Source organism: Lycorma delicatula, chromosome 6, assembly GCF_047948215.1.
Source record: "Lycorma delicatula isolate Av1 chromosome 6, ASM4794821v1, whole genome shotgun sequence".
Classification (NCBI taxonomy): Eukaryota; Metazoa; Arthropoda; class Insecta; order Hemiptera; family Fulgoridae; genus Lycorma; species Lycorma delicatula.
In genome coordinates, this window is record NC_134460.1 from 136,639,821 (window position 1) to 136,783,999 (window position 144,179).

Below are 144,179 nucleotides of genomic sequence, written 5' to 3' on the forward strand. Positions count from 1 at the left end.
GACGCCTATTATTATTGTTATTATTATTATTATGAAGAGTGTGACGTTTTTGGGAGTAACTCATGAAAGATTGCCTAGACCCGTTTCGGTTATACCAGTTAACATTCAGCTATATTTCCTAATGAGTACAGTTGCTTATGTCAAATATTTCAAAAATACTTTAAAACTTATTTTTTTTTTTTTTTTTGATTGATTTTAAGCAAATAGTAATATAACAATAACATTTATTAAATCTTCAGTGTCGTAATTTTATTGTAACAAAAAAAAATTCGATTTTATAATATAAAAGTATCGAGTAGCGTGTGATTAAGTTAATGGGAAAAACACAACAAAAAAATACAGAAAACAAAAAACGCTAAATAATGACTGTAACCAAGCAAGCACCAACAGCCAACGGGCGGACACATCACGTCACTGACACAGTCAGACTGTCACACTTGACATTGATGAACTGTGTTCCCATTGTCATGTCAGAGAAAGCAAGAGAAGTAAAAAAATCAAAGAGGGAATAGCGAAACCTCTAACTACATTCTCAACATCCTAACCATTAATAATTCTCTAGAATACGGAAATTTCAATAATTTTTTTTATAGAAATTGTATTAGTAAACATATATCTGTCAGAATAAAATCGGTTCAGTAATTTAAGTATATCGCTTTTGAAGAAGTCAATGTGAAACATATAAATACGAATAATATTAACTCCTAACTACACTCTCGAGAATTATTGACAGTTTTTAACGTATTCTGTCAAATAAAGAGAGAGAGTTTATCCAGGATAATATCAAATAATTAAAATAATACATTTTTATTTACAAATTAGTTTATTTGTTAGTTAAATTAGTTTGAGAAGCACATACTGTATCTACTATGAGCTATAACCATGAGTAATATAGGCAAAATTACGCTGATTTCATCGGTGCAGTGGTACCGTTTTTATCGCTGATTGGGAAGATTCTGAGTTTGAATCCCAACCAGGTTCGATATTACTCGAAAGCACAAAAGTAATTTGTTGTCGCGGAAAAAAAAGCAGAGTTAGATGTTTTCAGTCGTAAGGATGTAGATATAGAGTATCAGAATGGACAAAAAAATAAGTATAACAATTACGTCATCTGACCGACCTCAATAATTTTACTATCTGTTCTGGCAGGCATTTTATGATAATTTCAGGACATTCCTGCTTTCAATAATGTAATTTCTTCTTTATAATTTAGAGATGTATACAAAATAAAAATAGATTTATATAATAAACCTGTCGGGCATATTACGCTAAGTCTGTAATTAAATATATCATATCAGAAAAGATTATAATTACTTTCTTTTACGAATGTTTTTCTTTTTGAAACAATCTTTAGAATGTACAGCAATATTGAAAATAATGTGTAACTTATTCCTCAAATTAAAATAAGTATAATATTTTAAACAAATGAGAAGATAAATCAGATGTAAATAAGTATTCTGATATTTAAATTAAATTAAACTTCAAAGTCATTTAAAATAATAAAAAAATAGAATACGAAATAAAATATACGTGGTTTGGAATTTCTACCGAATTATATTGAGACGTATCTTGTCATTTTTATAAAAGAAACGTATCTTCTAAATTTTTACTACTGTTTAGGATGTGTTCGTTCAAGAAGAAAATAAAACAGTCACTGTTTGTTTTTTGTTTTTTTTTTACTTGTAATATTCTCAGAGCTGCTACACAGTCTACATACGTCTACAATATCAAATAGCATCCCTCAAAACAAGTATGAATATACTCGTATACTCACTCCTCTTTTAAAATTAACGGTTAAAGAACGGTGTAAGCTTGCTTTGTCGTATTTAGTGGTTGTAATATTGTTTCAAGGGTATAATGTTACTCATCGCTTAAATAAGTATTATAGATGAGTGAATACATTCCAGAGTGCATTCAAGTAGTTTTTCCCTAATTGAAAGCTGCAATGTTTAATTAATCATTTACCATAGACGGTATCAGATTCCGGAATAAAGATAGCCTTAACAACAATATTATGAACATAAAAAATGAATATCAGAGCTTGTTTTTTTCTATATAAATATTTTGGTTTGAAAATTTTATTTTACTTTTCTGAATATTATATTTAAAAAAATCTACTGACAGTAAAAAAATATCATAGATATTTATGTTCCTCAAGGTTTACGAAATCAATAAATATTAAAAACTTGGCTAAAATATTCTGTACTTTTGGATGTGTGTGTGTGTGTCTCGTCTACCTTGATTTATTACTGTGAAAATATTTTATTTATAATTAGTAATTACTCCTGTTTAAGGACTGATTACATTAAAATTTATTAAGAAAAGTATCTGATCAAGTATCGGTCAGATATTGGAATCATCATAACCACGAAAAGGATTGAAATTTAAAACACTTTTATTCTTGTTCGGTTAGCTAATGAAAAAAATATTGAACTTTATCTAAGTACATGATATAATTTTAAGTGTACACTGAACAATAAATGTTGAACTTACAGTGCGGTAATTTTAAAATTTATCTGCTTCTACTTAATTTAGTTTGTTAAAAATACTGCTTTTATTGAAAACGAATGGTAGTTCTCCAGTAAATTAAATTTTGCTTACTAACAAAATTTATGACAACTTTCAGTTCTATTTCACCAAACAGCATAATAATTCAGACTTTTATTACTAATCCTCTTTTAAACAACTGGGAGCCCTTCAAATTCTGATCTAAGTAAAAATCTCCATTTTTTAAAATAATCTTCCATTTTTTTTTTTTTTTTTTTAAAGCACTTCAGGGAATTTTTCCTTCTCCACAACACACTCCTGTCGCCAATTATCTCTGTCTTCTCTATGTAACAGTTTCATTTAAATTTCTGATATTTTTCATGTTAGCTTAATTTCTTCAAATTTTTGTATTTTTCTACGCGCTAAATCTACGTTTCCGTAATATTTAACTAATATTTTTCTCCATAAAATGAAATATAAATATTTCCCTGAATTTTTCTTTCACTATATTCATATCTCTTCAGGCCAAATAATATTATATTAGTCTATTTTCAGCATTTGATTAATTTTTAATTTTTTTAATAGTAAAAATTCAAATAGTAAATATACGTAGGAACGGAACGCAAGAATGTCGGGAATTTCAATATTTCTCCCTACAGATCAAAAAGCCTGGACAATGTCCCTTGCTGCTGTATCTTTCTATTATCGGGCGGATTTCATCGGTTATTTAGTGGCGGTTATAAATTTTAAGTTTTATTTACGGACGGATTTGGTAATTTGCGTTCCTATCCGTATGGACCAGCGTGAAATTTATTTACTGGGTCTCCGTGGGAGACTAAGTTTTGAACCTAGTACTCCCGGTGTTATTCCCCTTCAGTCCATCCGCTGAAGTCCTTTCGGTACCAGCACCTTATGGGCTAGCAGAAATACACCTACCGGGGCCCTAGTTATTTGGAGTGACCAATGCGCTTCCTTCTCCGGAGGGAGTCGCATATGGTGGCTGAATTAAATTGCGGTCTCTTCGTGGGACGGTGTGGGGTGTTGTCTGTTTTTATAGTTTTAACAAAATTTAATTGTGAAAACGGTCACTTTCGCGGCCGGAATTTTCGCGCGGTTTCTATTTATACGTGATATAGAGGCTGCTAAGCCTGGTTTGTCATTTTTTGATATACACAGGAAATAAAATTTGGGAATGAATACTTGCAAATGAACTACTTTTAAATTTTTTATAACGAAATATTAAAATACCTATTAAAGTGAGACCAAATATTATTTAATAAATTTGTGTGCGTGAGAGTGGTTGTAATTTTCTTTTTTTTTGTATTGTTGGAAACAATAAAAAAACTTTTGTAAATGTAATTCAGTTAATCAATTAAAGGTAATTCAGTTAATTGATCCAACTATTGTATACACGTTCAATCAATTGTTGTTTTAATATTAAAGATAGCTATTTATTCTCTCGTTTTCCCGCTTTCTATCAATTTCGCGCAAAAAAATCTGCTCTCGCGAGTTTATAAACACATTTCAGTAAACTGTATTATCAAATCCATTTCATGAAATCAGCTTAAATCATAAGGTTATTAAGTTTACCTCAGGAATAAACAAATCACTTTATCAAAATGGAAACGCTTCACCTTTAATAAATATTTTAATAAAAAGATTGGAGCATTTCTGAAAAATTTAACATTCAATAATATTTTTTATTTTCAAAACTATGATTAATTAGTATTTATTTATATAGATTTGTACTTCTTTTTTTTGTCTTCAGTCATTTGACTGGTTTGATGCAGCTCTCCAAGATTCCCTATCTAGTGCTAGTCGTTTCATTTCAGTATACCCTCTACATCCTACATCCCCAACAATTTGTTTTACATACTCCAAACGTGGCCTGCCTACACAATTTTTCCCTTCTACCTGTCCTTCCAATATTAAACCTACTATTCCAGGATGCCTTAGTATGTGGCCTATAAGTCTGTCTCTTCTTTTAACTATATTTTTCCAAATGCTTCTTTCTTCATCTATTTGCCGCAATACCTCTTCGTTTGTCACTTTATCCACCCATCTGATTTTTAACATTCTCCTATAGCACCACATTTCAAAAGCTTCTAATCTTTTCTTCTCAGATACTCCGATCGTCCAAGTTTCACTTCCATATAAAGCGACACTCCAAACATACACTTTCAAAAATCTTTTCCTGAGATTTAAATTAATTTTTGATGTAAACAAATTATATTTCTTACTGAAGGCTCGTTTAGCTTGTGCTATTCGGCATTTTATATCGCTCCTGCTTCGTCCATCTTTAGTAATTCTACTTCCCAAATAACAAAATTCTTCTACCTCCATAATTTTTTCTCCTCCTATTTTCACATTCAGTGGTCCATCTTTGTTATTTCTACTACATTTCATTACTTTTGTTTTGTTCTTGTTTATTTTCATGCGATAGTTCTTGCGTAGGACTTCATCTAACGGAGATAGGGAACATACTTGTCGGACTCCCTTTCTTATTAGGGCTTCTTTCTTATGTTCTTCAATTGTTATTGTTGCTGTTTGGTTTCTGTACATGTTAGCAATTGTTCTTCTATCTCTGTATTTGAACCCTAATTTTTTTAAAATGCTGAACATTTTATTCCAATCTACGTTATCGAAAGCCTTTTCTAGGTCTATAAACGCCAAGTATGTTGGTTTGAGTTATGTAAGATTTAGTTTATGTTTAGTTTATGAAGGTTTATAAAGTTTAGGTTTATGAAGGTTTAGAAGGTTTAGTTTATGTAAGATTTGTACCTTATCCCAATATTTACTGGGATTATTATTTTACTGAGAATATTTAATCTCCACACATTTTTCCTTATTAATCCCTTTTATTCTTTCTTTTCCCTGTTTGGTCTCCGGTAATTACCGTTCAGGTAATACTTCAGAGGATGAATGTGTAGTATTGTACAGTTCTCAGTTCGACCATTCCTGAGGTGTGTGTTTAATTGAAATCCAACCACAAGAGAACACCGGTACCCACGATCTATTATTCAAATCCGTGTAAAAATAACTGACTTTACTAGTACTTGAACGCTGGCACTCTCGACTTCCAAACCAACTGATGTGGGAAGACGCGTTCACCATTAGACCAACCCGGTTGGTTAATCCCTTTTATTTCTTTTTTAATATTAAAAGATTTTTTGCTTTAATTTTAGTAAACTGAAAAGAATGTATTCATTATTATTCAAATAATCATTTGAATGGATAGAAAAGGATTAAATGTTTATTAAACATTAGATTTGATCGCGTAAACCCAGATAGTAAGAGTGTATATTTTAATCGTTTCGAAAGTGTAATGAGGTTAGTGACCGATCAGTCAGGCTGTGATTAATGAAGGAGTTACCTATTTATTTTTTTACTTTTGTTTTTTTTTTTCATTATACAGGTAACATTATAGCTATTCAGTCGTTCCATAACTTAAAACAAAAAAGGCATGTATTATATTTTCTTGAATCCACCATGATATTTTCTCTACATAGAATTTTAATTTTTTATTGAGATTATTAATTCTGTTTCTTCGTTTTGGCCTACTTCAAGACCATTGGAAAATAATTTTTGAAATTAAGATTAACATAATTTGAATCTTAACTACTAGACAAACCCTTATCTGCATAATTTCAATGCTGTTTTCTAAGCATTTTTACAAATTTCATATTTAATTGCACCCCCTTTTCTTATCATATTTTTACTTTCCTGGCTTTACAGCTATGCTGCAGAAAAGAAAGTACGGTCAGTTAAAAAATGGGGTATAGTTTTTTTACATTTCTCAATGTCAATGATCCAGCGACCCCCAAAAAACAAAAACATGTAGTTACATGGAAATGTTCTTACTTATGTAACTACGTACGTGCGTTAGCGTATTTGAAGCTTAATAAATTTTGACTGGATAAATCGATTTCGTTGAAATTTGGCACAGAGACTTACGTATATGGGGCAACTTTTTGGTATAAGTTTAGAGTCAATATCTCTAGAAGTGGGACAGTTTCTTTGAGGTCAATTTTCTCAAAATTTTGCAAACATTACCCTAATTTAAATTAAACTCGGTACATGCATACATTTTTATCTTACCACCTTTTTTTTTAATTCTGCTCCGCCAATTCCCCTTCTACCAAAATCTGAACAGCGTATTTATTACATATTTTTTAACCAATTTATTCTTTATGTCTTGAAAGACATTATAATAGAACCCACCGGGTTCGTCTAGTGATGAACTCGTCATCGCAAATCAGCTGATGTCGAAGTTGAGAGTTCTAAGATTCAAATCCTAGTACGGATTGAATAATAGATCGTGGATACCGGTGTTCTTCAGTGGTTGGGTTTCAATTAACCACACGTCTCAGAAATAATCGACTTGAGACTGTACAAGACAATATTACATTCACACTCATACATATCATCCTCTGAAGTAATACCTTATGGTGGTTCCGGAGGCTAAACAGAAAAAAAATAAGGCATTGTAGTAGCGCAAACGAATCAATAATGTACTTATATACTTAAAAAATATACTATAAAATATATTTTGATGGCAGAATTGGAGGTAGGGAAGCGGATCAAAGTTTAAAAATTCCGAGTTTTTAAACTTTTTAAAGCCTTTTTGGTTTATTCAACTTTTTAATGTTAATATTACAGTAAAATTTCATCATAAATTAAAATTTCATCATAATTCACCCCATCCCACGACAAAAAAAGAAATCTTAGGTAACTTTTTAATGGTTTTACATTTTTCAGTGGATTTTGTTTTATTTTTCCCCATATAACAAAGTAAACTAGACAAATCAAACAATTTTCTTGGGGAAGATTTTGGGAGTGAGGAGCAGAAAAAAGTAAAAAAAACATCGTTTTTTTTAAATTTTTTTAACTTTTTTCATCTATCATTATTTTTCATTATATAAGAATAAATAAACAGTGCCAGAAAAGTATACCTACTTTTCAGTCAGCTTTTTTGTTTACAAACGACAACTTTTGACGGTCGCTATTCCAAACTAAATTTTTTCTTTGTTCTTACTTATTACTCTGCCCAGTTAAAGAATGTTAATTTTATTAATTTACTAATTTTCCGTTAAATACACATTTTTAGCAGTTTAATTATTTTTTCTTTTACTTCTCTTTCATAACCTTTTTTTAGCATGATAATACTTAACCAGTCGTCTTTAATGCCCACCGGATTGGTCTAGGGGTGAACTCGTCATCGCAAATCAGCTGATTTTTAAATCGAGAGTTCTAAGGTTCAAATCCTAATAAAGCCAGTTACATCTACATGGATTTGAATACTAGTCGTGGGTACCGGTGTTCTTTGGTGGTTGGGTTTCAATTAATCACATCTCTGGAACGGTCGACCTGAGGTTGTAGAAGACTACACTTTATTTACATTCATACATACCATCCTCATTCATCCTCTACAGTAATACCTTACGGCGGTTCCAGAGGCTAAACAGAAAAAGGAAAAAGGGTACTTTATTAATCCGTAGTAATCATTCTGCTAGATAGTTGCGCATAAAACTATTGATATTCTGTTATTTTGTTATTATAAACTCTTTTATTGCTTATCGGTTTGTAATATCATATCTATTATCTGAGGAGGTAATATTTTCTATAAATATCTCATTATCAGTTGATATGTTGAATATGTAATATTGTATAATATGTAGGTCATACTTGTTGTAAACATTGGTAGTCTGTGTAAATGAAATCGCCTAAGAGGTCCCCGAGGTCCATTTTAGGCCTCTTTAATATGCTTGCAAAATGACCTGTTTATCTGTATATGTCAGGAGTTCCTTTATTCATCTGTAATACAAATTTGATTTCATTTGCTACTGAGCTTGGGAGCTTTAGAATGGGCTGCTTTTCTATGAATGCTTAATAACTAATGAAATTAAACCCCATCAAATTGCTTTTGGTCGATACAAATAGAGAAAATACAGAAGAAATTTGGATGTTAAGTTTAATTTTGAACAACCTTTGCAATTGTTTATTGGTAGACATTACAGCTACCAAAGGAAGTAGAAAAGTATTTCCTAATAAATATATATCTTCTGTAATCTATTTTTTAACTAATATTATTTTTCCATGAAATTTAATTTTTATAAATTTCTAGATTTTTCCTTTATGAAGTTAATTGCCAGCCAGTTACTAACATTACTTTATAAAATACATTAAAAGGATGAATTCCTTTTAAATTAATAGCGATACATAACATTTTAAAAACTTCATTATATCCAGAAAATATAACCTTTGTTAAGTGTTTACAGATCTTAGAACATTTTCATTCCCATCAAAGTATCTTAGTGAATTTAATTATTTGTGGAAATTAAGATAAGAAATATTTAGTTTAGTACAAAGTTCAAAAGTAAAAATCCTTTACCAGATAATAAACAATTTGGCCAAGTTGCATCAAGTTGCATTTGGCCAAGCACTGAGAATCATAGAGTCATTACTCGTATGTAAAATGGTTTGATAGCGTTAAAGTGGGTGAATGTTTAGTTCCACCTCAGGAGATCAAATTCTGCAAAAAGTAATATAAATGTATGTTTTTTTATAGGAAAAACTGAACACAATTAAAAGTAGGAATGCAATCCCTTTTTTTAACTGGAATTTATGATAATTTCAGAAACTGGATATACCTAATTGTCTTAAGAGTATTACATCATATTTGTAGTAATATAGATAAGAAACCAGCTTACTTGGACTATATATTATTTTATATCCATTAAAGGATATATAAAATAATACATAGTAAAATTTAATTAAAAACAGAAAAATTACCAAACAAAATGTGCAAATAACATTATACATTTAATTCATAAAATACTTAGCTACACCAACCACATAAATAAATTTGTCATAAACCATGGAGCAAAAATTGTCAGAGGGATAGAAAATAAAAAAGTGAATGAGATATTCCTTTTTAAATTATTTTCTGAGATATAATCTTTAAGTGGTCCCATAATAAGCCTAAAAAATTCCAGAAATTTGCATTGAAGCATAAGTGTGAATAGTTCTTGTTACTTTTTGTTCTAATTTTTATTTTAATAATTCTTTTTTGTGTTTGTTGATGAGAGATCCAGACATTCTTTTTTAAAAAATTATTTTTGAAAAGTTTAATATAAGTGCAATTTTTACATATGGTTATGACTTAAAAATTGTTTGTATATCAATAATAACTCTGGATAACAAGAAGTTATGTAAAAAAAAGTGTTTAATTTTTTTAGTGAATTCTTATTAAGTAACTTATTTCATGTCTCTTCCATTGCAAATTAAAAAAGTAGAAATAATAAATTCCACTGATTTATTTTTACTACTTTTTTTAAAATAATTTTTGTGTTTTTAACACTTTTTACAATTATAGAATTATCCTTTAATTTTAGAATTAGATAGTCACCAGGAAACTTAATTTATATTTCTCTGGCTGACATATATCTCTGAATTAAAAATTTTCTTTTTGTGCTTGTTTTTACACCAAATTATTTGTCAGAACCAAAACACTGGCTAGTTCATAAATCATGGTCTTTTCTGATGTTTTTCATGTATCATAAGATGTCTTTAAATCATTTGGGGATTTCTGAAATAAGTTGTTCCATTTGATCTATAACCTTTTAAACTGACAGTGTAGTAATTCATCTATATATGTTGAGCACAAAATACTTTCATTTACGAATGGTACGACTCTTAGGCTACATTAAGTATTAATAAACTAATTCATTAATATGTAACCAATTTTATTAACATGAAAAGAACTGTTTCTTAAATTAATCTGCCCCTGAGTATTAGAATGTTAAAGTAGACCTACTCTCCTTACAACCTTATGTTACCAAAACCCCTGGAATGATTCAAGAAGTACTTTTTGGATATTGAAAGATACAAGTGAAGATTAAATATTATTCTGCAAAGAGAATGTATGAATTAAAGATAAATAAAATACCAATGAAACTACATTTAATAAATCAGTCCTTGTAAATTTTTAAAGTTAAACAATGCTGGTAGTTTCACTGTGTGTTGTTGGCATTTAATAGCAGTTTAAAATCTTACTGGTCAATAAAAATTAATAATTCCAAGAAGAAAAAAAATCAAAATTTTGAATATAAACAATATAACTTTCATGATAAGATGTCTTTCAGCTGATGTGCATAGAAGTTAGAATGCTAGAATGCATGTAATTGTTTCCAGTGTTAGTGAAAAATTGGGAAGAGTTTAGTACTTATTATGGGAAATAATAAGTACATGCTACATGCTGATTACTAGTAATTGAGCTCAAGTTTAGTTATCCAGCTTTATTCTGCTTTCTTGACTTACTAGAGACAAAGTTAAAAGTTATTTAACATCTATTGTATTGTTTATCACTTAAATACAAAGTTTTATGTGATGAGTTGAAACAAATTGGTCAGTATTGAAAAGAAATCTTTTTTTAAATACAAAAAAATTTTTCTTTTAAATTTTTTAAAAGACGAGTTATTTTACATATGTATAAATTTGTTATTATTAATACGTGAAATGAGAATTATAAAAATGACTCGTACTTATATAAGTTTTTCACATCCTTACTTGCATTATGATCTATTTTTCTTTAAGAACAAGATTTTGTTTTAGTTTTAGTCATTAAAATTCACGGATTTTATTTTCCAGGTCCAGTCCATCAAAATGTTCTCTTATATTTATTCTATACATCAATAGCATTCCCAAAAGTGATCCAGATATGTACATGGTTAAAACTGAAATATCACTCTGGAAAAATTTGCCTACAAATGGGTGAGAATAAAACATGACAGCTATTTTATCAGTTAGTGGTATAGATTTGATTTAATATTTTGTTTATAAGTATATGCTTGCTATAAAATACCTTTTATTGCACAGGCTTAATAAGGCATTAACAATGTTAAAAACAAGTAAAAACAAACACAGCTGACTACCAGTAATTTGTGAATGAAGATATGCAAATTGGGTGTAGCCGAGCTTAACTCATAATACTGAAAATAATTACTACTTCTTGAATTATCCACAAAAATTGATTTTAAAAAAAGTCAGAATGAATGAAGATGCATTCGCTAAGTTTACAGGATAAAAACCAGTCAAATTACTTTGTGCTAAAACATTTATCGTTTTTATTTAAAAAAATGTTTTAAAGTTTTTCAAAAAAAATCTGATAAACCAAAAAAAAAAACTCAATATATTTTCTAATATGTGATTGTAGATTTTCAGAAATCTCTATACTGCTTCTAAAAATTATTTTACAACTATTATCCTGCTCAATCATTAATCTTGTTAAACGAACAGAGTTTTTTTTATAGCTATACTCTTTGAAACAATTTGGTATCTTTTTCCTGTAAAAAATATACATTATTTTAAAATAATAAAGCACATATTTAATGATTGCTTAGTGTGGATTTGTAGACCTTATGTTTTTTTAGGAACCAATTAAGAGTGTTAGTGAGAGATCCTATACCAGCAATGCATATTTAAAATTGTAGTTCAATACCAAAAATATCATCAACTAAAGTTCCACTTTTCTATAATTTCATTGTGTCATCAGACTAAGAGAAGTAACATTTATTAAAAAAAGTAATTTTCTCTAATGTATATTTGCTAATTACTTGTTTTAATGAAATAAAATATGTCAGATTGAGGCTTATCCAAACCAATTATTTTACAGTCTCACTAGATTTTTAATAACATTTCTTTTCTTCCATTTGTTGCTGGGCTGTAATTACTGTCATTCAAAAGTAGAATGATGAAGGGTTATAAATAAGTAAAGAATGTTGGTTAAGTTGTGATTCAATTATAATGCAGAACATTTCTTAAGATTTCTGGAGGCTGAACATGATATAATATGCAGTTACATTATGGTAATGTAGTGAAGAAATTTGTAGCATATGAAAAATACCAAACTTAATAAGGATTCAAAAACCTTCTAGATGAAAGACTGAGTTGTTTCCATTCTACTATAGAGGTAGGAATTTAGCTACAGTGTTGTTGGAGCTTTTTCTTTATGCTTCATTTGACTTTTTTTTAATTGGATGAAGGAATACTTTTTTTTTTCAGAAATCGAATACCTGATGAATCTCCATTACAATGGCTTCCAATGACTTCAATGATGAAAAGTACTTGGATATTGATTCAAAACTGACAATGGTAAAGGCTTTACCCATCCCTAAAAGAATGAATCTTTGAAATGAAATATTTCCAGTGCTTTGATTATAAGAACAACTTTTACTTAAAGTAGTGCTATGTTTTCTGCTTTACATTGTTCAAAATTTCAAATAGATTTTTTAATTTCATTACATGTGTGTTTACTATTTATTAATTTATTTTTATTTTATTTCTATCATTCAAAAAACTTATGATACATGAATATTGTGTATTATTCTGCGATTGTGATGAAATGTAATATACATTTTCAGTTTTATTTTTATTTTTTTGTTTTAACTGTATCTAACTTAAGCAGTTGGCATATTACACTGGTCAACAAAAAATTTTGAACTGAAAAGGGAGTAGATATACAACATAGTATTTTATATTTTGAATCTAAATATGTATTTCAAAACAACCTGTCATGTAACATTCTTAAGTTACAATTCCTTAAATTTATTTGTTCTGTCATTCATGGAACAAACAATACAATTAAGTTAGCACATCTATATGTTTGCTTATTCCCATCTGATTTATACTGTGACGCATGCTGTAGATCTATATTTGATACATAACAATCAAATGATGTTATTTCATGTCAAACCAGACATGTATAGACATATCAGTGAGTCACGTAATGAGTAATTCAACGTGATGAAATTTTCTTCAATATAAGTTCAGCTCTTGTTGTAACTTGCTGTGTTCTTTAGTTGTGGTAGTGGTTTTACCACGCACATATTTTAAATATTGTTTCATAAGTGATGCCATAAATTTAGTAAAAGATTTTTATGACAGAATTACTTTTGGTATTATTTTATTGTACACCAGTATTGCATACCCAAATGTTCATTCAGCTATGAGACCAGTACTTCGTGGTGTTGATTTACTGATTCCGACTGCTCCAACTTCTTTGAAATAAATTTCTGATTCCCCAGATGGCTCAACCAATGAATCCTCAACTTCAATAGATAATAATTACATTCCAAAGGAATCAAATACTGAACCTCACCTCATCGCACAAACAGAACTGAGCGACCTAATTCATGACTTGTATTTGTTGAAAAAACATGCAGAACTCCTAGGTTCACATCTTAAAGAATGGAATTTATTAAACAAGGATACTAAAATTTCAGTATATAGAGATCGAAACAGGAATTTACTGAAATACTTTAGAAGAGATGATTTAATCCGTTCCTGTCATGATGTTAGGAGGCTTATGTCTAAACTGAACATTAAATATGTTATTCATTGTTGGTGTTTATTTATAGACTCATCAAAAAGAAGCTGAAAGGCAGTGTTGTTGCATAGCTTGATTAAATTTTCTGCTATACCAGTTGCATATGCTGTCAGAATGAAACTTATCAAAGTACATCAAAAATTTTAAAAGCTATTAAGTATGATGAACACTTATGGCGAATCATTGCTGACCTAAAAGCTATAGGGCTTCTTCTCAGTCTCAAAAGAATCTTTACGTAATATATGTGTTTCTTGTGTTTGTAGGATAGTCTGGTTACAGATAAACACTATGTAGTTAAAGATTGGCCAAAAAGAAATCAGTTTATCCCAGGAAAGAATAATGTTGTCAATATTCCCTTTGTCGAAGCAGATCATATTATTTTACTACCTCTACACATAAAACTAGGCCTGATGAAGAATTTTGTAAAAGTATTAGGTAAAGATGGAGATGGCTTTAAATATTTAGTTAGGTTTTTTCACAATTTAGTGTAGCCATATTAAAAGGGGGAATATTCATTGGGCCACAAATAAGAAAATTAATTCATGAAAATATATTTGGCAGCAAACTGAATCCTAAAGAACTAGCAGCATGGAAGTTATTCAAAGATGTCGTTACTAGTTTTCCTGAAAACAAAAAAGCTGAAAACCATTATCAGCTTATAAATGAACTCTTCGTGAACTACAAAAATTTAGGCTGCAGAATATCATTGAAAATCCATTTTTTACATTTTCATTTGGACTTTTTCTCTTTAAACTTAGGTGACATCAGCGACGAACAAGGAGAATTTTTGCAGATGGAACAACATTATCAAGGCAGATGGGATGAATTTATAATGAGTGACTACTGCTGGATGATAAAACGAGAAGACTTCACTGAACACAAAAGGAAAATAAGAAAAAAGAAATTAAGATAAATGTAAATGACTGCAAAATAAAGGTAGTAATTTTAATTGTAATTTCTAATATTATTTCTGTATTCTATTATTTAAGAAGTTTCTCAATATTTTAAAGAATCATAACTAAAAATCTGAGGGTGATGAAGAAAAACTGGATGAAAACTGATGAAGGGAACTGATCTCGGTTCCAATTTTTTTTTTTTTTTTATTGACCTGTGTAATTGTTGATTTACAACCTACAGTGTAATATACCATATTTCATATATGAAAATTTATATATGAAATTAAATTCATATATGAAAATATTTTCATATGAAACTACACTAACATCTTTATCTATAACAGGGAGCTAAATTTATTGACATACTAGACTGATTAAATATCATTGCATGTTAAATTAATTACCCAAGTGCTTTATATTTTATATAATGCATTGTATAGCATCTCTTGTCTTTTTTTTTGAGTATGTATTATGTACTGATGTCGCAGCTGAAAATAAATTAATTAAATTTATTGTTATTACTAAAGTCTTGTATTTATCAAATGCTTCAGTTTTTGCAAATATTTTTCTTTGCAAGGAACTAATGCTAGTATCAGTTATGAAATTGTATTTACATTGCTTGAAGTTTACATAATCTAGAAATGTCACCTTCTGAACTTATATCTAAACTAGCACTGAGTACCTGATTAACCCGGCTTTTTTTTACATATTCAGGACCATCTGCAGGTTTTCCAAATATATATTTGGATTTTTGGGACCTTTTTTGTAGTTAACCACAAAACAAAATAAGCAAATGATTAACTCAAAATAAATTGACAACCACAGCCAGTATTTACCAGAAGCTGCAATAATAATTGAATCATTTAAATATTGAGAGATTGGAAGCATTTCTATTGAGTGAAGAAATATCACATATCCTAATGCACTCTATAGATAGTTATGGAGATTAAATAATTTTGTTTAGAATTGAAATAGCACATGTCCTGGGCTTGTGTTATTGCAGTTTTAAACCATGTGATAATTTGCTGATTAGTGAATAGTTTGAATGAATATTTTTCTAGGTTATTTAAAATTTTTCTGCTGTTCATGTGATGAAGCTGTTCATAAGTTGTTTTTAAAGTTGATATTAAGATTTTAATAGTTTAAGAAAAAAGAGTGACAGTGATAGTTGTGAGGTTAAGTCAAAATAAATCAAAAAATGAAAGAGTGGAGTTATAAAAAAGAGTTCATGGAAAGTAAATGTAAGAAAAATGACGATGAGTATGTTAATCAAAAAGGAAAAACTGTTTTATCAAAGAAACAAAAAGAATCATGTAAGAGTAAAAGAGGTTCTGTAAATTCATTTACAGAACAAGAGAGGAAACAGTTGTTTAAAAAGTTTTATGCATTAAATAGCAAAAATGAATAACATTACCTGCAAGCACTTACAGAAAATCATGATATTTCAAGAAAACAGTCTAGATTGGGTTATGATGATGAAAAGTCAAAAGCTAAGAGTGTTATTTTCAAATATTATTTAAATAAGGACATCAGTGAATCTAGGCTTTGAAGAATAAGTAGTCTTCTTTTGTCAGGTGAAACAGCTATTGATGAAAGGGGACTTCATCCCAAGTCACATGCTATGCCAGCTGAAATATGTGAACAAATCCATAATCACATTGCTTCTTCTATGGTCAAAAAATGCCATTACAGAAATAAAAAAACAAAATATTTAAATGCTTGCTTAAATAAAATATTATGCACAATTTATTTCTATTAACAAATAACAATAGAAAAATATATTCTATAGCAATAGAAACAAATCTGTAAATCTACTTCAGATTAATATTTTGCTCAAACACCCAGAAATCTTTCGATACTTACACTTAACCGTAGAGCTGGAGATAGACATGTGCTCTTGTCGCGTTTTGAACTCACAAATCAAATTTTGACATCAAATATTAAATGTAATCATAACAGGTAGTCTTTTCTAAAACCTAATTAATATAATAATTAACATTTAAATAAATAATGATCGGACCAAGAATTTGTATTGGTCTACAGTAGTAATAAGATTATAGTAATGGTTAAAACATCGATAAAATCGGTTGAGAATATGAGTTGTGAAAATGTTTGACTTCTTAGTAAGCAGTATATTATATTTTAATTGATAATGTAAATCTATTTCATGTGCTCTTGCCACTTTTTGAAGTCACAAATCAAATTTTGTCATCATGGGTATAAGGAAAGACTTGCAGTCTTTCCTGCATTTGATATAATTTTACATTTGATATAATAATGGATAGTTTGACCAAGAATTTGTGTGCCGACTATGATAGTGATCACATACTGCCATATTACATGAAGTGGTATAACTAATTATTTTAACAGGATTCATAATCCATTTTGATAATGGTTTTATTGTTAGTGGTGATGATGGTTATTGATTGCTGAACATTTAATGGTGACCTGTGATCTAAACGGTGCTCATTGAACAGGATCATTAAGTGCACAATGAACGGTGATTTATGACCTGATTGGTGCTAAAAGACAGTTGATTGGTGATTATTATTTATTATGCTACTATGTTATGTTAATACAGAAAACGAACTAAATAGTGTTTATTTGAAATTACAGTAATGGTTAAAATGTCAATAGACATTGGCAATTTAAGTTGTAAAAATGTTCTTATAATAAATGAGGCTAATAAAAAAGACTTCTTAATAAGCAATACATTATATTTTATTTAATAATTTAAATCTACTCCAGGAATAAATTTACTTCAAAGAATTAATGGTTATAATATGCATACAACTGGAGTCAAGAGATGCTATGAGTGTGTGAGAATTATGATAACACTGCAGTGGTGGTACTTTTTATTTTAAATTCTGTTAACACCCCTTCCATTACTTTGTAGCACAAATTATGTTACTGTTATATTAAATTTTGTTTCTCAATTTATATTTGTTATATTATATTAATGCACAAAACAAACTAAACTAAGATTGGTTGTGTATTTATGATGATAGTAATTGTTAAAATTTCAAGATATTTGTGATGTAAGTTGTAAAATTGCTTGATTTCTTAGTAAGGAGTATACTTTATTTTATTTTATAATGTTAATCTAATCCAAGGATATATTTACATCAATTAATTAACTGTTACATTATGCAGACAATTCGAGTCAAGTCATGCTATGAGTGTGCAAGTGGTATGACAAAATTGTATTAGTGGTAAGAATAATGTTCTGCATTTTATATGGATTTCTCTAGAGTCCCCTCTACAACTGTTTCTTTTTTCAGTGATATTCATGTGGTTTACACAATTTCTTAATTAATCTCTTTTTTATGATTCTTCAAAATATCAAATAAATTGACAACTGTTCAAACATATATTAAACAATATAAGGTTCTATATCCAACTTTCCCACCTCAACTCACAGAAACAAAAGCAATCAAAAATTTTCTCAGTAAACCTAAAAATTCTCTGGAAATTTTTTTAATTATCTTAGTGAATATCACCTATGCAATTAATAATAATAAATATTCTCACCTTTAACTTTTTTCAGGATACTGTTATTTTTCTATTAATGTTAACTAATTATTTAAATCCTTTATTTACCTGCATATGAATCTCACAACGACTGTGATATAGTGAAGGCTAAACTAGAACATTTCAATGAATTATATCAAAACAAGAATACACTAACGCATTTTTAAGAAATGAAAATGAAAATCTGAAACATGATCAGATCAATAGGTATAACATTTAGATTCTATTAGAATCAAAATACAGATACATTATGAAAAACAGCTGGCTGCGTTAAAGCAGGAAATTGTAATAGCTTTTGCAAAACAAGATTACCTGGATATTAAGTATGAATGCAAACTAAAAAACCAGTTAGAAAAGATAAAATAAGATTATATAACTATTTATAATGAACATAAAAAATGCCTCGAAAATAAATGTGAAGAAGCTAACTTATATTTCTTATAAGAAGCTTATTATTTCTGTATTAACATAACATAGTAGCAAAATAAATAATAATCACCAATCAACTGTCTTTGAGCACCAATCAGGTCATAAATCACCGTTCATTGAGCACTTGATCATCCTGTTCAATGAGCACCTTTTAGATCACAGGTCACCATTAAATGAGTATCGATTGGTTCACAGATCACCGTTCATTGTTCAGCAATCACTAACCATTTAAAAAAGTGTGATCTACTCATATGTGAAGATGTTCTTAATGGTGATCAACAGTTAAAACATGATGAAGGTACTAAATTGGAATGCAGAAAAAGGATGTTGAAGATAAAATGCAGTCAATAAACGATAAAATTCGAATTTGTGAAAATGCATTTCTGAAATTGAAAAATAAGTTACAAAATGTAGAATATGTTAGTAAATTCCAACCATCACCAGTAGCAAACCCAGATAACAGCAAAAATCGTATTCTGTTCCATCACATTACGAATGTACAACCTCTCTACTTGAAGTCGAGCCTTACATAGATGTTTGATGTCATGTCTGCCAGAATTTGTTGATACTACCCATTTGATTATACATCTTTGAACTGTTGTAATACTTCAAATTTGTAATTGTGTGCTACAAACATGTCTGGATCTAGTATTATGTATAATTTTATGCCATGATACAAAACTAAAATTTATCGTGATAAGATTTCTACAAGAAGTTTTTAACTACTTCAGATTTTTACTTGATTAAAGTATATAAATTTATTTTACCATTGTGTATAGTGAACATGTATTTACAACTCTTTCAAAGAATGTATATAATTTGTATGAAAATCAAGAAATATGTCTATTTAATTTGGTAGTAAATTAAATTTTTATTTTGTTTAATTAATTATAATGTCTTTTTTTTTAGTATTACATTAAGGTTCTAACTGCTAAATGATGAATAGTTTTTATTCAACATCTTTTATGGTAGTTATTTATTTACAATGTTACTTGATCTTACAAATACAAAAAATTAAATACATACACCCAAAAAAACATTACACTCCTTTTTGGGCAGTCGTGTAAAAAATAATTCCAGGAGATAATGAATAATAATGAAATTCTTATACTTCTTAAGTTATTGTTTTCAACTGTATTTAAAGTTGGCTTCTCATTTATGTATATTTTATTTGACAAAAATAATCCTTTTTTCCTTTCCTAAATTTAAATTATATAATGTTGTATTTAATTTTTGTTTTTTGGGAGATAAAAATTTTGGTTTTCCCAATAAAAAAAGATTAAAGAGAATTATTTCTGAAAATCTTTAATAGCTGTAAAAAATACATCACACATAATTTTTTTTGGAATAATTCAACTTATAACATCTGTTTTTTGTTGTTTTCTAGATGTAACCAAAAAACAGGTGTTAAAAAAAAGTTGGCAATGAATTTTTTAACACTCTCGGCTAAGCAGTCAAGTTATACAATTTATTTATTGAAAGTTTTTTCAATTCAATCATTTTAAGTTATTTTTGTATTTATGATGCAATCCCTATTTCTATCTTTATGATAAAATAATTCTTTTTATTGAAAAACAAAAAAGCATTTTAATGATTAAAATATCCATTAAAACTGATTTAAATAAAAATTGAAAAAACTTTTTCAATTTTTTTTAAATAAGGAGCTCCCCATCAGGGGAATGATATTAAGTTATTTTAGTGACTTTATTTTAAAAAAATTATGTTTTTAGCATTAAAAATTTGAAATTGCAAAAAAAATGTTTTTTCATATGAGCTCCCATACGCATTTGAATAAAATTATTTTTTAACGAATTAATCTGTAATGGTGATAATACATTTTTAAAAATCTGATGTAAACACCACATGACTTCCTTGTATGCCTATTAAATTAAATACACACATTTTTTTTTAAACGAAAAGTACAAAATTTTATTGCATTAATAACTTTTGATTTTTTCTCGTATTCTTTTTTTTTGTTATTACTGAATTTGATTATTTATTGTAATTTTTTTTATACAATCTGAGGTTAATAATTATTAATAAATCAATATATTTAAATTAAAAAAAAAAAAAGTTAAAAAATAGGCTATGAAATCTGATTTGAGTCAATGTGCCTTCCCCTTGTTATGAATTAAAATATTTCATTAATTAAACTTTTATTTGGCTACAACTCTGGAACCAATAAAATAAGTACCACTTATGATATATCACTGAAAATCTCTCAATGAAGCCTTAATACTTTCTTTTTTTTTCCCTTCTCCCCCCAACCGGATATCCAATTAAGTATAACTCAGTTGGGGAGAGTGTCCATTTACTCTAAGGAGGCATCCCCTGCCCACCGGTAGTACGCCCGGCACGGCAGTTAGCCTCCCCGGTCTCGGATCTTTACTTCTTTGTTTGCCTGCCTCAAATTCCCCGCCTCAGAGAAGAGGTCTGGCTACACCGCCCCCCCCCCCCACCTCCTCAGCAGGGAACCGGGTCTCGGTCTTTATGCCATGCCTCAAACCGGCGGCACCGACCCCACCGAGTGCCAAGGCACCCGCAGGGCCAACACTGCTGGCCAGGACTCAGTCTTTCTTTTACCCAATCCCTTCTCAGGAACCCGCATACCTCGGCATACGGGCCCTTCACGGAGGGGTGTCCTCCCATCCCTACTACATTTCCCGTCTTCTAGCTTCTTCTTCCTTTGATCGGAGAACTTCACCCTCGAACCTTCTAAACCAATTCCAGTTTACATCACTGAACACCAGCCAGTTGATTAAAATATCCGGTGTTAGCCTGTTTGCAGAGATCTCACTTCTGTTGCGTGCCCATCTGGGACAAACAAAAATAGTATGTTCAGTTTTGTCTATCTCTTGGCAGTAATCACATTGCGGTGTAGCCCTTTTTCCAATTTTATATAAGTACTGACCAAAGGAGCCATGACCCGTCAATAATTGTTTAACATAGAAGTCTACCCCTTCTTTTACCTTTCCAATCTCTTATGTTAGGGATTAGTCTTCTGGTCCAATCCCCCAAGCCTTATTACTGCAGTCAAGAAAAAGTTCAAAATCCAATTTTTTTTTTTTGATTTTGGGCTTTTTTGAACACTTTTGGTCCATTCGATTGCAATCAAAAGGGAGGTGCACACTTAGATGTTACAACAGTCCTAAAGGTAAAATTTCAACATTCTACAGTAATCGTTTTTGAGTTATGCGAGATGCAAAAGTATGCCTTTACTTCATACAAGGAAGTAAAAAGAACTAAAATTTTGTGGTCACTTAAATCGAACTGATGAAACTAAATTAACAAAACAAATATTAGCTTTTTTCTGAAAAAAGGAAAACCAAATAAGCTAGTTCAAAAAACTGAAAAAGATGTGTTGTGTTGTCGACAGGACACCAGTAGATTTTAGAGCAAGGATGGACTGTATGTGTTCATAGGTGATGAATAAAGACAACACCTTATTGATTATTGAAGAATTGTTTAATTGTACGCCATCTTGACAGTTTAAAATAATTTTGTAACATAACACTTGTAACTTATAACTCAACTTTAAACATGGCAAACATAAGCTAAATAAAACTTAAAGTAATGTTCATCCGAACAAGAATTGAGAGAGTCCATCCGGACATGACCGCCTTGGGTCAGGTATGACTGCAGACTGGCTTAGAAGATGCTGCGTACAGTGCTCGAGGGAGCAGCTTGTGACGTAGAGTGGCGTGATGGTCTGGTGGCCATAGTTTGCTGTGGGCACCCTAGCCACTGCTAGGTTTCAGCACCCGACGGCAAGAGGGGATGAAAACGTAACAAGATCTAAATTGTTAATATTTCCAAAGAAATAATTTTTGACAAAATCTTTCAAAAAACTAGTGGATGAATCTAAATTTCCAGAGAAACAGAAAAGGAAACACAGTGGATGGACCAAAGAAAGGAGAGAAAAGTTAACGGTAAATTAAAAAATCTGGAAAAGAAAGAAGTCAGGACTGTGATCCTTAGAAGATGTGATGATTTCATAAACCTTTTTAAATGTACTCTAGCTTATCCGAAACAAACTGAGTCAATCTGTTACAACACTCTTGGATGATTGATTCTGCACATTATTTTATTTATTAGTTTGCATTTTTTTGCACTGATGATAAGAATACACACACTTACACATTGAACCGCTCTAATTGAATGACTAATCACCAAATTTATCAGGAACATCGAAATAAAAGATTTTACAACAAATTCACTTTATAATTTCATCTGGATTAGGATGCCAAATTAAAATAATCAGATCAAAAAATCATCAATTTTCTCAAGAATTGTTAAGACTTACATTTTTAAAATTATCGGGTTCTTCAAAACAAACAATATAGTAGATTTAAGAACCCGTTCAGTGTTGTATCTTATTTTGATAGTGTTTTATCTCTAAAAGCCTCAGTCTTTTTGAAAAGATTTTCAATTAAAAACACTTCATTACAATGAATAAACATTGAAAAAATCTTTTTTGAAAATAATGACTGCCTTTACGTAGTCATTTTTTATATAGTTTAAGACATATATTTTGAAGACACTTAATGCTGTACTTTAACTTAAACCAATTAATTATCAACACAGGATGTGTCTCATCCTTCATGTTCCATTTACTCCTGTTGGGTTATGCAATTCCATGATAGTTTATGATAAAAAATCATGAAGTGTTGTGAACAAATATTTTATTCACTTATTCCAAAAAAATTTAACAATTTGTTTTTCTCAAAGCCATTAATGAATAACAAAATAATAATATTATTAATAAATGAATAAGAGAAAAACAAAATTGATTTTTTACTTGTTAACAATTATAAAATAAATTGGTAGCACATGGGGAATGACTTAAAACTAAAAAAACTCTAGGACCACTAAATTTCAATTACCACTCACAATAGCATTTTAAAAATTTATCACTTAAAAAGAAAATTGTGGTAATTTCTTGACAGAATGTTAAAAAACCGGAATCAAATACAAAAAAAAGAAGAAAATTTTATAAAACTTCATAAACTTTTTTAACTTTAAACGAAACTTTTTTAAAAAAGAAGGAATAGAAGCCAAAACAAAAAAATGAGAGTAGCTTATCATCTTAAAGAAACATTTACAAGAAAACATTAAGAAAAATTAAGTTGCTAAAACAGTAGTTTTGCCTGAAGTTTTATACTGTGGAAGGCAGAATACCTTAGGTAAAATCTAGTAACAGTTGTAAAAACATTTTTTTAAGAAAAACAAAAATAAGCTATTTTGAAATACTGGAAATGATCTTAACTTATTAAATATTTCCAAAGAAATAATTTTTGACAAAATCTTTCAAAAAACTAGTGGCTGAATCTAAATTTCTAAAGAAACAGAAAAGAAAACAGTGGATAGGTTTTTAAATACATATGTATTCAAAAATACATTCACATATATATATTACACACACATACAAAGGCAGCAATGGGGATAGTTTTAAGGTATTTTGTCAAATTCCTTTTCTTATTTTTATTAAGTTGTAGGTATTTCACTTGTGTGTTTCATTAAAATTTTATATTTTTTATAATATGGCAGCATTTTTTGAACCCATTGGATTAAAAAAAAGTTGAATTAAAAAAATTAACTTTTAAAAACTAAAAAACAAATAAACTTAAGATATATGTAAAAAAAATACTTTTCCATTTATTTAAATTTTCATTTTCTGATGTTTGTCCCAAATTGGTTAGCTCTTTTTAATTTGGTGTGAGTTTAAAAAGTTAGAATTTCTTAAATTCTTAAAAAGTTAGAATTTTTGAAATTCTAACTTTTTAAAATAGTAAAAAATGAATGTTTTCAATTTTTCAATTAATTTTTATTTTTATGTGGTCTTTTGAAGTCAGCCATTAAAAAATTAATTTTCCATCCCTTATTATTATTTTTCTTTTAATTACTTTTTGAACATACTTAATTACTTCTTCTATACAGAGACTTGAAAAGCAGCAGTTACAGACTGCAACCTTGTTTCTTACTTTGGAGTTTGTATTTCTTTATTTTCTTCACATATCCTAGCTGCCTGATTCTTTTATAGATTATAAGCAACACTTTCTCCTCTTAAAAAAAAAATCATATTTTTGTTTTTTTAAATTTTAACATTTTTTAACATTTTATTTCATTCCATATTACCAGATGATTGTATTTCATTCTAAAGAGAATTGAATGAAGGAAAAATATTTTCTGATTATAAACTATCCCTCCCTATTATGTTTCAACACTACTTTCCTAAGAATTATTAATATAAATACAACTTTATATCATCAATACTTTCTAAAGATTTTTAGCCTTAAAGATATTAAAAATAGCTGACAATTACTTTCTAATTTTAAGGAAATTATTCTTCCAGACCTCCTGTCGTAATTATCAGTTCCCCATCAGCCCAGTGGTGGTACTATATTGTGTCATCTATCACAAATCATCTATCAATCATAAAAAGCTTTAGCCTTTTTATTATGTAATTAAACTATATATTTTATCCATATTATCTTTATTAATTTAATATCTTGTTTTTGTCATGTTTAGTATGTTTATAAATTGTTGAAATATAATCTGATCTTGATTTATAATAATTTGCATAATATTTACTTGTCGTGATTATAGTATATTTATATATGTTCTGTTTCTGTGAATTGATTTGCAAATGTTATTCTGTGCTATAGAACAAATCTGGGATATAGTTGTTACTGTATTCTTATTTATAAACATTTTGGTTGCTGGTGTGCTCTGTTAGATTCTGTCTATTCTAAAAAGATGATTGCAGTGAAGTTGAAATAATACCTGCCACCTGTTGGCAGATATCACTCATTACCAAGGTGATAATCCAAGGTTTCCACTGACCATAGGCATGAGAAAACAAATAAATAAAAGAAAATTTCAGTGCCTTTAAAGCATGTAATATATACCGTGTAACACAATGTAAGAAAGTGCATATATTTTAAAAGGCATATCTGTGCAATATTCTTGTTTTATATTGTAACTCTATTTCTGCATTCTTAAACTCAATCACTTTCAGAATTTATGAGTATAATCAGTTGTACAATATTGTCTATAATACTTTTTTTAATTTAGTCATCAAAAACTTATAAAAAGAAAAGTTAAATATTTTTTTTTAATTTTATCAAATTTTTTCATGTTCAACATAACTCTAAATGTTATGAAGGTACTTTTTTCTGGTTTTCCTTTCAAGAATAATCTGCCTTTTGAATTTACCTCTTTCTCTTTTTTTTTGTGAAATTGAACTACTTACCTTACTTGTTTTCAGCTTACATTCTTCTCCTGTATAAATGAAATGTTTATACAGAATAACTTGTAATATGAAGTCATCAGTTTTAGTGATTCTTTTTTGTAATTTAAGTTTATTATTAAATAAGTGAAGAGAGGTTTCAAATGACATTTTAAATATCAATGAATCTATTAGATGCTGTAAGTTTACTTGTGAATGTATTATCAATGAGCACTAATTCCACAGTTGTATCACTATTTCTAGGACCCTCTGTGCTTTTACATTTACTATGAATGCATCAATATTCTATAAACTGCTTATAACATGTAATAGTTGTCAATTAATTTATTAAATTTATTTTGAAATGATCACTGAAACCTGCGTGTAAGGTTTGGTTTTGTTTTATTATAAGCAAGCATTTGAATAATTTTTCCATATGTGAATTTTTTCACTGAATTCATTAAGCCTCTTCCATAAATGGTTTTTACTTCCCAATAATGTAATTTATTTTTTAATTGAATATTTATTACAATAAAAATTAATTAAGTTCTGAAAAAAAAATTTTTTTTTCATCTTTATCATCAATTTCACTTTAAATAAATTATTTTTAATAGCAGAAAGAAATTTTATTTTATATTTAAATTCAAAGCATCACAAACAATCAGACTTCTTCATATTTTATAATAATCTCACTCAAGATTTCTGACAATTCATTATTTTATTCTTTGTTGATGATACCATTGTATCTATATTTGAAGATACATAATTAGATAGATAAATAAATCTAAGACCATTACATAAATAAATCTTTTATTCTGGTTGGTACATAATAATACATTATATTGGTAACATCATTATAAGATAAATTATAGATACAAAACAAATTATAAGATAAAATACGTTAAACATAAAAAAAAAAAGCTAACAACACAGTTGTTTCTGATGCATGGCTTACACACTCATAAACACACAACTTAACTTAAAACATTTATCATTTATTTAAATATATTTTTGTTTATTTAATTCAATGATTCTAACTAAAGCGCGTGCGCACATACCGTATTTAATTTGCATGGGTGTGGTGATACTACCGGCAACGGTCGGCAATAACTAAATTAATGTAATTTCACAACTTAGAACAAATTTTGCTTGTATGGTCAGCAGACTGGTGTAGCCGTGAGGCTTAGCGCTCCGGGTTCCGAGTCAACCAGGCAATTGAGTTCGAAATCCGGCCAGACTGAGTTACTTTTTTCACTTTAAATATTATTCATATATTTAACTCTATCACTCAACTGTGACATCACAACACATCAGACGACTACAACAGCATTTTTTGGGGCAACTTTGTGAAAAGGTTTTTTACAAATATTGTTATTTTTAAATGTTAACAAATGCGCCTAAGAAAAATATGACCTTAATTAGGTGAAATCTCAAGATATTGAGGGTGACCTTGCTTTATAGCCAGCTTCTTGACGTTTTAAGTTAAATTTAGTAGCATCAGTGCCTCATATATAGAAGTAATCTAAGTAATCTGAATAGAAGTTTGGTCAAAATCGGTCCTGTCATATAAGTTGATTTAGAGACCAATACTGAACACGCATATATATGAACATTAACATCTGGAAAATTTCCAACCGGTTTTTTGGGTTCCTTAGCTGTCAAAACATCAAGATCTAGTGAAAACTGCATGAGCTCAGACTGAACCGATTACAATAGTTTCGCTCCTAGAACTATAGCTCTCCTTTAGTGCTACCTAGATGGGAAAGTAAAAATGAAATATTTTGTCTAAACTAGTTTAAAAAAGAAAAATTCTAAATGAACAAATCAAATTTTCAACCACACACATAATAAATAGTAAAGGAAAGAAAATTTTAATAAAAATATTATTACTAAAAATTTTCTAATTATTTTTTAGTATTGTAATAGTAATACCAAAATAAAAAGAAAGAATATTATTATTGTAACTTAATCTAATGTATTAATAATAATTACTATTAGTTTAACACAGTATTATTTTTATTTTAGCCACTCATTTATCATTATCATTAATTGTCAAATAAAAAAAAAAAACAGGGTTTTTTACCCCAATTTTTTGTATCTCACGCCATTTTTTTCCAAAAACTACTGCACATATGGTTCTGAGACCTATATTATTCGATTTTTCAGGTTAAAAGCCATAATAAATCACTAATTCTGCCCCTTAATTAACATCCTAAAAATTTCAGTATGACCTCATTTCACCAGGGTAGCTGAAATCCGAACAAAATCTTTCACTAGCTGTAATTCACAAACGAAGAATTTTAGAACATGTGCTTACATGAACTTTTTCCAGTATTTTCATGAGTATAATAGGTTATGAAAGTCCCAGGAGAACTTCATGATAGACTCTTTATATATAATGTGCGTGTGTGTAAAACATGTAAACATATAAAACGTATATATATATATACACATTATACAAAATCATATTACTGCATGAAAAAACTAAGACATAAATTTACAAATAATATAATACATATTTCATTAAACGAAATAACAGAACAATCAAACATATGTAAACTTCCTGCTAGGAAAAAATATTTTCGTTTACCTTTTATCAAAAGTAAATACACATACGCGTAAATCAGAATACAGCCTTTGATAAATTAAAAAATGTAATCTTATCAGTATAACGTTAAGATTATTTAAACTTGCTCTCTGTTTTCATTTCATACTTCAAAGCAACAGTATTTAAGTTACTGAAAATGTTAAACGTAATGTAAATGACATAAATCATTATATATAAATAAAAACTGTGATTAAAAGTTTCCACGTGCGAGCACATTTTTAACTATGATCTTGAATGTTCTTTTTTTTAATAAATTGAATGAACATACAGATATTGATTTCTTTTGACCGGTAAATTATTATTTTGTCTTTTACGTAATATATCTGTAAAATATTTGTTTAAGCTCTACAGATTGTTAAAGCTGCCCCAATTTTCAGTAAAAGAAAACAATTATAAAATAATTTCTTATTTTATTCTGCTGTAACAACATTTCGTGACACTTTTCACAGTGCACAGTAATCTGCCAAACTCATCTAAACTTTCACAGATGCTATTTACGCCTGCTAATAGTGGTAGATTAATCTATAATGAACATTTATTATAAACAGCAATATACTCGTACTATAAGTTTATCGCATATAATTATGCTTCAAAAAATGTTCATAGATTTTTTTCAAGACAAAACGTTTTTAATAAGTCATGAGGCTATTGTTCTGTCCCTAAAGAATCAACAGTATCTGTACAGCTGATGAATGTCAAATTATATACAAAGACACTACATTTCTATTATCAAGATCTGTTATTAATTTAGAATTTTCTCTAAAAAAAAATACATGTTAAATATATGTAATAGAGAATAGATATACAATAATAGATAATAAACAATGTTTAAGCGTTCCATATAATAAGCAAAACATAAAAAAATTTGTTACAAAACTCTTACCGGCCCGATTTCATTTATTAAACAATCAATAATCATAAGAATTGTATTATTTCTGTAAATTTGATATGCATTACATATAATTGAAATCAAGCCCGTAAGAGTTTTATAACAATTTTTTCCACTTTTTGCTTATTATATGGAACGCTTAAACATTTTTTATTATCTACCATTGTATATCTATTCCTTATTACATATATTTAACGTGTATTTTTTTAAAAGAAAATTTTAAATTAATTTCAGATATTGATAATAGAAATGTAATCTTACCTTTTTTGATATCAGTATCGTTTTGTTAAAAACAGTTTTATTTACATTACAGAAATTTTTCTTTTTTGAGTGGAAGAAATGATATTGTGTGACTCTTACCATACGATTAACAATTTCATTGTAATTTTTTTGAATAACATTACAGTTCACGTAAATGAACTAATATGTTTATATTCGCTTGCTACATTTTTGTTAAAATACTTATTCAGTAATTTCTTTAAGGATATTGAAAAAGAATATTACATTCTAAAAACCATTTACAAAAAATTTTACTTAAAATCTAAATCTATTTGATAATTTCGACTTAAAAGGTAGCAGACACTAGAGAAAAGTAAAACATGTAAAAAATAAAATAAAATAAAAACAAAGAAATAATAAACAATATTAATTGACGAATTAGTAGTACATAGGAAATACTACAAAACAAATATTTTTACCCGGAATCATAGAATAAGAATAAGATAATAGTAAAATTTTGTAAACGGTTTAAGAAGCTTAATTTTGTTCTCCAATTTATTCCAAGGACCGTTTAACAAAGTACTTTAATAATTTTTAAGCCCTAAATTTTATTTAATTTAAATAAAGTAAAATATTAGTAAGTCAAGTGCAAAGAAAATTTTTAATTCACCCGATCATGCTACTTCTATTGCACTGTCGAGTGCATTTCCTTGCAACCAGCATTTAACGGTATTATGTAACAGAACCGCAGTATGTGGTGCGTTCATAAACTGATATGTATAAGATAGAAGAGTGATGAGTAAAGTTGCAATGAACGCTTCGATTATTATTGAATACGTTCACGCGCACGCGCGCTCGCACACACACACTCAAATTCTCATACGCTTATTTCCGCATAAATTTGGAGTACTAATGTTTCTTATTTTTAAGGAGAACGTTTAAAGTCGGAAAGGTTGCTGGACTTTATATACAATAATACTCATCTACAATAATACAAGACAAAGTTGAATTTTTAATCTTGAAAATTAAAATTAAAAAAAAAATTGATATTTTAAGTAAGTTCCTATTTAACTTCCTGTTCTTTGGGGGGTTTAAAAGTTTGTTTCTTACAATTATTATTTACATCATTAAGTTGACCCAATCTGGTGCAATGTTATTCAACAAAACTAAAAAAAGCTGTTGTGGACACCACATGACTTCCTTGTACGCCTAATAAATTACATATACAGATTTTTTTAATGAAAAGTACATAAAATTTTATTTCATTTATAACTTCTGATATTTTTTCATAATTTTTTTTTTTATTGTTATTATTGAATTATTATTTATCGTAAAAAGTCTTTTTACAATCAAAGGTTAATAATATTAATAAATCAATAAATTTAAATTAAAAAAAAAGGAGATGAAGTCTAATTCGAACCGATGTGCTTTCCCCTTGTAAGATCCAAATATTTCATTAATTAAAATTTTATTTCACTATAATTCTGGAACCGATGAAAATAAGTACCATTTATGATATTTCGTTAAAAAGCTCTCAATGAAGGCTTATTATTGTAGTTAAGAAAAAGTACAAAGTCCAATTTTTGTTTTTGATTTTGGGATTTTTTGGACACTTTTGGTTCAGTCGATTGCAATCAAAAAGGGAGGTGCAAAACTAGATGTTACAACAGTCATAAATCCAAAATTTCAACATCCTATGGCTAATCGTTTTTGAGTTATGCGAGATACATACGTACGTAAGTACAGACGTCACGCCGAAACTAGTAAAAATGGATTTCAGAGATGATCAAAATTGATATTTTCATTGAAATCTGGAAACCGAAATTTTTCGCTATCACAATACTTTCTTTACTTCGTACAAGGAAGTAAAAATAAAATTATAGTTTATTAAAAGAAAATTATGGGTACTGTGATTCATCTTTGTCTGATGGATCGAAAATCAGACTGAAGCTTAAAAAAATTATAGGCAAACATTCGTGTCAAATTTCAACGTTTTTGGTCGACGGATTTCCGAGAAAAGGGGTAAAACTATGTAGAAATATTCTTGAATATACCTCGATCCCTGAATCTCATCGACTTAAAAAGTTTGGGATTTAAAACAACTTTAATATGCAAGTACTTTCATCGTAATAAAGTTCAATATTCTACTATCACTGTACAAAAAGTAAAAATGTTTAAATTGTGAAAGCTACGCATACTCCTTTTTTAATTTCATCCAAAATTTAATACCACCGAGTGCCCCTGATATAGACATTTTCATAGAATCTATGTTGAGCGTCAGGAGATATCAAAACATAGGCTAACACATGTTACGTACTTATAATACTTTTTTCAAAAATTTTTATAACATTTTTTTGAGATAAGGAAGGTGTTGAAACGTCGACATTTGCAAAAACTTCCATATATATAATTTTTGCCGATCATTATACTATCCCTTTATTGCTTTGCTACTAAACAGTTACAGAGTTATAGCCGAGAAAATAAAAATACTCAATACCAAGTCTCCGACTGTCTTTAAAGAGCTCTTGGGTTAATACATTTGAAAAACGAAGTAATTATTCTTAAAAGTTTACAGAAAATGATAGTATATGATAAAATACAACCGATAGCAGTTTAATAAATTATCATACTTATTTGCAAAGCAGTATTAGATAAGTAGGAAAGGCAATAAGTGTTTGAAGTCCAAGCTTAGATATCTCAATTAGAATTTATTTTTTTTAATACAAAATTTGAAAAAAAAATGTATAATACATACGCAACATGTCTATAACGAAAGCCTTTAATATGCGAAGTTACAACACGAGTTTTGGCGAGCGTAATAAATTCGTAAGAGTGGCAATTATAGAGAGCTGGGTACCATATTTTTTTCTATAATCCCAATATTTTGAGAAAATATTGGGATTATTGATTTAAATCGAAGTTAAAATACATTGTTCGGAATACGTTTTTAAAATTTTTTAAATATACATTAAACAATACTTCTTTTTTTTTCAATAGGTATAGTGTACGTACATAAAATTATTCCCCAAAGATTTATTCTGCAATATCTCTTTAAAAAAAAAGAATTTAAAACCAACTCAAATAATTATATAATTAATCGAAAAATTTTCAAATTATATGATTATCTTTTTAATAACTTTTAATGGTAAATTTGGTATTCACACACACATTCTTTACTTAGAGGTAATTACTAGGGGTAGTTACCAAATCAGCTAATTTATAAAATTTAATTCTAAATTATTTAATTAAAATAAAATTGTATTTTTACTTATTGTTGTATAACCGTGAAACAAACAAAAAATCATATATCGGATATTACCTTCTATTCGATTTAACATTAGTTTCTTTTCATAAATCAAAATAACATAGTACTTACTTCTCGCTATGTTATTTTGGTTTATGAAGAGAAACTAATGTTAAATGGAATAGAAGGTAATATCCGATATATGTTTTTTTTTTGTTTACTACTAATTTCTCGTTATTTTTTGACACCGTTGGTTTATGGTGTATTTTAGATACTCAATGAACTACAAAGTTAAAAAATGTCATGATTAATAATATTATAATATGTTTAACAAATTTTAAGTTTTGTGAAACAAAATAACCACGATTTTGATTATTTTCTTAATCTATTAATTTGGCCTGCACATCTTCAAACAATTAATAAACTACATGGTCATAATGTAACTGTGTTAAATCATCCTTACCACTGATTTGGCGGGCGGGATATTGCTGTGCACATAGGCTGACTGCTGGCTATTAACTACCCTGAAAATATCTTATACTACTATGTCAGTATACGGAGCTATACGAGATGTTTTCGTAAAGGAATGACTGTAACTGTTCCACCCGTCCTATTTTTCTATCTCTCGCACAGAATGTGCACAGCTGTACGCTGCCCGCTATACCAAGATACTTTCAAGAATAAGCTATTTTGTAGAAAAACAGATTTTAGTAAGCAGCATTGTGCCTACCTCTGATGAAAGAACAATAAATTACACATACACACTGGCAATATTTTTATAAATAATCTTTGTTTTTTCCTCTCCTTAATCAGAATAGTAAAAAAAAAAAAAAAAAAAAACATTTTACTATAAAATAAATAAGTTACAATGTGCTCTCAACAGTAAATGTACAATGTTCCATTTATTGCATATTAATTAAAAATTATTAATATATTATCTACATAACTATGTTTATAAAAATAAGTTTATTTATATATTTAAAATTATAAATATTTTTATTATTATTTAATTATATTTAAATATAAATATATAATGTGGTAGTATATTAAATTACATATTACTAATCACATATAATATTAATACTAATTACATATTAATGAAGCATATTAATATGTTTCAGATGTATGTATTTCAGATGAAATAGCTATTAAAAGAGGTATTAGTTGCTCGCTCATCTGTTCATTTATATATTTTATTGTTAAATTTACAGTAATTTTGTTTGATTCGTAAAATTATTAAATGTTATTTGGTCTTATTTTACTTTGTATTAAAATGTAAAATTAATATGTTATCAATTTGGAATATCAACAAACTTTTTTTTTTTTATGTCAAATTAGATTATTTTATATTCTTTTTTTACAGTTCAATGAACTATATAATCTTTTGACAGCCTGAAATCTACTATTTATTTATATTGAACTTATTATCTAAATTGATTTAGTTTTTAAATTTGAATTTTAAAAGTTTGAATTTTTACATGTAGTTGCTTCTGTAAAGTTAATTGAAGGTTTTATAGATCTATAATTTTATCCATTTTTTGGTAAATCTGACAAATGTGGTGGCCTTAAGGGTTATTAATTATATGTTTGTTTCTTAATGTGTCTATTTCAATTTGTTTAACTTCTTTCTTTCTTTTTCCTGTTTAGCCTTCGGTAATTACCGTTCAGATAATACTTCAGAGGCAGATATGTATGTGTATAAATGAAATGTAGTGTTGTACAGTCTCAGTTCGACCATTCCTGAGTGTGTGGTTAATTGAAACGACCAAAGAACACCGGTAACCATGATTTAGTATTCAAATCCGTGTAAAAATAACTGATTTTACTAGGAATTGAATGCTGGAACTCTCGACTTCCTAATCAGCTGACTTGGGAAGATGCGTTCACCACTAGACCAACCTAGTGGGTTGCAATTTATTTAATTAGTGAGTAATAAGCAAACCTCCTCCCCCCCCAGTCAAATTATATATTTCACGTAAGTGAGGTGTAGTCTTGTACAAATTCAGGCTAACCATTCCTGAGATGTGGGGTTAATCGAACCCCATCCACCAAAGTACACTGGTATCCACTGCCTAGTATTCAAATTTGTACAGTTCAATTTTGAAAATCAGCTGTTAAACAACTGATTTGTACGATGAGTTAACCAGTTAGACCAGCCCTGGATGGGCTGATAAATCCTAATAAAAGCAGTTACTTTTATAAGGATTTCAATACTAGATCGTGGATAGTGGTGTTCTTTGGTGGCTGGGTTTTCAACCACACATCTTGGGAATGGTGGACCTGAGACTGTACAAGACTGCACTTCATTTACATTCATACATATCATCCTCTGAAGTAATACCTTACGGTGGTTCCAAAGGCTAAACAGAAAAAAGCGAGAGGTGGACTGTTTATAAAATTGAATTTTGTTTCACTATTTACTATCTACTATTTTAATCGTTTTGATCAATTGTTCAATGAATTTTTTTTTTCATTCTTTATCAAGTTAATATAAAATTGGTAAATTCAATAATCTGGTATAAATACTTAGTTGAACTTAAAAAATCAACAAATTTAATTTAAAAATGATACTTTTATGAAAATTGTTGCTGTCATCTACAATAATAAAGATGTACTTCATTTTCATACATCACAAAAGTTCAGTTTTATTTTAGCGCTAACTTAATAACAACATAGATCATTGTTGTTAATTGTTGTATATATTAAGTCCCAGAAGGAGGAAGATCCACTGAAAATGTATTAAAGTAAAAATTTTACTCCAATTCAATAAACGTACATTTTTTCATTTTATTTTGATTAATTAACCACCACATATTTCAAAATCCACCTGAAATCATTTGTGTAATTCATGAAACTGTTCGTGGCCTCCCAATCATTTACATATAGATAAATATTCAAAAATACCAGCTGCTACCAACTGGATTAAAATTCACAGAATCAGATCTATGATGATTATTTTTCTGTAAATGTAAATTTTCAGTGAATACGTATTAATGTGATAAAAAAATTAAAATAGAAAAAAAATGTTAAAATGTACTGATTTTCACAGATGTTATTTTGTTGATTCTCATGAACATGGAACTTAAAAATAAAATAATGAATCTTTTATTATAAACTAGAAAATATTTTCTTTCCACGTTAAGTATTTTAATAATAAATGTACCCTTTTTATTATACAATATCTTTTTAAAATTTTAGTATTAAAAATTAATAACATCAATAATGGGCAAAATTTTTATTTGATACACACCCTTAAACAACAATCTAGGAAAGAGTACAAACAGAAACAAATATTTTATCTTTTAACACCATGTAGCAAATTTCTACAGTTATTAGCCAAAAATAGATGTTTGTTCACCACACTATTTACCGTATCTGCGATTAGATTTACAGAAGTTAGGTTATTTAATCTAACTTTGCCTCAGCAAATATCCTTACTTCATATCACCCTTCCAGGTTGCTTTTACCTGAAACATTTCATGTACTTTTTTCATAACCAATACATTCTAAAAAGATGAAGTTTATACCTTATCCAACAACTCAACACAAAAAAGGTACTGAATAAATCAGGATGATTAAGAACAATGTTTTTGTAACTATTTATATGCAACTACCCTTGAACAGTTGTTCATACTATACCATCTTTGTAGAAGTATGTTATTGTAACTGATAGCAGTTACCCACAAAAAAACGTATTTAGTGCCTACAAACAATTTTTATAATACGACCTACTTTTTTTAAGATGTTTGTCAGTTTAAACTAGAAGTGAATAAAAACCTACAATACTTGAATGTGTTACATATTTAAATATTTTATGAGAACTCAATGTAAAAAATGGTCTTATGTTTCTTATGTAGTAATTACATGAATTCTATGCAATCCAGATCATATAAGTTTCAGAAAAATGAAATTCCATTTGAGATTTAACAGTACAATAATTTAATACTGTATATTTGACATACTGTGAACATAATTCATTTTGTAAATGAAAAATCAACAGAGATGATCGATTAAAAAATACATTATATTTATCATTATGTATTACAAAAATAATCGATTCTTTTTCAGTAAAAATATAAATTATCTATTAGTTACATTCAATTGATTGATTCTCCATTTTTATCTCTCGTTGAAATTATTGTTATTTCTCTTCTTCTTGCTGGATAAAATTGTTGCGTATTTTTAATAATTAAAGTAACTAATTGATGTTGAAATTTTTTAATGAGTTTATTGAAATATTAAAGTTCTGCTTCATCAAATTAATGTTTTTTTTTTCTACTGTTATTAAACGTTTTAGCTTAATTGCATTTCTGGTGTGATGAGGTCAGGGCTTCTTACTGGTCAAGGCAATGTAGCAGGTAACTCTTCTGACCCACCTCTGGTCCAGCGATTTGGAAAAATTTCATTGAGGCGTCTGCGGACATTCAAAGCAAAATGCGCTGGAGCACCGTCTTGCTGAAACGTATTGATGTCAGCGATCCCTTTTGCCGTTAATTCTGGAAACAACCACTCGTCGATCATTCTCGGATAACTGTGTTGATTAACTGCACCATGGAAAAAATATGGGCCAAGGAGATGTTCAGCTGTAATCCTAGCCGAAATCATTACATGAGGCGGATGGTGTTCGATTTCCTCAAAAAAGTAAGGATTGTCTTTCATTCAGAAAAAATATTTCAGTTACGAGAGCTTAGATACACTCACACTCGTCTTAATTAGCAATGCGATTTTTTGTGTTTTTATTTGTTTATTCTGAATCTTATGTGTACAAGTCGTCCAAATTTTATCACCTTTAAAAAATAAAAACTAAAATTAAAGTGATAATTAATAGAACATCTTTTTCCTAATGGGTACGTTGCAATCTGTTCAACTAGTGAACAGTAGGCAAGGATGATATGTAAATGAGGTGTAGTCTTGTACAGACTTAGGCTGACCATTCCTGAGACGTGTGGTTAATTGAACCCAACCACCGAAGAACACCGGTATTCGGTATTTACTGTCTACTATTCAAATCCGTATAAAATCTCAGAACCTTAGATTTCGAAAATCAACTATTAAACAATTGATTTGTGACGACGACTTAACCATTAGACCAACCCGGTAGACTAATAAAACACTTAAAAAAATTAAACATATTAGATTTTAAGATTGTTTTAATTTATAATAATGAAAGTTTATAAAATAAAGTTTGAAAATAATTCTGATACTTGGAAGGAATTTAACTTAAAGTTAGAGGAAGGGAAAAGAACAAAAAGAAAAATAGAGAAAATGTATTGAAAAATAAAATTGAAATCGTATATGTTTAATTTAGGTGAAGTAATTTTTATTATGCAATATAGCTTTAAATTTAGTAAATTTTTCTTGATATTTATAAAATTATAATCATTTGTGGTAGAGAAATATTAATAATAGAAAAACTAAAAGATTAATGAAAAACATCTGAAACATAAAATAAAAGTAAGTACCATTAAGTTACATATTTTTCACTTTACCCAGTTTTTGTCAAATAAATATTACTGAATATACAGTTTATAGGGTGTTCTTTGGTGGTGGGTTTTAATTAACCACAGATCTCAGTAATGGTCGACTTGAGACTGTACAAGACTATATTTCATTTACATTCATACATATCCTCGGACGTAATACCTTATGGTAGTTCCAGAGGCTAAATAGAAAAAGAATTAATACATAGTTGGAAAAAAAGAAAAATCTAATTCATCATTTAAAATCAGTTTTGAGATTTTGATACTTTATTAAGAATAAGTGACATATTATTGTTGTTTATTGAAATTATATTGATTTGAAATCCTGGTATGATCTGCATAATGTATTATTATATAACAATCAAAATAAATATTTATTTGTTTACATTAGCTGAGAAGTACATAGAGAATTGATCTAAGACCTTTGACTCTCTTATCAATATCACTTTGTTCTTAATAAGCTGTATATCACAAAATATAAATTTGTTGTAATAAAGTGTTTATTATTTTATATATATAAAACCTTAATTTATTTTAAGCAGAATAAATGAATTGGTTTTAAGATATAAAAATTAATACAAATTCATATCTTATCACTTTAACAACTTGTCAAAGTAGTCTTGAAAATTTTAAGTAAAATACATTACTTAACTATAAACTAACCAATTTACTGCAAAGAAATGTTAGCATTTTTCATATTCTTATTTTCAATTTTATGCGTTTATTTTTATAATTTAAAAGATCCTGAACCTATTTTTGGAATTTATAAGCAGCGTGGTAAATGGTTTTTTTTAAAGTATATAATTATTCGTACAAGTTTATTGTGGAGAAAGGTAAGAAATCTGTTTAAAAGATTTTATACTTTACATAATAAAGTATACATTCATTATTTAAAGTTTAATTTTTTTTGTTTTAATTTCTAAAACTAATTATTTTTTAAATACAAAAATTTTGCTTCCAGAAGATTTTTTTCATATTTTTAGTCATCAACACCTCTATGTTTTATCACCTTCTTTGTGTATTCACACATGTTGTTGGGAAAAATACTCTTTACTTAATTTAATAATTCAGGGGAAATTGAATGGTAAAAGGATGAGAAGGATGTCACGACTCAGGAATTTGAAAGAATGGTTTCAAAAATTATTTAGTCCTACAGATATTAAAGTTGTGATGTGCCGAGAAAGGTGTGATTCCAAATTTTCGATAGAAGATAGAACATAAAAAAGGAACCCCTCCTTCTTTATGTGACCTTTTTTTCTTCTTTTTTATGTGACTTTGAAAATAGCCATTTTTATTTAACTTCATGCTCTTTAATTTCTACTCCCTGAGATATTCAAAACATTGTAAAACCATGAGGTTGTTTAGGATGCTGTCTCCCACCATCTAAAAAATCTTGTTAGAAAAAGCTATTCTTTTATCAAAATTTAATTACATTATCAAATTACTATCAGATTTTCATTTGATATCAAATACCAGAAACCAAGAACAATAATTCTCTCACCTTTTTTTATATCGACTGAAAACTGAAAGTTAAACCTTCTAGCAGATTATTTATGAATACTGAATTATTATATGGCCATGAATAAGAATGACATGGTATGAATTCATTGACTAATAGATAACATGGTTATATTACTTACTATGAAAACACCAGTTTTCATAAACCATATTCATGATACCGTATCATGATGTAATATACATGACTTGTAATATATAGATCTCAAGTAGTAAAACTACAAATTAGGTTATAAAACTTAAAAATGTTACCGAAATAACATTTCAGAACTGAATAATAATTTTATTAGTGAATAATAAGTAGTAACTTTTTTTAATAATAAAACACTTTTGTTTTATTTTTGATTGAAATCCATGCAATCTGAGCTTATCAGGTAGAAAGCATTTTTTCACCTTAAGATCTTCAATGAGGTAACAGTATCTCGCTATCTCATGATTTACCTATTGCTTTGAAACCTTGTCTTACATTCTTCTTCTTTGGTTTCCTCTTGATCTTTTAATTAAATCCTAATCAATTAAGTACTCAAATACTTAATCATAAAGATCTCAATCTAGGCACAGGGAAATGAAATGTTATTTGATTCTTGTGTTCTTTTAATAGAATTGTCAAGAGGTCTCCTCCATGATCAATTAACCATCACAGTTTTCATGGAGTTATTAACACTTGCCATCTCTTAATGGATGAATTGAATGTTACTTCCAGTAAGCTTTAAGTCGTACTTATCTTCAGTTCTTTTTAATGATAAACTTCATTTGTATTTTAATTTTATTTCTGAAAAAACTCACTGATTCAATGCGTAAATTTACACTTATTATATTTGACTGTAAATATTTATAGACTGCCACTGTTAATTTTAAAAAAATTCTCAATTAGATATGATTGAGTAATCCAATGGACTGCTATTTTGCATTATTTTGATATTTTGTATTATTTTAACAGTGAAAAAATATTATAAGTCCATACAACTTGTATGTATTTTTTTACATAAATGAAAATAAGATATACTATACAACATTTTTATTTTGTATATTGCTACACACATCAGTATATTTACATCTAAATAACATGATTCAGTCAACAACTCAAAATATTACAAAAAAAATGATTTAATAAAATATGACACACACTCTCTCTCTCTCTCTCTCTCTCTTTAAGTTTGTACTATAATAATCAAATTATTTAGATAAATTTACATTTGAAACCATCTTCAAACCTCAGTAAAAACATTGGTAGAAGAGTCATTAAGTTACTCCTGTGGTTCCAGAGTTTTAAGCAACATCAATATTTAAATACATACATGTATAAGGATACGCTGATTTACATGTAAAGATTAAGTTACTTTTATTATTTCATTACTATTGTTAAATTAATAAAAATTGGTATTATGTTTTATAATATTTTTTATTTGCCATTTCAGTGGCAACGAACAAAAACTCAGAAATATTCAACATCATACAGAGAAATCAGTTTTGATGACAATATTGACCAACCACAAAAATTATCAGAGTTACCTCAGGTAATAAATTACTTATATTAGACTAAATTTTCATGTATAATTTTATATAAAACTATCAACTACGGCTAATTGACACATGTACGTACAGACGTCACGCCGAAATTAGTCAAAATGGATATTTCCATTGAAATCTGAAAACCGAAATTTTTGGCAATCATAATACTTCCTTTATTTCGTACAAGGAAGTAAAAAGGAAGAACAGTGTCTACTTTTAAAAAAATAATAACTAATAGCAAAAAAAAAGATAATGAATGACACAGCATGTATAGAATATCATTTCTGTTAATGTAGTTGGATTTGTGTTTTGAATTTGTGAGATAGTTGGTAAATGTTGACTCTCTGTTGCAATGGAAAGCTTTCACATGTTCATTACATCTTTGTTTGAAACTGCACCCCACTTTTCCTGTGTAGAACATATGTAGTTTCAGCAGTTCATTATAAATACTCCAGCAGCTGTTTTCTTTTGCTTTTGTTTTGAAGCATATATTGAACTGAAATTTGTTTAATTTATAAATTATTCTCTTCGAGTTTTAGTTTACTGTATTAATATTAATGAAACATACTTTATATTTATCTTTCTTTTATTTTATTTATTTTGTTGTAAGTGTACCACAGTTGATACTCTCATGATCATTTTTATGTATTCAGTAAATATAAAGTCGAGTCCTACATGATCTTCAGGTAACATGGGTGTGTTAAGTAATCTATGGATATTCTTCTAAAATCAAGTAGTTTGTGTAAGGTTGGGTGATTTGTTGTCAATTATTTTGTGAACATGTGAAATAATGTAAAATTCAAAATAATATACTAGAACCTCCAACACAAGACAATGGGAACTACAGTTAACATAAATATAAATAATATTCATCATAAATGCAATGTTAGAAGTAAAACAAATGTAATAAATAAATTATCTTGACTTCACAAACATAAAAAGCAACCAAAAAAAAACACACTTTAAAAATTCACAAAAAATTTGATGTGGATGTTACATCACTCCTTGAATGCCTATTAAATTACATATACACATTTTTTAAAGAAAATTACATAAAATTTTATTTCACTAACTTCTGATTTCTTTTTTTTTTATTGTTATTATTGAATTATCAGTTATAGTAATTTTTTTTACAATCAAAGGTTAATAATTATTAATAAATCAATATATATAAATTAAAAAAAGAGTGAAAAAAAAGGAAATGAATTCTGATTCGTACCAATTACGTACCAATTCTTCCCCTTATAAGATCCAAAAATTTTATTAATTAAAATTTTATTTGGCTATAACTCTGGAACCAATGAAGATAAGTACCACTTATGATACAACATTGAAAAGCTCTCAATGAGGGCTTATTACTAAAGTTAAGAAACAGTAAAAAATTCTAATCTTTTTGGATTTTGGGCTTTTTTGGTCAAGTCGATTGCAATCAAAAAGGGCACAACTGGGTGTTACAACAGCCATAAATCCAAAATTTCAACATTCTATTGCTAATCGTTTTTTAGTTATGCAAGATACATACGTACAGATGTTATGCCGAAATTAGTCAAAATGGATATTTCCATTGAAATCTGAAAACTGGAATTTTTTGCAATTACAATATTTCTTTTACTTTGTACAAGGAAGTAAAAAACCAAAATAAATAGATTTAACTAACTAGTAAAGAATATACGTCAAACATTATTCAAATGTTCCAAGCACAAAAATTCTATTCAAAATTTAGATATGTTGTAGTAAAGTACCTTAAGTTGAGCACGTGAAAATTTGATGATTGGCCGAGTCGTTCTTGAGTTACGATCAACATAGATCGAAAGAAATTGAGCGGGGCAAGTTAGAAGCAACGTTCGTTATGATGCTGTTATTTTGAACGCTGAAATTTTCTTTATCTGCAATATCTATCAGTCATATTAACTTCAATTAAAAGAAAGTACTAAATGAATGAAAAGTTGATCTTCTCTCCTAGAACTGCCAGGATTTTTTTAAATTTATTATCACCACTTAGGGATTATTGTCCTAAACATGAATTTTATCCGTACAGTTTCTCTTCATTATGGAAAAACTTATAAATTTTCTTTTTTTTGCATTTTCAAATTTTTAATGCTCGAAAGTAACTTAATTGCCTAACCCTAATGGGGAGCTCAAAGATGTTTAAATAAAATCCGATCTTTTTTTTAATTTTGATTTAATATATTAAACGGTAATCATTTTATTGAATATTTTAATTATTAAAAAAAAATCACCCGATCCAAAAATCTTGAAATTTTCAAAAAGTCAAAAAAATATAATTTTTCTTCTAATTTGTAATTTTAATTTAATAAACAAATTTTAAAAAATTTGATTTTTTTTTTTTATGAACTTAGGCTTCAACAATTAAAACTAAGGGCTTAAAAAATATAAAAAGTGAAATATTTAATAAAAAAATTTTTTTTAATGGAAACCGTTAAAATATATTTATAGTAGATGTTTGTCTTAAATACGATGAAGAAATAACTGCAGCTGGTTCGGTTGGTCTTTATTTACCTGCTGTACTAAGAAAAATCCTTTTGATATAAAGAGATGCCCAAGCATGCGGCGGTATTCCCAAGCGGTCACATCCAAGTAACCCCCCGTTCCCGACGTTGCGGCGATCGGACGAGAACCGGTGTTAATTCAGGGTAGTAAAAAGCCTACCGTAAATTAAATTTCTTATTTATTTATTTATAATAGTCGCGCGTTAACAAATAATTTAAATTCGCGACTCTTGAGATCTACTAGTAAACAAACGTCGACTTGCGCCTGAGATTTTATTTCGAACTTAATCGAAATAATAAGAAAATAAAATAATAATAATTGTGCGTAATTCAGAAAATGTTAAAAATCCTGCTTCTAAATAATTTGAAAGTTAGAGACGGACATCTTTATATATCTGTTACTAACTTTCAAACCGTACTGGTGTATGATTCACGTCAAATATTCTGCGAAAAAAGGGAACCCTGCTCCCCCTAAATTTTAACACTGTAATGAGCCTGATATCAAAAGCGTTTAAATTGTCATTACACCATATTAACTAGATTTAGGTGGGCCGGTCCCGGCGGTACTGCAATACCGGGTCAACCCGCGACAGAGGTGGAGCAAGCCCCTAGCACTCCGTCATTTTCCAAAAATCAGTTTAATATTCTGGCCCAGCAATGCCGGGCGTATCAGATATTAAGCTGATAAGAACAGATACTACACTTTGATCTTAGCCAAGAGGCCGAGAAGCGATACAGAAACCACTAACACCGACGCACCCGCTCCGAAACTTTACAAATGAATCATCCGAGAAGTTATCATATTTTTAATATTATTTTAATTATAATGTAATAAAAAAAGATTTTCAATAAAGAAAATTGTAGGAAAATATTTAAGTAGTTTGATGATTTATCAACAATTAGATTTAAAACACTAAAAATACGTTTAAAATAATCAATTATATTAAATTAAGTATATACAACGACGCTATCTGTATCAGTTTTACAAACTAAAGTATTTATCAATATCTTACAACAACCGCTATACAAAGTACTTGTACTTTGTATAGTACTTTGTACTTTAAAATATTACTTCATAAATAGACCCATTCATCTTACAAATTCATATTAGGTACACATTTACGATTTTATTATTTTGTCAATTTTGATTTCGAGATTACATAACTGAAAACAGATTATGTTTATTATAATAATTTTAGGTTACTCTCTCATCTTTTCCTGAATTTCTCAGGATTTGTTACTAAAATTTATTCTATTATGACAACTAAACTAGTACATTTAAAGACTAAATCATCTCTTTTTATTACAGATAAAAAATTATCCGCTCCTTAGGTTTGGCTGGATGTCTGTATGTCACAGCGATATGTAAGAAACTGGTCGAAAATAGTGCTGAAATTTTAACCGGCCTACCTCGGGTTCCACTGGCCGATATAAAATTGCTAACCCTTACTTGGGCAATTCAGCAAACAATTTCTCTTACTGTAGCTGAAGTTTATTTTTATAAACATCACAGATTATTAAACAAATTTATTTTATTCACCACCACCCAAAAAATGATTGTTGCCCCATACTTCTCGAATAGTCTGTGGTAATAAAAAATAGTTTTTTAATTAAAACCGTTTTTTTTTTTTCAATTTTTTTAAAGTTTACATCCATCTCGAAAGTTACCATTTCCTGTAAAATCTAAAAATCTTAATTTTTTGATAGCCGTCAGTCTTTAATATTTGTTGAAAAAAGGAAACTGCCAAAACTATTCTTCCTATTCATAGAAAATTACAACTTTGTTTAGTTAAAATTATGGTTGTATGTTTGTTTTTAGGTAATTTTTTTGGTTTAGTTTTACTGACTTTTTGAAGAAAGGTATGTTTATTACTTTCCTTCACATGGTGGGGAGCAAATGGTAAAAATGAATTTTCATTACCTGTTGAGGTATGAGGAGTATGAAAATAAGATTCATTTAAATTGTGGTTTCCTTATACCTAGGGTGTATAAGGGTGCGAGGCCTGAGTCAGTAAAAGACACATTAATCGGAACATTTGTATCCAGTAGCCAGACTGCGTCTAGGTGCCTTGGCATCTCTGCAGAGGATTTTTGTTACCATGTCACTTGGTGTGTTACCCTGTAAACTGTTAATAAATAAATTTAAAGAAAAATAACTAAAATAAAAACATATATATATATAATTTAAGTACAGAACAATTGAAATAGGATGACTTACCTTATTTCATTACATAACAGAAGCACTTTCACGAATTTGATTTACATCATCAGCTACATATATTTCATATATATATATATATAAAATGTATGTCATATATACATTATGGATATATTATATATATGTATATTACAAAACCATCAAAAACTTGTAATTTATGACAACATAAATATTCCTATTCAATTATAATTTTATGTTAAAAATATTTTTAAACTATTAAATCTTTTTTTAAATTATTAAATTAAATTTAACTTGTCATTAAAAAAATTAAAAAATTTCAAACCTTTTATTTAAATAAAAAATTTATAATTATAATCTAAACAAGAGATAAAAGCATAAAATATAAAAAAAATTTAAATATATAAAACATTGTTTGAAATTACAAAGTTCAGTGAATAAATAGGTAAAAATTTAATTAAAACAAAGATAAAAATTACATAATTAAAAATTAAAACTTTTAAAATAAAACAATAACTTAAGCAAAGCAAAATCTTCTGCTAGCCATTTCACTGATTCTACTTTACTCATCGAAGAGAGTAAAGAATAAAGTAGAATCAATCAACTTAAAATCGAAAGAATTTGACCAGGGCAAATTAGAAGCAATGTACATTGTGATGCTGTAAGGTGGAACATGAAGTATCTTTATCTGCAGTATCTATCAGACATATTAAATCTTATTTAAAAAACTCTGTTCTGGACACCACATGACTTCTTTTTTCGCCTATTAAATAATATATACACATTTTTTGCTGCACTTCATTTAAACTTATTTCATTTGAAAGTGAGATATCATCCTCCAATTCTTAAATAAAGTGGACAGTTACACAATTGCTGATATATTAGTTTTTATTAACATCAAATATATTTACAATTATTAATCCAACAATCTTACATGAAATATTAGGATAGAGTAAAAGTCCCTTTATTACTCACATTACTAGAACAGAAAATGTTAAAATCAAAGAAAGAATAAAAAGGAAGAAAATGTTGCAAATAAAAACAAAAAAATAACAGGAAGAAAATGTTGCAAAGAAAGAATAAAAACATTAAGAAAAGATGATAAATAAAAAGAGAAAACAAATGTTAAAACCAAAGAATGAGTAAAAAGATTAAGAGAAGATGATAAATATAAAGAGGGAGAAAACTTTAAAGACGTTACTTTAAGAAAGTAGTTAACTTTAATGTAGATGAAATTAAACAGAAATTCCAGAAAAATTTAATTAAAAAAAAAAATAAAAATCCAAAAATAATATGATTCTAAATTATAATTTTCAATTAATATTAAATATCAGATGTTTCACCAAATCTATTAAGTTATACCATGTAATACATACACACCCTATGTAATAATGCCTATTAAATTGCATATACACATTTTTAAAAGTGCATAAAATTTTATTTCTAATAACTCTGATTTTTTCATAATTTTTTTTTATTGTATTACTGAATTATTAATTATTGTAAATTTTTTTTACAATCACAGATTAATAATTAATAATAAATATTGATTTATTAAATTGAAAAAAAGTTAAAAAAATAAATTAAAGGAAAGAGGTTAAAAAAATGAGATGAAGTCTGATTCGAATGGATGTGCCTTCCCCTTCTAAGAGCCAAATATTTCACTAATTAAAATATAATTTCGCTCTAACTCTGGAACCAATGAAAATAAGTACCACTTATGATAAATCGTTGAAAAGCTTTCAATGAGGGCTTATTACTGCAGTTAAGAAAAAGTTCAAAATCATAATTTTATTGGATTCTGGGCTTTTTCGAACACTTTTGATTCACTCAATTGCAATTAAAAAATGAGGTGCACAATTAGATGTAACAGTTCTAAATCCAAAATTTCAACATCATGTGGGTAATCGTTTTTGAGTTATACGAGATATATATGTATGTACGTACATACATATGTACGTGCAGACATGCTGAAACTAGTCAAAATGGATTCAGGGATGGTCAAAATGGATATTTCTGTTGAAATCTGAAAACCATAAGTTTTTGCAACCACAATACTTCCTTTACTTCGTACAAGGAAGTAAAAATCAAGAAGTTGGTTATGACATCTTCATTCACAAAATGAGAATTGTAAATTATTAAGATCCTTACAAAATTGCCAGTCATATAGGAAAGATCATTAGAAAATCAACATACCCCAAAACACAACAGTAGCATCATTTTACATAACGAACACCTACAACTAAAACAGATACCATTCTTAAAATCCAACTCCACACACATTAAAGTACTATATGTGGTGATCAAAAAATATTTGATCTTTGCTCATAAAAATAAAAGTAGTCAACTTTAGTTCAATAACTTGTTCTTTTCAAAGTGAGCCCCTTCTGATGAAATACACTTATCCCAGCGATGTTTTCTTTGTTTCAAGCATTTTTCAAAGTAATTTTTTGTGAACATCATAAGGTCTCTTGTCTCATTTCTTCTGATCTTTTTTCTGTCTTCAAATTTCTTTCCCTTAAGAACAATTTTAAGCATCGGAAAATGGCAAAAATCTCAATTTTTGAACAAAATATAGGTGCCACAATTCTTTTTTTGTGGCCTGCTGTATTATTTTATAAAATATTCTTAAGTAAGAATTTTTTTTTATTATCAGGTAATGAATGTTCTATTATCTTGCCTTTGCTAAATTCAAAATTTTCATTCATTTATGTATGAACAGTGTACGTTCATTAACTACTATTTTTCTGTTGTTAATTATAATTACTACATATTTCAGTGTAATAACAATAAAATTTATTTTATTATTGAGCTTGTATTCCAAATGTATATTATGGAAGACTCTTTCGTGTTGCTTCCTTGATGAAGTTTTTTTTTTGCACTTACAAAACAAACAATCATATAAGTATTCATTGTCTAGTATTATTCAATACTAATTCTTTAAATCAGTTTTAAATATGATCTTATATTTACAAAGAGATAAGTATCAACACATTTTTATTATTATAATTTATTTTATAATGAATTGAAAAATAATAACACTATCTTCCATATTCAACAGGCTTTTGATGCAATTTTCTTCATTGCTGCATCACAAGATGGCTATTATGTAGCAGCTGGGAGTGAAAGAAGACATCATGGAATTGTGAATGGATTATTTTATGTTGTTGTAAGTTTATTTGCTAAATTACATGCAAAATATTTTTTTTATTATGTTTATTAACGTACATGTTACTTATATAGGAAGTATCAGCAAATAGCTTGGCTTAGATATGAAAATCAAAAAAATACTAAAAAATTGGGGAATAAGCTAAATTTTATTTTTTAGATGAAAACTGTGCTTATATAAATTATAATTTCCTTTTTTATATAAAAATAAAACTGAAAACACCATGTATATTAGAACCACATAAAATTCATAAATTAAACTAAGAGAAAATTAGCCATAAAGTGAATACAATATAAAATAATTTGCAATCATTCAATTTTTATTATAAATATATGGTCTGTTAACTTGATATGAAGATGTCGTCAGGATCAGTTGAAATAACTACAGGTAGAATACAGCATTCAAAAGGTAACTTGTGATTACAATATAACATGAATTTGGTGTTTTCTTATCTATAACAACTTTGTTTACTTTATTTTTAACATAAATCAAGGGACCATGAGAATAACAGCACTAGTTAGAAAAATTCAAGAATGTGAGTAGATCTAACTTCATAGAGATTTGCCATTTTCAAAAATCAAGTTAGCATCTAATTTATTTAAAAAAATAATAATAAGTTGTAATAAAATTAATAGAAGATTTATATCTAAAAGAATGTTATTCATTTACAAATTAGATCTCAATGCTTGTATCTAACTCTAACCAATGCTACAGTGTAGACTTAATCTTACCTGACTCATAATGTGTATAAAAACATTATTACCATGTTAGTAATTCCTTAATTTATTTAAAATATAAAGTTGCAATGATAAAATAAACAATATGGTTTATTTACACAGAAAAAGTAGCTAATTCTTGCACAACTTATATTTCAATAACTTTATTCTAAGCAGATACAAAAATTGCATTTTGAGACATAAGTGAGAATGTAAGTTACAGTATGTGAACACAGAACAGAAAGGAATAACAGCCAAAGCATCAAACCAGTCAAATGATTGATTATTGAAATTATTGATTCATTTCAATCAATTGAATGATTGATTGATGATTGAAATAAACAGTAATAATGTAGTTATTATTACTGTTAACTTGATGCAAAGATACCACATGTAAGCAAAGTACAAACTAAAAATTGAGAAAGTCATATAATACTTTTCATTTTACCTTTTTATAAATTTGGTAGATTTATTCAAATATGGAATATTTTGTGAGAACTCTTTTATATTTTTTCCATATTTTTTTATCTTAAATGGATACTATAGTTATTAGACATAAAAATTATTCCAACAGTATCCGATGAACTGCACTCACCTACTCATAATTCAGTGGTTTTGGCTACTGTTATTTTATCCTTAATTGATATCCTTTTAGGACACTATTACTTAAGATTTTCGGTGTTTTGCAAAGTATAGTTTACGATCTTACCAAGGAGCAATTTCTTTTATTGTTAACTCTTGTGGTAGTTTTTTGAGAATTACAAAAATCAAAATGATGACTGTTAACATCAGTGCATTGTTGAAGAATATAATAACAGAGAAATAGACACAATATATTGTTTCTTCTAGAATAATATTGTAAACTTCTTTAGTATTGTATTTTACTAACTATGTTTTTGTCACACAATTATTTTTAAAGTTCCTATTCACTGTTAAATCCGGAGATCAAGATAGATATTCCTCAGTGCCTTTTCTTCCTATCTGTTGCTCAGAAAATGTTTCTCATTGATTAAGGAAAAGTAAGTCATCAGAAAAAAGAAGTATGATGGATAAAAAACAACTGGAGCATTTGGTGAATGAAATATAACATGTTAATAAGAGTGATCTGATGAATAATTTAAAACAAGAAATTGATAGGTTAAGGTTAGATATTAGTGGAATCTGTAAAGACAGAAAAAAAGATAGGAATTCTGTTTAGGAGAATTCAAAGGTTATGTTAAGTTAGGTAAAGCAAAGGATTGATGACATTAGTTATTAAATTGAGAAAAAGATTTAAAAATTATTTTGCATTGAAGACCTTATCAAAGAGCCTTCACTCTTAATATGAGAATACTCACATTTCTAAAATATGTTCTCATTAAAAAAATTAAAACTAGTGCATCACTGATTAAGAAATGAGGGATTGTACACCATCTTAAAGGAAGCAGTATTCATCATTCAAAGACAAACCATTAATCACTGATATAATATTGTTTTTCTATCTATAACTACATACTACCATCTGTAACATTTTAAAAAAAGAAAAGAAGAAAGTAAATGTCCTTATCCTAGAAGACAGACATCCCTCACCAACAATTCCTTGTAGATCAACAACTTGTTCTTCCCTACATACAAGATTAGATTAAAAAATATGCAAAATTTTAAAATTTTCCAGGCTGTATAAGTCCAATTGTCACAATTTTCTTTTTGTTGTGTGAGGATACTTGTCCCAACATATGTTTTTTACATTGGTATCCATATTGGATGCTTAGTTTATTGTTGGCTGTTGAAAAGGTTACACGTGTTTTGATATGATCAGAGATTTTTAACTTGTGGAAAAAATGAAACAAAGAAGTTTCATTAAATTTTGCTTTAAGAATGGAATAAAGTGCAGCACCACATTGGAAATGTTGAATGTTACTATTAGAGATTCTTTTATGAATAAAACAAGCATTTACAAGTGATAGAAACATTTGCAAGAGGGTCGTCAAGGCAATGAAGTTGATGAGCATCCAAGACAGTCCAGCTCATCAACAACTGATAACTACATTGAAAAACTGAAGAAAATGATTATGGGCAATTGCCGAATCACTGTCAGAGAGTAAATAAGGATTACTACTGTACCTGAAAGTTTTATGCCATTTGCATGAAGCAATTCAAACAAAATGCCCGGATTTGCTGTGAAACAATTCATGGCAGTTGCACCTCGATCATGCACCTACTCATGCTTCATTGCTTGTTCATAAATTTTTGGCCAAAAACACACCATTGTGAGGCCTCAGCCTCTGTTTTCACTAGACATGGCTCTGTTTTGACCAGTCATCTTTCTTTTCCACAAGCTGATAAGAACCATTAAAATGACATTTTTCTGACATTGAAGAGATTACTGAAGGAGCTAAATGCCATACCAGAAATTGCATTCCAGAGATGCTTCAAAGATTGGAAAAAGTGCTGGCTCAAATGTATTATATCTAAAAAGGAGTACTTTGAAGGTGACAAAATCAATATTGATGAATAAATAAAGATTTTTTGAGAAAAACTAAAGCTCTGTATATTTTTTTATCAAACCTCATATAAAATTTTATTGGTCTAACATGCACAGTTACATTAATTAACAGATAATAAAACTTTAAAATGACTTGCGCCAGAACAACTTTTGAACTAGTAAATCATTAAACTGTAAAATTTCCCTTCCTTTATACACTTGTAAAGTCATTAATAAAATTGAAGTTGCTATTATGGATCATCCTCATTCATTCCATAATAACTTTCAAAATCTGTGCCTTCCATTTTTTACACATTAAATGCAATGATTGCACCATGAAATTGCGCTTTCATTGCACAATGTTGGTTATATATTGGCTCCATTTTTAATTAAATCCTGTAGTTTGGCGTGAATTCATTATAAGATTATGCTTGATATTAAGTAAAATTCATCTGGCAGAAATTACAAGCTGGAAAGAGCAAAACAACAATTTAATTTCAAATGAAATGTAAAAACAGCATTTTAATTTTAGAATGGTGTTTTCAAATCACTATAAATTTGCAAACACCATCCTCATTATAATATTGTTTTACAGAGTTCATAGATTGTTTTAGTGCAGTAACATTAACTGCAAAACAATACAAAAATCAGTTTCATCATCTTCAAATCAATCATTAAATCTGAAAATTGTGTCTCACATTACGTATAAATTCAATAAACCAGTGTCTCAATCCCCTCCATACATATTTTCTGTTTTTCAGTAAATCTTAAAAATCTACTCAAACCTAAAATTATGGTCTAAACCTGTAGTAAATATTTGCCAATAATCTTAGGACATTTTAAGTACAATCAGCTACTTTTTTTTTTGTTTTAATAAAAATATATAATTAAATAGTTTTTGAATCATATGCACACAAAAATTACTGTTTTCCTTTTTCCAGTTTGTAATGTCTGCCACAGCAGTTTTGTTTAATACTAAACATAATCTTATGGTGAACTCATGCCAAACTATAGAATTTAATTAGAAACAAAGCCAATAAATAACATATATAAAACTAAATAAATAAGATTCTGTGTTTACAAAGACTCTTAACATTTAATCTTATGACATATAGAGAGGTTATGCACTATTCAAACAGCATAACAAATAGAATAAAAAATGACAAATATAACTTTTGTTACTTACAAAAGATCAAATTGAAATACATGCAATAACATTTCAATATCAATCAAATCTAGAAGGAGATGAAGAAAGCTACATCAAAAACTGAGCGTGGCTAAAGAAAGCAAGCCAAAGAAAAGAAACTGTTATTAATGTAGACTTTTTTGTACATTTGAATTAAACTTATTTCTTATGTATAAAAAATAATTAATAAATTAAATAAAATAAAAAAAAAAAATATCTAAATCATTTAAACAACTTACTGAAAAATAATTTGGAAAATTGACAGAAATAACTATTCAAAATAGAAAAGCTCAAGTCATCGTATTAAATCAGAAAATACAAATTTTAATTTTAATATTTCTGATATATATGTCCTGTTGGTACTTAGATGATGGTGGCCTAGAAAATTAATTCAAGAATTGTTACAGTTATAATTTTTTGCATTAGGTTTGATGTGAAAGTAGAACATTAGGATCTGTTTTCTGATTTTACTAACTATAGTATTTTTTCAGGTTCCTGGGAAAGGTATTTTATGTAGTTTGAAAATTCCTGATACAGTCTTGTTTGGTGCAAAGGAAAATCAATATGGAGCAGAAGGTCTTATTATGACACCAATAGAACCTATGAAGAAATGGCACATAACTTTTGATGGAGAAATGAAGTAAATGTTGCAGTCAATTTTAATTTTAGTGATAATTTAGTAAATTTAAATTTCTTATCTTAAACATTACCTAATTTAGTTTTTATTTACTGTTGAAGCACTTTTCAAGTTATGAGTTATAATTATCATTTAATAACAAATAAAATAATTGTAAGAAAAGAAATTTCAATTTATTTATTAACTTACTCTGCTACTACAATGGATTCTGATATATCAATTAGTGAATAATATGTTGTACATTCTTTATTTCCATCTAATATCTTACAAATATTACCTGTTGTTTTATTAATCTGTGGAAGTACAACTGTAAATATTTTACTCTTATTTATATTGATTAGATAAATAAAACTTGAATTTATCTATCTTAAAAAAATATTTGCAACATTTAAAAGAGAAGCTACAGTACAAAGGTTTTTTAGATAAGCTTTTTTATAATATTGTTTATGCAAATGCATGTCTTGTATCTCCGCTGCTTTTTTGGCTACATATGTGCATTTGATGAATATTATTTTTTGAGTGTCTTTTTCCACTATTTTATACATGGACAATTCAAACTGTACATTGTCAGTGTTATTTCCCAAAATCATTGTTGAACAATATTATCAGCACCACATACATAAATTTTACACCTTATTTTATTAATTCTATTAATATTAATAATTAATTCTACCAGTATCTTAATCTACTCATTTCTTGTTTTAAATTATTTATCTGATTATTCTTTTTTACACTTATTAACTTGTCACATTCCATGCTCCAACTTGTTTGTTAAGCCCCTTTCTTTACCAGACTGGACAATGTTTTATTCAGCATTTCCATCCAAAATTTACAGCCTCATATTGCAGTGCATGTTTACTGATAACACGTTCTTGTTAAGATGTGAATGGAGTAATGATATAAAGCAACAGGTGAAGATGGGATGACAATATGCGTATGCCTACAGCATTTATCTTGCTGTATAAATATAAATAAAACTAAAAAAAAAAAAATTAAAACCAAAAAATTTAGATGGATAAGAATCCATCTAAATTATTATTAAATAAGAATTTAATAATTATAGTGCAGTAATAATCGTTTAGTAGAGAGATTAAATTTAGATAGTAATTTGTTTAGAAATTCTTTGTGAATATTTAAAAATAGCTCTGAGTTATTTTTAAAATTAACTGGCCAAGAATAAAAAAGATGTGGATTTGAGTAAATCTACACTGAGCAGGTTGGCAAACCCTCTGTTTTTGTTGACTTAGATGGCTAAAATAATTTGATGAATCTATTCAGAATGAACTAATCTTTTGTTAACCAAATTTTTCTAGAATTTTGGGAAACAATGCTAGACTGATTAAAAGAAAATATATTTCTTATATTAAACACATTCAAACATTTATACTTTTTGTTTTTATTTTCATTTTTTGTGTAGAGGTTCACCAACTTCTAATTTTTTTATTAACTCAGTAGTAATATCACATTAGTTATTTTTTTTTTTTTTTAATAATTCAATCTTTGTAAGTAAGTACATTTATATTTAATAACTCTGGACATAACTGAATTACATGACTTCTAAATTGACTTTGAACACATTGTTAATAAATTAAATTAGATCATTATTACCAGAATAAAAAAAATAATTTATCTACAGAAAACCATGAATAAACCAAAGCATGTATAGCAAAAGTCATAAATGATGTTGAATTGAACTTCTTGCTATAAAAATTGTGAAGGGATGGCCTTCAACAAGTACTAAAAGAGAGAGAGAGAAAGAGAGAAAAGGATGCTTCTCTGGAAGAATTCAGAAATAGATATGGCTGAAAGTCCAGAGCAACTGGGCCATACTAGTAACAATTGACAACCACCAGCCTTATTGCCAGGCCATATGAAAATATTGCCACATGCTGGCTATACAATTCCAGAAAACCATTGCTATATTTAATAATTCACATCTAAACACACACTAAGAAATTCTTAGTGTAGTTTAATTTTAGTGTATATCATATTCCAAAAATTTGTCAAACCATTTATTTTATATAATTCACTTAAGCCCCATTGTTTCTATAAAATTCTGTGTGTGGCAAATTCATGATATGAAAATAATAAAAAGTACATAAAAACAGAATTTGCTTCAACACCAAAGACTATCTATCTATATATATCAAAACATATTTATTAAAATTATTAATAATTTATCAAATACAATTTTAATATTTTTAAAAATGTAATCACTACTAAAAAGATTGATTTATGTTTCCAGAAAATGAGCTTTACAAATATTAACAATTTATTTGGTGATTATACTCATACTCGGATATTCACCAACATGTGTCTCATTCAATCTGCATTCTTTTACTATGTTGTCTTGCCATAGGAATGCTATGTTAAATAGGAGTGTGCTCCATTCTCTAATCATATTAAAATTAAACCCAGTTATAGAAATATCATATTGCATATGCTTATATGCATATGCAACATATTTATTAAAATAATTTAATAATTAAAAAATAGTTTAAATAATAATAAATTTTTCAGACTTTATAACAATCCTGAAAAACGATTTCATGTTAAATTTGAAGCTGACTGGAGTTCTAACATAAAGTATTTCAATTTTGATATTGATCTTGATGACCATCTCATAGCTGAGGCTTTAGCATTACAAGACTGGAGTAAGGAATATTTTGAAATCCTTGAAAAGTAAGTTTTCAATAAATTAAATATTTACACAAACTGCTCTTCTTTTCTATCTGTTTGAATTAAGTTCTATTAAATCTTATATTAAATTAATTCATTTCTATTATTATTTATCTTTCTTCAAGAAGTAACAATGTTTTTAGCAATCTCTTATGCATGTACATGTATGCAACTTATCAAATTCTTTTACTTAATCCTATGAATTTTACTAAGAATATGCTCATTAAAAAATAGTTTAAATAAATAAACAGACTGATATAATTTTGTACTAACTCATCTACTAAAATTAAAAAACTTCCGCCATAAAAAATTATAATTTTTTCTTGTTATTCTTTCATAATAAATGCTTTATTTAATCTAATGTTCAAGGACTACATGTGATTACATCAGGCAAATTTAGAAATTATCTGCAGTAACAGAGACTTTTAATGGAATCAGAATTTATGTACAAAATTTTGGACATTTGTATTTCATATCAATATATGCAGTGTAGAAGGTAGTTATTCACATTCTGTATTTTAATGAAGAAATGAAAAAATAATATGGTATGATATAAAAAATCCAGACCCTTGCAGAAATTAAACCCAGTACCAACAGATCTAAGCGTCAGCATAATGTAAATGAACTAGTAACGAGCATGAAATTTCCACTGGATTTTTAAAGTCAAATAATCTTAAAATGTTAATTTAATGTAACTGTTATAAAAAACACAAAATCTCACTTTGGTTAGGTTTAACTGATTCATCTGACATTCTGAAAGTAGGATGTATCAAGCAGCTTTGTTTAGTCAGCAGCTATACATTCCTTGTTCATGAAATTTACTGCCAGGGTTATTATCCCTTGACCAGTATGGGTCAACAAAATAGTGGGTGATGGAAAGACAGCATTGAGGAGTCAGTAACATAAAATACAACTGGTCCTGCCTGGCCTTGAGTTGTCAAACTCTTCAACAGCCCAATACAGAAAAATTTATTTTTTATTTGGTAAAAACCTTTTTCCTGACTTAATTATTTTTCTGTCAGGGAATTTGAATGTTAAAGGCCTAATAATTTTCACCTGAACTTGACTGTGAAATTTAAATAAAAAAGAGAGTATTTTTACCATAATAAAATGCTTAGCATTTTAATTAATCAATAAAACATATTTCTGTAATAAAAAAATTCTGTGATTATATTGATTTTTAAAGTTAATATAATTACATTTTGGAATTTAAAAAATATAAAATTTTCATAGTTATTTATTTCAAGAAGAAAAGCTGTTTTAAATACATGAATCAAATTTTATTACCTCATTCATCTCCTGAAAAATAAATTTATATTTGAAAAATAGACAGACAGACAGAAATTTAAGCATTACTGTACCTTTAAATAAACTTTTTTCTTCTTTATTTATATTCAAATTTGTACAACCTTTTTTGCATAGTACATTTGTATATAAGAATAATAATACTGCAAGATAATGATATGAATTGAATTATATGCAATATTCACAATAATTACAGTGATAATGTAACAGTATTACTATGAGTGCACGCTCGTAAAATTATTTATTTAATGAGTATTTACTTACATGTAACGTAGAGGCAAATTAGGGCTTATTGTCATAACCTGACACTTAAAAAGCTAAGAATTGTTTAAAGAGAAGATGATTTTAATCATAAGTTAAAAGGCTTTGCTCTCATATATTTATTCATAGAAAAACATTAACTGAGATGTAATTCACTATGTAAAAACTATTTTAAATGCACATTAATGATGGAATGTATAGACTTAGTGACTTATAAACATTTTGGTTTGTGATATAAAAGTCACATTAGGAAAAAATCTCTACAATACCTTTGTTCATTCGTCATTTAGCTATGATGATGTATATATGAAAATTATACATTTTGAAAACATGCACTTTCAAATTTATCAGAAATTTCACTCCTTAACAGAATTTTGTGATTATTCATTCATTTATGTGTATTATAGTAAATACTGTAATGACCTCTAAAAATTAAAATTTTTGTTGATGATAGAATGTACGTTCTAATTTTAATATACGCATCGTCAAAGTTATACAATAAATAAAGAAAGGTACTGTAAAACATTTGTTAAGCAGTTTACATTTAAGAAAAAGAGCTTGCAAAGAAAATAACTTACTAATAATGGCTTAAGTACAATTTTGTTTTGATTTGTTGATTTGAATTGATTTATTTAAGAAACTGATAAAGAAAACATTTTACCAGTGGTTATATGTTATGGCAGCAAGAAACAAAACTATTATTAACTGTTAAGATTCACAGTCAAGGGCATCCTGACCCTGTAGGGAAAGAACCGCCAATAAACCAGATCTTATCATTAAAATTTTGATGATTCAGAAAATTTCTGAATAATGTAATGAATTTGTAGTCTTTAATGCCATTTTACATGAAAATTTAAAAGTACATTAAGAGACAAAAAAGTTTGTTTCATTTCTGGCAATAAGAAAATATCAAGTAGCTGTTGTGCAGAACTTTAAAACAAGGTAAAAACTTAATGAATTCTGTCATTACCAACATAAATGTAGGTACAAAATTTTAATGTAAAAACAAAAGTAAAAAATTTAACTAATGTCTGCACCAGTAAATGACACTTCTTGAAAATTGTAGAAAAAAGTTGCATGGAAAAGTTATAAACTTTCAGTCTAGGGAATAAATAAGATTAATGATTTATTTTGCAGTAAATAACTCATAAAGTTCATTAGGGTATGCTTGTTACAGGAGGTTAATATGTTGCTATATTGTTCTACAATAATATTTGATTACTTTCTGAACCCTTTTCAGAGCCTTAGTATTGATATTAAGGCCATCATTTCTAAAAGAAAAAAATAGTAGATTAAACTGGTTATATTATATAATATAATCATTTAAAGCTGTAAACATTTAAAAAACATATTGAACAAATTTATAAATATGGTTTTTATAAAGCTCACTTCATAACTTTCTAGTCACCCTTACAACATCAATACCTATCAATGAAGATGGCCACAATATAGTATTATGTGAGTTTTAAAATCACTTTATGTATTTATTCAATTTGATTCATTTTTTCATTTTAAAATTTTATAGTTTTAATTAAACTTCATTGCCAATCATCATGGAAAAACCATAACAAAATCATATAATAATCATAATTTTACAAATATTTAGTAATGTTAGAAAGTGATATAAAATTTATAGGTACGAAAGTACCTATAATTGAAGTTCACTGTAACTTTGGAAAATTAATAAATGAATCAATTGAATTCAGTAAGTTAAAATATTACTTTTCTTACATAAAAAGAGAACTATGTAAGAAATACTGCAAGTTTTTTATTATAAACATGGTTTATTTAAAAAAAAAAAAAAACTGTTCCTTATGAGTTTACTATTGCAGATATTTAATAGATGTTCTATAATGTGCCCACAAAAAGATTTATATGTTATATTTTTTATTTTTTTCAGTAAGTAAAAAAAAATTATTTTATAATCAAACAATTGTTTATTCTGATGCAATGTGCTGAAACAATTAATGATAATTTGAAAGTAATTTGAAATTTTTCATAATTGTACAAAACAGCCACAGTGTAAGAAATTACTATCCAAATTGAAGTAAATTTATAACAACACGCAAATGACTTTTAATCACCATGAAATTGGTGAACTTCCTGTTTATTGGATTAAACAGATTAGTAAATTACAATGAACTTTTGAACCAGTAACCAACACTAACAGACTTAACTATTTGTGGGGCTGTTTAAAGTTACCCATGCACTTCTTAACTCTTATTACTAATGAAAACTTAGAGGGTAATCAATGATGAATCTCTTTGAATGAGGGCAATTTTTTCTGACATATATGCACATCATTTGTGAAGTGCTGCTATCGACATGTAGTTGTGAATGAAGTTTAGTTTGAAATATCATGAATGTATTTATTTTTATAACCATGAAAAATGGAAGCACTTTAGCTTATAGATAGTATTAATAATTACATCTTATTGTATCAAAGCAATGGTGGTTTTTTACTAAAAACAATTTCCTAAATCATTGAAAACTGGAATTCTATTTTGAAAGGTTATACAAAAGAAAATGCTGATATTTTATAGTATATTTTTTGTAACTTATTTTGGTATCCGTGCAAGAATTTCAGCCAACTTAGTTTAGAAATAAAATACTTACAGCCAATTAAATACGTAAATGTATTATAGGACATACAATATGTACCTCATATCCAATGTTGGATGTATTCTATTAAGTGTGGACATTAACAGATTCAGTTTATAAAATGCCTAACTATGAGGTATTTTTTTAAAGAAACCAAAATATTTATACTTATGGAAGTCAGCAGGATAATTTAATACAGGTAAACACTTCTTTGAAGCTGTATGAGTAAGTTAACTTTAATGAAATATTTAAAAATAACATTCTCTCTTGAAACATTTTTTTCCTGTGAATAATTCTGTGTAGTGATTCCATGCCTCACTTTAGATAGTGATTTTATCTGAAGACTAATGTAAACTTTTTTCTTTAGGCATCATCAAACACATTATGAGCAAATGGGAATTATGAATGCAACATTTACTATAGATGGTGAAGAATTTGTAGCTAATGACATGGGCTCATTTAGGGACCATAGCTTTGGTATGTAATAATTGTCATTTGTCATTCTGTTATAAAGTTACCACAATGTTTACAAGCAGTATATTTTAGTTTAATATTTTTATATATTTATCATTTTGCATATTTTTATCATCTAGTTAAACTTTTTATAAGTTTAATTCTCATATATATTTCCTCCTGTTAGGCCATGAAAAACCAAAACGACATAATTTTTCTGCATCCTGTTCAACGAATACATAAATATGTATGTTCTCAAAATAATTTACAATAGTGGCTTCTGAATTTTGAATTATTTTTTAGGAATTTTTCATATTTAATGTAATTACCTAATATTTTTCATGTGTTTGTATTTAAATAATTAATGTGAACTTTAATTTTTTATCTTGTAATTTGTTGTTATATTTATAATTTATCTTATATTGATGTGAATTATATAATGTATTTTTGTGTTCCAGTTGTAGCAAAGATTTATTTATTAAATTAGTTATTTTAATCAAAAAAGATTTTACGAAATGTATCTTGTTATTACTTTTGTTTTATTTTTTAATTAATTTTCATTGTAGCCAAATAAGAGTGACTGCACAAAAAATAACCAAAATAGTTTAAGATGCATACTTTTTTTTACATCTTTAAAAAATATGTTTTCAATTTGATTGTTGTTTTTACTTCCTTGCACAAAGTAAAGGAAGTATTGTGATCAAGAAAAATTTTGGTTTTCAGATTTCAACGAAACTATCCATTTTGGCTAGTTTCAGCATGACATCTTTATGTATATATCTCGCATAATTCAAAAATGGTTAGCCGTAGGATGTTGAAATTTTGAATTTAGGACTGTTGTAACATCTCTCCTTTCGATTGCAATCGACTGGACCAAAAGTGTCCAAAAAACTTAAAATCCTGAAAATTTGAATTTTGGATTTTTTCTTAACTGCAGTAATAAACCCTCATTGGTGGCCGTTTTTTCAACAATATATCATAAATGGTATTTATTTTTATTTGTTCCAGAGTAATAGTCAAGTAAAATTTTAATTAATGAAATATTTGGATCTTACAAGTGAAAGATACATCGGTTCAAATCCGACTTCATGTACATAGATTTTTAAATAGTTTTTTTTTTTTAATTTAAATATATTGTTATATTAATAATTATTAAACTCTGATTGTAAAAAAAAAGTTTACAATAAATAATAATTTAATAATAACTATAAAAAAAAATATGAAAAAAAAATCAGAAATTGTTAATGGAATAAAATTTTATGTACTTTTCATTTTAATTAAAAAAAGTTTACAGATATTAGTAATTATAAATAAATCAATATATTTAAATTTAAAAAAAAATATTTCTGTGAAGTCGGATTCAAACCGATGTGTGCATGGTTCAGATCTGACACGTTCTCACTTACACCACAACTGCTTGAACAATGTGAAACAAAATTAATATAAAATGCTGATACGGACACTACAAAAAAATTTGATGCAATGTGGTCTCCATCACAATGCAATTGTGTAACTGTCCACTTTATTAAAGAATTGGAGTATCGTATCTCATTTCAAATGAAATAAGGTTAAATGAAGTGCAACAAAAAGTATGTATATGTAATTTAATAGGCGTACAAGGAAGTCATGTGATGTCCACATCAGATTTTTTCATTTTGTCATGGAAGTTTCTTTGGTGGTCCTAACAATAGTAGTAAGTTTCTTCCAGATAATTTAATTGAACAATTTTTTAAACAAAATATTTTGTTGAAATTCACAATTTACATAATTTTAAGATTTTTTTAATTTTATTTATTTATTATCCTAATTTTTTAATACTCAATTGTTATACCATAATAATGTTTAAACAGACATCAATCTAATATTATAAAAATCTTCTTAAATTTGTTACTTTACTTGTTAGTATAAGATATAAATCATCCACACTAATAAACAATATTCCAGATAAAATTCAGGAAAGTTAAAAAACATGCCCTATGACAGAGAGATTAATATCAGCATATATCAACCAACAATCATTCAAAGTTCCAGCGTTGTCAGGAAAAAAGGTTACTGTCTTACCTTCAAAACAGCAAACAAAATATATTATTATATAATAAATTTAAAAAAAGCTATTTAACAAAAAATTACTAACAAATACCACAACTCAGAAGCATACAAATTAAACTAAAGTTATTGCATTAAATATTAATTTAACAGAATGATCATATATTCAGCTATAGACATAAAGAAGACCCAGGCACTGACAATGCTTACAAGAACAGATATAAATCATCCTTTGCAAATTACCTTATGGGACACGCTTATAAATTCTACAACATACAAATATAAATGTAAAAACCAAGATCTCACATACTTGAAGAATATGAAATGTACAAATTTACTAAATCTGACAAAAATATTAAATGAACAAACAGAACATCGAAGAAATATATTGACTGCGTACTAAAAAGGTTAACCACTTTATACTAGTAGTAAACACTTTAAGATGTGTGCTCTTATTAACAGTGCCTTCAGTGATCCCATTGAATGAGATGAAATGCATAATCAGACCTGAAAAATTTTTCTGGAAGAATAATTTCCATGTAATTTGAAAGTGAGTTGTTAGCAGTAATTTCAAAAAGTGTAATTATATTTTGTCTTCCTGATGATTGGACTTTTAATAAATTTGATGCCCATGACTTTCCAGAGCATCATGTTTATTTCTATGTGCAGTTTTATTAACTGCAGTGCTGTGTACTATATTATTATCATTAAAAAAAGAGCAAACTTAAACAAGTTACTATTGGTTAAAAACTAAATTCTTTTTTTCAGGTTTGGAAAGGAATTGGGATTTAATGCACAGATATGCATTTTTCATGATTTTCTTAGAGGATGGCACAAAAGCTTCTGTTGGATTTGTATGCCAACCTATTTCATGTTCAGTGTAAGTTAATAATTTTTAATGTGAATTTTATTTTTTACATGTAGTTACAATGTCCTTATCATTGTTGTTATGTCACTATTAACAGCTCTCAACAGATTGCAGTAATCTCGTAAATCTAAAATACTACAAAAAAATAAAATAAAATTAAAATTGCTTAACTTATAATTTCCTAAAACATAACTGTTTATAATCACATGTATACTACAAATACATGTAGTATATTGTTTATAATTAAAAGTCTACTAAGCATGGTCAAAAAGAAGTAATCATGGTTATTATTACTCAACTGTTTAGCTTGCTATGATACTGTCAGTTATTGTATTACCTTTATCAGCTATTTCATTACTTACCGCTTAACAGCATTCCTTTTTGTTTGAATATTATTCAAAATATTGAACATTATTATTTATTTTGTATAAAATTCTGTGTTAAAGATTGATAATTTAATACTCACGTGGGTTCCACTAAAAACTACGATTCACTCAATTTTTTTCCCTCCACCTTATTACTTCACTGCATTTTATTTATATTCATTATTAGTGATAAATTTTTTATGTTAGCCTTGACTCTAGATAATACAGTTATTGCAAAATCTATTAAAAAAAAGGATGTTAAGTAAGTTTTGTAGCCCTAGAGTGTGAATATTAAATTGTGTGATTTATCAATAGTCTACATAATCTTAAAATAGATACTAGTATGAAGCTTTAGTTTGAAATTTGTTACTTTTATTTTTTGGGCATAACCTCTGTGGTTGTTCACCTATAAAATAAAACAAAAAATATATTCTTAATCAGTTCAGACGCAACCTGGGTTAATCAACTTGTATAATTTAGTTGTTTTTTAATTCATTGCTAAAACAGATCTATTGTTGATTAAATGAGATTAGTTTTTAAATATATTTCACTTTGCCATTACTTTTTTGACAAAAATGTACAGAATTTTAACTGGATTTATATTGGTGCCAGTGAAACACTTTTGGGATAAAAGCTTTTCACTTTTTGGGTGCTATGCCATGACACTAAATCTATTTGGAACACTTCATTTCTTTGCAGAAAGATTTCTTGAAATTGTCAACCTTTGTCTTCATAATCTTGATAGACTCATCACTTTCCACAGAACTATCCACTGTCACTAATAAATCAGAACCTTTAAAACTTAAAATCCCAAAAACTTTTCATTTTTTTTTTTTTTTGTATTGGTGACTTTCCATTTTATGCCTTTGTAATATATGCAGTTCTTTTTTCCTGGAGATAAAAGTGATACTGATAGAAATTCTTAACATCTGTTTTTTGATATTATTGGTGTTAAGAACTGCCTTGTAATTGGTTGGTAAGCATTCTTCTATCCAGCTATAAGAAATCTGCATTGAGCATTTGTCAAATGTACATACACTCCTCTTGCTGTTAACTCTCAATTTTGTTCACCACAAACAGGCTAGGATGAGTTTCACTTTTTCTGTCTGATTACTAATCTTGTGCTGGACTAATTTTTTCTATAGCCACAATCGCTCAGTTTTTGAGGAGAAAAGATACTACCAGCTTTAACCATATTAAAATTTAACATTAATCCACATTAAAATAGCACTCACAGTATGAACCAAACTTTACATAAAAAGCTGTTACATCAGTATTCTTCAAAAGAGAAACAATTACACAATTACTAGAAAGCATCGACCACAAACACAATTACAAAGGTACTTTTGTAAGCAGGATTACAAAGGAAAAACTGTTCATTTTATTTTTATATAGAGAAGTACATAGTAGATAGAAGATGGAAAAACAAACATGTAGTATTAGGGTTACCATATTATTTTGGGTCCAACCCAGGATATATTTTTGAAATTACTTAAAAGTCTTAACAGTTTACTGAAACATTAAACTTTATTTATTCAGTTGTATTTTTTACTAGATGATTTTTTTTCAGAAATGGTTTGTTTGTTTTAATTACATCATAAAATTCACAACAAGAAAGTTCTGAATTAATTTTAACATCTAGCAGATGTTTAATCATAGACTGAAAGTCTACCCCTTTCTACAGACCAAATGTTCCCCATAAATGAAAAACTTTCTCAACTGGAGCAGATGTCCCAGGCAAAGATATCGCAAACTCAGCCTTTTTAGAAATATGATAACATGAAATATCAGTCTTTTTGAAACACCTTAAAAAATATTTTCCACTTCTCCTCACAAGTATCTGGTACTTTTTCAGAACTTGAACCACAATCTACCCTTTGGTTTTGAATTATCTGTTTCAACAATGTACGTTCATCAAATAGATCATCAATATTTATGGAATCTTGGGTCCATCAAGTGCACAAGTTATTAATTCTATTAACAACTTGTGCACTCTCTTCTAAATCAGACCAGGCAATTTCAGTTAAACTTACTAACTTTATCAAAACTGGTTCTCCACAACTCTAAGTATTGGATACTAAAATTATAAAAATTGTCTATGCTTGAGAAGAATTTTTGTTCCTGAACATCATTATTTTCTTTTAGAGTGCATATCAATTCTTTGACAGAAGATGGGGTTTTTCTTTGTAGGCAACTTGTAGGTTTTTCTTTTCTGAAGTTGACAAATTAATTCAGAATATGTCTGAAATGCTTCTGTGGCTGTGATAGAATTAGCTTCCAATTTCAGAACTAAATTATTAAATAACTGTAGAGTACCATATAAAAGTTTCAAAAACAGTTCACTTTCTAGATTTTCAAAAAAATCAAACAATAATTTTAGCATTTTTCACAAAATAAGAAGTATGATTTTAGGTCATCAAAAATGGAAAGAATTCTTTCTATTGCAGGTAACAAACTAAAGAACCTTGTGCTGCTATGAGATAATACTTTTTAAGTTGATTTCATAAGAAAGCTACTTATTGAAATGGGTACCATGATTCTACTTATGGAAAATTTTTACATATCTTTGTGTTTCACATTCCTCAGACCCCAAAACCACCATCAGTTCAAAAGTCTATTTATACATTTATCTCTATCTCCCTCTCACTCCGTCTCTCTCTCTCTCTCTCTATATATATATATATATATATATATTTCACTTTCTTGTGGACACGATAACTGCCGTAATTTTGTACCAATCACTTTCAAATTTATACATAAAATATAATGGACCCAAAATCTCGGCCGAGTTCATTAATGGGCAAAATTGGACCAAGGGGGTAAAAATGGGGACCTTTTTCAACCAAAAAAAATCACTATAACTTTCTTATTAAGTAAAATATTGAATTCATTTAAAGTTCCTACTGTTCTTTAGAAGGGTCTACAATTTATCTATGTAAAGTTTTTTGATATTATCAACCATTGGCTCAGGGGGTGGGAAGAATGGGTTTTCAAAGACAAAAAACATACCTTCCTTAATAGGCACGGTATCGAATCGGTTTAAAGTAGTCATTAGTCCTCTAAACATTACCTAAAACGTTTATCTGAAACAATTTTTGATATCACCAACCCTTACGGCAAAGAAGATGACCAAAATGTTGTTGAAATTATAAGAAGATGGGGCTTGTTGTATGCTAAACATGTGAAAATTTTTCACATGCAACCATTGTCATATTGAGTAAATTTGAAGTTATTCTAAACTTAAGGTGGAAATTTTTTTTATCTCCTACTTAGCACTGGTGAAATCTACCTCCACCTTCCGGTGTGCCAAAAGGGATTTTTTGTAATCTGTTTCCACAATTTCACAGAACTCTTTAGTTTTGTTACTCTTACTGTATATATATGTGAAAACATTTATAAATTTTTATAACAATAACTTCTATATCCAGGGGTAGAGAATCACATGCTGTTTGTACTGAACTGTGTACAATGGGGGCTGAAGAATCAATTCCTAAAAACGTTTATCTAAATCACTTTGAATTTTTCTGAACACATTTTCATTCCCCTTTCTCTTCACACCACCAAAATTGCTATTATTGTTATCAGCAGTATAACAAACCAACTTTTCTTCAAGTTTGTATTTTTTCACACACTACAAAAGATACTGAGTCAAAATTTGAGCAATTTCACCTGACACTTCATCAAAATTTAAAAGTTTAACATCAATTCTCTCCTTCAGACTGAAATATCACAAAAATCAGAACAAGTTTTACTTCACTTCTGTTTGAACTATCCATCGCTACTGTTACACAACTAATGTTTTCCAAAGAACGCAACACATTATCAAATATAAATGGCGAATAACATTAACAATAATTGCCCCAGTTTTGGTTCCAGCAGATGAAAATTTTGGGTCATATAACTTTTTAACCAGTTAGATGTGCAGTCTGTTGTTTTGAAACTGAGTTCGTGTCTAGCAGTATAGTATGAAAATGTAGCTTCTTTAGCAGCATACTCCAGATCACTGTTATTGTTACTCCTATCTTTGGCTTTAAAAAAATCTCTTATCTTTGCTGAAGCAGTAGCATTAATAGCATTCCTATGTTTAGCTGTTTTCACGTGGTCTTCAATATTACTCTTTACCTTATGTGCAACAGAAAATTCTCCAGTACATAGTGCACAATAAACCCGTCATTGTTACTGTCATTATACAATTTCAAAAATTTGTATTCCTGTTGCCGGTTAACATTAAACACACATTTTCTTTTGTTCATTGCTAAACGATGAGACAAAAAATAAATAGAGATAAAATGATCAAAAATATGTAAACGAGTTACTTCACACACAAAAACAACATAAACACATCGCCCCTGTTGTGTTGCCAAATGACTAAGTAAACTTTTGTAGTCATGCCTCCATCAAAATTGATGTCAGCACTTGCTTCAAGGTCGGCTGAGAGATGCACAGCAGTAACAGAATGTTTAAAAACACAATGTTGAACATATAGGTCTAAAATTTAAAAAAAATCCTCACCAGTCTTAAAATTCTCAAACCCCTGGACATTTTTACAAACCCGGACAGCATTAAAAAACTCAAATAGGATCTTAGGCTTCTTTATAGGGTAAATATAATCCTATAATTAAACACAAATCTAATAAAAATTTGTTGTAATGTAAGACAAAAAAAAACTAGTCAATGACTAAACAATTATACAATTAGAGTCGGTGTGTTTTTACAATTTTTATGCATATACTTCTGAAACTTTATTGCAGTTTTACAAAAAAATTTCTCTGTATTATTTTAAAGTTCAGTTTTAATTTGCAGTTGACTGATAAATTTCTTTTGTTTTACCTATGTTACCACTTTATCTTTGTTGGAAATATTTAATGAAACTGTTCTGATGTTAAACATTTCTTCCAACCATAAAAATAATATGGTGTGAAAGCTGATGATGCGTATTAACAAAAATCCATTTTTTATTTTGAAATTCCTATCTTACTTCAAGTTATAAAAAATTAAAGATCAGAATTAGATCTTCTCTAGTTTTAGCCCAATTATTTATGAAATAATGTAATTATTTAAATTCCAATGACAAGAATTCTCCAGTAATTTATACATCCAAATCCATTAACCTTTATACTTCAGATATCTTTATTGTATGTTTTAGGAATAACAAAGCACAATTATAAATAACAAATGATCAATAATGATACTAATCTAACTTTAAAAAATAATATGTTTATTGTTTAATATGAAATTTATTGAGTTAACATTTTACCATATGATCTTGATATTTTTAACTACACACTTTCAAGATTCATCTACATTAACATTTAAATAAGGAGGAGATTAATTGCCAATTCATAAAAATATCATGTTGTAAATTGTTTATTTTTGACTGAATTGTCAATATCTTATATTCTACCATTCTAATCTTTAAATAATATTTATTTATTCTTCTTGCCATAATAGATATTCTTCATGTAACATTTTATGATTGTGTAAATTTTTTATTATTAAGACACTGTATTTATGTTGGCAGGTTTAATATGGGTTATGTTTGTCTTCCTTCTGGTCAAGTAGATACATTGCAGTGGACAGATTTCAAATTATATCAGAATGGAGAAAACGGAATACCACCTTTAGATCATGCTTTCCAGTTTAAAGCAGGTATCTCAATATTTTTTATTTATCTATTAGTTTTTATTTATTACCTTATTCATTTTTTTTTTATTTTGGTTTATGTATAAAACATATCAGGGATGTGCAATGGTAATTTTATTTCCATTATACTTTTAAGAATATTTTTGAGTATCTATACATATATTAATAATAATACAAAATAATATGCTTCATATACTAAAATACAATTGCAGTGCATTGATACCATATGTTTTCCTTTTAAAATATTAGCTGAACTAGAATGGAAAAACCTATACTTGAGATAAAAAGTTTAGAGTAAAAAACAGAGCATTACATTGTTACCAGCCTAATAATAATTAGTTATTTATGTAATTAATTATTTACTTTAACCTACTTAACCCATGTAACCTACTTAGAAACAAGTAGGTTTATAAAGAGTTTATTAAAGGTTTCTATCAAATCAAATCATGCAGTCAATTTTGTATTTTGGAATTCTGTTCTGAGCAAGAATGTAGTATTTTCTCATCATATGATATTCTGCCTGGCGGTAGAGCCCTTATGCCACTTCTATCTCCATTGATTTCTGTCTCAAGCCTTCTCTTTCATCCCATTGTGGTTTCCAGTCTTCACCTCATCTATTAACTTCTTCTTCTTCCTTGCTTCATTTCTCCTACTGACCCTTCCAATGCAATTATCAAAATTCCACTTCCTCTAATCACATGTCTTAACTGGTTTCCTTTTGTTCTGTGTACTTCCTGAATTAGTACTCTTTCTTCTTTAATCTTTTTCATTAATTCCACATTCCTCACTTTATCTGTCCATCTTATTTTCTCGATATCCACATCTCAAATGCCTCAATCCAGCCCCTCTTCCTGGTAGAATTACATATCTTCAGTAAAACTATTTTTCATCCTCCTATACTTATTCCTTCTTCCCTTTCTTCTAATCTATTCCTTATTGTATCTTCAATATAAATGTTGAACAGTGTCACTGAGAGGCATCATCCCTGCCTCGTCCTAAACTTACCCTGTTGCTCAAACTTGTATTTACTTTCATTACTGGTTTCTTGCCATCCACTTTATTATAACAAATGGCTACTAGAAAATTTTAAATGGCTACTAGAACAGTAGCTTACTATGGCATTTATTAAGCGCGGCTCTTGCTTTAAAAGTTATTACATAAAATTTGTTATTCTTCATTATTTAGTTATCTTTCTATGCTTACAAGTGTTATGCCACTAGAGATTCTTTTGGATCTTTCAACACAAAATAGAGTTTCATATTTAAGTTAATAATTTTTGTTAAGTTCTAAATAATCAATACTTTTAATGATCAATGAAAAATAATTCAAAATGTGGCCTAATTACCAATATTGCTTTTGGCAATTGCTTGGTTTTTATATCAGTAAAATTGGCTAATTTCTAGTTTATCATGAATTCATCAATAAAGAAAAGAAAACATTTAACTACCGTGTGACAAATTTCTGATTATGATATGGATATTTCAAAATATCTGTTTTGGGGTCCCCGAGCCCAAAAAAGTCATTTTTAAAAAATGTTTATATGTCTGATAAACTTTCTATTAATGATTCTTTCATAACATTAGAAGTTTTTAATGTTATAATGATAAGAATTATATTTTTGAATTAAGCTCAACTTGTATAGTCAATATAAAACTCTACTGTATAAAACTCAATTTTGACAAAAATGTCAGTTAAAACCTTCCTTGTCAAACCAATGCAGCAAGATATCATCTTCGCATCCCCAACTACATTTGGTCTAAATAAATTAATTTTTTTGCTGTGAATTTAAAATGAAAAAAATACCACCTGCAGCAATAGCAATAAGGATGGGGACAAAGAAGTACAACCACACTCGTTCAAACATTGTAATTGCAGGGCTTTCTTCTACAGTTCAAACCAATGTGCAACACAGTGAAAGTGAAATTGAAGGTGACGGTTGTCATGAAGATGATAATGAAAAATTCATCAGCCTGTGAACACTTGTCAGTTGATAAGAAAAATGTCTGTGGAAAATGTTTGGATAACTTCAAAGAACTACGATTTAGCGGCAGACAAAACCTTCTACTTCCATTGCTCTTTTCACAAGCTTAACCTTGTCGTGAATGATTTAAACATTATCCCAGAAATTTGAAGCAGCATTTGGAATTATCAAAGAGATAATAATCACATTTTGTCACAAACCCATTTTATGACTCAAATTTATTGCTAGCATTCCTAAATTGTATGAGATTAGGTGGTCAGGGAAATACAAAAGCATCCGTGTTTTTAAAATTTTTAAAATCACTTCATTAATATGCTTAATGCATTAAAGACCTTAGCTAAAGAGGGAAATCCAGCAACAAGAAAAAATGGTTATCGAATGCATGGTGTGGTGTGCAGATCTTCATTTATTGTGTCAGTAGCATTAATTGCTAAGTATTCCACTATAGTGGAGCCCATTGCAAATGCACTTCACTTGAAGACACTTGATATAGTTAAAGCCAACCAGCAGATTCAAACTTTTCTTGACATGCTACGAGTTCATCAGGAAGATGAGGAGAACATTACGACTGCCATTTTAAAAGAAGCAGGCGACATTGCAGTGCATTTGAATGTTGATATAACCGCTACTTGCATTGCTGGCAGACAGAAGCATAGAAACAATCATCCAACTAAAAATTCATTTGAATTTTGGAGAAAGTCTCTAATAATTCCTTACTTGGATTCCATCATATCTTTAGAAGTCAGATTTTCTGCAGATAAATTGCCTGCATTTTCATTGATAAATTTCCATTCAAGTAACATGAGAGGTGTTTCATTGGAGGAATGAAGGGAAAGTACTTCATTTTGTACAACTTTCTACAATTTAGAAGGCATTGAAGGAGAAAGAGAATTGTGGTTCAAAATGTAAAATGAGGTACAGTAACCACCAGACATAATTAAGGTTTTTTCCCGACTACTAAAAAGGCTCTGCTGATTTTACTTTCACATAACAAGTACTATTCAGCATTCATTTAGCTCCCTTCATTGAATTAAAACATGGCTAAGAAGCACCACTGGTGAACACAGGTTTAATGGGTAGCTTTGTTAAGCATTCACTGACAACGGGTTTTCGTTAACAGGGAGGAATTAGTTGAACAATTACTAGTAAGATAATTAGTAGTAAGATAATTTCACATTTAATTCTCACAAGCCATCAATATCTACACCTCGTGATCCACTGATATTCCTAACAAGATTCCTATACCTTTCATCTACTAAGATATGATCTATCTGATAGCATGCTTTGTCTCCAAGAGATACTCACTACATCTCCTTCTTTTATGGGTTTTGAACCAGATGATAGTAATAAATATTTTTTTCTCTTGGCAAAATTCTACTTATCTGTTTCTTCTTTATCCCTAAACAAAATTTTCCCACCACACTTCCTTCTTCACCTTCTCTAGCTACAACATTAGTACCACATTGTATCTAATAGCAGTCGTTTCCTGATTTTATTACTTCAGTAGTGTACTCTCATAGTATTTTCTCTTCTGTAAAAAATTGTTGATAATGTGAAGTGAGAGCCTATGCAATTATGGATTTTTTATGGGAATTAGGAAGTCTGATTTTACTCAATAAGCACTTCAGTTGTGCCTGCACAATATTATATGTAATGAAAAACAAGAGTTAGTCTACAGACAACCCTACTGCAATGATGTTCAGATCCTGCAAACCTTACCATGGAGAATGTAGCAGAACCAGTCTTGGATCTACAATAAACAAATAATAGGGAAAAAAGGCTTAAGGTGAAGGAATTGATGGTGAGAAGAACACTCTCCGTAAGGGTAGGAAACTGACCATGCTAAATTTAACCAAAATTTCAATATGCATCCTCAGTGAAGCCGGTGTATGTAGGTATGTCATGACCACATTATGATTAATAATAGCTCTGTTATCATCACTATTTAAATATTTCCATTATCATGAACTTTTAATCTTGCTAAAAATCTACATTTATGAAAACATTTACAAATGAAAATATGGTATAACAGATTGCCTGTTCACTTCAGTCTAAGTTCTATTGATAAATTTTATTGATTTACTACCAATTTTCTTTGGTAATATGGGAGAAATACAATTTTTTCTTTTTGTTTCTTAATCAAACTATTGCATACTTTTTTTGGAGCAACTTACATCATTCATACATGTTACAGATCATTTACCCTCTTATGAGTTTGAAAAAATTATGCAAAAAAAATCTTCAGTGAGACTTACTATTTCAGTATATGTAAGTTTGCTGATTTTTTGATTAGTTAATTCTCACATTTGAGTGAAAATTATTTATATATAATATTTTAATTCATTGCTATATATTTATATCTTTATTTTATTACTGTAAGTAGATTTTATTTGGAATTAAATTCATAAGTTCATTGACTTTAGAATGAAAAACAGTTGTACAGTGTTTGTTATTGAGGGATTCATGTGAAATAATGTTTTCTGTAATCTCCTTCCATGATCCATCGCATGTAAAGGTTATGAAAAGGTTGAGTTTGTCTAATTTATGAACAATAACTACGTATTATAGCTAGTTGCCATTTCTTGTTACACTGGAAGCAGTTGTTGTTTCCAAGAGAGCACATTTCATATTGCTGAAGTAAACAGTGAATCATCTTGTTATTGAATGTAAATAACAAAGTGAAAATTTATTTTGCTGCTTTCATCACATATCTAGCACTTACATAGTAAAACACAGCTAATATGAAATACTCCTCTCTCCTTTTCCCGCTGACTATTACTCATATTCTTTTTTGATCAACTGTATTTAAATATTTAATTAAAATACATGTAAACCTCTGGATTGGTCTATTGGTAAACTCATCATCGTAAATCAGCTGATTTCAGGGTTTAGAATTCTCAGATTCAAATCGTTATAAAGGTAGTTACTTTTATTCAGATTTGAATACTAGATTGTAGATACCAGTGTGTGGTTGGGTTTCTGTTACCCACACATCTCAGGAATGATTGGCCTGAATTTGTTTAAGACTACACATTTACCAGAACAGTTACACAACATTGATAAGTCACTAATGACTTTACTTTTGATGCAACTATAAATACAAAAACTATTAAAGAAAAAAAATCTAAACTGCAAAATAGATAATATAATAAATAGATAACAAATTTATCTTTTAACTCTAACTGTACTTCTTGTATTTTTTTGTCAACGTGTATACTACTATTTCTACTATAACCTTTAAATACATGACTTTTTTTAATATAAAAAGATGGTAAGGTATAAATTAAAAACAGAGAAAACTAATTTCATAATTTTTTTATATAGACTTCAATTGCATGAAAAAAAATATATCTGTGTATTCTAGTTACTATTTCATTACTTACAACAAATTCAATATTATATTAAAGGGGAAAGCAATGTGTGATGATGGTAAAAATGGATATCAGGCTTTTTGCAAATCTTTATGTTTTAGGTTCCAACTTGTTCATCTAAACCAAAAAAAAAAAACATGTGATGTATGTTTGTGTGTGTGTATGTATATATGTGTGTGTGTATCATATTGCCAATATCTCAGGAATAACCAAACTGATTTTCTTCAAATTTGGCTCAAATATTTCTGTACATGGGACATTGATCATATTAATTTTTTTCAAAATCCATTAATGAGTGGGGATATCACAAAAAAAAATTGATTTTCTTCAGAAGCACTTCTGTAGAGACAATTTAGCAAATTTGTTACCTACAATCATATGTAAATAATCAAACAAAAATAATGTCAAAAAAAATCAACTCCCATCTCTTAAAATTGAGGTATGTATTTGTTGTTCTGCTGCTCTATCTTCCTTTTGTTTAAATGTTTCCAACAATTTTCTGAAAGCTTATACTACATACATAAAGCTATCAGGAAATTTCTACATTTTTTTTTTAATTATAGACCTGGGGACCTATAATGTAGAAAATTTTTCTTGAAAAATCTGTTTTTCTTATTTTAGTCTTTATTGAAGGGGTGTTAGATTTAGAGATAACTTTACTCAAGCAACTTCGTTAAGCTTATATAAATATTTTAGCCTATAAAATATTTTAACATGTATATAATATTTGTTATACATGTTAATATGTTATATTATAACATTGCTATTATTATATAATATAGAAATAATTACATGTAAAAAAATGTAATAAAAGCTGTGCAAGGTATTGCATGACTTGACCAGCGTAACTGCGAAAGTCAAGTAATAATAGTCATTTAACACCTTTTTTTTTTACTTAAGAAAGTAGAAGAATTTGGATGAAAATTATTTTGATAAACATCCATCCAATTATGTTTATTCCAGATACTTCAGAAATGAAACGCGTCATCAAATAAAACCTGTAGTATTTCATAAAGTAATGAAAATAGTTATGTGTACAAGTGTATTACATTGTAATTTTCAACATGTACAGAATTATAAATTATTTTACAGTTATTTTTAATATTAAACATGTATTCTTAACATTATTTTGAGTCTTAATATTTGAAATAATTAATATGGAGTTTACCACACCTATTTTTTACCTTATATGACTTGATCTCTATACTACTCGTATATTATTATGTACAAACCAGAATAAAATATTTATTTATGTAGTATGGGTACTATGTGAAATAGTTTAATTTAAATCTAAAACTATGCTTTTACATTACAAGAGAGCAAAATATTTATCTGTTTTCTTACTTTCTTATAAAGTTTATTAAGTGCAATATTTTTGTTATACAAGTGTTAATCTTCATAAAATTTATTGGCAAGCACTGATCTCACTTGCTATTATGTATCATCATGATTTTCCATAAAAATTTATATCCAAGAAAAATTTGATAAATATTTTATATTTTGCATTATTAATATTGAAATAATGACATCATATTTTCATTTAAAAATACAATGTTATTTAAAACTGATATTTTTTTAGGAAACTCAGTAGAGAAAGAATTTTAGTATATGTAAATGCTGCAGTTAAGGTGAAATAGAAAGTTAAATTTTTTTTTTCTCAGGGGGCAAAATGTATACAGTGCAAGTTAGTGTTGAGCATGAAGTAATTCATTATGTTGGCTGGCGGTGGCAAGCAAAAATGATTGAAAGATTTGTAAAGTTTGACGTGAATGGAATTAAAGGAAGAGGTATGTCAGAGTTCAATTACAGTGATAAAAATCGTAAACGTCCTGATGATGTATCAATAAATGATCCAGATTGGTTTAAGCAACTTGATAAATAATTTTTGTAATTTTTATTTAATTATAAATAAAATCACTAGTGTTCTAAAATACATGTGTTTGTTGTTTTTTCTTTCTTTTTAATTCTTGAAAAATACTTTTGACTAACAATGTGAAGTTGTGTATGATATGCTTGAAACATAATTGTAGCAAAATATTAAAATAAAAGTGTTCTTCTAAAGATCAAAAATAATTGTATAAGTATTTGCAAAAGGTTCAGCTTTTTGAGAGCAAAGTACATGTACTGTTCATATGGAGATTTTTCACTGAATAAGAAATTATGGAGATGATTATCAAGAATTCATAGTCCGTTTATCCATTCAAGAATAAATAAACAGAATTAAAAATTACTGAAAAACTATTTCATAACAGATGATTCATGATCAGGTGAATATTTATAACTATAGAAATAGGTATCATTCAGTATTAGGAAATAATGCTGATAACTTTTAAAAATAAAACATTAGTAAAATAAAAACTTGTGATTACTTTATGATTTAACATAATGTCCAGCATTAAACAGAAATGCTTAATAAATAATAAAATATGTCTAGTTATATTATTACAAAAACTATAAGAAATTTTTTATGAGTGAAATTAGAGCCATAAATACTGAACTGAAATCCATTACTTATATAAAAATAATTAATAATTTGAATTTTTACTTTTCTAATAAATTTTTAACTTTTGAAAAGCAATTTTTAAATGTCAAATTAAAGATTGCACCTGGGGATTTCCTTTGTGTTATTTATTAATGTATCTTCATAAGTAGAAGGACTCAGCTTTGATCTCCAGTCTTAGAAACACTCCTCTATCTTTAATTTATTGGTTGGGATAATTAGCAATTTTTTGTATTCTAAATTGCTATTTGTAAGGGGTTTTTCTAGAGTGCTGAAAATTTAATTTTGATAACCTTTGTTTGACAAAATTTTGTTTTGCTTTGAAGTTTTGTTTTTATTTATACTTCAATATACACCTAATATATTCATTCTTATTTTTTGTGTTTATTATAATACAAATAATAATAATTTGTAATATTCAATACATAAGTATACAAGGTTTTATTTTCATTATTCATAGTGAAAATCATTTTTTTTTTTTCAAATTAGTAGACATTATTTCATTTAATATTAATTTACTTTTCAGATATGGTTTTTTTTTTTAAAGACAATGTATAAGTTTTAATTTTTAAATAACAATAATTTGATATCTTATACTGCTTTGTATATAAGCTAAATTCCTTATGTCTTTCTCAGAATAACTATAATTTAATTTTTCTGAAAGAAATAATTAATGTTGGAAAGATATTATAGTTAAATTTTGTTAAAAAAAAAAGAGAAGAAAATTTTAGATAAGTAATTGGATCAGTAATTTTTACAATGCATAGATGTTTGGAGAAGTTCAAATTAACAATTAACAACAATTTTAGTCCTTAAATGTTTGAACCGGTTTGAACCAAAGGTAAAAATTATATTATGGCCCCATCTTTCTCAAGTACAGAAATTATTTTAATTATACAAAATGATTTATGTGTGAGAATTATTTTGCTTATTTTTAATTTATTAAAAATTCAATTCTGTTTCATCTTGGCTCATATGTTTTCATTAGCCTAAATGAAAACATAAAGTCTGCTAATGTTTGCTTTTTTATTTATTTTTGCATTTTACTTTTTCCCAGTACTCAGACTGCCTGTTTATAAACAACAATGGTTTAAATACAACCATTAAGTTGCTGTTTTCTACTGAAAATAAACAATAATATTAAAAAAAATTCAATTACCTATCACAAATTTCTGAAAACACATTATAATTTCCACATACTTTTGTACCAAATTATATTTTACTTTGTAACATTAATATGCAATGCACATGTAAAAGCAATTTACACGCATATTTGGTATTTTCTATATGCACAAATTCATATCTAAGTATAAATACTGAAAATTTAAACTTTTAAATCCAGTTATAACTACAATATAAAATATAACTGAAAATTTTAAATTTTAAACAGAACCACCGTTAGGTATTGCTTCAGAGGATGAGATGAATGATTTATAGCGTACATGAAAATGCCATTCCTGACCGGGATTCGAACCCAGGACCTCCGGATGAAAAGCCAGGAAGTTGTTCAGCATATCAATACTAACTTCGCCAAAGCGTCAACAGTAACACGTTCAGAGTCATGCTCTTTAACATCAAAAAGAGAAACAAGGCGCCTTACCTGGGAATGGTTTTACCAGACATTGACTAACAGTGAAAAAGTTTTACGTACTTGGATGTCTTATTTTCCTTCCAAAGCATCATTATTTTGCTTTTGCTGTAGTTTGTTTGAGAACGTAAACACACCGAATAGATCAAAGTTTTGCTCATCTGATAGATTTAATACTTGGTGGAATCTGAATCCTAAGATTTTAAGTTAGGAATCAAGTGCATTGCACAACCAAAATTATTGTAAATGGAAGCAGTTAGAGACCAGACTTCAAAAAGGACAGACTATTGACAAGAAAGAGCAAAACCTTTTGGCAAAGGCAAAAAAATGGCAAGAAATTCTTATCAGAATGTTTTATATTATAAGATTCCTTGCGAAACAAAATTTGGCCTTATGTGGTCACAGAGAAAACAATACCAGCACTAATAGAGGCAACTTTTTAGAATTGGTGCATTTAATCACAAAGTACAATCCTATACTTTGTGAACATCTTGTAACATCTAAAATGGGTAGAAAAATTTCAATCACTTATATGTCACCAGAAATTCAAAAGGAATTTATTGCAATTTTAGGAGAAAAATTTCACCAACATATCAGACAAGTAAAAAAGGCCAAATATTATTTGATTATATTCAACAGCACTCCAGATGTTTCTCACAAAGAGCAAACAAGCCAGGTATTAAGATACATAGTGATTGAAAATCAGGAAGTACAACTAGTGGAATCTTTTATAGATTTCATTGAAACAAAAAATAAACTGCTGAAGGAATTTCACACATGATTTTGAGCAAGCTTGAAGCTGATGGTCTCGAAATAATGGACTGTAGAGGCCAAGCATATGATAATGCTGCTGTAATGGCTGAAAGGCAATTAGGAATTCAGCAAATAATAAAATAAATAAATTGAATTCATACCTTGTTCAAACCATTCGTTAAACCTGGTTTGTTTACATGCTGCCTCAGTTGAAGCGAGTTCAGTAACTGAAATTTACGAATAGGACTTCAAGCTCAAAATAGCCCCAATTGGATTTTTACAATTTATTTTGAAATTGAAGCTAGAAGATACTCTACCCAGTATTATAATAATGCTCCAAATATTTCTCACAATTGCCATAAGCAATGTCAGCTGTGAGAGAAGCTTTTCAAAATTGAAGTAGATAAAAAATTATTTAAGATCAAATAATAACAAATTTAGGCTAACCACTCTGGCTATCTTACCTATTGAGCAAAAAGTATGTGAATAGACATTGATAGTACAATAAAAGAAAAAGTAGACGAATAAAGTTTTATTTAAAGACAGAATTTTTATTTTCAATTCTATTAATTTTTCACTCCCTCTATGAATCATGAGAACCTTGTCAATGGTGAGGAGGCTTGAGTGATCAGTGATACAGATTAGCTGGACTGAAGATGCAACCACATCAGAGAGAAGTAACTGTTGAGAGTGAGACTAAGGAATGATTCCTGAAAGAGGGCAGCAGCTCTTTCAGTTGTTGAGAGTGTAGGTCAGGAGGACTGTATAAGTCCTCCTGACCTACACTCTCAACAGACTCAACAGACCGTCTCAACAGACGGCCATAATGTTGATATGGCCGTATAGGCCATATCAACATTACTCAATCTTCTGAGTACTACACAGCTGAAAGCAATGGAAAACAACAACTGCTTTTTTTCCAAGAAAATGTAACTCTGCATTTTCATGTAACAAAGATGGAGGCAACTTCCTTGGTAAAATATTGCAGAGGAAAACTAGTTCCCAGTTCTGATCTCTGGGTGGGGATTACAACAGAAGAGATCCCAAAAAAATTAAAAAATAACATGTTACGTGTCGGAGCATGAAATGTTACAAGTCTACAAAAGGTTAGTATGTTAGAAAATTTAAAGAGGGAAATGGACAGATTAAATGTAGATGTAGTAGGAATTAGCGATGTTCAATGGGAAGAGGTAAACAACTTTTGGTCAAACGATTTTAGAATAATTAACTCAGCTTTAAATAAAGGCCAGGTGGGGTAGGTTTCATAATGAACAAGAAGATAGGGAAGAGAGTAGATTATTTCAAAATTTATAGCGATAGAATCATTGTAATAAGGATGAAATCAAAACCTAAGCTGACAAGAATTGTTAATGTCTATATGCCTACAAGTGTCATGAAGATGATGATGAGGTAGAGTGTGTATATGAAGAAATTGATGAAGCAATTAAACACATAAAAGGGGATGAAAATTTAATTATAGTTGGAGATTAGAATGCAAGCAATGGAAAAGGCAAGGAAGGAAATATTGTGGGTAAATATGGGCTGGGCAAAAGGAATGAAAGAGGAGACCGACTATAGGGTACTGCATGAAGTATAATTTAGTAACTGCTAACACCCAGTTCAAAAATTATAATGGAAGAATATACACATGGAAAGAGCCAGGTGATATACTGCAGGTATCAGATAGATACCTGCATGGTTAAATAAAGATTGATGAAAAAAAAGAAGCGAACTTAGGTGGAACAAAGAGAACTGGTAGAAAACCTTGGATTTCAGACGATATATTGCAGCTGATGGATCAACGTAGAAAATATAAGAATGCTAGTGATGAAGAAAGTAAAAGGAACTATAGACAATTAAGAAATACTATAAACAGGAAGTGCAAACTAGTGAAAGAAGAGTGGATTAAAGAAAAGTGTTCAGAAGTGGAAAGAGAAATGAACATTGATAAAATAGACAGAGCATACAGGAAAGTTAAGGAAAGTTTTGGGGCGCACAAATTAAAATCTAATAATGTGTTATACAACAATGGTACACCAATATATAATACGAAAGGCAAAGTCGATAGGTGGGTGGAATATGTTGAAGAGTTATATGGAGGAAATGAATTAGAAATTGGTGTTATAGAGGAAGAAGAGGAATTCATAGAGGATGAAAGGAGGGAAACAATACTGAGATCTGAATTTAAGAGAGCATTAAAAGATTTGAATGTCAGAAAGGCTCCTGGAATAGTCGGAATACCAGCAGAATTACTGCATAGTACAGGTGAGGAAACAATAAGATAGATTATACAAATTGATGTGCAATATTTACGAAAAAGGGGAAGTTTCATCAAACTTCAAAAAGAGTGTTATAGTCATGATAGCAAAGAAAGCAGGAGCAGATAAATGTGAAGAATACAGAACAATTAGCTTAACTAATCATGCATCAAAAATCTTAACTAGAATTCTATAAAGAATTGTGAGGAGAGTGGAAGAAGTGTTAGGAGAAGATCAATTTGGTTTCAGGAAAAGTATAGGGACAAGGGAAGCTATTTTAGTGCTCAGATTAATAGTAGAAGGAAGATTAAAGATAAACAAATCAACATACTTGGTATTCCTCAGATTAATAGTAGAAGGAAGATTAAAGATAAACAAATCAACATACTTGGTATTCCTCAGATTAATAGTAGAAGGAAGATTAAAGATAAACAAATCAACATACTTGGCATTTATAGACCTAGAAAAGGCATTCGATAACGTAGACTGGAATAAATGTTCAGCATTTTAAAAAATTAGGATTCAAGTACAGAGATAGAAGAACAATTGCTAACATTTACAGGAACCAAAAGCAACAGTAATAATTGAAGAACATAAGAAAGAAGCCATAATAAAAAAAGGAGTTCGACATGGATTTTCCCTATCCCTGTTTTTTTTACTCTTTACATAGAACTAGCAATTAATGATGTTAAAGAACAATTTAGATCCAGAATAACAGTACAAGGTGAAAAGATAAAGATGCTATGATTTGCTGAAGATATAGTAGTTCTAGCTGAGAGTAAAAAAGATTTAGAAGAAACAATAAATGGCACGGATGAAGTCCTATGCAAGAACTACCGCATGAAAATATTCAAGAACAAAACGGAAGTAATGAAATGTAGAAAAAGTAATATAGATGGACCACTGAATATAAAAAAGGAAGAGAAAAGATTACGAAAGTAGAAGAATTTTGTTATTTGGGACGTAGAATTACTAAAGTTGGACAAAGCAGGAGCGATATAAAATGTCATATAGCACAAGTGAAATGAGCCTTCAGTAAGAAATATAATTTGTTTACATTAAAAATTAATTTAAACGTCAGGAAAACATTTTTGAAAGTATATGTTTGCAGCATAGCTTTATATGAAAGTTAAATTTGGTTGATCAGCGTACCTGAGAAGAAAAAATTCGAAGCTTTTGAAATGTGGTGATGTAGGAGTTATGTGGTGATGTGTGTTAAAAATCAGATGGGTGAATAAAGTGACAAATGAAGACGTTTTGCAGCAAATTGATGAAGAAAGAAGCATTTGGAAAAATACAGTTTTTAAATAGAGACTGACTTATAGGCCACATATTAAGGCATGCTGGAATAGTCGCTTTGATATTGGAGGGACAGTTAGAAGAGAAAAATTGTGCAGGCAGGCAACGTTTGGAAAATGAAGACAAATTGTTAGGGATCTAGGCTGTAGGGGGGGTATACCAAAATGAAACGACTGGCACAAGATAGGGAACTTGGAGAGCTGCATCAAACCAGTCAAATGACTGAAGACAAAAAAAAATTTTTTCAATGAAATTATCATTCTAGTTCTAATTGGAAGTGATTTGTGTTTTGTATTCTATTCATTGTTATTCATTATCTGTTCTTAATTTTATGTAACAATAACTTAATCATGTCGATGCATATCATAAATGTTGTGTATATATCAATAAGTGGGAGTTTGTACATGTAAGTTCTTACACGTATGAACTTTTGTAACAAATGTGATTATTATATTATAAAACATTCATTCATGACTTCTTTATTTTTACCCTGTATAATACACAATAACAAATTCATTCTTGGTGAAAAGTTCTATAGAATTTCTGTAAATTTTGGAGCCGTTTGGATTTAAGTACCTAAATAAGGGGACAGTGAATTTGGCCTACACTCTGAGTGGCTGAAATAATAATTTATTTGTGCCACTCAGATATATTAGAAAAAAAACATTAGTAAATTACTACTAAATTTAATTTTTCTAAATGACTCCCATTTATCATTGTAACTCTTGAAACCACTAACACCTCCAACAACTAAGGCCTTGCATGCTACACCTTAAGAGTAGTTTTATCTGATAACAGCAAGAATTTCTTAGGTAGTTGCTACAGTTCTGCTACAAAGGTCATATCATTAGAAATAGTGAGTAAATGATCTGAATGCTAAATACTGTAAACCATTAATTCTTTGTATTCCTTTTACTGAGTTGAATTCGAATATGTGAAGGAGTCAAAGAGTCTAGTTGTCTTACAGAATATAATTTGGATCTTTACATTAAAGTATAACAATACAGCAAAGATCTGAATCAATGGTTTGACTTAACAGATCACTTTTTGAGCATTTTCACAAAATTAAACCTAGAAATACCATTTGAAAATACCTGCTTGCATTGCTACTACATCTGACAACTTATTAAATATTCGGCATTCATGCAGGAGTTCTCAATGTTACTGAGTGTACAAGGACATGGATAATACATAAAACAAATTTTATGAGTTTAAAAACATTCACATATCACAAATAAAGTTGTGTAACCAAATAACACACTTTTGTAAATAAATGCATTTTCTTTGTAAAATTCTAGTTTTATTTAATATATTATATGACTCAATTTATATTTAAAATTTTTTGAACTCTTACAGAAGGTATGCTCACACACATGTATATATATATATATATATTTTTTTTTTTCAGATGTAACTTGTTTTTGTCATGTTCAATTCACTTTTATATGAGTCAGATAAATTTTACAGAGATGATAAGTAATTTTTGAGAATCTCTTTGTAGTGCACATACTTTATTTTTGTATTTATTAACATCTATATACTCAATTAGAGATGTTCTACCTTTTAAATGACTATATATTTCATTGGGTATATGTGTGACTTCTTATTGTAAAACTGTCCTCCCAGAAGAGATTTATCTCTTCTGAACGAAATATGTAGTATGAGTATATTTCATGAATTCTAGTCTAGACTAAAATTCATGAAATATACTTCATTTTAAATATACTTCTAGAAGTATATTTACTTCTAAATTATTGGTTATGCCTACTGATCCTTCATCCATATATGACATTTTTTTAGTGATTTATCAGCAGCGATTACGAAACCTGTGCAGAATTGTATTAGACCACTATCTGTGTGCTATTAATACTTCCATACTGCAATTAGTTATAAGAGTATATCATATTACTGAAGAACAAAAGTGTTAAAATTTATTTAAATTTGTATGATTCCAATCAAAGTATTTGTAACTAATTTGTACATTCACATATATAGCTTTTTGTAGTGGTAGGGTTTTATTTGGTAAATCATACTGGGCTGTTTTGATATTAGTATTTGATTATTTTTGCATTCATTTTTACTACCTGAATAATAAAGCAGTTTGCATTTTATAAGCAAATGAGGTTTATTGGTTATCTCAGCCACAAATCAATTGTTTGACAGTGAATTTTCAAAATCGAAGGTTCTGAGGTTCAAATCCTAATAAAATTTAGTTGCTTTTAAATGGATTTGAATATTGAATACTAGATAATGGATACTGTTATACTTGGTAGTTCAGGTTCAATTAATCACACATCTCAGGAATGGTCAGCTTGAATTTGCAGAAGACTATACCTCATTTACATGTCATACATATCATCCTCAACTCATTAGGCTATGGGGGATTGCTTATTGCTCATTATTTCAACAGATTGCAATATGCACATTAGGAAAATAAAAATAAAGAAGTAATTGAGAAAATAAAAATACAATTATTTAATTTAAATTTAGTACCTTGATTTTGAAATTTATACTATTACTTTTCATCATTTGTTCTTAGGACTATTTCAAACCACTGTCTAAATAAAATTGTATTCCAGTTAAAAATAAAGAGAATTAGCTCTTTATTTTGATAGACTTCAATAGAAAAAGGAGGTTCTCAATTAGATTATACTTCACCGAATGAACTGTTTTTTTTTTATTATTATTTATTTTATTTTACAAGGAATTTTCCTCTAGATATCCATATTTTCCATTAAACTTAAGTAAAAGATATTTTAATGAAAATTGTCTACATGAACAACATAAAAACAACCTTTTTCATTTATTTTATCAGGACATTAGTCTGGAATTGGTAGTGTTTGTTATTACAACATATAGCTCAATGTCATCCTGATAATCAAAACATTTATGCTTTAAAATTTAAGAAAATTACATCAATACATTGGGTAAAATAAAACACACAATCCGAGAGCCTAACCTTACAATCAGCAGTAATCTTTTTACATTCTCTCCATTTCTTTTCTTAGTTTTATCGAGACACAGATTTCTCACCTTTGTTTCTTAAAAATACTTTTTTTTTCATTCAGGCAACACTTTTACAGGCCTAATCATATTATAATAAATACATAAAAAAATTAGTAAAATTAACACAACAAATTCATATAACTGGTCCAAAAAATATTTTTTAAATCTTCATTTTAATGTTTTGCAGGCGATGCAAATTATTTTAAATCTGACACAAATTTTAAAAAATCAAAATTTAAAAAATATTGAAGAAAAGTATTGTTTTTTTTACTAATATTTTGAAATCTATCTAATTTTTTCTTATGGTTAACAACTAATAATTATTATTATTATTAACAAATAATATTTTTTACATTAGTTTTATGTTTTTGTGTTTAACATTTTAGTTTAAGTTTTTTTTTTTTCTTTGTTTTTAGTATTTTAGTTTGAGTTTTAATATTGTTTTAGATTTCTACTTAACGTTTTTATTTTATTTTAATTTCATTGTTGTCTTATTAGATTTTATATTTAATAATATTCCATATTTTTTTCCAGGTGATGGTAACATGAAAATATTTTTTGCCCAGAAATATTAACTTTTAGACTACATTTTTTGTTTTGTCTTTGTTTTTAATATTTTTGTTTGTTTTGATTTTATTATTTTATTTTGTGGTCAGGCAATGATAATGTTGTAATGTGTTTCACCCAGCAAAAACTCAAAAAAAAAATTTTAACAAAAAACCTGTAAATCATTGCAAAAATTACTTTTTCTTTATTGTTATTATGTATAACATACTAAAAACACATTTCAGTGAGGATGATGTTACTTGGATTCATCCTGCTTAAAATTAGAGAATTAGAATTATGGAGGACTCTAGTTGAGATTCATAGAAAATTATTCATGAGAAGTTTTTTTTTTCAATAGGAAGGACTAGAAATAATGAAAACCTTCATTTTCTTAATGATTGTACAACTTTCAGATGAAATATGATAGTTTTAATTCTATTTCATATTAATTTTTGTGGTTCAATATCAGTTCATACATATGTTATAAATCAGTTTTTTCTGGTGTTATTAAAAAAAGAATAATCTCCAGTTAAGATTTTATAACACTGTTTTCTTATTTAATCATTATTCACATTTTATTTGCTAAAATTATGTACAAAAATGGACATCTTAATAATAGTTATAACTTGTGAATAAATTAAAAATTATCAATTTTTTTCCAAAAAGAGATTACAACTGATAGAATTCCTTTTATTCAACAGTGTACGTTTGGTTTGATTTAGTAAAAAAAAATACAAATAAATTTGTACTGTTATTGCAGAATACCTCATCAAAAGTGTTAAGTTTTGTATTATGTTGTTACTTTAATTGATAATAAAGTTCATATAATTTCCAGTAGATAGCTCCTGTTGTGATTTTATTTTCACAGCGCATGCGTAGGTGATATTGAGATCAGTCGGGGTTATGATGAGATTGCTGTTAGTTGGTATGTCGTAGGACGTGGTCGGTAGTCTTGTATGTTTATGTTATGCATGATAATGTTTAATTCATATTTTCAAATTAAATTTCGAATGATGTACACAAAAAGTGATATAGAGGATTTTAGTGATCATCTTTACGTCGAGTACTACTTAATGCAGTGATTTATCTACATCCTGGTTTTTGTTGTACACCTGCTTAATCTAGGTGAGTACACAGGTGTAATCATGTTCTAGTTAAGTGCCCCGTAACAGTGTTAAATTACATTTATCCTTAGGTAATTAGCTGATACACGAAGTGAATTAAGTTCAAACTTAGCATTTGGTTGGATGGTCTTGTTGTATAAACTCATTCTTAAAATTTTATGGGAGCAAAATTTTTTGTTATTTTATATTTGTACTTATTAATAAAAATTTCTAATTATTCACTGATGCCGTTTGATATATTGTACGTGACTTACAATTTTATGAAGCTATTGTATTAATTTAAAATCGCTATACTTCTATTAAACGAACAAATTTAAATCGCTTTGCCATAACCTCAAATTAGTATTAACAATATATTTTTTAATTAAAAATACTACAAATGTTATTGTGCGATTGTTTCTTGAATAATTTTTAAACTAAGTATACATTTTTCATCATTTTTCTTTAACACTAATTATTTATTTGAATACATACAAAATTATTGTTTTTATTGCAATATATCTGTGCAGATGTTTATTGTGTTTGAAATAATTTTCTAACACATTTCTGCATGTTCGAATAATTTTTTTTTTTATTTCAGCACGATTAATTTACGTTAGTGTGGTTATTTGTATAATTGTTTTAAGTTAAAACTAACAATTTTTAAATTATTTAAGTAAGTAAATATGTGTTTATCTTAATTCGTATATTCAATTACTGGTAGACAGAATGCTGTTTATTGTTTAAATATATATAATCGTAAATGCATGCACTATCACTCGGTAGTTGGAGATTAATTTAAAATTCCATTATATTTTGGCTTCAGTGAATTTTTATCTTTACTCCTTTGTTTCTTTCTGGATTTTTTTTGTTGAGATTACGATTTCGCAATAATTTAAATTACTATCAAAATTTAGGATGTTAAATAGAAAATAATTGTTTTACAGTTATTATTTTTGTAAGAGTGAAGTAAACTGTCTAATAAATTGATCTTTATTAAATTTTTTTAATAGTGTATGTTTTTTTTAAATTTAACATTTGATATTCATTAATGATAAATGTTCTGTTTATTTTGATTTATTTGCTTATAAATTGATTGTAATTATTTATTTGCAGTTTGTACATTGGTTTTTTTGAAGATATTTGTAGGAATACGATTGTACTTTATTGCTTTTAAATGTAAAAGATAATCAGTGTTCCATTTTGAAGTAGTTTATTATGTATTTATTTATTAAAAATTCTTCTTATCTATAATGTTATGAATTATATGTTTGTCAGTCAGTTGTATTTACTTATAAGAATAACATGGGTTATTAAATCTAAATCAATGTTTTAATGTTTAATTTTATTTTGTTGCTTTGAAGAAATATCTTTAATGAATTTATTGATAAATAAATATTTTATTGATAAATATTATTAATTTTTTCCAAAAATGCATTGAACAGAGGGGCAGTGTATGATAAATTTTTTAAATTATTAAACATTATAAATGTCTCTCTTTTAAAATAATGGAGTTTGTTCCAGCTAAAGCACTTTTCGGAGCCTCTTAAAAGCATATTCTGTGAAATTTTCAATAGCATTATCAAAAATAATCCCAACAAATTTTGTTGTTGGGTGTTATCAAAAATCCCAACAAATGAGGTACTGATATTTAGGCTCCAAAAATTCTAAAAAGAACAAGTTCCATTAATTTGAAACAGAGTTGTTTTTAAAACAAAAAAGAATGTATTGTCTTCTGATAACATTTCTCGGCATCAGTACACTTCCGTGTACAATGTGTATGAAATGTGACATAGTATTTAAAAATATTAATTAACTTTGATAAATTACTGAATTATTTATTTAATATATTTTATTATTTATTGTATTTTCATGCATATGTTAATAACATGTTATTACAAAACATGTTCTTTTTTCTAATTGTTATAGTTTTTAAAAATTAAATGGTGTGTTATTTTGTAAATTGTTACATTTCAATTATGTAAAGAAAATTTTTGCAGTACTTTTTACTTTTCTTCTTTTCTAAAGTTCATAATTAGATTGTTAGAAAAGATTGTTAGATTGTTATCTATGATGTAGTTATAATATTTGCCTGTTAATATTCACAAAAATTAATGTGTATTAACTAGTTCTTAGAATAGTTGAAAATTAAAGATTTTGTTTAAATATGGACTATGGTTGCTACTTTTAATTTGAGATAATTTATTATTTTAAGCATTTACAGGTTTATGCATAAGTACAATTTTTTTTCTCATTATAATAATTATGAGAAGTGAATTTTGTTATACATTAAAGATGGATAGATTTAACTAAAATTTGAACCCAGCTTTCCCTGGATGAAAGGGAGGAGACACTGCATATCAACAATAGATCATTAGAATAATTATTGAATAAAATATCCCTTCTTCTTTAATTGCAATCTCTGTGAATTTGTTCAGTCTAACATACCGGTCTGTTTGAAAACATGAATTAAACAGTTGTTAATGATGATAGAAAATTAAATGTCAAGTCATGTGGATTCTAAAATTGTAAATAGTGACTATAATCCATTTGACTAAATGTTTGTCTTTCTAACACATTAATGAAAAATATAAATAAAAAAAGATTGTTAAAAGTATGGATGATATTAGCCTTAAGTCAATAATCAATGTTTCCAATTGATTTTAAAGTTGTACTGCTTCTACTAGTTATCTTTATTTAACCAGTTATCAGTGAAAAGTCTGGTAAGACTTTTCTGAATGAACATTCTTATTAGTATTATTATTATTGTTCTCTCAATTATTAATTCATTTCTAACAAAGTTATTATCTTTAACTTCTTATGCTACATATGCTAATTTAATATAATTTATTAATCTTGTGTTTTGGCAGTTTTGTATATATATATATATATATATTTTTTTTTTCAATTATTAAAATGTAAGTTTTACCACAATTTTGGGGTCTTGCATTTGATTTACAAAACTGATATTTTTATATTTTATGCATTTTAGTAAACCTTATATTAGTGCGTTTGAACACCGTAGCTTACACTGTTATTGTGTAATGAATATTGCAACATTTTAATTTTGGTGACCATTTTTAGGTGAAGTTAATAGCCAACTGCAGCCATTCGTGTAATTTTGTAATCCTCTAACAATGCTTAATCCAAATTCAAAATCAAATCTGAAACAAAATATTCACATTCAAGCATACATACTGAATTCAATAACTGTTTCTTGGTTGAAAATCTGTTATAGCCAATCTGTTAAATCCAGCAAAGAAATTATATTGCTTTCAAATTATTTAGGTCTATTTCAGTGAGTTCATCACAATTAAATTTATTTTTTAATTTTTGGAAGGAAATGTTGAAAGTTTTCAACAGCTTGTCTGATGTAGCCTAAATGAATATTTTAAAATTTATTAATTATATATATATGTTATATGCTTTGCCCTAATGAATCATTTAACCTGGTATCTCCTGAATTGTTTCAACCAATATCACTACCTACAGAATAACAAATTCATCTGTATAGCAAAAAATCTAATCCATATGAAGGGTAACTTTATTGTTCTTTTTTCATTCTGTTAAATTTTTATATTTTTTGTTACACTTGATTTTCCCCTTTTTGAGTAGTTTATGTTTATATTCTGTTATTTCTTGAGAGAAAAAGTTCATTAATTTATGCCAATAAATAACAGCCAGTAATACTTGTAATGCACATGAAGTACAGGTAATGCTAACAGAGTTGCTTTCTCTTAGATTAATGATGTTCACTGTGGTTTCAAATATATGTGTGGTAGGGTTTTTTAATATACGTCTGGTAGGCTGGTTGAATATAGCAATTTATACAGATTATTGAAGAAGATAGCACAGTCCACAACACTACTTACTCTTTCTAGTAAGTTTGGTATGGGGTGCTTATTATTCTTGAGAATGGTTGTGCCATATTTTTTTTTTTTTTTTTTGAAATTATGTCTCTTCTTGAGTTACTTAGAATCTTTAGTCAGAACGTATAACAGATATTCCAGTTAGTTTTGTGTTATTGCTTGTAATGTTTAATTGATTTTGCTGCCAAGAATTTTCCTAAATTAGTTTTAATTTAGCTTGCTGAGTGAATATATGTTTCTACAGTTTTAAATTGTCTTAATCTATTGTAGCTTTACATTATCGTAGATTATTTTCTCATTATATTTGGTGATTTATTAAGTAGCTCTATCAAAATTATATTATGTATTTCTGGATATAACTACATGATAAATTCTGAGTACTATTCAAAAATTAATATTTTTTTTAGGGATTTAATTAAATGACATTCACAAGTTCTGAAAATTCATTAGATTTGTAATTCAATGGCGCTTCAAAATTAATAATTGTTATATAATCATAAACTGTGATAAAACTTTATTAGAAATAATTATTATACTTATTTTTTTCAATAATATTACAATAAAGTTGTATTAACATCCCTACATAGTTTTGAGATTGATTTGCATAAAAAAAATGTGGGAAAGTTTAAAAAATATAAAAGTATAAAAACATCTAACTTTCCTGATAAATGGAAATATATTTCTGGAAAGTGCTTTTGTAACTTTTATTGAATTCTTTCAGTGATGTTTATATTGCTATTTGTGCTTGTTTAAAGGTGGTTAGGAAGCCTGTGTAGTTTACAAATGAACTTTTTAATATGAAATCTCATATTGAAGGCTTTTCCTTATCACTTCAAAATGAATGTCATCAAGATAATCATTAGAATAATGATGATCGTATCACCTGGTAATTACTGGTAAAGAAGCTAAACCTCCAAAAAGATCTTTTAAAAGCTTATTTTGTGATTAAAAAGGAATTATTTTTAATTTTTTTTTTCTAAAATTATGAGTTTATGCAAGATAGATCTTGTTTGAGGAAATTGAGACAGGATTCTTTCTAATTTTATTAATTTCTTTGAAACGGTTATATAAACAAGTAGAACAAATCAATTATATCAAGACAATTGACCGCCTTGGAACATTAAAATGGTAACCCATACTTCATGCAAATTCTTAAGTATTTTATCCATGCTGTACTGCTGATGTCAACATTTATGGAACACTAAATAGTTTGCTGGAAGCTTTACAGATAACAGAGTAATGCGTGTTATGATATCCCACATCCAAGTGATTCTCAATATATAAACTTGGTAACCCTTAAAACCATGTAAAAAAGATGTACAGGTAGATAACATCCTAATCCTGTAGAGGAAGACACCTGCCTTGTGACACTTCCAGTCGCCACACCACCCCACCCCCTATAACTAGCCCTGTTGGGCTTTAACAGGAACAGGTAGATAACAGCTTTTGAAGCTGTTATCTGATCAAGAAGTACACTACCAGAAAGCATTAGGCAGATTAGAAATAATAAAAACTTTTGTTATTTTAGAGGATGATTGTTTATACTTTGATTTTCAGCAAGCCTTGTTCTTCATAAGCTAAGTACAGGCCCTGCGTTTTAAAGCTGAAAGCTACGGGGGTTACAATGTAAGCATACATGACTGCAAAAGTGAGAGGGGCTATTTTTATTTTTGGGACAAATTTATGGCAGGATGTGGCTGCAAAAAAATTGGCACCTAAAATGAACAGTTTGAGAAATATATTACTAAGGGTGAAAAGCTGGTTTTAATAAGCGAGAACTATGTTGGCCAAAACAAAAATTGGTCCATGTTTAATAGCAATAGGCCGATTCAAAACATTAACTCACTATTTCCCAATATCAAGTCATACTTTATTTCCAAGTGACCAGGATTTTAGGAATATTGAGAGCTACATCAGAAGGCATGTGCAAAATTTTTATACTCCTGATTAATGGGTAAACATTATAGAAAACCCCCTGTTACAGAAATAAATTTATTCCTACCCGCTTGAAGACAGAACTTCTGTAGTTTTTCAGACCTAAAATCAAAATTTACTTTCAGAACTAAAGATGAAGAGAAGCAACCAGTGGAGTTTGCAAAAGCTGTAAATTACTAATTTTCATCTGAATAATGTATGAAGCATAAAATAAGACAGCTACAACACTAACAAAATGAGAGTAAACGTAGCCCCAGAGGAAAACAAGTATATGTAACCTCATCATTGTTCTCTCAAAGACATGCATCAAAAATAAAAATTGACATCTCAAAGATGATAGATATTACCTCCCTTAACAATTACATTCCAAATGTATTCTGGGAAACTATCTCTAGGTCACAGGCCTGAAGGTGAATTGGATACAGATCCATTAGAAAATGTTTAAAGTGGATGTATAATTATGAAAAATCATGTCAATATAACACAATTTTGTAACTTTTCAATTTAATTTTGTAATTATATTTAAAATGTCTATTTAAGGGTTTGCTGAAGAAACTCAGTTTTATCATATCTTATGTATTAATAATAAAGTTTCTACTTTTTAATAAAGAAACAGCAGTTTAACCCCGGAAAGTGCAGAGTCTATTGCTAATGGGTAAGCCACACAATCATAAAAATCTTTAAAACATATCATGGTAACCCACTGAAAATAATAATAATGAGAAAAAATATACAATTTGATTTTACAGAGTTGCTTAGCAACCCTTTTTTGTACAAAATCAGAAAATTGTACATTTAGCAGTGATTTGTGGAAAACAAGACCCCATTTTACCAACAATTTGGGTTTATTAGGCCATCATGTTATTGCTCCCAGCCCTTCAGTTCATTGACATGCAATAAAATTTAGGATTAATTAAAAAATCCAACCTTACTGACCAATATTAATAAATTGTCCTAGGACTTTTAACTCTAGGTCATCATCAGAGGGATATCTCTTCTATCACAAAAAAGTTATAATATCACAGGATATTATTGACAATTAAACTAGGTAGCATCAAAACTTTTGGTTGGTTAGTTTGAATTTTTTATATTTATAACATAAAAAAATTTCATTTAATTAAATGTCATTTAATTTCATTTAATATGAGAAATTTTAATTTCAGGTAGCAAATTAAAAAGTTTTATTACCTGAAATGAAAATCTGATTATAATTATCATTTAAGATTTTTGTTTAGTTAATATAGTTTTTATTGTTTTTCTTATATTTTCATTTTGGTTACTTTATTCTTTGTTTTCGTATTTTATTTTGTGTAAGTTTCTTCATGCTTCCTCCAAAAATGTTCATTCTTCACTTTGCCATCGTTAGCCATATCTGTAATTTAGAAATCAAATTTTTTCTTCATCGCCTTTCTGATCCGGATTTTGTATATTCAGAATATATTTTATAGTCTCTTTTTCATGTATTAGATTTTGTATATTTTAGGAATCCAGATCATGCCACTCGCCCATATAAATACATATCTTCAGAGTTATCAAGCCTTATGCTGTTTGATTATTTTCTGGTAAATTATGATACTGTCTTACAGTTGGTCTCATGGTATTCTATTTGCTTCTTGCTTTTTTGGTCGATTTTTATTTTTTGTTGAACAGCCTGATAATACGTATGATACTATTTAAAAATTGTTAAATTTTAAATCAATCACTTTCAATGTAATGGAACTTTTTCTTGCACAGTACCTTTCAGAGCTAGTACTATTTATTTGTTTGGATTTCCGATACCGTTTTTGGAAATGGTTCCTGGTTTTTAAAGCAAGAAACTGGTAATCCCACTAAAGAAGGTGTTTCTAATCAGGTTATTTAGAAATAATGGTTCTTGCATTTTGAAAGTGATTTATTAGTATTTAATCATTTTTATTTTTGTTCCTTTTTTATTATAAGTGTTCAGAAAGGCCTTATAACTTTACATTTTTTATCTTGAATGTTGATCTTGATTTTTATGAAAACTTTGTATTATGTAAATAATTAATAATTTTGAAATTATCTTATTTAAAATATAGAAAATTATTTTACTGTAAAAAAAAATGCTGAGTTTAGTTATTTTAATGAATGTGGTATAATTATTTTGAGTAACATTTAGTATTGTATTTTAAAGGAAGTGGCTATTTAGATTCATTATAATACAACACAAACGCTGAACAAGTATGAATTACATTTAAAAATTTAACACATTTAATTCTAAATAAAGAAACTAATCTCTCTTCTGAATGTTAGTTCAGTTCTGTGTTGTAAATGGCTCTCTCTGCAAACAGATGTTTCAATCAAAAAAATATTTCTAAGTTTTCATATTAATGGTTATTCTGTATCTGTTATTTTCCTCTTTTTTTAGTTCTCTGTTTACAAGATAAAACCTTGATATAAAATGTGGTTTGTAATTGAATACTTATTATTATATAAGAAGTTTCTTGTTTTTATTATTACTGAATTGTCTGAGCTACAATTATTTCCTTATAATTAATGTTGCTAGTATAACCGCATTTTTATGTAAGTTTTTAAATAAATATATTTATTTGTTATTTTGTTTCTAGTCTCACATATTTTTAGCATACTGTACAAGCGCTTAATAGACTTGCCGGCAAGTCTATTAAGAAAAAAAAACGTGTTGCATTCGATTTAAGAACTTTTCTCAAAAAAATGAAAGATTTAAAGCTTCATTAATGTACACAAATGAAAATAGCTTAAAGGCAAAAATTACTTTAATAGAAAAGTTCAATTTAATATAAAAAAAGATACGAAAAATCTGCATAACGAATTGGACGGAGTACACGCACGGCCACATATCTTATCAAGTTCTACAGTTTTGGAAATCGACAATCTGTTGTTGGTTTCCAATAGAGTACAAACATATAATTCATGATATTTAATTACCGGCTGTGTGTACGTAAACAAATCAACGAGAAAGGAAATAAAATTCAAATCACATGATTATCTCATTTTTTGTTTAAAATTTTAAAATTATCTTGCTATTTCCGTCGTTGAAATTTATTTTGAACGTGTCCTGTTGACTGATATTGAAAAAAAAAAACATTATTAAACAAAACATTCTTCATTAATTCGATTCACAATTTATTTATATAATTTCTAAAACTATGATTTTATTAAAAAAATATAATAAATTTTGTAAACGATCAAAAAATATTTTAAAATTAAACTTGAGTTCATAAATCTGATCTACAATCGGTTAAAATGTTTCATTGTATTTTAAAACACAGCATTAAAATAACAAGTTAACGATACGAAGTTATAAATAATATACATTACAATATCATAATGAATAAACTCTGTCGCAATAAGTGCGTCAGAAGGGCGGATTTCCTTGAAAACGTACCGAAAAAACCCAGTTTTTGCCTTTTAACTTCGGTTCCTATGAACCGATTCGTTTGAAAATCAATAGGGTTCGATTCCCAATAAATTTACATCACCCCCACCAAGTTTCGTCAAAATCGGTTAAGATCTGTGTCCGTAGAACGGACGAAAAAATCTTTCGCATACAAATATATGTATACAAACATGGTCGGGCGCAGTAGCGCTTTTTAAATTCTTTGGAAATCCGCTAAAATTTACATAAAAAAATATTAACTGGACATGTATAAATTAGGAAAAAACTTAGATAAGGAAAATTTAGCTAACCTCAATTAAAATAAATTAATGTAGAAATAATATCTTACACATTTTTAATGGGTCAATTTTCTAAATGGTTCAATAAATCATAAGCATGTACACCAATAGATAGCTTAATGATATGACAATATAATAACAGTTAAAGAAAATTTCAACATTTTTCAAAAATGGCAACGTGGCTGATATATATATATTCTAGATGATATTAGTATTAAATTATAATATGTAATAAATATTACAAGTACAATAACCTGCAGAATAAAAAGGTATTTTTTACAGTTTATTTTTTTTTTTAAATATGTAGTCTCCAAAATTAAAAAAATATATATATAGTTAACATTATGGTACATTCAAATATTAAATTTCTTACCCAAATCAAATTTCACCAATGTTTTATTTGTTATTTTTGGTATCATCACCATCAGTTGTACTGCCTTCCGACGGGCCCAGTAATGGTCGCAGCAACCTCCACGTCTCTCGATCTTCAGCTCTCTTCATTTCACTGTAACTTTCCTTTCCTTGCCTGATGTTATCTATCGTTTGGTATCTTCTTTTTATTTCCCTTCATGATTCTCTCTAGAGCATTCCTAAGCAGATAAGACTCTTCTCAAGCGATGACCGATCCTATTTCACTTTTTTTATATCGTTCAGTGTTTTCCTTTCCTTTTTATCTCTTCTTAGCACTTCTTGATTTGATATTTTATCTTCCCACTACACACCTTCTATTCGTACGCCTCCAACCTTTTCTCTTCCTCTATCCTAAGTGTCCATGTTTCTGCTCCGTACAAAGCGATATTCCATATATAACATTTAGCTAGTCTTTTCCTAAGCTCTTTCTCTAGCGATCTGCACAGAACTTTCTTCTTGTTGTTAAAGCTTTCATTGGCAGTAGCTATCCGAGATTTTACATCTGCGATGCAATAAAGGTTTTCGGATATAATGATCCAAGGCATTTTTAATTTATCTATCCTTTTATATCTTCCCCATCCACTTTTATTGAAGTTTTTTCCTCCTATTATCAAGAAATTTGTTTTTTTTTTATTGATCTTTTTCCTGTATTCCCCACATTTTATGTTTAGACCTTCAATCATTTCAGTTACTTCTTTCAGCTTGTATTAGACATGTAAATATACATACCATTAAGACCTACCATTACCAAAATAGTCTAGCATTTTGGTAATGTCAGGCCTTAAAAAGAAAAAAATCTTATTTCTATACCCAGTTATTGAATTAAAAAAGTTTTTATCAGATTTAAAAGATTTTTAAAACAACATAAATAAATGTTTCCAAGAAACATAAATTAATTTAAAGATAATATTCTGTAATAACATTAAATTTAAATAGAGTTCTGAACGTGCAATGAACTGGACCTAATAACAATTTGATGGTTACGTTAGAACTGAAACACCACAAAATGCAATATTTTGAAAAAAAAACCAATGGCAAATCAAATTAAACATTTAAAAAACAGTTCCTACATGTAATGTTAATAATCAAGGGGACAACTTTCCCTTCTCGAATGGGATTGAATACATTTAATATGTGCTGACAATTGGTGATAGTTGCTAAAGCAACTTTTAGTCAGGTTTTAGAATACCTGTCCTTGTATTACTGGTTAATCTGAATTGTTGACATTAGAACATTAGTATTAACAAAAATAAACAAGTATTTTTTGAACTCTTTTGCGAAATCAGACGCATAAAAAAATTAATATAAAAATAAAAACAGGTGATGTGTTCTAAGAGAAATAGTGCGCGAAATGTTGTTCACTTTAAAGTTTCAGCATTTTTAACTTTTGTTAAAAAAACGTTCGTGAACGTTGTTAACTTAGTTGTCCGTGTGATGTTTTAATAGATATTTATTTATAACTGTGTATCATCAACTTTTTATTTTAATGTTGGTTTACAATACAGCGAATAGATTTTTCAGAAAGTAGAAATGTGCAATCTGCGCAATAAAAAAATCTGATTTGGGCATCACATGAACTTCCTTGTACGCCTATTAAATATTTTAATTTATTAACAAATGAATTTTATTATTTATTTTTTAATTTTATTAAATTAAATTAACTATTTAATTTTTTTAATGAAAAGTACTTAAAATTTTATTAATAACTTCTGATTTTTTCATATTTTTTTTTTTATTGTTATTATTGAATTATTATTTATCGTAAAATGTTTTTTACAGTTAATAATTATTAATAAATCAGTATACTTAAATTAAAAAAGTTTAAAAAAAAGGAGGTGAAGTCCGTTTTGAACTGATGTGCCTTACCTTGACTAAAAAAATTCTAATTTAGTTCGACTGTCAAATCATATGATTTTTAATCGTTCGAAGAAGTTGAGCTGAAGCAATTTCACTTTCATTCTTAATTTGTCGTCTACATCTGTCTGATATGTTTAACAGAAACCTTCTCCATGTAACTTCTTTCAATTTTCTGCTGTGATTTTTTTTTAATATCTTTTATCTTAGAATTATCTAATATCATAATTTTTTAAGTCATTGTAATTAATGTAGATTTTATTGATTCCAAATTTTAAAGCAATTTAGTTCACGATGACAAGGTGGTATACTGTAATTTATTTCCTTTTTCCAATTTTATACTGAAAAAAATAAAAGGAAATTTTCAATTTGATCCAATTTTTTTTACATGAATCTAACCCTTAATCTTCATCGAATAGTGGTTCTGAAGAGTCTTTTTTTTTTGAGGAAGTTCTTTCTAGGTTCGGTAGTTTTTCACTTTTTTTTTTGTTCTCATTGGTTGAAATTTAATTGTTATAGTGTATAATATATATAATTCCTGATTTCGTTTGGATATTTATCGTATTTTTCCCATTAAAATTCAAGAAAATTAGTTGGAAAATCAAGAGTAAAAAATACATATTATGGAGTCCAAAAATTCTTTCAAATTACTCTTACTAACAGTTTCTTACGTTGTATTTGTGCAATCTCTTTTTACTTCCTTGTACGAAGTAAAGGAATTATTGTGATCGGGAATAATTTCGGTTTTCAAATTTCAACGGAATATTCATTTTTACCATCCCTGAATCCATTTTGACTAGTTTCATCGTGACGTCTATACCTACGTACGTATGTGCGTATGTATCTCGCACAACTCAAAATTGATTAGCAATAGAATGTTGAAACTTTGAATTTAAGACTGTTACCAAAAGTATCCAAAAAAGCCCAAAATGCAAAGATTTTGGACTTTTTTTAACTGTAGTAATAAGCTCTCATTGAGAGCTTTTCAACGATATATCATGTCCATATTTTCGTTGGTTCCAGAGTTATCTAAATAAATAAAAATGTAAATATTCGTTTGTTCAAAACCTTAAATCTCCAAAAGTTCTTCACCGATTCCTTTGAAATTTTGACACAACGTTGGATTCGAATACACGCGTGTTTTTATATACCTACTAGTTATATTTATTAATCATTACTGCAGATAAGAAAAAGTCCAAAAGTTTAGACTTTTTTGGACACTTTTGGTTTAGTCGATTGCAATCAAGAAGGGAGGTGCACAACTAGATGTTACAACTGTCCTAAATCCAAAATTTCAACATCCTACGGCTAACCGTTTTTGAATTATGCAAGATACATACGTACGTAGGTACAGACGTCACGCCGAAACTAGTCAAAGTGGATTCAAGGATGATTAAAATGGATATGTTCCTTGAAATCTGAAAACGGGTATTTTTTCCGATCACAATACTTCCTTTACTTCGTACAACGAAGTAATAGTAATAATATACACCGTGGATATTAGAAATGCACGCGCAGGATTATTTAGTAAAATTCATGTGTCGTGATTGTGTAAGTAATCCGGACCCTTTCGATGTAATTTTTGAAAAGATTTTATAATTTTATTTTCCTACTGTGTATAGTTGTGGTATTTAATCATTTTTATACTCATCTTTTTGTTTCCAAGTAGAAAAAAAGGATCGGCATGAAAGTTCCAAGTAATTTTAATAATAAAAAAAAAAATGTTAATTTTATTTGTTTTGGAAGCAGTGATTCGTTAAGTTTCGTTTCCTGTTTTTAAGGTAATTGTAGGAAAAGACAGTTTAAGTCAATGACAGTATCGTAATAGTAATTAGGGAAGTCGTTTACCTTTTAAAAAAATGTGTGAAGGTGCTTGTATACTATATCGTAAATTAGTACAGGCAAAGGATATATATGTAGTGTGTGGAATGGTTCAGTGAATTTAAACATAAAAATATAATTTTATTATTATTTGACATCATCTTATTATAATCATTAGTTATGTCTGGCTAATTTATTTACAGTTTCCTTTTACATGTATAAATCATTTATATATACAGTCTGTTTCATTGAGAGTTTCATTTTTAGTTACTCTTTTCATTTCTTACGTTAGTCGCGTTGTATATTTGCTTATTTATTTATTGTTAATAAATTGCTTAGTAATAACTGTATTAGTATTACGGTCTGTATAATTGTAATCGAGCATGTTCCTGTGTTATTCTATACTTATTTTTTTAACATATTCTACTTTATTTTTACCGTTTTTTACTACTTTTTTAATCTAAATCAATATAACGACCGTGTGAAACATGCAAAAAAAAAATATGCCTTATATAACTTTTTCCTTGCTATCGCCCCATATAGGCATTTAAAAACGAACGTTTCCTCATACAATTCGTTTTCTAATAGCACAGCTATTTTAGTCAGGAGTTTTTTATTTATAAAAAACGATACAAAACAAAACTACAATGATTTTATCTAAGTCTTAATCTAGATGTTCAATCGATTGTTTAACAATCGTCAGTCGTCATCATCTGAGGAAATTGTACATTATACTATTTTTCCCACCGATTATACTTATAAAGCTATATTAAAGGGGAAAGTATGTTGATCGCGTGAAAAAATTGGTATCGGGGTTTTTTCCAAATCTTTACGTTGTAGGGTTTAACTAGTTCATCTGGACCAAAATTAGATATGTACGTATGTGTGTCGCACTGCTTTTGTCCTTAGGATTAACCAACCGATTTTGTTCAAATATTTCTATGTACGTGTCATTGAATATTTTTTCAAAATTTGTTAAGGGGTTGGAGATATGCGAAAAAACTAATTTCGATTTTCTGCAGAGGCATTTCAGACAAAACTTTATTAAAGCAAATTCGATATCTGAAATGGATGTATAAATAATCCAATTTTTTTTCATATTACCGGCTTTTATATTGAAATAGATCAAAAAAGTTTTTAAAAAACTAAAATTTAAAAAATAAAAAAAAATTACTTTCGTAATTGTTTATTTTATTTTTGTTCTAAGTGTACATTTTGAATTTTATGTTTAATATTATAACTTTTCATTGAGAACATTAAAAAATTTGTTTACCAAAAACGTTTTCTAATCGTGTTAGTACATTTCTGTTATTGTTTTGTAAAAATATGTAATTATTTTATTATAAAAGTAAAAGTCAGACCCTCAATGTCTGAATTGCAAAAACTTTCCGGCGAAGCCGGAAAGAAACAAAAAAAAACTTTTTACAAAAGTTTTACGCAAGTCTAAAACTAAATGTTCAGTTCGATTTCTAACAATCATAATCAGTAGACGCTGAGGAAATTATAAATACATAAATTGAAAAATAAACAATACGAGGTGTGTGAGTAAAGAAAACATTGGTAACAATGCGAGCGATCTGGCAACGCTGTGTCTACCGGTCTGTGCTACACCGGTTTGTTCATCCCTTCTACATGCTCAGTACGAGTTTCAACTCCGTTCAGCCAACACATTATTTTTGACAAATTGTGTTTTTGTTGTGTGTTACGAAAATGGAGGATCGGAATTTAGAGCAACGTTGTGCAGTCAAGTTTTGTGTTAAACTTGGGGAATCCGCGAGTGTGACCTTTGAAAAGTTGAAACAAGCCAATGGGTACATTGCTTATCAAGAGCACAAGTTTTCCGCTGGCATAAATCATGTTTGGAAGGCCGAGAACACGTTGAAGATTAACCTCGCTCAGGGAGACCTTCAACTTCAAAATCTGACGAAAACGTTGAGCGTGTGAGGATTCTTGTGAGGTTAGACCGTCTTTTAACAATAAGGATGATGAGTGAACAGTTAAATTTAAACACTTTCACCGTACATCAAATTTTGACAGACGATTTGGACATGCGAAATTGGTGCCGAAAAACCTCACAACGGAACAGAAGGACAATCGAAGAAACGTGTGCGTTGATCTTCTTAGAGGATTGATAATGACCAAGCATTCTTCAATCGTATGATCACAGGTGATGAAGCCTGGATATTTGAGTACGATCCGCAAAGCGAAGAGTAGCACATTCCGTCATCTCCTCGACCGAAAAAATGTCGAATGAGCAAATCAAAGAACAAAACCATGCTGATTTGTTTTTTTGACAGTAGGGGTATCTTGCATAAAGAATTTTTCCTGCGGGACAAACTGTCAACCAAGTGTTTTACAAAGGTATCCTTGAAAGGCTCAGGAAAAGAGTGATTCGCGTGATACCAGACATTGAAGACTAGTGAATGCTTCATCATGACAATGCCCCGTGTCACACGGCCATTTCCATCAGGGAATTTTTGATCTCAAAACGCATTCCTGCGGTTCCTCAACCCCCGTATTTACCTGATTTGAGTCCTTGTGACTTTTTCCTTTTCCCGAAATTGAAACGTGTCTTAAAAGGACGTCATTTTTTAACTCTGAAGAAAATTCAAAAGACTGTGACCGACCAGTTAAAAGCCCTACCAGTTGAAGCCTTCCAGCGCTGCTACCAGGAGTGGGAACGACTCCACCGGTGTATAGCTGCCCAAGGGAACTACATTGAAGGGGATAATATTGTTTGAAATAAATAAAAACTCTGGTAAGTAAAAATTCAGTCTCATTACTTTTCTCACACATCTCGTATGTTCGACACTGGTAGAAATACTTTTCAATTGTTAAAACAGCCTACAGGATTGGTGTAGTGGTTAACGCTTCGGCGCAAATCAGCTGTTTAACAGCTGATTTTCGAAGTCGAAGGTTCTGAGGTTCAAATCCTAGTAAAAGTTAATCGCTTTTATACGGATGTGAATACTAGACAGTGGATACCGGTATACTTTGGTGTTTGGGATTCAATTAACCACACGTCTCAGGAGTGGTCGGCCTGAATCTGTAAAAGAGTACTCCTCATTTACATGTCATTCATATCATCCTGATCTCATTGGGGCATGGGGGTTGTTTATTGTACACTAGTTGAATAGATTGCAACGTACACATTAGGAAAATAAATATAAAATATATATTTGTTAATTTGTATCTTTCATTTATTTTTTTATATTTATTTTTTTACGTATAGTATGTTCTCAGTATCTATTGATGATAATTGTTAAACAATGGAAATGACCATCTAGTTTTAGATTTTAAGTAAAATCTTTATAAATGATTTTTTAGCCTTTTTTTTTGTTTACCAATCTATTTTATTTACATATAGATTGGTTGAGTAAGAAAGTGCGTCTAGTAATGAGAAATAACATTTATTACCTCTTATATTTGAAAATAAATGTTACAATAAATATTAACTCTTAAAGTCAAGAGGTTTTGTTTTGTGTAATGCATGCTATAAATTGAAGTTTTTCTCAACAAAAAAAGTATTTTATTAACTCTCCTCTTTATAGGATCAAATTAAATATATTTTTAATATCAGTATTTTTGATACGTATATTTAAATACAGTAAACAGCTGCGGATGAGTTTGTATAATACGGTATAATCGAAGAGTCTGTCGTAATTAATGTGGCTGGGTGTTGTTACTGCCTGTTGTTATCGTACGTAGTAATCTATAGGCTGTGTGAGTTTTACATGAATAATTTGTTATCATTATTGTTACTATTAAAATAACAATTAGTGTAATTATTATAAATGAATTTATTATTATAACCGTAATGATAAATATAATAAAATAGATTTGTTTTATTACATTGAATGTTTTTGCAAAATTCATTTACTTGTACATAATGTGCACTTTATTTCGTTTATAAGATTTATGGAAAAGGTTTTTGAGAACATTCTGTTTTTGCCTAAAAATATTTCCCTTATAAAAAGAAGACCGTTAGAATCGAGACAATTAGTCTCTGTAAACTCTTAGGTCGACCCCTTTCCCAGAGATTGAAAATTCTATTACTACCAGCCATTTATATGTATTAATATAAAACTTTTTTCTCTTATTCACTAAGATTAACTTAAAATTTTGAGATAAGTCACGCTTATCGTAAATTCAATACGCTACATAATGATTTGTCATTGTATCCTAAACATGAAGTTGGCCTGTTTGAAAAAAAAAACGACATTGATTTTTCAGAATGAAGCTGTTTAATAACATCATCGTATCTAATAAAATAAACAAGTTTGAAGAAGTGTAATTGAGTTATATCTTGCATTTATTACGTAAGATGTGCCGTTATTTGTAAGTGAAATTTTCTTAGTTTATAAAGGGAAGTATTGTATTTAATTATAAAGTTAGTTAAGTAAAATTTATTAATTATATTTGTTATAAAATTACTTTTTATAGATTGAAAGAGCGCGAATTTTTTATGAATATAGTATGTAGCCTTGACATTTCTATGTAACTTTTAAGTGCGTGCAAAAAAGTGAATTTTAAAACGAAAAAATGAATTAAATGTATGCTCCAGCTACCTTTTTTCCAATTCCTACAGAATTGGAATCTGTAAATATTTGTATAGCAAATTACATTACTTAGTGTCAGTGTCATTTTGATTGAAAGTAAATATTGAAAATATTCTTGTGTAACGTATAATTCGGAGTTTTATGAAGCAGTTCGTGTTGGAAATTTAATTCTTTGTGATATTACTATTATTGTTTATATATATATATATATATATATAGAGAGAGAGAGAGAGAGAGAGCATCCTTATAAGTAATGTCCTCTTTTGAAATTATATTTCTTATAAGACCTTTTCTTATATACTGTACGAGTAATATAGCAGGTGGATACTTCAGGTTGGAATGGTAATATTAACGTGTTACTTAACTTAATACTTAATGTTTGAATTATTTCTTGCTGTTAATCTAGCAGATAAATCAAATATCAGATATATTGTTAAATAATGAAATATCAGACCAATAGATTTCTGTCTTTTATAATCTGTTTCAAAATAGATATTTAATTCGTTCATTCGAATTCGATTTTAATCAAGTCTTCATCTTTACCTAATAGTTTTGATGAATCATTTTTCTGTTTTGTAGAGGATATTTTTCTATTTTCTTCTAGATAAGTGAACGATATTTTAAACCAAGAATTTTCAAGAATTATATCGGAATATTTAAAGATATTTTTACTGTCATCATCTTTGTTTAAGATTCAATTGTTGCTGAATTATTTTCATAGTATTTAAAAACGAATTGGTAGGAAAATTTAATTTAATATCAGTCAAAATTATCTTTACTCCTGCGCACTAGAAACCTTACTTCATCCTAGGTTCTAGCGTATTAGGTAGATTTCATAAGAAAGCTACCTATTGTAATGGGTACCATTATTCGACTTCCGGAAAATGTCTACGTATCTTCGCGTTTCACATCCTCCAGACCCCAAAACCACCGTCAGCTCAAGAGTCTATTATTTATACATTTATTTCTCTCTCTCTCTCTCTCTCTCACTTTCTCTCTATCTCTCTATCTATCTATATATATATATATATATATATATATATTTATTTCACTTTCTTGTGGACACGATAATAACTGCCGTAATTTTGCGCCAATCACTTTCAAATTGTTCCTCAAAAATAACTCGTCCCAAAATTTCGGTCGACTTCGTTAACGGCGAAAATCTAACCATGGGGGCTTTTTCGAAAAAAAAATGATTATAACTTTTTATTAAGTAAAATATCGAATTCGTTTAAAGTTCCTACTATTCTTTTGATAAGGGCTTAAAACTTATCTAAGTAAAGTTTTTTGGTATCACCAACCATTGGCCCAGGGGTGGAGAAAATGGGGTTTCGAAGACAAAAAATCATACCTCTCGTAATAAACTTTTTTCATATGCAACCATTGTCATATTGAGTAAATTTAAAGTTTTTCTTAACTTTAAGGTGAAAATCTTTTTTATCCTCTACTTAGCACCGGTGAAATCTACCTCCGCCTTCCGGCGGGATTGCCGAAAGGGATTTTTCGTTTTCTTCCCAATTTATTTTTATTTTATGAAAATTCACGTTGTCTTTTCGTTAGTTGCCAACAACTTCTTTTTCATATGGGTAGTATTTTTTTGAAGGCTTATCAATATTTTAATTAAAAATATAAAAAAAATGATATAATTTAAATTAAAAAAACGCTCTAAAATGTGGAAAATAATTTTTTTAACTGGGCGCTAAAAGTTGAAATGAAAAAAGTATCAGAAAAACGTATTTCTTTTACAAAGTTATTGTAACTGTTATTTACTATTTATTGTAACTAAATGCTGCTCATTACCCAAAAATACTTCATTCGATTTCTTTCATTTTTATACTGGTTAGAAAACCTGAATAATTTAGAATTTTGTTTAATTTAAATTGCGTTCGCGGAAGTTTTATAGAAAGTGATTAATTTTTGAATTGAAATATTTTTTTAATGTTTATTTAAATAATTTTTTTGAATAATATGTGATAGATTAATACATTATTTAATATTTATTTTTTAGCTTACAAAACTGAACTTGAAAAAAATGAAAATTCTATTAGTGATTAAGTTAATCTTTTAATATTTGTTACTTTATTCAGCTATTCGTTAATTTTTTTTATTTAACCTCCGGGACCACCGTTAGGTGTTCTTCAGAGGATGAGATGAACGACAATTTTTGTAGCGTGTGAAAAATGCCATGCCTGACCGGTATTCGAATCCGGGTCCTCCGGATGAAAGGCCGAGACGCTAGCACTCGCGCCAATTAGTTAAAAATTGGATCAAAGTAACTTTTTATGATTTCATATTCTTAATTTATAAAAAGAAGAAGAAGTATCAACTTTAAAGGATTGATTTATTTTTGTACGTAAATAATTGTATGAACTCAAGCATGCAAATCTCTCTCAAATAAATGGTTATGACAGAAGTCAGTAAAACGGTTAGTAATTCATAAGACTTATTAACTTGCTAATAATTTCGTTGTACTTTTCAAAGTAAATTAAATTTAATTATTTCTTTTTAGTAGTTTACTGGATTTTTTTTTTAGTTAGCCTATGGGCTGGTCTACTGATTAACTCGTCGCAAATCAGTTGTTTAACAGCTGGTTTTTGAAGCCGAAGGTTCTGAGGTTCAAATCCTAGTAAAAGTTAGTTGCTTTTAAACGGATTTGAGTTATAGAAATTGGATACCGATGGTGTACTTTGGTGGTTGAGGTTCAATTAACTACACATCTCAGGAATGGTCGACCTGGCTCTGTACAAGGCTACACCTTATTTAATTGTGATGCATATCATTGAGCCTTGGAAGGGTTGCTTATTTTTCATTATTTGAACAGATTGCAACTTACAAATTAGTGGAAAAAAAAGTTTTCGAGTCATTTAACTAAGTTTTCAAGTGAAAATCTTGTTTTCACTTTCCCGGCTATTAGAGTACATGATTCAGTGGAACGTCCTATTAATTCTAAAAAATACAAAAATGATGAGATATTTTGAAGAAAAATATATTATTAATTTAGAAAAATATTAATACTAAGATACTTTTGAAGAACGGTTGGTTCTCTTTGGCTGTGGTACCGTGAGAAAGCTAATCTATTATTTTTTTAAATAAATAATTTTTTTTAATGTTTGAATGTTTTTCTTTTAGTGTGTAAAATAAGTATTGAAGCTTTTTCAGTAAGCTGGTACCATTTTTTTTCTTTTCTGGCAATAAATAACTCGATGTTTTTATTTTTTAATAACCATATTAACCTCCGAAATAACAATAAAAACACATATTTTTACATTTATTTAATAATAACTAAATAAACCAATATAAATTATAAATATAATTAATCAGACTTAACCTGACTAATTTAACTCGCTAACCTTGACTAATTTATTATTTATGAATAAAAAAAAATTATTGTTAATAGTCAAGGTTTGCGAGCCTAGTTAAGTTTGGTTAGATTTTGTCGTGAATAAAAAAAAATGTTATAGGAGTATTGATTGGCCTTTTTTTAATAAAAAGTATGTTTCGAAGGCTAATTTTATTATTAAAAAACAAAAAATATCGGGTTATTATCTGAAAAAAGGGGGAAAAAGTGGTACCCGCTTAACAAAAAAGTCCATATTATTTACTTAGTATTAAAAATAAATCGGCATTAATAATAATTATGATTTGATGTATTAAATTAAATAAATAAAAAGGAACTTATTTTAGTATTTCTTGATTCGATTCTTTTAGAAAAAAAGTAAAACCTTATCAATAAAAAATGTATATTTTTGTTTTAAATTTTAAAACAAAAATATACATTGCATACGAGGGTTGTCCCAAAAGTTATGCACTGTGCGCTAAATCGGCAATCAGCAGAGAAGCGTCACGAGTCAGACCGTATAAGTTGTTCGGAGATTATTAAGTGCGTAACGATGTCAGTGCAGTCCGATGACGAGGCAGAAATCAACTCGGGTTTCGTAACAAAATTCGAGCTACGCACATTCGAACTTTACGAGCCAATACGTTGCTAATAATTTATAATGGTTCTTTAATCTGTCCTGGCGAATGTAATTCCTATTTATTCATGGAGTAGGTTATGTCCCCATGCCTTATGCCATTAAAGAATGCCCATTAAAGAAGGCACAGGGGATTGACCAACTTGACCCTGATATTTTCCATAATTTATTGCTTGTCATAAGGGAGCCTCTCGGCAGACTGTTCACGGGATGCCTAAGCTGGGGCTGCTTTCCGGGCTGCTGGAAAGTGGCTTTGGTAAGGGTACTCCTGAAACCTGGAAAGGATCCTGGTGAGGTCGGCAGTTATCGACCCATCAGCCTCTTGCCGGTTCTCGGCAAGTTGCTTGAAAGGCTGATTGTGGAACGGCTCGAAGAAAGCATCGATATGAACTGTATTCTAAATCGAGGCCAGTATGGCTTCATGAAAGGGGTTGGCACCGAGGATTGCATCTTAAATGCTCTTACCGAGGTGGAAAGCGCCGACTGCAAATACGTTTTGGCTATTTTTATTGTTATAGAAGCAGAATTTCCTTCCTTGTGTTGGAGTTCTGTCCTCTATGCTTTGGAACGCCGCAATGTTCCTGAAGCCACACAGGCCGTGGTACGAGACTATTTGTCTAACCGTACGGCTCTGTTTAAAGATGCGCACCTAGTTGTGGAAAAATCCGTCACCAGGGGAAGCCCGCAGGGTTCCGTTCTCGGTCCCCTGCTGTGGAACCTGGTGTTTGACGGATTTCTGGGATTGACTTTCCCAGAAGGAGTCAAGGCCCAGGCTTTCGCCGATGACTGTCTCCTTTTAGTTCGTGGAGATTCACGACCACAGCTAGAAAGCAGAGCGCAGGCGGCCTTGTCAACCGCCGAAGGCTGGATGGACATGCAAAATTTAAAGATTTCTGTGCCCAAAACGAAGTTTATGCTTCTAAAGGGCGCAGACAAATTATCATGCAGTCGAAACCCCCACATTAAGTATAAAGGCTGTGTAATCAGCCGAGTAAGGGTTCATAAGTACCTAGGTGTTTTGTTTGATGATAAGTTGCTTTTTAGTAACCATATTAAACAAGTTGCGGCGGACGCTGTCTCTGTGATGCACAAACTTAGAAGGATTGCTCGGAAAGATTACGGGCTGTCGGGCCGCCAAATGTACTTGGTGTACCGAGGCGTCTTCGAAAGTATGATCGCATACGCGGCGCCAGTCTGGGCGCATAGGTTGGAAAGGTATAGAGCACCACTTCAAAATTTAAGGAGTGCTCAGCGCAGAGCCATGATAGTATGCACTGGTGTATTTAAAACAACCTCCTACGAGGCTACTACTGTATTGGGAAAGGCTCTCCCAATCGATTTAGTGGTGAAAATTCGGGCAGTCATGTGGAAGTTGCGAAGAGGTCGGGAGGCCGAGGCATTTGGGATGCGGTTTCGAGCCGGGCCAGAACCGGAGCGGAACGGTGATCACAATGCACCGGAGCAAAATTTCGTCCAGTTGCCCATCTCCCGCCTGCGGAAAGGCTACAAAGCCTCGCGATGGAGGCATGGCAGCTTGAATGGCACACCACGACTAAGGGAAGATCCTTGTATAGTTTTATACAGGATCTGGGGGGATGGTATGCCTCGAGTTCTTTTTTAAGGGCGTCGGGTGCCCAGGTGCTCACCAACCATGTCAATTTAAACCAATATCTGTTTCGGTTTCGCCTGGTGGCTGATGAGTTGTGTGTCTGCGGGGAGGTCCAGTCGAATGTACATATGATGTACGACTGCCCTGCTCTTGGGGGGGGGGGGGAGAAACCGAGCCACCCAGGAACTTAGAGGTCAGGGAGAAACCTGGCCGCTCACAAACGGCGAGGCAGTGTGGCGATTGACAAGTGAGCGATTGGGACACTTAAGCGGGTGCTGTACGGCGCCTTGCTTAATTCGCTCACGCACGTTACGTTAGGTAGCTCACTAGGAGCTTTTAGGATTTGGGTCGCTAAACCGATTTTGAGGCACAGTAGCCGTTTTTGGCACGGAACATTTGGTCTATGCTCTAGGGCGACCGAATGGGGTGGTGGTGGGAGAAATGCCAGTTAACCAAAATGCCATCTGTACATCGCATTATATACGGATCAGAATAAAATTTTGAAACGAATGAACTTTGTAATCATTAAATTTCATAGGCGATTCGATTATCCGCATGGATGTGGCGATTGATATTCAACAAATCTTTTATGAAAATTTGGATTAGGTGATCAGGTAATTCCCCCGTGTATATATTTAATCCTACTCATGGTAAGGTAGATATTGTCGGAGAGGTTTCTCAACCGTCTTGTCAGATTGTTTTTTTACATTTGAATGAAACATTTAAATAAATGTAACGATCGATTTTTATCAAAATGAAGATTTTATGTTCATGGGTTTCTATTCCAAGAAGTGTGACGCTCCGTAGAACTGAATATCATTAGATAAAGAAGGTTCGCTCGGGAAACCGGTTTACTCAGAATTTCCATCGTAAGCGTGGCATGGGATTGTTGTTCTTAAGAATAGCTGTTTCCTTTTTTTAAGTGACTTGTGATTCATCAGCTCGCCTGAAATGATGACCCGATTGTGGCCTTTAATACACTTACATTTTCATCGATCCACTGAAGACACGATTTTGAGTTAAATCTCCATTTTTTCTTTTTACATTGTACGGTTAAGTTCTGTACACTATGAATCTGACCTTGCACTAAAATATTTTTGTTTTTTTCTTATTGAAATTTGTAAATACTTTTTTTTTGTCTTCAGTCATTTGACTGGTTTGATGCAGCTCTCCAAGATTCCCTATCTAGTGCTAGTCGTTTCATTTCAGTATACCCTCTACATCCTACATCCCCAATTATTTGTTTTACATACTCCAAACGTGGCCTGCGTACACAATTTTTCCCTTCTACCTGTCCTTCCAATATTAAAGCGATTATTCCAGGATGCCTTAGTATGTGGCCTATAAGTCTGTCTCTTCTTTTAACTATATTTTTCCAAATGCTTCTTTCTTCATCTATTTGCCGCAATACCTCTTCATTTGTCACTTTATCCACCCATCTGATTTTTAACATTCTCCTATAGCACCGCATTTCAAAAGCTTCTAATCTTTTCTTCTCAGATACTCCGATTGTCCAAGTTTCACTTCCATATAAAGCGACACTCCAAACATACACTTTCAAAAATCTTTTCCTGACATTTAAATTAATTTTTGATGTAAACAAATTATATTTCTTACTGAAGGCTCGTTTAGCTTGTGCTATTCGGCATTTTATATCGCTCCTGCTTCGTCCATCTTTAGTAATTTTATTTCCCAAATAACAAAATTCTTGTACCTCCATAATCTTTTCTCCTCCTATTTTCACATTCAGCGGTCTGAATGTGTTCTTTCTTTCAAATCTTTGTTATTTCTACTACATTTCATTACTTTTGTTTTGTTCTTGTTTATTTTCATGCGATAGTTCTTGCGTAGGACTTCATCTATGCCCTTCATTGTTTCTTCTAAATCCTTTTTACTCTCGGCTAGAATTACTATATCATCAGCAAATCGTAGCATCTTTATCTTTTCACCTTGTACTGTTACTCCGAATCTAAATTGTTCTTTAACATCATTAACTGCTAGTTCCATGTAAAGATTAAAAAGTAACGGAGATAGGGAACATCCTTGTCGGACTCCCTTTCTTATTAGGGCTTCTTTCTTATGTTCTTCAATTGTTATTGTTGCTGTTTGGTTCCTGTACATGTTAGCAATTGTTCTTCTATCTCTGTATTTGAACCCTAATTTTTTTAAAATGCTGAACATTTTATTCCAGTCTACGTTATCGAAAGCCTTTTCTAGGTCTATAAACGCCAAGTATGTTGGTTTGTTTTTCTTTAATCTTCCTTCTACTATTAATCTGAGGCCTAAAATTGCTTCCCTTGTCCCTATACTTTTCCTGAAACCAAATTGGTCTTCTAACACTTCTTCCACTCTCCTCTCAATTCTTCTGTATAAAATTCTAGTTAAGATTTTTGATGCATGACTAGTTAAACTAATTGTTCTGTATTCTTCACATTTATCTGCCCCTGCTTTCTTTGGTATCATAACTATAACACTTTTTTTGAAGTCTGATGGAAATTCCCCATTTTCATAAATATTACACACCAGTCTGTATAATCTATCAATCGCTTCCTCACCTGCACTGCGCAGTAATTCTACAGGTATTCCGTCTATTCCAGGAGCCTTTCTGCCATTTAAATCTTTTAATGATTGTAAATACAATAATAAATTATTTATATCAGATTGTGATTTAAAAAAGATGCTCCGTTTTCGTCAGGGATTGAGTCAGCACTATCAGTCATAGTACTTCTTAATATGGGATATTAAAAGTTAGTTTCAATATTTTATTAAATATAAACATACTGTTAAAAGTAACAGATGTTACGCGTCTGCTGTTTGTCATGATTTATTTGAAAGTGCATTTTTAGATTTATTACTTTCAAGTGTATTGTGAAAAAGGGAAATTCTTCATAATCTGTTTTTAACGTGCTTTTCATTTTATAAAATAAATAACATACTTGTATAAATTCAAATGTACATAAAGAAACACGTGTGTGATTTGCACTTTATTAACAGCAAGTTAATAGTTTCTATTTTTTAAATTTATCTTTCATAAATATTGTATTTTTTTATTTTATTAACTGTCCTGTGTAAAACTTTATGTAATATAGGTTTGATATATATTCGAGAAGTTATTTCTCAAGTAAAGACCGTTTCATTAGAAAAAAAATTATTCTGAAAACTTTATAAATATTTTTTATTTCTCTTAAACTACATACCTTATACTACTTCCCTGTATAATCGCCACATGAATTAAGACATTTATCGTAGCGATACACCAGCTTCAGTATATTATCGTCGTATTCTTCTGCCACCAGTTCATTTAGTCACTGATTAACAGCATTTTTAGTTCATTCTCACCCGCGATTTGCTTACCACTCAAAGATTCTTTCAATTTCCCAAACAAATGGTAATCAGGAGATAAGTCCGGACTATATGGTGAGTGATCGTAAATTTCCCACTTAAATGTTCTCAGTATATCACATGTCTGATCCACAACATGTGGACGTGCATTATCGTGCAGCCGCCCACATCGCCGGTTTGAATGGCGTGCCGTAACTTACGTAGAGTTTTGCTATAGGCTTCTGCATTTATAGTCGTTCCACGCGGTATGAAATCAATCAGCAGAATGCCAAACAGATCCCAAAAGACTGTGGCCATCAGTTTGCGTTCAAATGGCTGCGGCTTGACCTTTGTCGGTCTGGTTGGTGATTGAGGATGACGCCATTCACTTGATTGCCGTTTTCTCTCTGGCGTGTAATACGAAATCCATGTTTCATCGCCGATAACAATTGAATTAGGAACTCATCACCTTTTTCTGTGTAGCACATCAAAAATTTCAAAGCAGATCCCATTCGGATTTTTTTTATGACGTTCCGTTAAGACGTGCAGCACCCAACGTGTACAAACGTTTCTGAAGCCTAAATGTCCATGAACATCAATGTGCGTCTAAGTGGCTGTTGGTTGGTGATTGAGGATGACACCATTCACTTGACTGCCGTTTTCTCTCTGGCGTTTAATACGAAATCCAGGTTTTATCGCCGGTAACAATCGAATTTAGGAACTCATCACAGTTTTCTGTTTAGCGCATCAAAAATTCTAAAGCAGGTTCCATTCGGATTTTTTTGTGACGTTCCGTTAAGACGTGCGGTACCCAACGCGCACAAATCTTTCTGAAGCTTAAATGGTCATGAACAATCAGGAAAAAGAAGGGCCGGAAATCGTTGAGCGACGATCTTTTTTGATTTCATCATCGACGCGTTTCAACAAGTCCTTTGTGATTACGGAAGGCTTCCCCAAACGTTCGTCATCATGTACGTTAATTCTGTTATTTCTAAACCTTTCTCACTATTTTCGGACGTTTCTTTCATTCTTTACAGTATCACCGTACACAGCAACCAATTGCTTATGGATTTCAGCCGGCTTATAATATTTTGATGGTTTAAAAATCGTATGATTTCACAGTCGGGAGCAAATTTACTTTCCTATTCATTTTAAGACGTAATAACTCACACGTAATCAAAGATACTACAACGCGACAACTTACAAACAACAATGTAGTATATACTGTACTGGCGTGGCCGTGAACGACACAGGTTCGCCAACCTTAAGGAGAGAGATTTCCCAGCGGTCTTTACTTTAGAGATATCCCTCGTATATAAATAATATATTTTCTTTTGTTGAAAGAAGTACGCTTTTTTTATTTATTTTTTCACCCGATTGCAGAAAGAAAGTAGTATTTTTTGATAATTGTGTATATCTGGATGTATGAGGTTTTATAAGTTTATCGGCTGCCCCGATTTTTATTAAAATCAATAACTTAACACTGGATATAGGAATGTGTGATTAAAGAAAATAAACTGGTGGACGCCCTTTATCCAAATAGATAAATGTGATAATTAAAAATTTCGCCGTAAGAAATAATGTAGTTTTCATGACCTTTTGTATTAAATTATGTACGTAACGGTAGTTTTTTGTATTAATATAATTTAATAAATTATACTACTATTTGAGGCTTTCTTGTAGTCTTTTTGTAACGTTTGACTTCTTTAATGTAATTAAATCAAACAATTTTTGGGAAGGGAAAGGAATCTTTTATAAAGGATTTGATCTTTAATTCTATGCTGTTTATTTAGCACTAAATTAAATTTATTACACTACACCGTGTTTTAGTCAATAAATTGAGCTTAAGTTAAATTATTCTTACAAATTCATGATGCAATAAAAATTAAGTTTAAGCTTCCTTTAATTAATTAAATTAAGGTATTGTTGATGGTAACTCAATGTTGAATTTGTTACTTATTGTAATTTTTTTTTGCTGAATGGGATTAGATTATTAACTCTTACATTAGCCAAAGTTTGCTTCAGTTACTGCCCCGGCAATTCAAATCAAGAATCCCTCGCTTGTCTTTTTAAGCATAATCAGGACTATAATTTTATTTATAAACATTTCTTTGTTTTTTACCGTCGAAAAATGTTATATGCTTAGGTATAACATCAACAAGACGCTTAAGTAACGTCAATAAGACCCTTTTAATCAAGGGTAACTCCTACTTCACATTGCCATGCCTGGATCCCAAAATAATTCTGTACCGTAGAAATTCTTAAAGATTAACTATTTAGAATCTTGAATCTGTAAATTTATATGTAAAACAAGATTAATTGAAAGAATATTCATCCAAATAAAATTCAGGGTGTTTAGTAAATAATTTTCAGGTTTTAATATTACTTAATTTATTAATTATTTTTTAATTATTTATTAATTCGTTAATAAGCAATTATTAATTCGTTAATTCCAATATAGTAACAGTTATTAGTGAAAAATGAATTATATATCATGAAAAATGCCAACCTTGACCGGAGATTAGATCCCCAGAACTTCCAGATCGAAGTGAGATGTTACCTTTCCGAGAATGACAATGTTGTGCGTTTGAAGGTTTAATATTGATACATTGTCAGGTTTCGCTTACCCACCGGGTTGGTCTAGTGGTTAACTCGTCATCGCAAATCAGCTGATTTCGAAATCAAGAGTTCTAAGCTTCAAATCCTAGTAAAGGCAGTTAATTTTATACGGAGTTGAATACTACATTGTGGATACCGGTGTTCTTTGGTGGTTGGGTTTCAATTAATCACACATCTCAGGAATGGTCGACCTGAGACAGTACATGACTACACTTCATCTACATTCATCCTCATGACATCCTCAATCATTCTCTGAAGCAACAGGTAAAAGTAGATGTAGTTACCGACTTACTGTGTATTTGATCGAGATTAATGAAAAAGGAGGGGAAACTTCGGCAAGAATCATTATATGGATATACCCCGATCGCAGCAACAGTTTTTGGATACTACGATCCAGAAAGTGTTTCAGGCATCTCAGAAATTTCATTGCTTGTTTGAAAACTGAGGACTAGCCTTAGGGAGGAAGATATGAGGTATTCTGAGATTATAGTCTAAGAAACTTTTACCAAAACTTACGATCAGCCTTATTCAAGTGGTGATCCATTTTACAAGCTGAGAACATCCATTATGCGATGCGGAGAGGATGTTTGTAAGTGGGGACATTCTGTATGCACTACTGAAACCTGAATGAAGCAAATTTGAAACAAATTTATTTGAAGTAAGTGATAATGGTTATTACGTTGCAAAAAATGGTTGAAGAATGCTTGATCTGGATTTTATAAATTAGTAAGAAAACTAAAAAAACCTCTTGTTATGAACCTTCATGAATCTATTAATTTGTATGATTTTTGACTGTCGATGAAATTTTCTTTGAAATCATAAGTTCTTTTATAATCGATGAACAATATGAAAACTGTCAACGGTTTGAGCAAAATGAATTTGGTAAATTATACCTTGCCTGGCTTACATTATTTATACTATTGCTACTTTTATACGTTTTTATGTGCGAATATACTATCGAGTTAACACGGAATGATTGGGGAGATTTTTTATGTTACGTACAATTAAAATTCTATTTAGAGTTTAGTTTATGACCTGCAAGTTGTGTGTTGTTACCATTTGTGATAAGTTTAGTAATAATAAAATACTTAAAATCATTAATTTATTTTTTATAATGTCTAATATTAATTGTAATATTCTTTATTGTTTTATGGTTGTTGATCATAAATTGTTTTCCCCCACTCCCAAACCACCAATAACAAGAGCAAACTCTTAATAACATGCAAATTGTCAGCCGAGTTTAGACTGAGAAAATAATTTACGATAAATTTAAATTTTCTTACTTCACATATTCATGAATTTTGTAGATTTGATCAGAAGTCTCTTTTTCCCTGGGATTCCTTCTTCCATTATGTAAAAATGTCCTCAAAATGATGGCACAGATATCTGGTTGAGTAGTTATCTTTTGAAAATATTTTTTTTCCAACAGAAATAAAAGATGTTTTCCTTTTTGAAAAAAATCTTAGTGAACATAATTGTAAGCAACAAAATTTCATATGAAAATTTTCATTTAAAACTGCAGTTCGCTGGCAACGGATAACGAATTAATGGATTTTAAACTGTATTCCGCAGAAATTTCATTTTGCAATAGAAGTGCATAAAATTGTACTTTTTATGTAGAAAATTATGTATTGGAGATACCAAAGAGCATAACATTTTTCATTTATAACTTTTTTTAAGTAACTTTTCTATTCAAAAGCTAACTTACTCTAGCGGAAGGAATATAAACTAATATGCTAGTTTATTAGGCAGTGTGCACAAGGAATCAAGACACACAGGTGGCCATAATCAGTGATCAAGTGAAGAGTTTTATAAGTTTTATTTAATTTCGTTAAAAATAATCTTTTATTCTTTACATGTCCAGTTTAATACATTTTTTTTTTTTATTACAACCTTTATTTTTTATAGACCATTATATTTGAATATTTTTACAAATAGCAGGTAGTGGTTCGTATATATTATTTCAACTACAGATATTTGGTTCATCGGCCAGATTATGATGAACTGTGTCACTGTTAAAGCGTACTGATTATTGTAGCGATTTAAACATTTCGTATTTATGAATTAATCAAGCATAATTCAAGTATTGAAACTACTTGTTAAGTTTCATGTTCAATCAAACCGTTAAACGTTCTTTGAAAAACATTTTACTTGTACAAATTGCAGTTATATTTTTTTTAGATATGTTACTAAGACTTTACCTTAGTAAAATAATTATAATCGTAGCTTATTATCATAGTTAACAATTTATCTTGTGACGTCATCGCGGACAGCACTTTGCCGTTGCAGTTCCAGCTCAACTTCATCTCATTTAAGTCTTATCACCCGTCTGGTTTGTCAGTAAACTACTGGGAGTTTATAAATGATACGCCAGTTTATTATTTCATTAATATTGTATTTCTGTATTTTATTATTTCATTACCTAATTCTATTTACCGTAAAATTGGCCTTCATTCTTATGTAACATTAACCTTTATTTTACTTTTGTTCCTATTCGTATTCCTTTTGCAGTCCTTTTGTATCTTATTTTGAAATTTAATTACTAATTTATATTACTAAATTAATTATTGAAAACCTACATTTGTTACATGCCAGATCTCAATTACTTCATTGCCAACTTCGTGAAAATCTTTGGATAGTAAATGGAAAAAAAAACCATTAACTACATAATGCTTAATGTTTTTTTCATTTTAAAGCTAAGTAATCAGCAATTAATGGTCAAAATATCTTGTACCGAGATTAGAGGTAGAAGATTTCCTGACAGTGTTATGGATTATGCCGGACCTGTAACAATTCATCACGGTTAAGTGGGGTTCCAAAACGAACATTACGTAATATAACATTATTAATTTCTCTATCTGCTAATGGTACATATTTATATTTACTTAGTAAGAGGTCTAAGCAACGCATTGATTACTGTAATAAATCGATTTGTACCAAAATTAGGTCTATACGCAAATACGTATTTACGCAGATAACCGTACAAATTTTGTTGGAGCTAACAATTTACTCGTTCAGTTATGAATTTTTAAACAGTGAGAACGTAAAAAAAATTATTAACTTATTGTACAGACAATGGGAATCAGTGGCATTTCAACTCGCCAGATTCATCAAACTTTGGGTACGTATTGAAATCTACGAAGTATGATATAAGACCGTGTCGTAGAAAATTTGATTCAAACCTTTGAAGATCTTTATAACATTTTAATTCAATTAGAAGGTTGTCTTTATCTTTTGTTCTTTATTTTATTATCTTGTGATTTCTCAGATCTTGAATCCCTTCCACCTAGACACTTCCTAATATGGTTTTTATCTATATATTCGGTGATTTCACCGAAAACCAGTACACAGACTTAACAGGTGGCAGTAAATACAGCCATGCGTATGAAATATTTGATGTCAATGGTCTGTTGATTATTTATGTCAGCTGCAACAACCCAGCAAGTTAAAAACCGAGTATTATTTTTTCAGCGTGACATTTTAGTGCTAATAAAAGATGACAACGCCTCATTTATATTAAAACGTGGGAGTTGAGGGGATTCATCCGAGACTAGACAGTCTCATTCGTGCTGCTTTAGTGAGCAAATCTAAAAGAAATTATAAACGAACAGCGACTCGATGTCCCTACTCACCAGTGACTGATTTACGTAATTCTCAGGATTGTTTTTTGTTTTAATTTTAATCGGCTAATTAACTTTTTTTAGCACTTATGTTGTTTAAATTTACCTAAATTCGCAAATTCATTATATTTTTAAGATTTTTAGAGAAATAATACTGTTTTTTGGTAGGCAGTATAATTCCGCAAACCGAGAGTGAAATATTCGAGGATCTACACCTCGATCGTCGACTAACGTGGAAGGTTCATCATACAAGAGAAGAGGGAAGATAACTTGAGATAAAATTCAAGGAATGTTCTGGTTGTTGGACAAACGTTGTCATTAGTCCTTACCTAATAAGCTGTTGGTATATTCAACAGTTCTAAAACCTATTTGGACCTACGGGATCGAACTGTGGGGCACCGCGAGCAAAAGCAATGTCGACATCTTACAGCGGTTTCAGAATTAGCTAGCGAGATGTATAAGAAGCAGGCTTGGTTAACAAGAAACAGTGAGATCCAGGCTTGTTTAGGATTACGGCCCGTGCGGGAGGAAATATAAAGTCTCAGTTCAAACTACGAACTTCGGCTTATCTACCCCGCAAATCTCTTGGCAGTGAACCTGCAAACCATGGGAATGATATTAGAAGGTTGAACCGACTCCACGTTATAGACCTAAGTGTCCGTATAGTATCTTATAGTATCCTCGGATGCGAGTATTCTGCATTATCTATTCAACTCTTAATTTGAAATATGTTACATATAGGTTTTTTTCCTTTGTGTTGGTACATTTTTTTTAAATTCTACTTACGATTTCTTATTTCGCTTCTATCGTGCTAGTGGTGTTGAGTGTCATTCGTATTTAGTAATTGTATGTGCTTGGCATAAAAGTTTTTAGTTTTTACTATACTGTTGTGTAGTTTTGAGAGGAATTTCGCTGAGAGTTCCTTCGGGATGTTATCCAATTTACTAAAGGTTTACGTGAAAGTAACCGATTATAAATAAGCTTTGAAAGAATTAAAAGAACGTACGATCAATTCAGAGGTTAACATGCTCTGACAGAAAGGTTATGAGTTCGTAATCTTTAGGCTAATAGCGTAATAGTAATTACGGTAACTTAATACGTTTATTAACCATGCGCTAATGCATTCAAGAAGACTGGGCGTACGGATAATTGTCGATCAAATGAAAGTTCTGGTAAGTTTATATATTCAATTACATTAACATTTTTTATAATAAAGTTTAATACAAGCTTAATTATTTACACTTTAGTATATATGAATATTCTTACATTCAGGATATTATGCAACGCACAGGTTTTCACGATACCATATTCTTATTACATTACGGTGGATCTAGCTAATAAATCTGACCGGAGTTACACATGCGATATAATGTCCACAACTAATTGGTCCCAGCTTTATTATTATTATTATTGTTAGCCTCCTAACCGTGTTTTGTTTTGACGTGCTTCTAAGTCTGCTAAGATATTGAATATGATATTAGTAAAAACAATTTACTTTTTAGAAACACAAAAATAAAATAACTTGTAAGTAAATAAATAATTTAAAAATAACTTTTACGTTGTTAAATATATTATATGTTTTATTTTAACTATGTATTTTTAGAAGCGTGATACAAGATTAATCAAAATTTTAATACTTCTGGAGCACGATTTTAAACACGATTTTAATGAATTTCATATTTTTTTGGAAAATTCCTATTGAAAAATTTCAGGTTTTTTTTCTGCATTTGATTACTATTGTCAACAGCAAATTTAGACTAAATTTCACTTTTCTGTAACAACGAGAACTGTCCTGTTCGTTACGGACAGAAGACATTATATTTACGTATAGAAAATTGAATTTTCTTGCAATAGAAATATTTTTTATCGATTAAAGGAAAACCAAGCAAAATCGCGTTGATTATTGACGCTTTGTTCGAATTAATCGGTTCATTAATTTTATATTTTTATTTACCTTATTAAGTAAGAAATTTAAAACTACAAAGAAGCGAACCGTTAAAACTTACAGTAACGCCTGAAAGATAAGATTAAACTGGTTGAAACGCACACCACTACTTAAATTCAATTTATTTAATGATAGTATGCAATTTAGAAACAGTAATAGTTGATATATTTTATTTCCATTCAGTGAAATTCAATTATTTATTCATAAGTGGATGAACGTACGCCTTTATTCATCAGCCAATTTATTAAATTATTTATAGTGATTTTATCACACTTTTTACTTAATTGACTTTACGTTATGCTATTGTATTTGACGACCTTCAGTTTGTATTTTTTTATTATTTTATAATATTTTAAACAAATTTTAATGATATTTGATTGGAACATTCGAAGAGGAATGTTTACACATTTATCTATCTGTTAATTCTATTTTTAAATTCATTTATAATTTTGAAAAATGACAGGAAAAAAGTATTTAGAAAAAAAAATCGATTAAAATTTCAAAAGTGTTTTAAAAATTTTCTTTTCCGAAATTTGATATGAAAAACACTTAAAAGGAAATAACATTTTCTATTGATCAATTCTGTTTAACTTTATTTTTTCATTCTTGAAAAATCCGTCCTTATAAAGTGAAGATTGATTATTTTACGTTTTTTTTATTTTTTAGTGAAAATGTTGAATTGTATTTGAAAATAATTAACGCTTAATATATATTTTTTTTTTAATTTGGAAATCTCTTATTTCCAAAACAGCTTGAAGCAAATAATTATTTTTAAAAGTAATTCATACAGTTTTATACGTACAATTAAGTATTATCTGATATGCCAATGTCTCTGGGTTTTTTTTTTACATATCTAGTTGATAATAATTGTCATTATAGAGTAATAATGATTTGTATAATTTTATGCTCCATTGGCACCAATAATCTGGGAAGAATAGGAAGAATAATAATCTAGGATAAACTAAAATTAAATATTTATGTTGTAACTATTTATTTTTTATTAATTGTAAAATTTCACTTTTTTATAATTTTTTTTATCACATATCCTTCAAGCTTTTAAGTCAAAATTTTTAATTTGTTTTTAGTCTTTATTTATATTTTTCTATAATTTGTCTATACACGGCATTCTTCACCGCGAACAGATTCCTACGTGAGCGGTTGGCATGTTTTCCTGTGTTTAGATTTTGAAAATTTACATTGTATTTTAATAGGAAATAAAAATAAAAAATAACTTGTTTGTAGTCTAGGTTGATTAGGAAATTATATATGTAATTCAAAAATATTACTCGTTTATTGTCATGGTTTTTTTTTCTAAACTTGTTTGTAATGTCGTTATTTTAAGATTTTTTTTTTAATAAATAATGAAAAATATTTTGATTATTGTTATGTTGATTAGAGTGAAATAATTTTTTCTAACCTACCGGGTTGGTCTAGTGGTAAACTCGTCGTAAATCAGCTGATTTTGAAGTCGAAGTTCTCAGGTTCAAATCCTAATGAAGGTAGTTATTTTTATTCAGATCTGAATACTAAATGGTGGATGCCGGTGTTCTTTGGTGGTGGTGTAGGGTTTCAATTAACCACGCGTCTCAGGGAATGGTCGGCCTGAGTTTGTGACGTTTACCGGTACAGTTTACTACACTGATAAGTCGCCTAAAATGAGTAATTGCTGATGCGACTATAAATAAAAGCATTAAAAAAAAAAATATTTTTTAAATCGTTTTGTGTGTTTCTGGTTGTAGAATGCAGTTTGAAAATTATTTTTCATCTTATCCTAAAGTAGACTGTAAAGTCTTTTATCCTTTATATAAACTTGAAATTAGTATTTTTTTTTTGTTTTACTTTTTTACTTAATTGGTAGTAGTAGTTTATCTTTTAGTCTATTCTTTTATAGAATTGTTTTATTTACATTTTTTCTTATTTTTATTTTGAAAATTTTTTTTTTTTAATTTTATGTGTACAGCTAGACCATTATTATAAAGCCAAAGAAATTTATTAATTTATTTTATCAGATACAACATTTAGATTAAGCGTTAAATGTTGATCTATACATTCTGTAGAATTCGCGGTGATATAACTTTTGAATTAATTACATGTAAGAACATATTTATGTCCTTTTGTCAATTTAGTTTTAATTGTGGTATTCATTTCATTGAGAACTATAGTCTTTATTCAAAACTAATAAATACTCGTATAAGGCTTAATAAAAAATTATAAAGGAATAGAATTGTACCTACGAAATCACTATGATAGTCTATTCTCTGTGTTCTTGTTTTTGTGGGGGATTAGTTTATAAGGGGCGATTCATATAGGGATTGATTTTGTTATAGGGTGCGTAATTCCGTATCTTGTTTTCTGTCGCCCCTTACGCCATGGCCGCCTTATATTTTTATTATCCAATTTAATCTCATCTCGATTTATCGCAGTGAATTTATTACATCATAAATAGGTTTATATCTTGTGATCGTATCTAACATCTATATTATTAAAAGTACTGTTTTAACTTTATTATTTGGGAATTGAAGCTTTTTTTACGGCTATTGTTTTTGTGGTTTTTACAATTTATTTTTCTTCTTCTCTTCAGATAGTAGCGATTATCATATGCGTTTATCAGCATGAATGTTTTTAAGTTAATTCGAAACCTGTTTGATTGATTCCGATTTTTTAAAACGTAATTAATTTCATCGGTGCAGATACTAAAATATTCATTACTTGTGAAACGTAGACCTGTTTGTTGTAAAATTACGTATCATATTTAACAGTGATCGTAAGTACGATGTACTTAGTAGCTTGTAATTTATTACGTTAATATGTGCATATTCGTAGTCATATTATCTTTTGAACCTTAGATCTCGGAATTTTTTTTCAAAGATATTTCATTTAACAAAACATCAAATCAATCAAATTTAAATTCTCCAAGAAATATTTTTAAAAAAATTCAAACTATCAAATCTTGAATAAATCTTTCCCAAGTTATTACGATTAATTTCTGTGTAATAGGTAACTTTATTTGGTAAGTTCTCGTTAACTGGTAGCCACTTTGTTAATCAGTAATTTTCACTTATTAAGCTAGAACAAAATGTCGCAGTATTTCATCGAAAGCCATGTACTTCGTATACCGTTAACGGAAAATGAATTCTATAAGTTCACGTACCTCGCGTTCCGCCGTGTTACATTTTTTTCCATTTAACTTTGAGTGTGTGAATCCTTTAACTTTGTTGGATGTGGCCGCCCTTCAGCGGATCAAAATAATATCGATGGTTAACCTTTAGATTCGGGTACAGGCGGTATCAGCTTCCAGTTCTGCTGATCCGTTTTGCTGCCCAACAGTCTAAAACAATAATGAAAAAAACCGTAGAATTTTCGATTTTTAATTCTAGTAACGATTTATAAAGATAAGGTAATCGTAAAAGTTTGATTCACTTTCATAAAAAGCCCATAAAAATCGACTTCGGTTGTGTAATTTATATAACGATATCATCTTTCCATTTTTGCGGGATATGTAAATCCTTCGCACATACTTATTGTATTGCATTTTTAATAAATTTAGCTGCCGGTCGCAAAACTCTCAATAGACATCTTTTCGCAAATGCTGTAAATAAAATGAACTAAATCGCAAAGCTAGCAGCTAGCCGCCTACTTTCAGGCTAGTTGCCAATATTAATTTCTACGTTTCATGGCAGAAGCTGACGTTGCTCATCCATTTTATCCATCGCAGAAATAAAGTTTCATCTGTGAATGATTGCAAAATTTTTTACCTACAGATACAATGTATGACAGTACATTTGGAGTAACACATCGTCCGCTTTTTCCAAATTCTATAAATTTCACAATTTTATATCAAACAAAGACAAAGCACGTGCTACAGTTTACAGCTAAATTAATTAGCGAAACAGCGTATTAACTGTACAAAAGATAAAAAACAAAAATTAATACATTACTTAACTGATAAAAATGTAGTGAAACGCTAAAAATAGATTTGTCATCAACGTTATTGGCAAACAATAAAATCAAGCATTAAATAGTAAACTATTAATTTTTTTTTACAATATGATAATTTACGACAATAAGTTAAATGTATCAATTCAATGAATTCGTGTTATTGCAAAAAAGAAAGTTGTGGTTAGTAGGAAAGGTACGTTTTGTTTTTTAAATCCGTTCTGCATATGTAATATGTTTGAGAATACATCTGTTATACGAGTGTATATATATTAAAAAATATAATAGTATTATAGTAATATTTATTTTTAATATTCTAAAAAAATTGATGTTTTTCCTCATTTAATTCTATTGTATTAACTTTTATTTCATTTATTTTTGAGAATGTTTCTGTGGTTTGGCCTGATTTTACTATTATATGCATTAGTAACGTGAAATTTACTCATATTATTTATATTATTTTTACATTTGATTTGAATTTTTCATTTGGTGCGATTCATGCTATATATAAAAATATAATTATATTATTATTCCTCCTACTATTGTTATATATGTAATGTTATATAACATTACGATATTATAATGATTGATTGAGTTAGACATATTAAGGGAGGGTACCTATCTTATCGGTCAAAATTTGATGTGTTACAATTGGTTAAGTTTTATTCTCGTCTTATTATTGGTTAAAAAACAAGAATTGTGATTGGTTAGAATTTACTACTGCCCTATCATTGTTCAGTCTCTTTTACAGTTCTGATTGGTGGGACGTAGTGACTTTTTGATTGGTCAATCGTATTCGTAATTTCGATTGGTTAGGGAAATAAGGTATTGTGATCAGTTAGTTACTGAAGTAATCGTTTGGGGCGGTGAAACTTAAGTTTAATATTTGCGATTCGCAAGGATGAATGTGTTTTGTGATTGGTTCATTTTTATCAGCATTGGTAATTTCATACAGTAAGTCATTCTAATTAACGTAGATTTTATTGATTCCAAATTTTTAAGTGATTTAGTTCACAGTGACAAGGTTGTGGTATACTGTACTTTATTTACTTCTTTTTGCAGTTTAATCCATTTTATACTAAAACAAATAAAAGTAAATTTTCAATTTGACCCAATTTTTTGCATGACTAACTCTTAATTTTCTTCGAATGCAGTGATTTTCAATAGTCTTTTTTAGAGGAAGTTCCGTAGTTTTTTTTTTACATTTGCTTGTGTTTTTTGGTCTCATTGGTTAGAATTGAATTGTTATAATGTATAATCTATATATAATGCCTGATTTCATTATGATATTCATCGTATTTTTCGCATTCAAATTCAAGGAAATTAGTTGGAAAACTTAGGGTGAAAAACGTATTTTCGAATTCCAAAAATTCTTTCAACTTACGCTTGCTAACAGTTTCTTACGTTGTTTTTATGTATTCTCTTTTTACTTCTTTGTACAAAATAATGGAAGTATTATGATGGCAAAAAGTTTCGGTTTTCAGATTTTTTTTGTGCTTGATGATATCGCCATGTAAGCTTGAAGCGTGTGCGTGGAATATGGAAATAGAATTTTGTAACGCATGAAAAATGTCATGCCTGACCGGGATTCGAACCCGGGACCGTGAAAGGCCGATGAAAGGCCGAGATGCTACCATTCGTACCACGGAGGCCGACGATTTCAACGGAAATATCCATTTTGACTATCCCTGAATCCGATTTCATTAGTTTCAGCGTGACTTCTGTACGTACGTACTTATGTCGTATATCGTAAAAACGATTAGCCGTTGGATTTAGGACTGTTGTAACATCTAGTTGTGCACCTCCCCTTTTAATTGGTATCGACTGGAGTGTCCAAAAAACCCAAATCAAAAAAATTTGGATTTTGGACTTTTTCTTAACTGCAGTAATAAGCCCTCATTAAGAGCTTTTCAATGATGTATCATAAGTGGTACTTATTTTAATTGGTTTCAGAGTTATAGCCAAATAAAATTTTTATTAATAAAATATTTGGATCTTACAAGGGGAAGGCACGAATCAGACGTCATCTTCTTTTTTTTAAATTTAAGTATATTAATTTATTAATTAACTTATAATAAATAATTTAATTTATTAACCTCTGCTGGTAAAAAAAAAATTATCTTAAATAATAATTCAATATTAACAATAAAAATAAAAGAAAAAACATAAAAAAATATCAGAAGTTATTAATGGAATAAAATTGTATGTACTTTTCATTTTAGAAAAATGTGTACAAGGAAGTCATCTGATGTCCACATCAAAGTTTTTTATCTCACCTTTGTTTTAGTGTAGACTTGTAAATTTCTTATTTTTTAAACGAATAGAATATTTCTGTATAAAAAACTGATTTACTTATATTTGTAAAACAAATTAAATTTTATAAAAATGCCGTAAAACAATTTCAATGAGTATTTGTTGTATTCTTTTTTAAAGTTCGTTTTTCTTGTTTTAACGGCTTCGATTTAAGGATTTGTCATTTGTTATTTTAATGCAAAATTTTTAAATCGAAATTTAAAAAAAGAATTGAAAAAGTATTATTTGCTATTTTTAGTACGGTTTTTTTTATTTTTTAAGTTTGTTATATTTTTCATACTTGTTTATTTAGACGAGATTCCCATTCAGGAAACCCTATATTCTACAATCTCCATTTATCTTCAAACCATTTGGGTTATCACATTCATTTTACAACGTTTTTTTGTACAAGTTTTGTTTTCGCACTGTGATATTTTGTGTTGTTAATCTAGTGTAAATTTTTCTTGAAAATATCTGTGAAAGTAACTTTTTTATTTTAGTTTTGTAGAAGTCGCAGTACTAGCCTTAAACCTCGGATTTACTTGCCGGCTTTTCTTTTTAGGAGAGTGAGAGAGAGAGAGAGTGTGAGAGAGAAATACGAGATAGATAACCAACCTTTTACTGCTTCTGTTCTTTTACAACAAATATTTTTTTCTGAAAATCTAGATGTTTGACTGGGTTTTTTACCGTTGCTGATAAACTCGTGTTTTTTTTTGTGTAGTAAACTTTAATGTATTTAATGAAGTGAATTTCTCATTTTTTTATGTTTATCTATTTTATTTAACTAATTCATTATGCTTTATTTAAGATCACATATTTATAAAAATCTAATCGTAATTTTCAAATATCGCAAAAATTTAAGTTTTAGCTTAGTAGAAATAAAATTTATAAGGCAGTACTACAAAGGAAAAAAATTGTTTTTAGGATTTACTTTATAAAAGAAAGGGAGAGAAACCTCTCTAGAAACATCTTACTGTTCACCAGTTTGAACGATATTCAATATCGTATAAAACCAGTAGTGAATATTAATATGATTTTAATTTTTTATATTCTACATCAGTATTATTTTTTTGTTATAAACATAAAAAGTTGAAATGGAAATGAGCCATAACAGTTATATGAATGAGATGATTGTTTTCATTTAAAGTTAAGTACTATAAATAATGAACAGATTGTATTTTTTTTTTTTTTTTTTTCATTTAAATGCGTGTCTGCCTGCTTTTTAACAGACTTCATAAAAGGAGGAGGTTCTCAGTTCGTTCAGCATATTCTTTTATGTAGAAACCTTTCTTTCAAAAATGGGGCGATTGTGAGGCTTCCCGTTTTTTTGTTTTTCTGTTCTGTAGAGGAAGTTTCAGTCCGAGAAATGATTTTGTTGTGAGGTTTCTCAAGGTAACGTAAATGAAAGAATTTTTTATTTTAAATTTAAATTCTTTACATGGATGTTTTGAGAATTTTTTAAAATTCGTAATCATGCTGAGTTGGATTTATAAAATAAAAATTGACCACATTTCAAACCGAAAAATTAAAAAAACAGTTCGTAGTTGAAAAACTACTTGTAAAAAAAATAATACATCTTCACTTTTCAAAATGGCTATATCCAGACTCCAGCAGCATTCTTTTTACATCAGAATTACATCAATTCTCTGTATTGATTTTCTCATTTTAAACCGAAAGGAAAATTTCTCCCCTCTGAAATGATTGCTAACAGTTTTTTTCTACCTACCCAATTTAAAATAAAATTAGCTGAAAGCAAAATTAAAATAAGATTGATAAAATATAATAAAATAAAAAAATTACCCGCCGGGTTGGTCTAGTGGTGAACGCGTCCTTGCAAATCAGCAGCTGATTTGGAAGCCAAGAGTTCCAGCGTTCAAGGCTTAGTAAAGGCAGTTAATTTTATACGAATTTGAATATTGGATCGTGGATACCGGTGATCTTTGGTGGTTGGATTTCAATTAACCACACATCTGTGAAATGGTCGACCTGAGATTGTACAAGACTACTCTTACACTCATACGTATCATCCTCATTCATCCTCTGAAGTAATACCTGACGGTGATTCCCGGAGGCTAAACAGGAAAAAGGAAGTGGAACATTGATAAGAAAAAAAATCACTAAATCTTTAGTGTTAAAAGCAAACACTTTTTCCGTTTACCGTTAAGTTTCAACTTTTTTTAAATCTGTGCCAAATTGAGAGGTAAGTTGATAGTTGATTTTAATTTACCGGAAATGTCTAATATTCGAATTTTTTAAAAAAGAATTGAAAAATTTATTTCTTAGTTTTCAGTGCGGTTTTTTTGTATCGGTTTTATTACTCTTTTAAGTTTTTTAAATTTTTTAATCTATGTCAGTAATATCTTCATTTACATTGTAAGAGAAGTATTAATATATCATTTCATCATCTATGCTTCCAGAGAATGTTGCAGATATATAACGACGAGACTTTAATGAATATTTATATTTTGGTACTGTGTAATTAAGAGGAAAGTTTATCTTGCTTTTTTTTTTATAACTTCGATTCTTATGCAATTAAAATAATTAGCTGTATATTTATGTCTGTTGACGCATCCCTCAGAAATGACTTAACTTTTGGAACTATGAAACTTGATGTGTTAGCTTCGCTATGATTGAAACCTTAGCTCTCTCTTTCTCTTTCTTTTAATTTTTTTTTCTGGTAAGTCGGAAGAATCCCATTTACGGGGAAAGAGTCGGGCTCGCTAACAGGTTCCGCACGATGGTATTAAAAGTGCGTATATTTGTCTGCGCCCTACCGACTAAACCGGGAGGTTTAGTCGGTAGGGTATCTCACCAACTCCCCTCCCGAGGCTGGAACCGCAATTTAGCTTTATATAGAACCCTGGGAGGTGTCTTCGAGCTCGCCGGTAGAATCTTACTGTTTGATTGCTTGCGTCTAACCCAATGAGGTGGGGTTACCAGGTCCGCCTACATCGTCCCTGTTCCCCACCCCAAGTCGGAAGGTCTCAACTCCAATTAGCAACTACTTCAGTTCTTGAAACAATTCTTCCCCTTGCGTGAGCGCCCCAGGCTTCCCCTCGCTCTCTTCTTCTCCTTCCTCCATTTCGTCTCCGTCGCCATACCCTTGATCCACCGCTCGTAGTTTCTTTAAATCTTCCTCTTCAATAGGAGACACGCTTAATCTCCGCTTTGTGAAGGTCCAGCAATCGACAGTTCTTCATTCACACGAAATGCCGGGTCCTCCCTCAGCGCGCCAGACAAGAGCGGGAAGTCCCCCGCACAGGCCTCCCTGCGACCACTGTCTCCCGAGGAGCTATTAGATTTGCAGTCTGTTATAGTAACCTGCGTCAAATACTCCGTAAAGTTTTTCTCGATGCTTTCCTACCGGATTTCCCATTCGGGACCGCAGAACCGTGGGGGTGTAGAGGCACACCCCGTGACCTTCCAGGACAGGTATTACAGTATATAACATAAAAGTACTGACCACAAAAACAATCAAAGTTTAATTACGAGAAAAATCCGTTAATCCCAATTAAGTAGTAAAACGCAACAAGGAGTCTCTAAATAAGAACGTTCTGTTAGCGAAATCTACCAGAAAAATCGCAAATAAACCGAACAAATTATTCTCTTGTAAAATATACAAAGCCGATGTAAACAAAGTCCCAGCTGTGCCGGAGTAAACAAATACCCGACACGACAAAATCTTTTAAATTTCAGTAAAACATGAAAATGCTTTGAGAAGCAATTAGATGAATCCGCCCTTAATTATATTTCACCATAAAATCCACAAGTCACCGAAAATGCAGTTGAAATTAGTGAAATTCTACAAATGTTCAAGTCTACCTAGCGTCGCTAAGGAACCCCTAGGCCTACTGGCAATAGCCTCATAGGCTGTCTCAAACGTGAAATAAACTAGCGAATAAAAAAGCAACAAAAAAAAAAACACCACTAAAACAGAAAACAACAAAACGAAATAAAATAAGAACAAAATGGAACTAAATAAAGAGCAACACGAAAATAAATGAGAAAAACAAATCCTGTACCGGGAGCGAAACAACACATCCGCACTCTCGTTAACTAACCTGTATCATAAAATATCTTACTTAAACGGAGGGCTTGCCCATTTTTAAAATGGCTGTTTTCAGCATCTATACGGTAAGGATGGATTTCACAAAAAAAAAATTAAACGCCGTAATATTGCGAGTAATATTTTTGGGTAAAACTTTTTTTTATTTAAAAGGAAACCCTTCTCTCTTGAAAAAAAATGTTTCACTTGCTCTTGAAGAATTTAAAAAAATAGTCCAGAGATTAAAATTTTGAATCGGTGTTTGTCCTTTCTAGGGTAAGACTTCTCAAGCGAAAAGAGTTTGAAACATAAAATCAAAGATTTTTTTGGGAGTTTTGACTGGTGATTTCGTCTTATTTATAGATACGAACAAGTTACCGGAGAGATTCTAGGTCATTTAGTTTAATTAACAACAATGATAATAAAGAATAAAATACATTTGAATCATTAATCTACGTCACTATAGGGAACGCGTAATTATAACGAGTTATAATAAATAAAGTGCAGCGAGATAAAATTATGACGTAAGTATGTTTTCACGTGAACCTACCATGAGGAATTATTTTATCTTTCTTATTATTAATGAGTTTTTTTTTTAATGTAAGAGAAAACATCCGTTAGAAATGATGTACTGTGCGTAAAATAAACCTCGCTAGTTGAATGTAATGTTGAACAAATTATATTAGTATTAAAAAAAGCGATGTAGTATTTTTTTATTTTTTTTATTGTGAATTTATGCCAACCTTAAGATCTGTGTTTCATGAACTTTATTTATTTACAGTCTCTGTATAAGTCAGTCTTATTTAATGTAATGCAAGTTTCTTTTGTTACCCGATCTATTTATGTATGTAGCTTGTGATTTATGTATTTTACTGTTTAAATTCATTACCTTTTTTTTATGTCGATAATATTAAATGGGCTTACGGTACTCGTTGTATTCACACTTGAAATTTTTGTTGTATGAGGTTTTCTTTATCTTTTATTTATCGGTGAAATGAAGCATATTCAAAAAAATGATCTACGTAATTTTTAGAAAAGTTACAAATAAAAATAAAGAAGCAGATTTAATGCCTACCATTTTACAGAAATAAAAGACTATGCTAAAATGGTAATTAGTTGACTATTAATGATTGGTTACGTTGTGCTCTTTATCAATAAGTGTAATGTAATATATATAAATATATATATATATATATAGCTTCCTCCCCCCAAAAAAATCTTTTTCCACGATGAAGAAGTGTCAATAGGTCTGATGCTAAAGAAATTTTCCTATCGATTTTCTATGACTAGTTATTAGTTTTCTTTTCTTTTTTATTAAATATATGTATACCGATGCCTTCTCGCTTATTTACACTATATTCGCTCCTCTTAATTCCAGCAAACGTGTATTAAAACACACTTACATTACGTTATTTACATTGTATTCTGTTAGAGAATGCGGAAAAGGGAAAGACTGATGGTATCATCGTAGTGGAGGACTGCCCACTGATAGGAAGAGGTTTTTTACGAGAATTAATTCATCGACTCTACTATGTTAAATAAATTTTATTTCATTGAAACAGGCATCATTTAAATTAAAATTTTAATTGTGTGTGTACACATAAATAATTGTCATTTCCTCTGACCTATATCTTCGCTCCACTAAAGTATATCAGAAAGATTAAATTTTTCCTAGACGAAATTTGCGCAACAACAAAAATAAAATATGCGTGAATCTTGAAGAATAGGGTGGTTTATAAAGTGAACAAATTAACGCATTTTTTTTTTTAAATCAGCCTTTTTGTTTAAAAATACCTTCAGAGTGCTTTTTTAAACCTTTAATTATATATTTTCTATTTAATTGGTTAAATATGAGAGAATTGATTTGGAATATCGGTTATTATTAGAACAAAAAAAGCTGACAACAAAGTTTTATACTTTCCTAGCATTCGTTATTTATTCTTACGTAGTGAAAAAATAATGATTTTCTTTACATTTGGAACCGTTAGTATTGTACAATTTATATAAAAAATAGAGTATCCACTTTTCAACAGTTGTGAGTACAGATTATCCAAGCGCTTTCAGATTATTCCTCCACCATCAGGAATTACTGATTAATTATGAATTTTATAGTTGTGCATATAAAGTTTTATAAACGAAATAAATAACATTAAACATTTTGCATTAAGTATTAAATGCGATACAAAGTTGATAGATAAAGTATATACCAAAATAAAAATAAAACACACATTAAGGATAAAATAAAACTAACTAATAATAATACTATAGAAGAATACGGTGAAATAGAATATTATATAAATTATAAATTTAATAAAATATTATTTTGATGGAGAAATAATCCGAAAGCGCTTGGATAATTAATACTCACAATTGTTGGTAAGTGGATACTCTATTTTTATATAAAATAATGATACATGAAAAACGTTTTAAAAATTTAAAGAAAAAAATTCATTTTTTTTTACTTTTTTTCTGCCCTCCAATCCCCAAATGACCTCCCAAGAAATTTTTTTGATTTGTCTACGATTACTATATTAAATTGAAGAAACTAAACAAAATTCAATAAAAAAATTTACAACCAATAAAAAGTTACCTAAGATTTCTTTTTTTTTGGTGTGGTGAACCACCAGGGTAGGGGCTTATGATGAAATTTTATTGTAGTATTGTTATTGAAAGTTTAAAAAAACCAACAAATTTTTTAAAAATTCGAAAAATCGATTATTTTTACATTTTGATCGGCAAAGTATTTTTTGGGGTTTGTTTTCACTACTACTATGCCTAATAAGACAAAAAAATACGGTTAAAAAATGTACAATAAATAAAAAAGTAAGCTTTTTACGATTTTGACGGAAGGATTTGAATTTAGGGGCAATTCTTTTTTTAAATGGTAAGGTAAGCATGTATGCTTACACTGACCTTAATATACTTACTTACTAGCATATAAAGGGTTATGTTTGCAAACGTTTGAGAAAACTGACCCCAACGAAACTTATCTACTCCACTCCTTGGAGATATTAACCTAAACTTTTATCAATAAATTGTCTCATATACATGAATATCTGAGTCAAATTTGATCAAAATCGGTTTATCCAGTCTAGAGTTATTATGCTTCAAACACACATAGTAGGTACACGTTCGTAGAACATACGAATAATAGCCCTCCACTTTTTTCTTTGTTTTTTCTGGTCCGTTGGTCATGAAACGTCGAAAAATGAAAAGAAGCGATACTCATTTTTTGACTGATTACCGACTTCATTCTTCATATTTTTTTTATGATTTCATACTTTCCTTCCTGCAGCATAGCTGTAGACTCTAGAGCTATGATCCCAGGAAAGTAAAATGAAGTAGACTTCAAAAAATGCACTAAATGGTAAAAACAGTTTTTGTTTTCTTTAAATTTTTTGCTTTAGTCGACCTCCGCGACCACCGTTAAGTATTGCTGCAGAGGATGAGATGAATGACAACTTTTGTAGCGTATGAAAATGTCATGCCTAACCGGGATTCGAACCCGGGACCCTCGAATGAAAGGCTGAGACGCTACCACTCGCGCCACGGAGGTCGGCTGTCGAATCTTAACTTAAAAACAGACAACTTACCTTTTATTTTAGCACCGTTTTAAAAAAGTTGAAATTTAAAGAATTTAATTCCAGTTAAACAGAATTGCATTGCATTTTTTTATTTATAGTGACTTTCTTACAGTCGTTTATTTTTCTATTTAAGTTTTTTAAAATATAAATAAGCCTACAATAAACACCACTTGTATGAAAAAAGCTATTTGGAAGAAACGCAAAAGGTTAAAACTTGCATCTTGGTAAAAATAAAAAGCGGAATACTAAGGTGATGAAATAGAGTGTTAGCTAAGGTGTAAAAACGGAAAATCCCCAGTCGGCTAAAATGACAACACAAAAAGAATATCGAGTAAATTAGATTAATAAAATGAGATTTCCGACCAACTTTCTTTTGGAGTCAGTTTTTACCAAGTATTATTTATTAAGTTAGTCTGTGGAATATTACTTGACCGATTTATGAAACATCTTCTGAAGATTACACAATGAAACAGCTTTTGAAAGGAATAGTCGTTTCCAATCTATTCGTGAAGTATCTACTTAAAGGTTTTTTTTTCTATGAATACATCATTAAATGGTTGATCGATTTCTTTGCTAATATACCTTAAACGGTATATAAAAAATGAAAATCCCAACAAATTTTTTTGAATATTCGCATTAAAAAATCGTTACATTATTATTATTATTATTTATTTTAATCTTACGTTTTAGAAATAAATTATAAGTAACGATAAACTAATTTAAAATATCTTCAAATCATTACTCGTGACTATAATTTGTGGTTTCAGAAACCATTTAATAATTTTCCTTTTAATTTACTTAGAAGAAAGTTACCACTCAACCAAAACATTGATGGGTGGTTATAAAATTATTGAACTCTGCAAAACAATCATCAAATCATGTGTATGGGTAATTTTTTTATACTAAAAACATCAAATCGCCTAGTTTTATTTAATATTACCCTTGAAGAATGGATTAGTAAAAAGGATAAAGGATTATTTACACGGATAAAAAATTTATAAATTTTAATTATTTCCTCGTTCTCTTTTTTTCTTTCGATGTAGAATTAATTTATTAAATATTTATAATGGCTTAATTTCGTTTTTATTTTAATATGTATTTGTTGTATCAAGTGTAATACATACAAAGCATCTGATTTCGAATCCTTTTAATTATCTAGCTGAATTCCCTTTACTTCAAGTTAATGAAAAGTAATAACTCTTTTCTTTGTCTATAGAGATACTTGTAGTTGATGCGACATCTCTCGCTTCGGAAACATTTCCCTTTTAATTAAATTTGTGTTAGAATTACAGTGTCGGAATTGTTCTTACGTGGCCAACCAGAATTTAAATCTTACTTGTTTACTTTAAATTGGAACCATTCTTTTCTAAGAAAATTTTGAAAATTTTAGAAAGGATGTGTTGGGAATTTAACGCATTGTTTTCTCCTTATTCTCAAATTATTTGACGTGAAAGTTTTTTTAAAAAAAATTATTCGCATAATGCAATTAAATTAATGTGTTATTTCACTAAAAAAAAGAGATATTATTTGCTGATATTTGTTATCTATCTCAGTTTTTTATTTGGCTGTACAATAGTTGATATTTGCTGCACATCTAATCCTTCTAATGAACAATAGGGTATGTCTTTCAGAATTTAATATCGCTTGCATTTGAGTGAATTTGGTATGGTAATATATACAGTTGTATATTCAGCTTATTGAGAAGACGACGACAGGAAAGTGCTTCGCTCCGTACTTTCCTTGTAAGACTAGGATGGTTCCTAGTTAACTAACATTTATCCCGTCGTCTCTCACCTGAAACATCTTTTGCTACATACTCGAAGTCTGTTTCGTGGAACTCTTACTAATTATTATTAGTTAGCGTCTATTTTATTATTAAAAATAAATTTCAAACTTACTCTTACTATATTTAAATATGTTATACGATAGAAAGGACCTACTAGGCACTAGTTAAATGTGCGTTCTATTTTACGATATTATTTTATTTCAAAATTACTTTTCTATTAATTTATTACTTTATTATTAATTTATTCTATTAAGTAAATTGGTTTTTAGATGTTCTCATGAAGAGTATACACGCAAACACATCAAACTCTGCTACCTTCATTTTTTGCCAAGAAATTAAAAAATAGTACATTTCATTATTACTCCACTTTACCCCTTTAAACTCGGAGTTTCAAAAAATCCTTTCTTAGTGTGCAATTACACCGTAAGATGAACATATATAAAATTTCTATAAATTTATCTTCAGAAGTTCTTTTTGGCGTTTATTATGAATCGTTCACGATATGTTGTCTTACACTGAAAATATTTCTACTGAAAAATATCTTGGGAGCGGCTCGCTGTAACAAGGAGCATGACAATTTAGCGGCTGGCCACCTAGCGGCCCGAATGAGAAGTGCAGCACCGTAACGCATTACTTACTATTTACACGTTTTAATAAATAATTTTTCATTTTTAAATAACATTTCTGAATTACTGTGATCTGTTAGATCGACAGAGTACCTGATGCATGCAGAAGTTAGCTTTCAACTTGCTTATAAATACCCCGTTTGAATTTTGAAAATCGGAGTATTATTTGCAGAGATATTATAAGAGCACCCCATTGCACCCTCGAGAAAAACGTCCCATGGGCATGCCGTTTGTTACCAGTTGATGGTGATCGGTCTAGCCTCCCACGAGGTGCTCGCGTACCTCACCACTCTAGCCTTACACGCAATCCCGACGGGAAGTCCATTATTGTTAAACAGAGTAGCTTTCATTTCCTGTTCTTGGATACTTAAGTTCGATAATTGTTTCTTCATCTGTTGATAGTACCCGTGGTTGCCGTTTTTCCCCAGAGTTTAATGGATATTTTTTTTGTTTAATCTCTCTGTTCGTCCATTCTGCACACACAGCCGGATAGAATGTTCTTTTTTATTTTTTTTTTTTTGAGCGTTTACTTAAAAAAATCAAAATCTTAGAAAGGATTGAAGTGATTTCTTTTGAGTGACTATTTCATTTTTTTATAAGCGTGTTTCATTATGATTAAAAAGGTTTTTATACTTTGAGGGTTATGAATAGTCTATTTTTAAAACATAATTTTTTTTTTGTTTGGTTCACGTAATTAACCTAATAAAATTTCTGTAATTATTGATTTTTAGTGTCATTCTCGTTTACTGTTTTTCATTTTTTATGAAAGGTCTGTATCATTTGTAAAGTTTATTTTTGATGTTTATAAAACGTTGCTGACAAAAATTATTTATTTACTTCTTCGTTTTTCTGTTTTGGTGTTAAGTAAAAATAAATACTTGTTCCAGTTAATTTCTGATGTATTCTATCTTTTAAGTCTCAGTAGGTAATTACCTTTTCGATTGTTCGTACAAAAAAAAGAAAACAAAGAAATGGAAAGTAGTAGGGGAAAAGGTAGGAAACAATGTGTAATAATAGGAATTGTAAACGTACACTCTGTTCTATTGAAGATATGTAGTTAGCGAGTCTCGCTTTGTATGCAGACGCAAGACGTTGCATTTCGGTTCATACATACTGTTATAGTATAATTCAAATTTTATATAAACGTAAGTTAAAAAGTTGAAATATTTTCACGTATAATATTTTTTGCATTTCGATTAGAATAAATAAAAGACGTAAATGATTAAAAGTTGTATTCCAATTTTTTTCGTGATATTTTGTGAGCGTGGTTTGTTGACGATTAATAAACAGTGATATTGTTCTGAATATTCAGTTTTAATGTCATTATTTGTAATTTTAACCCCAAATGATGAATATTTTAATCATTGTGACCAATTTATAAATTATTCGTTTCCATTTCCGTAAATAAAAAGCTATTCGAGATCGGTGAATCAGGGCTTCTTAATTGACATGATTTTTGTTAACTTATTTACAATTTTTTTCATGAATATTCGTATAATTTTTTTCATATATTAAAAATTTAAGATAAAAAATTAAAACATATTAAGTTAATTTCAATTTAAATTAATAAAAGACGTAAATATTATTATCAAGTCATTCGTACATACCATCAGATTGGAGGAAGAAACCTCATGGTGACCTTGGATTTCATCTTGAAATTGACTCAAGGTTAGATTCAAGGTCACCTTGAATCTACATATATATACATATAAAAGAAAGATTAAAAGAAAGAAACTAGCATCCCCGATGCTAGTTTAATTTAACTCATGCTTGTAAGAATAATAACGATAAATAAAACCTAAATCCTGTTCAATTTATAAAAAAATATCAGAGTTGTATTTCTTCAGAACTACAGTTTGGTCAGTACAGGACTCAAAACTTCGAATAATCTAAGAACATCGGTTTCATACAGTCAGTCTCTATCTTAAAAATATTAGTTATAAATGGTTACCCGTACTTTGTAAGGGTAAAAATATTTATTGTCCTTTTCTTAACGTTACGCGACAAACACTTCGCGTACTTATTTCCCTTTTTTGTTTTTAATTTCTTAATTACTTGTATTTTGTGTTTTTTAGTCAAGTAACCGCAGGCAGGTGAAGTCGTGTCGCGCGTACAGTAGTAGTGGCATTGTTGGTTGGGCCACCGTCACCGTGTACACCGTCACACCCCTTAAAACATCGAAATTCAAAAAACCCGAAATTGGTTTTTAGAATTTACGTGAAGTGTATTTTCAAGCCCCAATCTAGTAAATATCCTGTTTAATAGTGGGGAAAATTTATATTCATTGTTCAAGCTCTTTTTACCTTTCAAGATCGCCTAGTAAAAACTACTGAAGATAAATTGATGAAAATTTATTTGTATTCGTTTTTCTTTCGAAGTAAATTCACACTAAGAAAGGATTTTTTGAAATCTCTAGTTTAAAGAGTTAAAATGGATTTTCGAATTTCTATTTAAACCCGGCTGTTTTGTTAGTTTCTCGGTAACAGAAAATTATATCAACTTATTTTTGGTGTGTTTAACTTTCCTGTAAAACCCAATTTCTAGATTTTCTGAAATTTAATCATGAAATTTGAGTGAAAGAGCATAAAAAGACTTTCAACAATGATTGCATTTTCTACTATAATAATATTCAGTAGATTGGGTTTGCAAATACTCTTTAGATAAATATATAAATACAATTTTTGCGGTTTTTTGAATTCCGATTTTTGAAGGGCTGCGACGGTGAACAGCGCGATGGCTGAATCAACACAGCCTATGTGCGACACGACTGGGTGCACCTGTTTCTGATTACTTGATTAAAAACATAAAATAAATTTAAAAAACTGACCGCGACGAGAAACACAAGTAACCATATTGAGCGGGTAAAATATATATTTATATATATTTTTTAAAAGAATAAATGCAGCTAGTTAGAAGACAGAGTTACAAATTTGTGATTTTAATCGAGTTATTAAAATATTTTGATTGTTCTATCTATTTGTTAACGAAGTTTTTTATGCAAGGGTTTGTAATTATAATGGCGTTAGATGCTATTTTGAAATTGTCTTATTGTTTTGCTTATTTTATACTTAAAAATTCCATAAAGTGGAAATTAATTAAAATTTTATATTTACATGAAAAAATTTGTAATTTAGAATGTGCTAAGTTAAGTTTCGTCTCGAAAGGTACGAAAATTGGTACATTTTTGTTTTAAATCCAAAGTTTTATAAAATTCTTAAAAAGGTTTTAATTGTTTTATAACAAATGTTCACTTAAGTTTTAAACAAGCTAAATTTTTACTGTTTTATGTAAAGAAAAAACTTGGATATGGAATTCGAAGTAAGTCATATGTTACCCTTCTAACCAGAAGCTTTAATTTTTAAGTAAATTAAAATGTTCTTAAAAAGCACTAGTCGTTTAAAAAATTTGTTTTACACTTCTTTTTATTCAGGAAAATTTTAACGTAAATGTAATAATTTACTTTTTCTTTTTTTTTTGTAAATTTATGTGAAAGTTTTCGTTTTGTTATAAAAAAAAAAAAATCAGCCGTAATTTTTCCTCTAACCTTGGTTTCAAATAAACCGATTATTAGAAAACGAGATATTTCGTACGCACATTATAATACATTAAGAAATAATAATCGGATTAATAAAAACGGAATTTTATTTACACGTTCGAGTTTCTTTCCCAAAATGCTGGTTAATTATCTATCCGGCTTGTATAAAACGCTCATACTGCCAAAACCCTTCGGCGGTAAGTAATTTCTGTTTACTTATTTCTTATGAATATTCCGGATATCCCATGCAACTTT

The 144,179-nt window shown here is 29.0% G+C and overlaps 1 protein-coding gene and 1 non-coding gene across 2 annotated transcripts; one reads left to right on the forward strand and one right to left on the reverse strand.

Moving 5' to 3' along the window:
• Positions 1–39,019: 39,019 nt before the first annotated feature.
• Positions 39,020–77,788, forward strand: LOC142326986 (uncharacterized). The gene is made up of 9 exons (XM_075369716.1): positions 39,020–39,230; positions 41,331–41,429; positions 49,172–49,279; positions 54,137–54,285; positions 56,803–56,964; positions 61,496–61,605; positions 64,396–64,507; positions 70,382–70,509; positions 77,517–77,788. Exons 1-9 carry the CDS (start codon positions 39,078–39,080, stop codon positions 77,735–77,737), a joined length of 1,242 nt encoding a protein of 413 aa, XP_075225831.1. The 5' UTR covers positions 39,020–39,077; the 3' UTR covers positions 77,738–77,788.
• On the reverse strand, positions 44,476–44,668 carry LOC142327144 (U2 spliceosomal RNA). Its single transcript, XR_012756934.1, has one exon. It is a non-coding gene; the product is annotated as a U2 spliceosomal RNA (small nuclear RNA).
• Positions 77,789–144,179: the final 66,391 nt, after the last annotated feature.

Bases quoted from the DNA above. Each gene is read 5' to 3' on its own strand.
- LOC142326986 (XM_075369716.1), top strand. From the start codon at position 39,078: ATGTTAGCATTTTTCATATTCTTATTTTCAATTTTATGCGTTTATTTT. The intron at 54,286-56,802 runs GTAAATGTTGCA...TAAATTTTTCAG, and splicing joins ACTTTTGATGGAGAAATGAA to ACTTTATAACAATCCTGAAA. The intron at 64,508-70,381 runs GTAAGTTAATAA...TTATGTTGGCAG, and splicing joins CAACCTATTTCATGTTCAGT to GTTTAATATGGGTTATGTTT.